General features: G+C 40.8%; 5 protein-coding genes and 2 long non-coding RNA genes across 9 annotated transcripts; 1 reads left to right on the forward strand and 6 right to left on the reverse strand.

The window, feature by feature from the left end:
- Positions 1-9,316: 9,316 nt before the first annotated feature.
- Positions 9,317-14,129, reverse strand: LOC146713118 (uncharacterized). 2 transcript variants are annotated; one of them, XM_085452380.1, is made up of 6 exons: positions 12,949-14,129; positions 12,695-12,862; positions 12,446-12,544; positions 12,062-12,151; positions 10,883-10,981; positions 9,317-9,955 (listed from the first exon to the last, which is right to left on the reverse strand). In XM_085452380.1, exons 1-6 carry the CDS (start codon positions 13,154-13,156, stop codon positions 9,951-9,953), a joined length of 669 nt encoding a protein of 222 aa, XP_085308506.1. In that variant the 5' UTR covers positions 13,157-14,129; the 3' UTR covers positions 9,317-9,950. The 2 variants fall into 2 exon arrangements, with proteins under 2 accessions (XP_085308506.1, XP_085308505.1); XM_085452379.1 differs by having other exon boundaries at positions 12,446-12,547.
- A 10,443-nt stretch (positions 14,130-24,572) lies between these two features.
- LOC146713119 (myelin-oligodendrocyte glycoprotein-like) lies at positions 24,573-28,481 on the reverse strand. Its single transcript, XM_085452425.1, has 3 exons — positions 27,987-28,481; positions 26,743-27,090; positions 24,573-26,616 (listed from the first exon to the last, which is right to left on the reverse strand). The coding sequence occupies exons 1-3, from the start codon at positions 28,057-28,059 to the stop codon at positions 26,513-26,515; spliced, it is 525 nt and encodes a 174-aa protein (XP_085308551.1). The 5' UTR covers positions 28,060-28,481; the 3' UTR covers positions 24,573-26,512.
- Positions 28,482-33,736: 5,255 nt separating this feature from the next.
- LOC146713120 (uncharacterized) lies at positions 33,737-36,762 on the reverse strand. Its single transcript, XR_014919094.1, has 3 exons — positions 36,377-36,762; positions 35,124-35,471; positions 33,737-35,004 (listed from the first exon to the last, which is right to left on the reverse strand). It is a non-coding gene; the product is annotated as an uncharacterized LOC146713120 (long non-coding RNA).
- A 5,877-nt stretch (positions 36,763-42,639) lies between these two features.
- LOC146713121 (uncharacterized) lies at positions 42,640-54,317 on the reverse strand. Of its 2 annotated transcripts, XR_014919118.1 has the most exons (4): positions 54,267-54,317; positions 51,838-51,927; positions 47,932-48,018; positions 42,640-43,194 (listed from the first exon to the last, which is right to left on the reverse strand). It is a non-coding gene; the product is annotated as an uncharacterized LOC146713121 (long non-coding RNA). The 2 variants fall into 2 exon arrangements; XR_014919117.1 differs by lacking the exon at positions 54,267-54,317 and having other exon boundaries at positions 51,838-52,161.
- Positions 54,318-54,328: 11 nt separating this feature from the next.
- On the reverse strand, positions 54,329-56,196 carry LOC146713122 (Fc receptor-like protein 5). The gene is made up of 6 exons (XM_085437533.1): positions 56,113-56,196; positions 55,649-55,684; positions 55,202-55,468; positions 54,877-55,122; positions 54,599-54,790; positions 54,329-54,345 (listed from the first exon to the last, which is right to left on the reverse strand). The coding sequence occupies exons 1-6, from the start codon at positions 56,141-56,143 to the stop codon at positions 54,329-54,331; spliced, it is 789 nt and encodes a 262-aa protein (XP_085293659.1). The 5' UTR covers positions 56,144-56,196.
- Positions 56,197-74,842: 18,646 nt separating this feature from the next.
- LOC146713123 (V-set domain-containing T-cell activation inhibitor 1-like) lies at positions 74,843-83,213 on the reverse strand. The gene is made up of 3 exons (XM_085452422.1): positions 83,091-83,213; positions 76,145-76,486; positions 74,843-75,987 (listed from the first exon to the last, which is right to left on the reverse strand). Exons 1-3 carry the CDS (start codon positions 83,158-83,160, stop codon positions 75,860-75,862), a joined length of 540 nt encoding a protein of 179 aa, XP_085308548.1. The 5' UTR covers positions 83,161-83,213; the 3' UTR covers positions 74,843-75,859.
- Positions 83,214-86,965: 3,752 nt separating this feature from the next.
- On the forward strand, positions 86,966-93,479 carry LOC146713124 (Fc receptor-like protein 4). The gene is made up of 7 exons (XM_085452338.1): positions 86,966-87,491; positions 87,601-87,864; positions 87,944-88,189; positions 88,276-88,458; positions 88,600-88,690; positions 91,834-91,912; positions 92,828-93,479. Exons 1-6 carry the CDS (start codon positions 87,416-87,418, stop codon positions 91,847-91,849), a joined length of 876 nt encoding a protein of 291 aa, XP_085308464.1. The 5' UTR covers positions 86,966-87,415; the 3' UTR covers positions 91,850-91,912; positions 92,828-93,479.
- The last annotated feature ends 20,766 nt before the right edge of the window (positions 93,480-114,245 follow it).

Below are 114,245 nucleotides of genomic sequence, written 5' to 3' on the forward strand. Positions count from 1 at the left end.
ATGTCCACAAGGCTGCAGGTCCTGATGGCATCCCCGGGCGTGTTCTCAGAGCGTGTTCTGGGGAGCTTGCAGGAGTGCTCACAGACATATTCAATCTGTCCTTGGCCCACGCTGTGGTACCGGCCTGCTTCAAATCCACCTCCATCGTCCCGATACCCAAAAACTCCAACCCATCTTGCCTCAATGATTACCGCCCAGTAGCACTCACCTCCATCATCACTAAGTGCTTAGAGCGACTGGTCCTAGCACACTTCAAATCCTGTCTCCCCCCCACGCTGGACCCCCACCAATTCGCATACCGCCAGAACAGGAGCACAGAGGATGCAGTCTCCATCGCACTGCACTCTGTCCTCTCACACCTGGACAACAACAACACCTACGCCAGAATGCTGTTTATAGACTTCAGTTCAGCATTCAATACAATCCACCCCTCACAACTCATCAGGAAACTGACAGACCTGGGCATCAGTTCCCTCATCTGCAAATGGTTACTGGACTTCCTGACCAACCGCCCCCAACATGTCCGGCTGGATAACCACTGCTCATCTACCATCACAATGAACACCGGTGTACCACAAGGCTGTGTGATGAGCCCTTTCCTCTACTCCCTCTTCACCCACGACTGCAGACCTGCTGATGGTTCCAACACCATCATTAAGTTTGCAGATGACACCACGGTGATTGCGGAGGTGCAGATGACACCTCCGCCTACAGGGAGGAGGTGGATCGTCTGGCTGAGTGGTGCGACACAAACAACCTGCTGCTTAACACCGAGAAGACCAAGGAGCTCATCGTGGACTACAGGAGGAATGCTGACCCACGTCCACCCATCCACATTAATGCAGTTTGTTGAATTGTGTACTGAAAGAAACTGAAGCACACTAATTCTGTGTCACTCAAACTTTGCATGAACATCCTCTAGGACTGTTAAACAGTTGAATAGAAATTAGCAGATTGAACTGGTTAGTTTGTAGTAGTGTGGTGAGCTTTACAGTGATGCACTATGCTGGTTGCATTTGCAATGTTAATAGATCACATCAGGTGAAGCAACCATCATATTTAGATTCGGTCAGTGAATTCGACCTTTAAATTTATAGTTCCAAAAGTTAGAAATCAGCCACACAGCTCATGAAACAGCTGCTTATATCTTACTGGTCAAATCCTCCTCAAAAGACCAGTGAAGATCAGCTACATCATCACAGCCTGCACAAACTGAGATCTGCACAAAAAAACATGTTATTATCTGACTGACAGGTTAGGCCTAATTTATATTCACGTCTCTTTTGTTCTTTGTATTTATAAACTCTTTTATTCACAGATACTGAGATGCAACAGAATAAATACAGATTGCGAAGGTTTAAATGCATAAATGACAGCATGCAAGTATCCGCAACTGAAAATAGTTGTGGATGATTACTACACCTTTCTAATGTGACGTTGTTGTCCCTGGCTCTCCTTCTCTCTCTCTCCCTCCCACTCTGTTCCTGTGCTACTGCAAGTGTAACTACCGCCCCTCCCACCTCTTCCCAGTGCAAAGCACAAGGCTGGCATGCGGAGTGAAGCGCGGAAAAAGAGCGAAAGAGAGGGTGAGAGAAAGAAAAAAAACACACAGCTCCGGCTCGCGTCGTTCACTTCAAAGATACGGCTCTAGGGGACCAACACATCACTACTGTTTGAAGTTGCGGTTGAAAATTAAATCTGGTCGCACAGTTATGCCTTAAATTTGAGCACTAAACTCAGGTTGTGTTATTCCCCGAAAATACGGACTCAGCCTTTTATAACTAATATCTTTAGAAGATCAAAGGACTGAAATGTCTGCTGTAACAGATAAACTCTGCCTGACTTTGCTGTTTGTCGGATTCTTCGTGTTTGTCTCTGCAGGTGAGGTTTGACTGTTTGTCTGTGTGTGATATATACGGGTCAGAGTTATAGTATGAAGGAAGCTGAGCACAGCCAGGATGTGTTTGTGTTACTTAGCTCAGCTGGCAGTGACGTGGAGGCAGTTATCCAGTCCCTGCTAAACAGGGCTTTTTGTTCCAAGCTCTGTGCGCCCGCCCGCTGTTTTTTTCTAATTTAACTCATTAGAGCTTTGAAACTGTATATTGGATCCATTCAAAGATTGAAGTTTAATGTCCCACATTAACAACGTTGAAGATGACCATCTCCTGATCAGAGGCAGAGAATCTGCATTTTATTTAAAATATACTGTAAATAAAATATGTCCTTAATAGATTTTGATGATGTCTGTGGAAAAAAAGTCATATGATTCATGAAATGGCACTTTTAGATTAAAAAGATAGTGTCAACATGTAAACACGTACTGGCTTAGTTGTACCAGCTATGTGTAGTTATTGACTTCCACTCTCAGAGTAAGTGAATTCAGACAATGGAAAGATGCTTTGATTATGCTTCTCCAGCTATAGAAACGGTAGCATGCAGAGACCCACAGTTTTAAGTGCAACAATTACGAGACAGTTAACATCAGCATCTGCCAAGCAAAAATATTTCTAATCTGTCCTTTAAAAATGAGTGCTTAACTTTTTAGAAATGTGCTCTGGTGTCTCGCCAATGATGAAATCAAATATTCCTACCTACTTAATGCCATTAAAATCCCAAAAATCTGGAAATTGTTGATGAGACTTTATTTGTATAGCGCTTTACTTGGTCCTAAGGACCCCAAAGTGCTTCACATTATACACAATCATCCACCCATTCACACACACACAGGTGATGGCAAGCTACATTGTAGCCACAGCCGCCCTGGGACGCACTGACAGAGGCGAGGCTGCCGGACACTGGCGCCACCGGGCCCTCTGACCACCAGTGTCTTGCCCAAGGACACAACGACTGAGACTGTCGGAGCCGGGGCTCGAACCGGCAACCTTCCGATTACAAGACGAACTCTTGAGCCACGATCGCCACCTGTAGAAAGCTGTAGAAAGCAGCTGGTCTGAGTGATGTGATCAGAGTGCAGTAGATAATGTCTGACAGCACTTTGAAGAGGAAATGGATTCTGTTCTGTTCTTCACTCATCACCTACCTGACACCTCACACCTGTTTCTCACCTGCAGGTCAGACAGGAGGATTCAGAGACCGTGGACTTATTGTCAATTTGTACTGCACTTGTTGCTGCTGCTCTCATTGGTTGTTTGATCTACTACAATCGTACATAACAGAGTCCCCAACCCAAATAATCAGACTAACCACTCTAATCAGTAATTTTCAGTTAAATGTGCTACCAATACACTTGGTCATAATCAGTACCAGTAACTGAAAACAGCATGGCACTATCAGCCGTTTGGATAATGAGGACTCTGTCTGCACTATGCTTTTACAGGAGCCACCATAGTAACCAGCCATTCTAAGGAAATGGGTGAGCTCACGTCTGATGTGAAGCACAGGTAAATCTAGAATGGCCTGAATTTCAGCAGTGACTGACTCACCTGACTTTGTCACACTTCATTTGCTAAGTCACGGCAGCTCTCAATCACATTGAGCCAGATTTGAGGTGAGGACTGGCTCCTACAACCTGTCAAAAATAATTTGGGGTAAGCTCAGAACAGTTTTAATCACCAGCAAAGACAATGAATGAAGTTAATGATCCAGATCATCCAACAGACTGTTTTGTTTAATGGGGGGAAATATTGTTTGATATCAGGTCATGAATTTACTGTACAATAAGTACAGTATTGGGATCAATGTGTGTTTTTGATATTTTTAGCTGCTAGCTTAGCGATTGATGTCGGTTTAATTTTTTACATTTCTACCATAATGTATGTGGGACATCCAGGATTCATGTTGCAAACAGACATAAAAAACCAAAAAAAATATTCAATTTCTGAATTAAACCCTTTCAAGCAAAACATATCCCACTGATATGAGCAGTAAATATATTTATTGGTTGTTTATTCTGATTACACATGGATGCAGTGTCATGTTTGTTACAGCAGCAAAATGAGTCTTTGTTTTATCTCCAGGTTCAGAAGCTGTTTGTAAGATCAAACGTGTTCTCTAAGGTTTGAACCACAAAAACTGATCTGCAGTTACAGTATAGATAAAATAAACACTGTAAACACAGAGTGTAGATGAAACTCTGCGTTATAGACAGTCATTCATCTGCCTGATGGTGTTCAGGAACTATTGATCAGCTAAAAATGAATGATGTGACAGTATTGACAGTATGAAACAGAGCAGAGGAATAACTAAGAATAAAATTAGAATAGAATTCAACTTTATTGTCATTGCACATGCACAGGTACAGGGCAACGAAATGCAGTTTGCATCCATCCAGAAGTGCTTTAGTGATATAGATATATTGCAATAAATATTAGCAATAATATAGATATGTAAATATATTACAGAAATGGGTCTATTATGGTATGTTATAATGTACACGGTATGAAGTATGTTGTGAATATTCTATAACTATAGGTATGTACAGGCTGTAGTGAGTACAAGCTATGTACAGGCTATGAACAGGATATAAATATGAAAAACTACACAGAATATGAAATAAATAACTTTACAGAAATCTGAGATATACAGCTATACAGAAATGGGAACTGTGCAAGTTGTAAACAGTTGTAGGATAAAAAATTATCGTATGTACAGAATGATTATTTACACAGAGCTATACAGTAGTGCAGTTAAGATAAGTGAGATATGTGGATAATTCCTACAGAGGCTATATAAAGTGCTGGTGGTTGTGAGTGGTGGTTCAGTCCATGTTATTATTGTGTGTTTGAGGGTACAGTTGTCCATTGTGGGTGTGTGTATGTTCAGTTCATGAGTTTAACGTGGGTCAGATGTCAGGAGGCAGAGTTCAGGAGTCTGACAGCTGTGGGGAAGAAGCTGTTCCGGTACCTGGTGGTCTTAGTCCGGAGGCTCCTGTAGCGCCTCCCAGAGGGCACAGGAGGGTGAAGAGTCCATGTGATGGGTGACTGGGGTCTTTGATGATTTTCCCAGCCCTTTTCAGACACTGCTTCCTGTAGATGTCTTTTATGGCAGGAAGTGGTGCTCCGGCGATGCGCTGGGCAGTTTTCACGACCCTCTGCAACGCCTACCGGTCCGAGGCAGAGCAGTTCCCGTACCAGACTGTTATACAGTTGGTCAGGATGCTCTCGATGGTGCAACGATAGAAGTTCACCAGGATGTCTGAGGACAGGTGGTTCTTCCTCAGAGTCCTCAAGAAGAAGAGGCGCTGGTGAGCCTTCTTGACCAGCTTGGATCAGTTGATCGTCCAGGTGAGATCCTCGGAGATGTGGACTCCCAGGAACTTGAAGCTGCTCACACACTCCACAGCCGTCCCCTTAACATCTGCTTTAAACACTAAATTAAAATGCAATGTTTGTGAAATGGGCAGAACCAGTTTTGGTGTTTGCTGTCATTTGTTGTGCTTGTTGAAAAGTTACATTTGAAATCACATCCTACTGAAAAACAAACAAAGAAACAAACAAAACTTTGCATGAATCACACAAAAGTGTTCAGAGTAGTAATGAAAGAGACTGTACATCCTGAGACTAAAAAAGTGTTTGGGTTTTCTCATCAGGCTGCATACAATTTCTGTTCTTAAAAGACAATGACAATAAAGAATCTGATTCTTAAGTTTGATTAATTGACTCCATGAATAGATAAAAGTAAGACATCACTGCCACCATGAGGTGAGACTGAAACATGACACTGGATAAATCTAGTAGGCTGTAATAGTAATGGTGTGGCTTGAGTAATCGCTAAGCTTCTATTTAAAACACAAACAAACCAAAAACTGTTTTTACATAGAAATGATTAATTCTAGAATCAGTGGAAAGCTGGGAAAATGACATAGTGTGTATTAACGCCACACAGTGATGTGTGAATTAAATAATTAAAAATTATGAACTAGGAAGTATTGCTGATATTTGACCATTTGTGACCTTATCATAACCAGTTACTCCAACTCAGACACTCCTTTTGTTAAAATGCTGAGCAGCTTCTGAAACGTGCTGTGGCTTGTCGGATGGATTTACAAGCACCGTGTGCTTCAAACCAGCTGCTCTTTGTCACATGCTGTTTTGTTTTCTGTCACACTCAGCTGACACGGTTGGTTACAGTGAATAAACCGGTTGGTTGTTGTTCAGAATTTCACTCGAACGTTAAAAACTGTTAAACTGTGACCTGGTTAAAAGAATTCTGTGTGGTGTGGGCGACAAAATATTGATAACCCCGATGTTTAGAAAAGCCTTAAAAGGTGGATGGTTTAATAAATAACCACTACAGACAGAAAAGCCAACCATCAATATTGCCTCCATAGGGTAACATAAATAAATAAATAGCACACTCAAAATGCGCATTTTTTCATTAAATGGTTGTGTTTTATTTAAAGATGTATTTATTTATTTAATTTGCCTGTCCTGTCCGTTTGTGTGGCAATAAGAATTATTTTCTGAAGGCCAAGAAAAATGCACAACAGATTTGCTTTCCCAAGTGGAGCATTATGGCTTTTGCTATACTGGTCCACTTGATTGTCATTGTTTATTAGATTTTAATTTGAATTTGTTGTTGTTATTATTTTAAGTTATTACAATCAGAACAGAAAAGACCAGGGGATGGGGGAAAAGAATAAGGAAAGAGAAGTTGGGAAGAAGAACAAATTTTCAAATTCCAAGACAAGTTAATGGTTTCAAAAATCAAATATTTATTTCTGACATTTAAAATGGCAATTCCACTCCTCATTTAAAAAATCCTGCTGCAAGGAAAATTAGCCACACCGTAAGATGTAAGGAGCTCTCTGATTGGTTGGACAGACACAGGCTGGCTGCCTGGATTTTTCTATGCTACCATTTGTGTTCATAGCCTGCTAAGAAGCATGTCTGCTTGTACAAAGGCCATTCAGCCTCAGGATATGTGAAGAATGAAGGGACCCTGCAGTGAAATGGAGAGCTCAACCTCTGAGTGCCTGTTTACTCAGTCTGACCACCTGTTGAAGGTAACGTGCTAACATGGCTAACGCTAGCATCACCGCACGTAGCCCCATTATTTTAAGGTCATCTTAGCTTATGAAAATTGTACGTCACAGCTGTACGAGCTAGCGACGTGTTTTGTAAGCTGCTGTGCTCTTCACAAATAAAGCTGGAAGCAGCTCAGAATATTAGAACCAGGACCGAGTCCTGTTACATTTATAGTGTTAGAGCAACAGCTGCAACCTACACCCTTTAAACTAGCGATTAAAATGCTGACAGTAAACTCGTCAGTCCAGATGTTACCACATTACTTTGTGATACTTAAGAGTTAAAACAACTGAGACAGGCTGATTAAAATAACAGCTGTCGGTTCTCTCATTCCTTATATCAAGCCTCATGAGTTGTTGACTGTCTCAGTGACCTCACACCCAGTGATAGGCGAGATATCCCCCTCGTCCCCAGACTCTGCTTCCTAAATGCCAGTGGGATTAAGTAGATCCTTAAATATGTCTGTGAAGGTTCTCAGTCATCCAGGTCATCGTAGTCAAAGGAGCTTGCAAAGAAAAGCGTCTGGACTTCTTTAAGTTACTTGAAGACGTTTCACCTCTCATCCGAGAAGCTTCTTCAGTTCTAAGGTCAAATGGTGGAGAGTCCCAGATATAAACCTAGTGGGAGTGACCCCCCACAGAGGGACAAAAGGACCCCCTGATGATCCTCTAATCGCCTGAGCCAAGGTGGGAAACTGGGTGTGGGTCCCAATCAGCCAGAGTTTCGGGTGAGTTCATTGTGAAACCTGGCCCCACCTTATCATGCAAATTCCTGAGGTCAGATGGCCCAGGATGTGAGTGGGCGTTAAGGCGTCTGGGGAGGGAACTCAAAACTGGATTATAGATGGCAGAGAGTTGGTGTCGTAAACCCCCGCCTCTGTTCAAAGATGGTCGCTCACAGTGGACATAGATGGCTTCTTTCACTCCTCTTTCAAACCATCTGTCCTCTCTGTCCAAAATGTGAACATTGGCATCCTCGAAAGAGTGACCTTTATCCTTAAGATGCAGATGGACTGCTGAGTCTTGTCCTGTGTTGTGCCATGCGCTTGTGAAGTGGCTGTTTGGTCTCTCCAATGTAGAGGTCTGGGCATTCCTCGCTGCACTGTACAGCATACACCACATTGTTAAGTCTGTGTTTTGGCGTTTTGTCTTTCGGGTGAACCAGTTTTTGTCTGAGTGTGTTGCTGCAGGTCTGGCAGGATTACAAGATCAATCATTGTCCTGTGACATAGGGTGTCCTGGTGCCATGTGCACTTATAGACACCCTTATTTTCAAACATGGTGTTTGTTATGGACAAACTGTAAAGTTGCACAGAAGTCCAGTAAAAAAAAACTCTAGGGATCCCATAGGCTGTGTTGTAAGGGCGGCTTTTGCACCCAGGTAGGGTCACCGATGGCAAATTGGTCATTGGTCTTGGCAATTCAAAAGGCCCCCATGAGTAGATGAGTAAAGTACACATGCAAGATCCAAATATTTAATCCACCGAAGAGCTGTTCTCAGATCTCTTTGCATACTAACTTTATCTTTGAAATATCCAGTTTTGAGATTATGTATATTAAAGCCCCAAAACTAGATATTTGACAGATGTTATCTGTATACTAAATGTTTGAGATCCTAAAATATGCACACACCAGATACTTAACATACAGATCATTACTGCAGTAGTGAAAATTTCTGTCATATTGTACAATATCTAGAAAAATACCCTAATTTAGATTTGCATCTTGTGAACATGATTAGCAAAATCTTTTGTTAGTCATCTGAAACACCCAGATGGAATTATCACTAAGTCCCAGAAGACTTTAAATATGAATTGTGGCCATTTTGTTCTTCACAGAGATGTTTAACATATGGAGCTCTAATCAGCTTCAGGTGGTGTGATCCAGTCTGCCTGAGATGCTCATAAGTTTGTAGTTAATCAGACACTGAAACACTTCAACTCTCTATTTTCATCATAATCAATAAATGAAATAATAAAAAAAATAGCAATAAATGGGTTTCTGCATGTTTGCTGTAAAAAGTCAAGAGTTATTCAATGAAAAATGGAACATTTTTTGCCACACCATCTGCTGCCAACTGGTTTCTCATTGAGTGCGGAAATGAAAAAAGATCAAATTCTTTAGTTTCAAACACACACACATGCACACATCCTGTAGTGATGCTTTTCTGTGCATCCTACAGCCACTGAAAAATGCTCCTGCTGTTTTTAGTCTGCACTTGTGGTTTAATTTTCATCGTTTTCTGCACTATCGGTTAACCACATGCAGACTGTAACAAATCAAATTTTCCATGTGTGACCTTTATGCAACCCACAGAACCACGTGTGAAACGCAAGTAAAATCAAAAGTTTATTGATCCATTCTAAAATACAACAAACATAAATAAAATATAAATAACACAAAAGTTACTAAGGACATAAATCATATGAGCCTATCGGGGCGATCGTGGCTCAAGAGTTGGGAGTTCGTCTTGTAATCGGAAGGTTGCCGGTTCGAGCCCTGGCTTGGACAGTCTCGGTCGTTGTGTCCTTGGGCAAGACACTTCACCCGTTGCCTACTGGTGGTGGTCAGAGGGCCCGGTGGCGCCAGTGTCCGGCAGCCTCGCCTCTGTCAGTGCGCCCCAGGGTGGCTGTGGCTACAATGTAGCTGCCATCACCAATGTATGGGTGGATGACTGGATATGTAAAGCACTTTGGGGTCCTTAGGGACTAGTAAGGCGCTATATAAATACAGGCCATTTACCATATTTAAATAATTGTCACGTATATTACAGAAAAAAACCTCTTTTAAAATCCCTGTTAAAAAGGGTGTGACTTTTGGGTCTTATTCAGTCATAAAAAGACATAAAACATACATCTGTATCAACGAGTGAATGTGGTCTCCTCTGAGGTGGAGAGCTGACAATATAGAGACCAGAAGCTGGATGTCAGTGGTTGGATTGGTGGACTGAAGAGTCGATCACATCTCATTCTGGTTTAAGGTGTGAACACAAAAACACACAGTTCAAAAAACAGGAAACATGAATACAAGCTCTGTGGTTTAATCAAAACTTTCATCTTCAACTCCCCTGCATCACACAGTCCCAGTTCAGACAAGTGAAAACTGACTGCACTGGGAACCAACCTGCATTTGCAAAAAAACCAAAAAAAACTCCAGTAGATGTTTTCTGGCTGTTTCGTTGTACAGTGTATAATTTAGCTTGTCTCTTTCACATCTCGTTCACTAACAGCAGGTTCATGCGGAAGTACAAGGGTGTACACGATTCCCATGATATACTACAAGGACGTGTACTAAGGGAACTGAAACACATTTTTCTTTTTTGTTGATTCTCAAAATTTTGGTCCAGTTTTTCCACATTTTGATTGTAAACTTGGTGAAGTCTAATAATGGTTTCCACTGTGGAGAACAGGCATAGATACTCCTTTTTTATTTTACTTTGTACTTATAGCTAAAAAAAATAAGACACTTGTTATGTTATACTGGGCTTTGTGCAACTGAGTTAATCCTCAGCCTGAAACTAAACGATTTAGCATAACTCTTTCAAGGTTTATGGCTACTCTTCAAAAACAAACGGTCTGAACAGCAGCTGGATGGGCAGTTTTGCCTGAGATTCCACATTAGGCATATCTCAATTTAATGATATCACACAGATCAAAGGGTAGAAAAAAACAGTGTGAAGTCCAAGCTTTTGTCTCATACTGTATTACTTGGCAAATCAACTTAACTAATTATTTCAAACTTTGTTCGTGTTTATATCCATCCACCGCGGGAACAAGAGACGTTTAGGGACTAAATCTAAATGGAAACCTTTGAGATTTTAGTTCTGTTTCTGTTATGAAGGATATTCTTTAAGATATCTTTTTCTTTGTTCAACGTTAAAATAAAGAGCAGCTTTACCTGTGGTCTTCTTTGGTCTGACACCTATTTGTCCATATTTGCCATCTTTAGTTCTCACTGTTGAGTAGACCACAGCTGGGTCACTTTCTCGAGGCACAACTGCAAGAGTATTTAAAAAAAAAAATTATTCCACTCCATGTGGAAGCAGATTTTTAAGTGACACATTTTCGAAACTGGGGCATCCTTTCAGAGGGTTTTTCCCACCACTTCTCAATACCTTTTCTTTAAAACAACAATCAATCAGAAAGAACTGGTAGGTATCTCTGTGTAAAGGAAGATGGATATCTTTGATGCTATCTTCTTTTGATGTAAGCTGGTGCACTGCACCACAGAGCACAAAGCAAAGGTTTTCTCATGAACACTACTGTCAGCCAACCCATGACAGACTGCGGTGAAATGTCTCAGTCAGAATGCAGTTAACTGGAGTCAGCAACAGGAAGCTGCTGCTGTGGTTTTACATGAGTAACTTTAATGAGGTCAAAAATGTAGACATTTTATATAATTCAGTCTGTCACTTTTTACGTGTTAAACTAATAGATAAATAGTTAGATAGGCATCTGACTAATGGGCACCTCCTATGAGAGTTGGAGGAATGTGTCTAAGAACCTGCTTACCCAGAAAAAAGGAGGGAAGTGTATGTTTGCGTACACCTCTGCTTTTCTACAACTACAATAAAATGGATGGAAGGATGGATACAAATACTTTTTGTGCATCAAGCAGGTAAAACATCTAGTGTTTGCAGCTGTTCACTGGAACTCTCAATATAAGGTCAAGAGAGATGTTGATGAAGAAATGAACCATCATCAGGATGAACAGGAAACCAAAGTTTTTAGAGTGGAAAGTCTGGTACATTACTAAAAAGAAGGAAATATCTGGCCTTCTCAGCAATATCTAAAAGCACCGAAAGACCACAGAAGACAACTAAATTATTCATTTGTAATATAATGTGAGAATATCCTCATCTGACCATAAAACCTGGTCACTGTAGAATTACTTTAAAATTTGAGGTAGCTCTATAAATTCTTTACCTTTGTTACACTGACAACAAGCATGCCATATGTTTCCTGCTTCAGCAGCCGGAACAGGAAACATATTCAACAATGCATCACAGCAAACACAGTGATGTTTTCGGCTACAGCCACCATCACCCCGAGTTACTGAAAACAAGCAAAAATTTACCTCCGCTTTGTTTGATTGGTTGTTGCCGACGATGTGATATTTTCATTTCACTGTATGTGATATCGTCTGCGATGTCAGTCGTGCCTTTATCTGTTGACATAGTCAATATTTAACATTAAAATTATTTACTCTAAAAAGTCTATGGTGATCTGCAGTCAGCGACAGGAAACGGCTGCTGTGGTTTAACATGCAGAACTTAAAAAACACAAAAAATCAGATTGTTGAGTGAGTGTAAGATATTAGTTAAGCCTAAAAGTAGCTCAAATAAATCTGCAGACAGACCATGTTTTAAACTATTTAAACACATCAGGGTGTCTTAAATGGCAAACAAGTAAAATGTGCCAAATAACTGAACAACCACCTGAAAAACCCTGAAAATATTACCTCTGTTTTCTTTGGAGGTTTGTGTTGGTCGTTGGGATAATGTGATTTCACTGTATATGACATCGTCTGTGTTGTCATCTTCTTCAGTTTCGCTTTGATCTGCTGAAGTTATTTAAATTCATTTTTTTTATGACTGTTGTTATGGCAACTTTTATTAGATGCAATAAGACAACATCTACATGAAAAAAATGTGAATATAATAACAAGCAAGGATATTGGCAAAACTAAATTCAGGTGTCTGAGTCTCACTTTCAGGTTTTCGATGAAGAAGTCGTTTTACCAACAAAATCAGTAGCACTAACAGGACCAGTAGAACCACCACACAGACCGATACAACAATTGACAAGCTCAATGGAGGGTTAGAGGTGGATGTAGGTGGAGGTGTGGATGTAGGTGGAGGTGTGGTGGTGTGCTCCCCTAAAATAAAGCAAACACAGTCATTAAGTTGTCGTCACATTGTGAATGTTGAAAGCTGCAGAAACACAGACAGGTGAGTGTGTCACCTGTGACAGTGATCCAGCTGGATGGAGACTCTCCATGACCGCTGATGTCACACTTGTAGAGGCCTTCATCAGACCTGGAAACATGCTGGATGGTCATGTGACCTGTAGTCATGTTCCTGATGAGGGAGCCATCTTTATAGAAAGCAGCTGGGAGGTTGGAGGGAGTGGTCTTTGTTTTACAGAGCAGAGTGACGTCATCTCCCTCCATCACAGGGAGGACAGGACTCTGCAGGATCACTGATCCACCTCAACACAGAGACAAACTACAGCATTTCATCCATTTACACACAGCTTCATCAACACTAACTCCACACACTCAGCTTACCAGTGACTGTCAGGTTAACCATGTTACTGATGGGACCCTCTCTGGACTCACACCAGTAAACTCCACTGTCTCGTTCAACGATGTAACTGATGTCACATGAAGAGTTAAATGATGTTCCCCACCCATCTCCACACTGAGTGATGTTTCCTTTGCTTGTGTTTCTCCTCAGAGTCCATCCAGCAGAGCTGTCGTCCTCCTCACAGCTCAGAGACACAAAGTCTCCTTCAAAGAACTGAGAGCTGCTGGGACTCACAGTCAGACGAGCTGTGAGGGTTAAAATGTTAGTTTGTATATATTCTAAAACATGAACCCAATCAGGTCATATCAGTGAGCATTTCTCACGTTTAAACTGTGACAGAAGAAGGTTACTGACCTTGGTTTGTTGTGCAGCTCAGCAGTGAGATCAGAACTAAAGAGAAATGACTCTCAGGTTGATTTGAGGCGAACATAAAGAAAAACTCCACACAAACAGCTGACAAACACACAAACACATCTCTTCAACATGTTTCAATGAAGTTTGGACAACAAAAGTCTGAAAAAGTAAATCCCACAAAGTCATGTGTCCACTGTGCAGCTGTGTTGATATGAGTGAATGATTTGATCTTTTCACTGCCTGCTGTGTTTCCTCGACTCCTGAGCAAAGATAAAGAGTCAGTTCAGACCTGCAGTTGGTCCTCGTGGTGTTTGAACTTGAATTCAGCCTGATTTGTTTTTCATGTCTTCTCCTCCATCATCAGTTATCAGGAGAGCAGACAGTCAAAGTACAAGAATTCAAACAAACACAGAGATTCTACTTACAGAGCAGACACAGCACAGATGTTTCCTTCATCGTCCTTCTCACTCATTTGAGCTTTTTTTCACTTCTGTCACTGACACCAAGTAAAGCCCGCCCTCTTCCTCTGAGTCTGTGGTTTCTTCAATTGCAACAAAACAGTGCTGCATAGCTACCCTTTGTTTGAGTCACCATTTAACCAAGTACAAGCATTAGCTCACTGACCCAGATTTTTTTTCATGTACTTTTAATTACACAGTGCTTCTGAAAGCTGTTACACAACAACACATTGGCATAAACACACTTTCAAACTTAAAAAAAAAAAGTAGAAGTAACTACAGGTTTAACAATATATTAGTTTAATAAGCTGTTTGTATCTTATCTCCATACAATAGGATATAAGATAAGATAAGATGAGATAATGTTATGTTGGTGGTCAGTAGTAATAAACTTCTTCAGGCCATGTTGAAATGACAGCATTACACAGTTATTGTAGATTTATCAGGTGCACTTCCATGATGTTATTCTTAGTTTGTTCACAGCTCCCTAAAATGTGCCAAGAATACACCCCTCACCCCACTACACCACCACCATCCCCAGAATATAGAAAGAACATTTAATATAAAAATATATATATCCTTCTTTTCATTTTTTTTTTTAGTTACTGTTAGTGAAAACATCTGCCTAGCAATTACTTTTAGGTTGAGTAACATTTGGCTTTTTTGTTTTTACTTTTTTTTTGTGGATCATAAAACCAACAAGAGCAGCAACAAGAAGCACAGCAGAAACAGACAGAGCAATTTTCAGTTCAACAGATCCATCCTCCTTCCCTCTATCCTTTGTGTGTCCTCCTGTCTGACCTGCAGGTGAGAAACAGGTGTGAGGTGTCAGCTGTCAGGTAGGTGATGAGTGAAGAACAGAACAGAATCCATTTCCTCTTCAAACTGATGTCAGACATTATCTACTGCACTCTGATCACATCACTCAGACCAGCTGCTTTCTACAAAGTCTCATCAACAACATCTTTAGAAACAAACATCAACAACCAGGAAGCAGCTTCACCTCTGATCACACACACACTCAACTCTACTCACTCACCTGGAGGATCAACTCTCAGCTCGATAGTGGTGATTTGATTGCTGCTACTTCGAGTTACTGCCAACTGGACTCGTATGCAGTGGTATGCTCCCGAGTCATCTGCCGTCACATCCCTCAGAATCAAAGACGCAGTTCCATTTTTCATCTGTCTTTCATCCTGCAGATCCACTCGGTTCTTAAAAATCTGCTCTTCAGATTCAAATCTCGATACAAATAGACATTTTCATCTTGTAGGCCAGGTTTGGTCCACATTACAACTCTGATGGAGTCCTTATTATTTGGAGCTTGACATGGTAGACTGATGCTATGTCCAGACTGAACTGGGATGATTCTCTGGTCTGAAAGACAAAATAACACAGAGCAAAGTGAGTTGTCGAGAATCAGACAAGACACCAAAAATACTTTTTTTAACTACTGATGTTGAGAACAGTCAAAAGAGGAGCACACTCAGGAAGTATTTAGTGGACACTACCAAGTGTGCCACATCAGTGGACTGACAAAAAGAATTACTTACTTCAAATATGCTGCTTACTGTCTTTGACATTTGACTTAATTATTTTTTTTCTTAATGATATGAAGCATATCTGTTTGTTTTTTTTCTTGATTGCCAAGACATCAGGGGGCATGTTTGAATTCTCATCATCTGTGGGAACTTTGACCTCAGTTTAACGTCAAAGTCCTGCTGCTTGAATTGTCTAAAACTCTGATGACAGTTGTAGATTAGAGTGGCTGTGGCTCAGGAGGTAGAGCAGGAGTGTGAGTGTGAATAAATATGACATAAAGCACTGCTGATTGAGACATGTATGAAGTGATTTGACTGCTCAGGTAGAAAAGTACTACATAAGAGCTAGTCTGTTTAGATTGAATAAGGAGCTCGTGGTAAATGGAAGCTGATGGTTTTCTCAGAGACGTTTTAATATCAGCACCAGATCATTTTGGAAAGACTCCACAGACCTTTGTCTTCTTATTGCTTAGGGCTTACATGTTTAATTGACTTCCTGCAGGTTCCACAGAAACATGCCCTAATGATGAGTGGGGGGGTTTAAAGTAAACTTTATTTAATGAACAATTAAAACACATATTCACTTTAAAACAAAAACATTCTGTAACAATGAACTACTACTATATTATATCTATTGATATTGCATTATACCATATTGTACACATGCAAACCACTCTGAAACTCTTTATTCTTCTTTATGTTGCTTATGGTGGCTGTTTGGTTTCCAACAGTTAAATCTCACCTGCAGACACGAACACAAAGACGACAGCAAACAGCAGAGTTGAGCAGAGTCGAGCAAATAAAAAATCCTGCTTGCTGATATTATCCATGAATAACTGGACCGGAGATTCAAATCTGTCTGCGTGAGATCAGATTCAAGGTTTGAAACATGTCACGTGTGTCCTTCAGTCGCTCAGCCAGAATAAACTCTTTCAGTTTCCCTGCGCCTGAATTATCACAAAACAGTCCCTCTTTTTTTTTTTTCTTTTGTAAAAACTTTGTCCTCGATCTCAACAGAGCACGAATGAATTCTTGGGAGAAGGGAGCAGCCGTTAAACCGCCAGTGGGCAGACAACACCCAGAACACGAGCGTTTTCTCTGCCAGTTGTTTTCATGTAAACGAGAACATGAAGTGAAAAAATATTAAAGTGTGCAAAGATCGAAAGACTTTTGTTTGATTTCCCCTCTGATCGAACAAAAGGGGAAGTTTCTTTCATCCCACACAGCTAATGATGTCTCTTATAAATATACAGACACCGATTCTCCTTCAGCTCCTCTTGTTGATCTGAGCTGTCTCCGTGAGAAACCCTTACACTACATCAGAGCTGCTCTTACACTTTCACTTTATTTAGTTACCACATTATCTACTCCTTTATGAATTATTGTGCTGCGTTTGACAGAACAAGTACGTTCATAGACACAGGAAAAACCTACAACCCTCATAAGTCTTTGGTCACAGTGAGCCGACTGCAGCTGGTCCAGAACCCCATATTGATTCTCTACCTAATCGCACTAGTCAAGGTGTGAAAACAGGTGTAGGTCACAATCAAGGTGTGAAAAGGTCACAACTTGATAGGTCACAATCAAGGTTTCGGGTGAATGCACTGTGAAATCTAGCCTCATGCTATCATGTGACTTCCTGAGGTCAGATGGCCCAGGATGTGAGTGGGCATTAAGGCATCTGGCAGGGATCTCAAAACTGAATTATAGATGGCAGACAGTTGGTGTCGTAAACCACCGTCTCTGTTCAAAGATGGTCGCTCACAGTGGACAAAATGTGAACATTGGCATCCTCAAAAGAGTGACCTTTGTCCTTCAGATGCAGATGAACTGCTGAGTCTTGTCCCGTGGAGGTGGCTCTTCTATGTTGTGTCACGCGTTTGTGAAGTGGCTGTTTGGTCTCTCCTATGTAGAGCTCTGGGCATTCCTCGCTGCACTGTACAGCATACACCACATTGTTAAGTTTGTGTTTAGGAGTTTTTTCTTTAGGACGGACAAGCTTTTATCTGAGTGTGTTGCTGGGTCTGAACTACACTGGGATGTCCTGCTTGGAGAAAACTCTCCTGAGTTTTTCGGAGACACCGACTACATAAGAGATGACAATGATGTTGTATTTATCTTTCTGATCCTCCCCAGCTGGTGTCTGATCCACTTTTCTGTGACTCATCTGACCTTTTTTTTATTAAATATACAGCACCTTGGTCAACAGTTGTTTTAAAAGTGTTATATAAATAAACATGAGCTGCTACTTATGTTGTGCTTTTCTACTCAAAGCCTCATTCACCTGGTCACATATATGTAAACATGCAAACTGCTGGAATCCAGGTATCAACCCATCAACCTTTCGGTTGGTTGACAACATTCTCTAACTGTTATTCTATCTCAACCTGCTCTACAACCTCCCAAAAGCCACCAAACAGGAAAGTTGCACTTTTAAATACAACATACATCATAATCACATGCCAGATATAAAATTATCCCCAAAATACAAAAAAATAAAACAAACACACAAAAACAACCTAAACACCTACAGCGTTCACTCTAAGTCAAAGAATCAATATTAGATTTATGTCATACTTTATGACACCTAACACAATAGTGTACAATGATGATGCAGGTCTGATTAGAAACAGTTTATTCCCAGGCAGGGATTGCAAAAAAAAAAAAAAACTCTTAACGCACACAATAAAATGTTATCAATATATCAAATATACTAAAATCTCCCCAGAATAAACAAACCCAGTTCTAAAACTAATAAAAACACAACTTTCTATATGCAAAATCCCTTGATGTAATTGTCCCACTACCCCGGATGAATGTTCATAATGGGTGCACAAGCAGGGCAGAAAGTCCTTCTCCAGAGCGGAGTCTTCGCCAGCCTAGTCCCAGACAGACGAGGAGGAGCGTCCGGTTCCCCTCTCGTCCCTTCACTGCGCCCAGCCCAGCTCGCATTCTGCACTGGAGTCCATCACGCAATGCCACCACGGCTCTCCTCGCATCAGCGCCCTGTAAATAAACAAAAAGGGGCCAGAACAATCGTCCCGGAAGCGGGAACCATGGCGAACCTCTCCCAACATGGCTGCACCGGGTCAACAACAGTGGAGACACTTCTTAAAAATGCAGGTAGAGGTATACCTTTGCCTGCTGCTAATCACACGCATTGTCTCCTACTGTCGCCGTTCTTGCTGTCGGGGTCGCCACGTCTAGCTCAGCAGTCTCCAGATAAAGCGACGCACCCCCACGACCAGGCAGCGGGTCCCTCTTTTTCCACCTGGCCTTCATGTATTCCTCCTCATATCTGGGACCTCTACTCCTCCGATGCTCAGCTAGCTTATGTGGTGGCATATTTCTTTTCTCATGTGTTAATCACATATTTAATTATATCACATTAGTTATAGTAATATCACTTTGTCCCTTTACTATAGTAAGAGCACTCCTGTCACTAGTTTGCATACATGTGGAAAGTTAACACAGTGAGGCCATTGTAATGGGAGACGTTAAACAAATAGTGGGACTCCTTCCCCTTATCAAGGATGTAAATCTTTAGGTGACGGCCAAGCAGAAAACAAGGTCATAATTCTCTCTGTGAGGGAGGAGGTATAGCCCCCCCCCCCCAGTGAGAGGGGCCAACATGTGAGTTTGAGGAATGTTCTTTGTCTGTGTGTCTGTATATAAGATGTAAGGCGGCGGCCACAATTCAGAGATGGTCCTGGTGTTTCACTGGGATGCTCTCTCCACATTGCGCGGACATGCGTCTAAATTAAAAAATATATTCCCTTTTTTTTTAATTTTACAGTTCGTTAAGTTTTTTTTTTTTTTTTTTTTTTTTTAAACGTTTAGGATGTTAAACCCACTTCAAATCATGTGTTGCAGGTTACTGATAAATTTTCCACAACACTTCCTTTTAATAGGTCTTTAGACAGCTGATAGGCCACCTCTGGACACACCATGCCTCAGCAGGTGATCCCTATCAGCTAATTTGTCCCATGCCCAGCTAACCCACAGTGGATCAAAACAATGTAAAATAACACACTATAAACATGCTATACAAACAGAATAAAATCATGCAAATAAAACTACACTTATAAATAAACACAAAAAATCAGAATAAAACCAATATAAAAGAGTTTCCACTGTGACAGATACACACAATACTTAGAGCAGACTATCAGACAATTTACACAACTCTGTATTACATGAACTGGTTAGAAGGCAGAACTGATTAAAAGAAAAGAGGAAATGCTGAAAGACTTACCAAGGATCAGTGCTACTACTACAAGCTGATCTTAGAGGGAAGATTAACTTTATAAAGAAAAGTGAAAACAAGGGACTTTCCAGATGATTTGAGAGTGAGTCACTCCACATAGCAGCCATGTCCATTCTGTGGAGTTCACCTGTTTTTGTGTGGAAAAAAATGGATAAATCAAATGAAGGCGTGTTAAAGTTTTAGGGTTGCACATTTTTGAATCAACGGCATCATCAGTAAGAGCTGCACTTCACTACCAAGTAACTGTACTCTTTCAGTACATCATATAGTTCTTTCATGTGGTCTGTGAAACAGCAATGAGGCAAACATTGCCCTCCTAACATGCACGTGGATGTGGTGTTGTTTGTTACCAGTGATGATGTGAGTGCTGAGTGGACTGACACTAATACTACCTAACGTGAAACTTTCTTTTATCACATTTGGAGAATTTAAATCCTATACAAATCTTTCCCCCCAATTTTTGTACAGTCTTCATAAAGATGAACCTCTTGTCTTCCTTAATCTGATGGTGGTAATTGAGATAAAACAGCACAAATTAAATCAGGCTTGGTCCTTTGTTTCTGTTGCAGTTTAGCAGGCCCAGACACATGTTGGGAGTTCTGCTGTTGTCAAAGAGTGACATGAAATTTAGCTTTTCTTTTCTTTTGTTCTTTTCTTTTTTTCCTATTCTACAAATCAACAGGAAACAGGAGTACAAAACAAAAACAGGACTAAATAATGATTCTTAATTAGCTGTAGGTCTGTGTCTGTCTGAGCTCTGAGGTAGTCTAGTAAGCTGTCCAGGGTGCATCTCTCACCCTATGACAGTTAGATTAAAGGATGGCTGGAAAATGCCACACAAACATCAATATAGATGAATAGATATTATTTGGTTTGGTGCTCGAATATGCCCTGCATTATCCACCAAGCAGTGCTTCAGCACCACCAGCTTCCCTACAAATTATCTTAAAATCAGCCTGTCTTTAAACAACTCAAGCTATCTTTAGCAAAATGGTAACATACAAAGAACCGGAGTTTTGAAAACAATGCAAAAAGCACACTGCACCCACTGTCACACCAAACACAGAGAGTTGCAGCAGTGGACATATATAGTGATGCTTTCTCCATCCCAGCATCCCTCAGACATGTACGGCATTTACTTCCAAAGATGTGCAGTTAGCATTTTGTAGGACTGTGAGCGAGCAGGAGATAACACCTCCATCTTTGGGTACTGTCCAAATTGAAACAAGGGCGCAGATTGATACTTTGGGTGGCTGTAGCTCAAGAGGTAGTGCAGGTCACTTACTGATTAGAAGTTGGTGGTTCAACCCCAGTCTACATCCTAAATAACCTTTGGGATATTTAGGATATTAACCCCAAGTTGCTCTCTGATGCATCCATTGGAGTATGAATGTTTGTGAATATTAGACAGAAAGCACTTAATCGTAGAAAAAGTGTTTGTATAAATGGGTTAATGATGCATATTATATATGTATAAATTAAATAAAATTCCCCACTCGCCCCTGCAGACGGTCAATCCTTCAAGCTTGGGTCCTGGGAGCTTGAAGGTCCTGCGCAGTATTTTAGCTGTTCCCAGGACTGCGCTCTTCTTGACAGAGATCTCCGATGTTGTTCCTGGGGCTGCTGGAGCCACTCGCCTAGCTTGGGAGTCACTGAATTGAACCTAGTGCTCCGATTATCACTGGGACCACTGTTACCTTCACCCTCCACATCTTCTCAAGCTCTTCTCTAAGGTATTTCTCGAGCTTCTCGTATTCCTTCTTCCTGATGTTTCTGTCATTCGGAACCACTACATCGATCACTATTGCCTTCTTCTTTTTGTCTACAATACAGATGTTCCTGTACACTATGCCAAGCACTTGGTTATGGCATTCCATTTATTTATTTATTGGCTGTCCCATTTGGGTCTTTAGCCATCAGAATAATTGTCTGAAGGCCAAGAAACATGCCAAACAGATTCACTTTACCAAGTGGATCATCACAGTGTTGCTGTATTGGTCCATTTAAGTCATTTCAGGTGGGACAGACATGACTAGGGGATAGGGAAGGGAGGGAAAGAAAAACAGAAGGGAGGAGAGATATGAGAGAAAACAAAGAAAAAACTCTTGGCTGGTGCCCAGGCAAGGCCAAACACAAGATGATTGCATTGGTACAATCCATTATGTGTGCAGATAGTTAGGAACTTTTTACTCTTTCACTTCCATTTGGTGATAGGGCTTTATAAACTTCATTTCCTTCCTTTTCTTTGACAAATTCATATTATGAATTCTGAACCTTTCTGTAATAACCAGGGATTTATCTACAAATCATTTGGCAAAATCTCAAAAATTTCACAAAACGACTTGCTGGATAGTTTGTCTGAGCTTCCTAGTACGAAGTATATTGTTTCCTAACATTAGAACGAGGAGGTTGGAGACTTTTTAAAATCTTGCTCTACATCATTAGCTTTGCAGTATAGTGTGGCTCTTTCATTACATTGTCCAGTCTTTACTGGAGTATCTAGTACCTACACGGGTTGGTTCAACCCGGTTTTCAGGGTTTTCCATCAGGTGGTGGTACCTGGTAGCTAGTATTTTTTAGTACGAAAATCAATACCAACATACATACCGCCACTGCATGACAGAAATATAAATAATATTTTACAAAGAAGATGAACTCGACTACAGCAAAATTACAGAATCTAATACAGCAGAAATACAGTAATATACATGTGTAATACAGTTTAACTTGGTGTGAGAAAACCATATCAGAATCAGAATCACATTTATTGGCCAAGTAATATGTGAACACATATGAGGAATTTGGTTCCAGTCAATGGTGTCTCTCAAGCACAAGAATGTAAAAACACACAATATATGAGCAACACAATGAAAACATATAGCTGTTAGACTGAGACATAGAACATCCATGTGAGACAAATCAAGACCCCAAAACAGTTTCAGGTTGTCAAGACAACATTTTCATTCTTCATTGGAAATGTAGACATTCAACATTTATTAAACCAAAAGAAAATATGATGTAAAAACAGAAAACATATATATATATATATATATATATATATATATATATATATATATATATATATATATATATATATATATATATATATATATATTAATGTTTTCTGTTAGATAGATATATATATATATATCGTTTTGTTACTATTAGTGAAAAACATCTGACAAGCAAATATTTTTAGGTTGAGTGGCTGACGGTGGGTTAATTATGTTTTGTTTTTGTAAAGTTAAAAAAATAGTCCCAATTTAATAGCTGTCACTTAGCTGTTCTTCCCCCTTTTTTAAGAAGGGGGATTTTTTGCAACTAGTTAAAAAAAAACTTGGAAAGAGGAACTTACAGAGACATGTGAAATGAGACACTTCATGGCACTCGTGTTTCACAACCACATCCTGCTGAGCTAACATGACTCTTTGAATTATCATTTGACTTTTGAAATGACTCTTTATGTGATTTGGTGCTACAAAAAGACAAATGAACTATAACTGAATATAGAGTATATCAAACTTTATATCATACTTTTTAGATGGCTAACCATAAGCAGGTATCTTGTGCTTCGGTTTCTGTTACGTGTCATCTCAGAGGCTAAAAATGTCTGTGGACCACAGAGGCTGCAGGAGCTACAATATAAGATCGACTGGTGTCTCTGGTGGAAATGTTTTTACTCTTGCTACATATGAGAAGAGTAGCAATGAGAATTGTGGATGCACAAACTAAGAAATCACAATTGCACCTACACAGGGTATGATTGCAGCTTGATAACCAAGCAAGCTATCATTAACTTAGCATTTCACTCACTCAAAAGGGAATTTGGTCAAACCACTCCATCACTGAATGTTGGAGGTTATAGCTCAATGAAGTCCCATCAAAACATCAGTTATTTGATCTTGAGGCCACCAAATCCAACACCTTCACTCCTTGGTTCAGTGTAACAGACACCAGGAATGAGTCTGAATTTCTACACCAAATATAAAAGAACTCCGAGTGAAACCCACCATGTGTTGTTGGTCCCAGCTAGTTTAAGAGGAGCTCTGTCAGCAGCTACAGAGCTCCAAGGGACAAAGTGCCTGCTGTAATAACAGAATTAAATAACAGAATTATTCAATAATTAAAATATTCAGGTCGTAGGATCTGAAACTGATGGAAGCCAAGCGAAGTGCCTAACACCTAGTTTCCACTGTTAGCTAGTCAACTCGGCTCGACTTGGTTTAAGAGAAATTATGACGTTGTGTTATTTGATGGGTACTCAGTTGTAGCTATAAATGGCCAAAACCAAGCACAGTCGAGTTATGTCGAGTCGAGTTGGTACTAGTGGGATACAGGCTTATGTGCCTGAACTAAAGTGCCTATGAGTACAACTCCTGCAACAATTTGCCCCCACCCCCTCCCAAATCTACCCAACAACAACAACCAAAGCAAAGACCAATCAGGTAATCAAAATAAAAATGAAGCAAACAAACAAACAAACAAAAAGATTGCTGATTTTACCCAACACCAAAAAAGGCAAAATACCAAATTACTTCCCTATAACACGCAGCATGATTTAATATTCTACACCGACAATCAGTGTATGCCTACTACTTGACCCAAAAGTATATAAAATGTAAAAACATGAAACAAAAACAAAACAGAACAACAACCGTAATGCAGATTAGGGATTATTTAATATAAAGTGAAACCAAAATCAACCAAATCATCTGGACTAAAAGTGATCTGTGATTCCAATCAGTGTTCCTAAACTACCACAAAAACAAAGTGTTCAGCAGTCTGTAAGAAGTGGACGGATTCAGAAGCCATATTCAAAACCAGTTACAAATCAGGAACATGGACAGTACGAGTTTTCAACAAAAATAGACAACAGTCCCTCTAGTCCATCCAGCTGAACATTATTGTCCAGACAGATAACATTTTTTACATATTCACACAGCCTAAGTCATTGGTGTGAGGAGGGAACTGACTAAACCAACAATCCCATCAAAACCAATGAGGTGTTCCCAAACATGCAACTTTACCCACATTTTACAGATGAAAAGACAAAACCGACGAGGAAAGCAAGGTCAACAGTCCTGTGGCTGTCATAATATCTCCTTCTATAATCCACAGTGATTTTTCATTTTTCCAAACTCTTACTGTCACATGTTGTGTTGTATAAACACTCGTGTGTATATATATTAGGGGTGCAACGATACACAAAATTCACGGTTCGGTTCTGTTCGATACTTTGGTGTCACGGTTCGATATTTTTTTGATACAAAAAAAATGTTCATGCCTTTTTAATTTGTCATTTATTAAAATTATAAATATATATTTTAACTCAGAAGTACAGTTTTTAAATTTAATGTTGCTGAAACAACAAAGTAATAAAAAAACAAATCTAATCGAGGAATCACTCATCTTTTGGAAAAGAGAGTTTATTACAGAGAAATGTCTCTTTCCAAACTAAAAGCTATACTATACGCTTCTTCTGGGCTATATTCTCAGCAGCATATTAAACATATCAGGTCCCCATAAGGAGAATCATGTGCTATTGGCTGTCTAAATGACTCGGGTAAAGTTTGTAGCATGCGTGTTTGTTGTTTTTGTCTGCTTCCACTTGTCTTTGCACTAGGATGATGTTGGCGTAAATGTGCAGTCATATTCGTTGTGTTCCCACTAGTGCTGTCAGCGTTAATCTCGTTAAAATGACATTAACGCCATAACGTGGCAAATCTCCGTTAATGAGTTACAGCCGATCGCCCCATGCGTGGGGCTGGACGGTGTCAACACGTTAACAAGCTAACTGCGCTAACACACTAGCTCCCACCCATGTAATTGAGCATTGCGTGGCACATCCAACATACTGTTTTACTTTTGTCCATGACGCCCTTACCTTCAGGGTCATACGTCACATGAAAACCAAAATAGTTCCAAACGCCAGATCTGAATGAGGGTGGGGGAGGTTCAATTTGTCATGTTGCAAGGAGAGCTTAACTTCTGTCTGCTAGCTTGCCCTGCGCTCAGTGAATCTGCGTTCGACTACTCCGACTAGGCTGCACTGTCGAGCGCAGATCCACTGAGCTCTCAACACAGACAGCATCGTCAGAAGGAAAGTTGATAAAATAAATTAAAAATTTTGTACTGTTCGATATATATTCGTACCGAACCAAAAGCACTGTATCGAACGGTTCAATATTGATACGAGTATCGTTGCACCCCTAATATATATATATATATATATATATATTTTTTTTTTTTTTTCACATATAATATTTTACAAATAATGTAAACTCTACTACAGCAAAATCACTAATTCTGATACAGCATAACATACAGTAATATAATAAAGTTTCACTTGGTTTGAGAAAACCATATTAAAATACTGAAGATGGACTCAAACTGTAGGTCATAAAGCTGCAATCAGATATTACAAAGATGTTTGAGAGAAATGTGAAATGCGTTTAAATTTTAGATGTTTGAAATCTGCAGCTGAATGTTCCCCATCTTTAACGCTCGTCTGACCTCAGATCATTTTTGTTTTCTTGTTTTCATTAACAAAAAAAATGAGGTTGGTTTGAACACTGACTGTTTTCTTTAAATTTTCTGTAGCTACAAAACAAAAGCAACAACAAGAAGCACAACAGGAAGATACAGACCAACGGCCAGTCCAAAAGAACCACTTACACCTCGTCCTACTGGTAGGACTGCCCGACCTGCAGGTGAGAAACAGGTGTGAGGTGTCAGCTGTCAGGTAGGTGATGAGTGAAGAGCTAAAAAGAATCCAACAACCAGGAAGCAGATTCAACTTTGATCACTGACACTGAACTCTCATAACTCACCTTTAGAATTAATAACTCTCAGGTCAAGAGTTATGGTCGTGGTGGAAGGGCTGAGGTCTTTTTTCTGGGTAACACTACATTCATATTTTCCAGCATCATTAATCATCACATCCTTCAGAATCAAAGACACGTCTCCATCCTTCATCTGTCTGTCCTGCAGATCCACCCGGTTCTTAAAAGATGGATTCTGATCTGCGGGATCAAATCGCCCATCTCGATACAGATACACATTTTTATTTTGTAGGTCAGGTTTGGTCCAAGCTACAGCTCTGAGGGAACCTTTATCTCTTAGAGCTTGACATGGTAGAATGACGTTCTGTCCAGACAAAACTGTAACGATTTCCGGGTCTGGAAGAGGAAACAACACAGAGCAAAGTGAGAGAGTAAGGATCAGAAAAGACACTAAAAAAAAAAGCTTTTTCTTATTGATGTTGAGGACACTGTGGGTCAAAAGAGGAGCCTCAGAAACCAGCACACTTGAGAAGTATCTAGTGGACACTACCACTCAGTGGAATCACAAAAGGAATTACTTACTTCAGATATGCTGCTTACTGTCTTTGACACTTGAGTTAATTTTTTCTTAATGATATGAAGTACATCTGTTTTTTTTCTTGATTGCCAAGACATCAGGGGGCATGTTTGAATTCTAATCATCTGTGGGCACTTTGACCTCAGTTTAACGTCAAAGTCCTGCTGCTTGAATTGTCTAAAACTCTGATGACAGTTGTAGATTAGAGTGGCTGTGGCTCAGGAGGTAGAGCAGGAGTGTGAATAAATATGACATAAAGCACTGCTGATTGAGACATGTATGAAGTGATTTGACTGCTCAGGTAGAAAAGTACTACATGAGCTAGTCTGTTTAGATTGAATAAGGAGCTCGTGGTAAATGGAAGCTGATGGTTTTCTCAGAGATGTTTTAATATCAGCACCACATTTTGGAAAGACTCCACAGACCTTTGTCTTCTTATTGTTTAGGGCTTACATGTTTAATTGACTTCCTGCAGGTTCCACAGAAACATGCCCTGATGATGAGTGGGGGGGTTTAAAGTAAACTTTATTTAATGAACAATTAAAACACATATTCACTTTAAAACAAAAACATTCCGTAACAATGAACTACTACTGTATTATGTGTGTTGATATTGCATTATACCATATTGTACACATGCAAACCACTCTGAAACTCTTTATTCTTCTTTATGTTGCTTATGGTGGCTGTTTGGTTTCCAACAGTTAAATCTCACCTGCAGACACGAACACAAAGACGACAGCAAACAGCAGAGTCGAGCAAAGACACGCACATGTTCCTGCAGCCATGTCCGCGCTGTAGTCCGACGATCTTTGTTTAAAATCCCGCCTGCTGATATTATCCGTGGATAACTGGACCGGGGTCTAAAACTTGACTGCGTTAGTTCAAATTCAAAGCGAGTGTGAAACATGTATCTCTTTCAGCCACTCATCTTGAATAAACGCTTTCGATTTTCCTGCGCCTGAATTATCACAAAAAAGTACCTCTTATCTGTTTTTTTTTTCATCTAAAACTTCACCCTCGAGCTCCATATGAAGTCTGGGGAAAACAAACAGGAGCAGCCGTTAAACTGTCTGTGGGCAGACAATACCCAGAACACGCCCATTTCTCTGGCAGTTGTTTTCATATAAACGAGAACATGAAGTGAAAATATGTCAAACTGTGCAAAGACAGGAAAGACTTTTGTTAATTTCCCTCTTATCGAACCAAAGCGAAGTTCCTTTCAGATACAGCTTCAAGGTTTAAAGGTGAAAACATACACATACTGATTCTCCTTCAGCTCCTCTCATATCTCTGAACTGTCTTACTAAGAAATACTCACATTACATCAGAGCTGCTCTTACACTTTATTTTAGTTACCACGTTAATCATCCCTCAGTTATGTGCTGCTTTTGACAGAATTGGTACGTTTACAGCAAAAGTGTACCACCCTTTGGTCAAATGAACTGCTTATTATGTTGCACATTTTTTACTCTAACTGAGAACTACACCCCATCACACAAGCACTTTCTCTAACATTCACACAGACTCGAATTCAGATCGATGCATCAGAAGCAACTCAGTATTCACCATCTTACCTTCCTTAAATATGCAAACTGCAGGAGCCGGAGATCAAACATGGATCCAGTTGGTTAACAACCTGCTCCCAAAAAGCCACCAAACAGGAGAGCTACACTAGAAAACACAACATACTCCATAATCACATGCCAGATATAAATTGATCCAAAACATAAACAAAACAGCCTAAACACCTACAGGGAGTGCAGAATTATTAGGCAAGTTGTATTTTTGAGGAATAATGTTATTATTGAACAACAACCATGTTCTCAATGAACCCAAAAAACTCATTAATATCAAAGCTGAATGTTTTTGGAAGTAGTTTTTGGAACATAACACGGCCTATCTTTGTTTAGAAACTTCAGTCAGCATATAATACAAACACAGACTCAGAGCAGACTCTCAGACAACTTACACAACTCTTACATGAGCTGTGGTTAGAAGGCAGAACTGATGAAAGATAAAAATAAATAAAGAGGAAATGCTCAGAGACTTGGCAAGTATCAGTGCTACTACATTCTGATCTCAGAGGGGACTTTGATGTTTTGTAACGAAAAGTGAAAATAAGGGACTTTCCGAATGACTTGAGCCTGCTCTGTGGTTCACCAGTTTTTTTGTGTGGAATAAATCCAATGAAGGAGAAAGAAAGAGCATTAATGTTTTAGGGTCGCACATTTTTGAGTCAATAACATCAGTGAGAGCTGAAGTAACTGTACTCTTTCAGTGCATCATACAGTGCTTTCATGTGGTCTATCTGTGAGACAAGCGCAGCAGCAAGTGAGTCAAATACTGCCTAACATGCACGTGAATGCGGTGTTGTTGTTAGCAGGGATGATGTGGCGTGTTTACTGAGTGGGCTGACACTAAAACTACCTAACACAAAAACATGAAACTTTTTTTTAACCATGTTTAAAATGTTTATCTCTTTCTTGGAGCGATTTAAATTCTACAAATATGCATCACCACTTTTTGTAAAGTCATAATGAAGATGAAACTGTTCGCTTCCTCAATTCGATGGTGGTGAAGGAGTTAAAAAGTCTTGAAAGCACAAACAAAATCAGTCTGACCGATCCTGTACACAGCATGTGTGAACATGTTGGAGCTCTGTTGTTAGCCAAAGAGTGACAGGAAGGTTTGTTTTTCTTTTTGTTTTCTGTTCTATAAGTCAACAGGACAAAGTCCGGTCAGACAGGGTATTTATTTGATATTTGTACCTGCATGGGTTTTTCTCCTACAAAACAATAACATGCTGGATTAGAGAATGAAATGCCTGTTGGTGTGGTACCCTGAATGTTTGAACTGTCAACAACTCTCAGCCCGCAGCGTTTGTGCCCCCCCCCCCCCCCCCCCTCACTTTTTTTTCTTGCTTTTGCTGTGAATAGTTTGTATCACAGAGCAAAACACATTTGCTCGCACCCGATGTGGTGTTAGGGTGATATTTAGTTTGGTCAGTAGGTGGCAGTGGCGGCTCAGATAAATGAGAGACTGGCAAAGTAATGCCTTACAAAAGTAACGCAGGACAGTTATTGTAATGGAAGCCGTCAGTAACAAAGAACTGCTGTTTTGCTGTGTTTCAGGTGAAAGCAGTATACGAGCACTGCATAGGTTTATGAAAAGTTAACACTTATTTAAAGTAATATTTTTTGAGTGAAATTCCTGTTAATGTGACATTAATGTGTCCAAATAAGAGAGTTAGTTAAGCTTATCTGTGGATGAACCTAGCAACATGGGTGTCCTAGAATCCTACATTAGACTTTGCAAAGTGTTGTACCATCAAAAATATGACAGAGAAAAATATTTGCTGGTTTAAGTTAAAATTATCAGAAATGTTTTGGTAAACCAGCTGGTACATGTTGTGTATTGTTTACTGTCTTTTACTCTGTTCTCTAAAGGCTGATTATAAATAATCCTCTGCAAAAGTAACGCAGGCCAGTTATTGTGATGGAAACCACCAGTAACACAGAACTACTGAGAGCAACAAAGCTCAATGTGCACCTGAATGAACCTTGTCTTCCTTCAGTGTGTAACATGATCTGGTGAGCTACCAGCCAAGAGTATGTTTCCTGCTCTGGACAAAAATCTAGAACATGTTGAATTAACATCTTCCAAAGATGGAACAACTACAAGATGACATCAGAACAGCATTGTGGACCCTTGGGAAACCCGAACTCACAAAGGTGTGCCAGCGTCTTAAGTGCAGCGAACCAACAGTGGTGGGTTTTAAAGGACAGCCCCGACGTGCTCTGATTCGGCTGGCAGAAAGTGCTCTGGACGAGATTGAAGAAGCAGAGGAATCTGAAGTGTTTCTGCTGTTTGTATAGGATCTCCAGTCGTTCATACAGTCATTACAAGAACATCCTGTGACCGAAGCGGAGCTACTTCAAACTTCTTTTTTTTTTTTTTTTTTTTTTTTTTTCTAAAACTTCTAACAGATCTCGAGGACTGCTCTGCTGTAGAGTTTTCAGCTGTCCATGGTGGAGTCTATAATGAGAGCAATCGAGGCGTTAAGGAGAATTTACAGCTCAGCGTAACACGATGGCGGTGGGAGAGGTTTTTTTAGTGTCAATGTAGGCAGTGACAGCAATATGTGGCACAACCACCCTGTGGTGTGGAAAAGAGAAAAGTGCTAACATGTGAAGAGCCAGAGTGTTGAAAACAATGCAAAAAGCCCAGTGCAGCCAGTGTCTGTGCCTTGGCACAACTTTGTATACAGTATTTACTTTCAATGATGTGCAGTTAGCATTTTGTAAGACTGCATGCGAGCCTATCTGCAGTGGATGATAGCACCCCTTCAGTTGCTGTGCGAATGGAACAGCAGTACAGAAATGTGCACTTGGGGTGGCTGTAGCTCAGGAGGTGGAGCAGGTCACTTACTGATTGGAAGATTGATGGTTGAACCCCAGTCTGCATGTCAAATATCTGTGGTCATGATATTAACCTCAAGTTGGATCTGATGCATGCACTGGAGTATGAATTTATGAATATTAGACAGAAAGCACTTAGGCATAGACAAAACTGCTTGTATAAATGGGTGAATGATGCATATTACATAAAGTGCTTTGAGTGCTGCAAGAGAGCAGAAACACACTTTACAAGAATCAGATTATTTACATTTTACACATCTGTGGACCATAAATTAGACGTTATACTTCTTTGAAATCCACCTGAAGGATGCTGCCTGCAGGGATGCATGTGTAGTAGACTGTGGGTCATTCTTCCTTGTGCAGTCTTTGGGCCATCACTCAATTCAGACTAATTTATATTGTGTAGAATCAGAACACTTGGCTCAAGTGCTTCATATTGTAAAGTAAGGACCTTACAATAATGCAGAGAAAACTCCAACAGTCAGAATCACCATTTGGTGATACTGTCCCACTAAACTTTGAAATAGTCTGGGAACCACAATTAGGCCCACAGTCTGAGAGCACAGTAACACACAAAGAGCTGAAGTGAAACTGAGTGTTAAAATAAATTAAAATTCCCCACTGCTGCCACCGTCTGTGTTTTTCATCATGTTTTTTTTTTTTTTAATTAAAATTTTTATTGTGGTTTTTCTTTTCCACTGGTGAATCCACTGTTGCTTTCTTACCTTAATCCGGACCACTAGTCAAACGATCAGCATTTGACAGGTTCATAGGTCATTATCTTCCAGTGACACACGAGCACGACTGTGGGTGAAAGCCCCTCTTCATTCGCTGTCAGGACAGAAACCTGTGCACATGTTACTCTATTTATTAAAACCTTCTCCGTGTAAAGTTGTTTCCTCTGTGAAGCACGTTGCAACATTGGCTTTGGAAAGATAAAAAGACTCAAATGTGTTAAAGTGAAGGTTGTAGTAGTCTAAGCTAGTTTGGATGAAGTGGATAAACAGGATGAGAAATATGACTGCAGTTGTTTACCTTGGTATTAATGTTATAGATATTCATACATGCTTATATTATCTGCATGAAAGAACACTAAAGCAACATGGACGTCCACTTAGAGAGAAAATGACAGAGCAGGGAATATTCTGACTATTTGATTTCAGCCTGGGACTCAAATCTTAAACAATCTTAAAGTGTCTCAGTGCAGATTATTAATTGTACATTCTGATTAATCTCACTATAAGATGATAAGTTCATCTAAAGTATTTTACAATGTTTTAGTTTTTCTTTGTCCTTCAACTCTGATGGAGCAGCTGTGATCAGAGTGAGAGCTGCAGCTGGATTTTTTTTTTAAAAAAAAGCCTTTACATGACTGAAATCCAAGTTTATGGAGGGGTCTGTTTCTCAGAAGCTCCTGAAGGGAAGTTAGATTTCACGAAATACCAGACTGGGACTGATAAGTTTCAGTTTCATTATCCTTTTTATTTTTGTGTTCATTTCAATTCATTTTTTCTCATATAGCAGCAAATCAATACTCATTCCAGCACTGATTCAGAAGCCATTTTCAAAACCAGTTAAAAATCAGGAAAATCAACTTCACAAAGAATGGCAAGTTGGACAGCAGTCCCTCTAATCACTCACTGAAACCCATCCAAGTGAACATTATTGTTCAGGCAGTTAATTTTTTGATTTACTAACACACCACAGCCCAAGTCATTGGTGTGTGAAGGGAACTAACTAAACCAACAATCACACCAAAACCAATGAGGTGTTCCCAAATATGCAACTTTACTTATGTTACACAGATGAAAACACAAAACCGACAAGGAAAGCGCGGCCAGTCCTGTGGCTGTCATATTATCACCTTCTATAATCCACAGTGATTTTTCCACACACTGTGACATGCTTTTGTGTCTGTGAGTTGGTTTAGTCAGCATCTGTATTTATGCTGACTGAACATGATGAGTCAAACCCATCCAGATGTCACAAACAGCTGCTGAACCTGAAGCTGAAACCAACACTCACTGATTCCAACACTGCAACATACACGACACTGGATATTTAATTAGAAAAACACAACATAATATGCATATATGTACAATGGGTTTGGGTCAAACTTGTGAATTTTCCACAAAAGAAATATAAACGATATTTTAAAAAGAATATAAACTCGGCTCACTGATTCTAATACAGCAGAACATAGAGTAATGTTCCTGCGTAATACAGTTTAACTTGGTGTGAGCAAAACATATTAAAATACTGAAGGTGGACGAAAACTGTAGGTCATAAAGCTGCAGGCAGACTTGACATGATGTTTGAGAGAAATGCGAAAAACATTAAAGATTTTAGATATTTGAAATGTGCAGCTGAATGTTCAACATCTTTAAAGTCTGTCTGTCCTCAGATCATCTTTGTTTTCATTAAAACTGAGCTTGGTTTGAACACTGACTGTTTTAGTACTGGAGCATAAATGTTTAAACATATTTATGGATTTTCCCTGCTTTTTATAAACAGGAACAATGAAAATGAGACTTTAGTGGATTGTAGTGCACTTCTTGACAGTCAGATAATCATAATTTAGAAATGTAAAACAAAAAAGTATAGCAGGAACAAAATAAACTGTTTTCAAAGTGGTTGGTTTAGAATGTTGATCTTTTTATGACTAACTTAGCCAACTCATTTTACTCTGCTCAGAGGAGCTCGTGCAGATTCTGACTCATTTCTTTTAACCCCTCAAAAGTAAAAAGAAGACAGACAGACCAACTGTCAGTCCAACAGATGGAACCACAAGAAACTGAACATTTAAGATGTAAAATCAAATCAAGAACTTAACATTTGATATGGCCTGCTGGATGTTAAGCATTAAAATGTCTGTCATCTTATCATCTTCCTTTCTCTGGAAAAATGTCAACCTACTACTTCCCAGCAGAAGGGTGGTATGGACCCTGATTGTGTTGTTGTTTATATCTTCTGTGGATGGAAAAAAACAACTGCCAGAAAAAGCAGACCAGAAACTGTCAGACCAACAATCAGTCCAACAGATGTGAACGAAATTAAAATTTTAGATGTTTGAAATCTGCAGCTGAATGTTCCCCATCTTTAATGCTCGTCTGACCTCAGATCATTTTTCTTTTCTTGTTTTCATTAACAAAAAAAAAAACACTGAGGTTGGTTTGAACACTGACTGATTTCTTTAAATTTTCTGTAGCTAAAAAACAAAAGCAACAACGAGAAGCACAACGGGAAGATACAGACCAATGACCAGTCCAGCAGAGCCACTTACACTTCGTCCTACTTGTAGGTATGTCTGACCTGCAGGTGAGAAACAGGTGTGAGGTGTCAGGTAGGTGATGAGTGAAGAACAGAACAGAATCCAACAACCAGGAAGCAGATTCAGCTTTGATCACTGACACTGAACTCTCATAACTCACCTTTAGAATTAATAACTCTCAGGTCAAGAGTTATAGTAGTGGTGGAAGGGCTGAGGTCTTTTTTCTGGATAACACTACATTCGTATTTTCCAGCATCATTAATCGTCACATTCTTCAGAATCAAAGACACGTCTCTATTTTTCATCTCTCTGTCCCGCAGATCCACCCGGTTCTTAAAAGATGGATTCTGATCCTCGAGATCAAATCGCCGATCCACATACAAATGTACTATTTTCTTTTGTAGGTCAGGTTTGGTCCACTTTACCACTCTGATGGAACCCGTATCATTTGGAGCTTGACATGGTAGAATGACGTTCTGTCCAGACTGAACTGTGATGCTTTTGTCCTCTGAAAGAGGAAACAACACAGAGCAAAGTGAGTGAGGATCAGTCAAGACACTCAAAAAACTTTTTCCTACTGATGTTGAGGACACTGTGGGTCAAAAGAGGAGCCTCAGAAACCACCACTGAGAAGTATTTAGTGGACACTACAAAGTGTGCCACATCAGTGGACTCACAAAAATAACAATTAACTTCTAATATGCTGCTTACTGTCTTTGACATTTGAGCAAATAATTTTTATTTTTATGATATGAAGTACATCTGTGTTTTTTTCTTGATTGCCAAGACATCAGAGGGCATGTTTGAAAAGCCAAAAATCTCAGATTTTGATAGCACAAAGAATTACTTCTCATCATCTGTGGGAACTTTGACCTCAGTTTAACGTCAAAGTCCTGCTGCTTGAATTGTCTAACACTCTGATGACAGTTGTAGATTAGAGTGGCTGTGGCTCAGGAGGTAGAGCAGGAGTGTGAGTGTGAATAAATATGACATAAAGCACTGCTGATTGAGACATGTATGAAGTGATCTGACTGCTCAGGTAGAAAAGTACTACATAAGAGCTAGTCTGTTTAGATTGAATAAGGAGCTCGTGGTAAATGGAAGCTGATGGTTTTCTCAGAGACGTTTTAATATCAGCACCAGATCATTTTGGAAAGACTCCACAGACCTTTGTCTTCTTATTGTTTAGGGCTTACATGTTTAATTGACTTCCTGCAAGATCCACAGAAACATGCCCTGATGATGGGCGGCTTAAAGCAAACTTTATTTATTAAACAATTATATCACATATTCAGTTTCAAACAAATACACTGTCTAACAAGCACCTAATACCTTTGTATTATATCATATTGTACACACGTAAACCACTCTGAAACTCTTTATTCTTCTTTATGTTACATACAGTTATCTCACCTGCACACACGGACACAAAGACGCCAGCAAGCAGCAGAATCGAACAAAGAAATATGCATATTCCTGCAGACATGTCTGATGATCTTTGTTTTTAAAAATCCTGCGTGAATCCGTAAGTAACAGGACCGGAGTTCAAATTTGACTGCGTGAGATCAAATTCGAGGCTTGACCAAAGTCACAGTGAAACATGTCACAAACTCTTTCGATTTCGCTGGGTTTAAATTATTAAAAAGAAAATAATTCTTGATTAATTTCCCAAAAGTTATATCCTCGATCGCCACGGAGAATGCATGAAGCCTTCAAAATCTTAGAAAAAGGAGCTCACAGTGGGCAGAGCCTTAAACCTTGAAGAACAGGCACATCCCTCAGCCAGCTGTTTTCATTTGAATGAGAACATGAAGTGGAAAAATATGCCCCCACCCACACACACACTTACACACACACATGTCCTGATTTGTAAAATGTTATGGGTTCATCATTCCTGTCCTGATGTTGTCTCGAGCTCATGTTTGAACACGAGCTATCTCTGGTAAAATCTTGCACGACTCTTTTACATGAACTGGTTGGAAAGCAGAACTGATGAAAGATAAGAATAAATAAAGAGGAAATGCTCAAGGACTTAAAAAGGATCAGTGCTTGATCCTGATCTCAGAGGGGAAATTTAACTGATTCATAAAGAAAACTGAAAACAAGGGACTTTCGGAATAAACTTGAGTGTGAGTCACTCCACACAGCAGCCAGGTCCGTTCTGTGGAGTTCACCTGTTTTTGTCTGGAAAAGAAATCGAATGAAGGAGAAAGAAGGGGTGTAAAAGTTTTAGATTTCTGAGTCAATAACTGCAGTGTGAGATGCACATCACTACGAAGTAATTGTACTCTCTCGATACACTGTACTGTTCTTTTAATGGTTTCTATCTGCGAGAAAGCAAGCGGCACCACTTTTTGTGGAGTCTTCATGAAGATGAAACTCTTGTCTTCCTGAATCTAACGGTGGTGAAGGAGATAAAAAAGCTTGAAAGCATGAACTAAATCAGGTTCTGTGCTTTGTTTCTGTTGCTGCGTAACAGGCCCAGACAGGAACTGCATACAGCATGTGTGAACATGTGAGATCCTCCTGTCTTCAAAACAGTGAAAGGATGTTTTGCTTTTCTGTTGCTTTTTTTCTTTTTCTCTTCTACAAATCAACAGAAATAAAGAGTCAAACGGGGTTTTTAGCTGATGTTTTCATGATTGATGGGTTTTTCTACTACAAAACAATAAACTGTTGGATTAAATAATGATTATAAATTGACTGTAGGTGTGTCTTGTCTGCAGTCAACTTGTATTATAATGTGCCGACAACGCCTTATCATCAAACTTCAAACAGACCTCAAGGATTGCTCTGCCATAGAGTTTTCAGCCGTCCATGTTGGAGTCTAATGAGTGTAATCGAGGTTTTAAGGAGTTTACAGTTCTGTGTGGGTTGCAGTGAGAGGGTTTTTTTAGTGTTGATGGAGAAAGGGGAAGTGCTAACATACAAAGGGCCAGAGAATTGAAAACAAAGTAAAAAGCTCACTGCAGCTATTGTCTGTGTTTTGTCACAACAGTGAAATCCACTCTTACGCTAAAACACAGACAGTGGCTACAGTGGTCACATATCCTGGTACTGTCCCCATTCCAGCATCCCTCAGACATATACAGCATTTACTTCCACAAAGTTAGGAGACAGTATTTTGTAGGACTGTGAGGAAGCAAATATCCAGCGGGAGAGAACAGCCCCTCCCTTTGCTTGCTGTCCGAATGGAAACAAGCGTGAGGATGTACATTTGGGGTGGCTGTAGCTCAGGAGGTAGAGCAGGTCACTTACTTATTGGAAGGTTGATGGCTGAGCCCCAGTCTGCATGTCAAACATCTTTGGGCAAGATATTAACACCAAGTTGGTCTGAGGCATGCACTGGAGTATGGATTTATGAATATTAGACAGAAAGCACTTGTTATAGAAAACAGTGCTTGTATGAATGCGTAAAGTGCTTTGACTGCTGCAGGAGAGCAGAAACACACTTTACTAGAATCAGATTATTTACTATTTTACACATTTGTGGACCATAAATTATACTTTATACTTCTTTGAAATCAACTTGAAGGATGCTGCCTGCATGGACGCATGTGTAGTTGGTGGTACATCAGACCGTGCCACTGTTTTTGTGCAGTCTTTGGGCCGTCACTCAGTTGAGTTCAATTCAGTTTTATTTATGTAGCATCAAATCAAACAGTTGGCTCAAAGTTCTTTATAAAGCAAAGTAAGGACATTACAATATTGCAGAGAAAATTAAAGGGCAGAGGTGAGTGGTACTAGTGGAGAGTCTTGGGCTTACTTGAAAACATTTTAGGCGGGGAAGGGGTTGCCGTGGGAGCATTCCAGGGATGGTTGAGAGTGTGGGGAGGCTGGTCCAGGTTCCAAGGTGTCCAGGGAGGTTGAAGTACGGGCTGGAGGGCTGAGGAGAAGATGAATGTGTGGTCCTCGGGTTCTGGGCAGACGGGAGAACGGGACGGAAACAGAACCAGCACTGCTGGTGAGTACGACGGGTGATGAATCTGGAGAATACAGGAGACGGGGGACACATTAACCCACGATCCAGGCACACAGAGTCTGAGCACAGAGGAGGCCAAGTTTACCACGGGTGGTAGCAGGACGAACTGGCGAGGAGTAGCAGGCAGTGCTGGCTTAAAAACCCTCTAGATGGAGCCCCGGAAATTGGAAGCAGGTGATGAGCTGGCCAACTCCACCCCAGGGGACGGACAACAGGAGCCTGGACCACACCCGACCAGACACTCCCACAGCATATGACAATTTATTAAAACCTTCTTCACATTAAGTTCTTTCCTCTGTGCCGCACTTTGAAATGTTGGCTTTGGAAAGATAAAAAGACTAACATATTTTAAAGGATCAAGTGGATGAGAAATATCACTGTGTATTTTTAACCCTGGTAATAATGTGTTAGATATTCATACATGTTTACATGACCTGTATGAAGGAACACTGTGGGAATGTTTCCTTCAACTCATCGTGTTTTCCATGGATGTCCACTGAGTGAGGAAAAGACGGAGCAGAAAATGTTCTGACTATTTGATTTCAGCCTTGGACTCAAATCTTAAACAATCTTAAATTGTCTCAGTGCAGATTATTCATTGTACATTAGTCTGATTTATCTCTCACTATAAGATGATAAGTTCATCTAAAGTACCTTACAATGTGTTAGTTTTCCTTTGTAGTTCAACTCTGATGGAGCAGCTGTGAGAGCTGCAGCTGGAAAATAAATTCCAAAGTAAACAAAAACAAGTCTTTACACGACTGAAATCCAGGTTTATGGATGAGTCAGTTTCTCAGAAGTCCCTGAGGGGAAGTTAGTTGTGTTCATTTCAGTTAATGTTCATCAATATCAATCAAATATCAGCAAATCAACATCCCGTCAAGGTGTTTTATACTGAACCGTTAGAGAGAAAGTCCCACCTCTCACACTGTGAGCAAACATTTAGTAATGACAATAAAATCCCCCTTTAACAGCAAGAAGCCTCCAACAGCACAAGGCTGTGTGGTGAGGGATGTTGGCAGATAACAGTCTCTGCACTGTAAACACTGCTGTGACATTGTGTCTCTGTGTGCAGGTATATGGCCAGACTCAAGATGGCTTAGATTATAAATGTGTATGGTGAACAGTTTGCTGCTCTCTGCATTATTAAAATGCTGATGAGCTGATATTTTGTGTGTCTGTGCAGGCTGGGCCTACTGTATACCACAGCCTCAAGGGAGGATTGGCTTGCTGAGGCCGGGGTGGTTGCTGACCTACTAACAGACTGGTGAGTTGAGCACAACTGCTGTTCCCTCCCATTTACAATTTTATTGGTTGTCATATTTTTCCCACATCTGAGACAGATGTTCAGACCTCGAATCTGTGTGTGTTACACTTACTGTAGGAGTGTGTAAACACATGGGAAGTGAAAAAAATGACTGAAAAATAAACTAAAACCATCACGGGAATCCCCGAGAGGCCAAGGCCTGTTCTATTGTTACTAAGGGAGGAGTCATGGTGACCTAATATCAGGTATAAAGAGACAGCCAGCGTCACATCAAGTCTGGTTGTAAAAGTCGGACATCAGAGAAGATTTGACTGAAAATCAATTTGTAGTTTGTTGTCCACCTTATTTGTACAATTTGAAAGAAGTGTTTAATTTTAGTAACGTTTCTCATGAGTTTGTGATCTCAAGAGTTTAATAATGTGAATACAACGCCAGCTTAAGCCTGACAAGGTGACAAAAACAAAACAAACTACATAAAACTAATCTAAAAAAAAAAAAACTTTTTTAATTTTGTTTCTCAGATTCATGCTAACTCCATCTTCCCTAGAGGTAAAATTTAAGGATGTTTGCTGCTGATGATCATGTTTGCACATGTCTAATGTAACTGGAAATCGAATTATGCAGTTCCCGCCAACTGAACTCTGCTGCTGGCAACACCAGGTGAAAAACAAACTGCATCACTGAATGATGAAAAACTGGAGTCTAGGATTTGCTTCTGTGGATCTTTATCATTTTAAACATGTTGAGCCCACATTTCACTATATGAAATGAAAAACAAAGTCCTGCCTGTGGACTATAACGTTATTATACCCATTAAAAGCTGATGTAAAATATTGACTTTGACCCTTTTTTTAAACTACATTAATACAAAAGCACAAATCAGACACACTGAGTCTATATTTTCTTGTGGTTTATGCTTATTTGCAGTGTTTATATTGGTAAGGTTGTTCAAACTTGCTCTGATATTTTCACATTAAAGCCTTACAGCCATTCGCAAAGAGCTTTTAATATGAAAGACACGCAGTAGAAGAAGTATTTTTCTGTACAGTCTAAGGAAAGAACAGTGTTGAGTCTTTAGCTGTCCTGATGAATTAGCGGTGTAAATGTGAATTGTTTATTTATGGCCACTAGAGGGAGATGTTTGACTATCAAATAACCAATGACACTTCCACAGCACACTTAAAACAGTGAGGATTTGCACTTCCTGATAAGATGACATTGTTTTATTTTAATTAACTGTGGATAAAAACTATTTTCACTTAAGTATGTTTTCATGATGGGATTAAATAAACACTGTGAGCATCAGAGCGTTTGGGCTTTGTGACCAGGTTAAATGTAACACTGATCTGAGAAGTTTATTACTACTACTACTATTGTTATTATAATTATTGTTATGATTATGAATCAATAATTTGGGGTCATGGAATCTATTTAATTCTATTTTTCTTTCCTGTAATTCAGTAATTAATCTGTACTAAATAAAAGAGGGATTTTCTGTTTGGTATTGAGGCAAAGTCACTGGTTAAACCTCGTGCCGTCTGTCTTTTTATGTGTTTGTGGTGCTGCTCTCATTTTATTTCCTGTTGCTGTTTCAGGTCTCTGACTGTGTGCTGCTTTAAACTGAGTGCTAACAAATGAAATGAGGTCACTTGTTTTTAGGATTTTACGGACTGTTACTTTGGCTTTTGTCCAAATGTATTTACTGTGAAGTCATCCTGAGATGCTTTCAGGTCAGAAGAGAAATGAAACCTCTCCAGTTAGTGGCATTAATGTCATTTAAAATGTATAAATATAAATTTAAAGGCTGCCCCGCTGTGTGACCTAGTTTTAACAGTAGATGACAATAGACAATCAGCACGGCCACTTCAAGCTTCAGTGACAGGTTTAAGAGGAGGGGCTCTGTGCTGGGTCAGGAAATGTGCTTCATTATAATGTGCTCTCATTATACTTCATAAAAGTATGAAGTCTGAGTCACATGTTCATGAATTATTAGTTTATTATTAGTTTATCAGACAAAAACTAAAGTCTTTTGTTTTCATTTCAAAGTATAGAGACAGATACTATGAATGTTTCCCAGGGGGAGTAGCAATATTACTACTACTACTAATAATAATAATAATAATAGTAATAATAATAATAATAATAATAATAATAATAGTAATAATTGATAACAATAACAATAAACAGTCAATTAATGATTTTCTACTAGCAGCACTGTGTTTGTTCTCGTCTATATCATTTGATGAAAAACTGTTGTAATGTAATACAATGAAAAACTGTCTATGGTTATACACCGATGTTCAAGTTAACTCCTTTTCAAACTGACTGTACTGACTGCAGCACTGAGTGTTTCGGTTAGCCACAACCAAATCGGAACTGTTCACATTTGTCACTTGACAACTCAATGAAACCCACAGAACCACGTGAGAAACACACAAGAGAACAAAAGTTTAATAAGAAATCAGATCGCTGCCATGAGAACACGAGCTGGATCCAACAAACAAGAATGGAAATAACAGTAAAGTTACTGACAACATAAGATATATTAAAATATTTATATTAATATCGCTGATGTTGAAGTTTGCATGTTCTCCTTGCGTTTGTGTGGGTCTCTGCAGGTACTTTGGCTTCCTCCCACAGCCCAACAACATGCAGTTAGTGGGGTTAAGTTAGTTGATGAGTCTAAATTCTCTCTCTGTGTTAGCCCTGCAAGAACGGGGACCTGCTGAAGGTGTACCCTGAGTCTTGTCCTACGGCAGCTGGGATAGGCTCCAGTCCCACTGCAACCCTGAATTTGTAAGTGGAGGAGGATGTAATAAGTGAAATAAAAGACACAAAACATCAAAAAGAAATCTTTTCAACATATGGATGTGTCTGTGGAGGTGCTGGGGGACCAGTTAGAGACCAGCAGCTGGACATCAATGGTTGGACTGGTGGACTACTTCAGTGAAGAGTAGACGACATCTGGCTCTGGTTTACAGTCTGAACACAAACACACACAGTTATTAAAAACAAACAAACAAAACAACAGGAAACATGATTAGCCTACAAGCTTTGTAGTTCAATCAAGCCCTCCAGTCTCCACCTCTCTGCATCACACACAGTCCCAGTTCAGACTTCAAAGGGAACCAGCTCAGACACAGCCAGCTTCTTCTTTCTCACTCCACCCTAAGATTAACAGGCTGAGCAGATCACAAACAGCAGCACTAAAAAAAGAAAATGAAAAAACAAGTCTTCGCCGCCATTTTATGCGCTACCCAGAGTCAAGGATTTTCTTTTTGACCAGCCAATTAAAGTGAATTATACTTATCTATTCTTATCATTGCATTAGCTTAATCTAAGCATTCGGTTAGATGAAGTGACAGGTTGCATAAACCGCAGCAGATGTTTAGAGTTCTCTTCTCAAAGCATCTGTACTGTAAAACAACAAATGACCAGAAAGAGCTGGGGGGTATTTTTGTGAAAAGGAAGGTGGGCGACCACAAAGCTGCCATCTTCTTTCAATGCAGACTGATGCACTTCACCACAAAGCACAAAGCAAGCAGGTTCTCACTGCATGAACACTGCTATTGGCTAAACCAGAGCGCACAGCAGAGACAATTCTCACCAGCTTCAGACTAACTGGGGTAAACAGGAAGTAGCTACTGTGGTTTTACATGCAGAACTTTAAAAATGTTCACAAAAAAAGTTGATTCATTCTATTAAAGGACAGTTTCAGAGGCTCGGTGCACTCAGTTAAGGATCTCTAGACTTTTCCGTTCATGTCTTCATACGTCTCATAGTGACAGCTCCAGGATTATAGTGAAAAAACCTTTGAAACTCGTCATCATTTCCTCATCATCATCCAAATCACCAAATGTTAGCATACTGAGAAGATGGTGAACATGATGAACGTTAAACCTACTGCTAACCTTCTAACGCTAGTAGTTAGCTTCAAGCAAAGTCCCATTTCCTGGGTATTTAAACTGACCTAATACAGGAGGAACTGACTGAAACCAGTGCTGCCAGATTTAATTTCCCAGATTAAATCATCTTTGATAATGGTCCAATGTCAACTAAACACTCCGTGAATGCAGAACATCATACCAGCAGTCAGACTTGGTGATGCTAGTGTGGCGGTCTGGGACTGCTTTGCTGCTTAATTGGTGGAACAATGAATTATCCTCTATCAGAACATTTTGCAGGAGAAAACCATCAGTTGATGTCCTGAAGCTCGAGCACACTTGGATTGTGGAGCATGACAATGATTCAAACTCGCAGCAGCAATTCCATCTCTCAATAGACAAAATAAAGAAAGATATTATGGGGTGGCATAGTCATAATTTATTTTAATTATATTTAGGATGCTTTGGCATAATGTTAGAGACCATACATACTGGTAAACCCTGCAGTGTGGCAGAAATTAAAAATATATATTCAGCATTTTTTCACAGGGCCAGTTAGGCTTGGATGGCTTTTTTCCTGTATAATAAATGAACTCATGATTTTAAAAATGTTTGGTTTTTAGCCTTTTATCAGTATTGGTTTCATTTAAATGAGTATGGTAGAACTGTGTAGTGTTTTGCAAATAAGCAAACAGCTTTAAACTCAGTGCAGCTCATCAGTCTCATGGTCTGTATCAGAAAAATGTTAAACTCAATCTTCCCAATCAAATAACATTTAATGATCATAATCAGCAAGATGAATGTATGTGGTCAACCTGTCAAGATGTCAAAAGCATTAACTTTATCAAAGATAATTTCAGAATTTAAGTGTACAATATGGGTGGTGATTTGCAATGAAGGGGGAAATTATACAGTGAGGAGTTTTTATAAGTAACTTTTAATGAGTAATCCTCCATTTTTCTTTATGACTACACAATCTAATTAAACATAATTGTAAAATGTCAAAAAAAACCAAAACCCAAACAATTCTCTGTTAGTGAGATCAAATGTTCAAATTACTGTGACTGAAAGCAGACATGTTAGCCGCAACCAAACCAGAACAAGTCAAATTTTGCATCTGACATTTTGGTGAATTCCACCACGTGATCACGTAACCACGTGAGAAACACACATAAAACAAACGTATATTTGTTGTGCAAAGAAACAAAATCACTGCTGAGGAAACATGAGTCAACAGGCATAAATACAAAGAAGAGTGATGGTACTGGGAACATAAACACAGAGGTGGGACCAAGTCATTGTTTTGCAAGTCTCAAGTAAGTCTCAAGTCTTTATCCTCAAGTCACAAGTCAAGTCTCAAGTAATGTCAGGCAAGTCAGAGTCGAGTCTCAAGTCACTGGTGTAAAAGTCCGAGTCAAGTCACAAGTCTGAAATTTTGAATTTCAAGTCCTTTCGAGTCTTTAAAAAAAACGAAAAAAGAATGTTGCAGTTATGCTAAATGTAAATATTAGACCATGTAATTTTTAAATCTGTGTTTTTCTCAACACATGACAAAATAGTGAACTTAGAAATTATACACAAATTGTGAAATTGCACCTCTTTAAAATGCAGCTCAATTAAACCTAGCTCCAAGAATAATTTTCACCGACAGTTCTGAGATAAGCTGCATGTTATTCTTGGATGTAGGACCGGCTTTAAAATCGCATGACAAAAATATCATACATATTAAAAAAAACTGCATCACCAACGTAGCCTGGACAACATTTGCTAGTTAGATGAAGTCAGCTATCTCATCGTAGCATATTTATATGCATATTTATAATCATACGGTTCTTGGAGTGAGTGCACACACTCATGAAGTTTAGTAACTTCAGGTCACTGCAACAAGCCCAGGTACAGTTTACCGACGGATGGGTGCAGGACCTTGAAATGCACCGTGTAGAACGAAAGACCATCGTACGTATCATAAGTTTACCAGTCTCACAAATTGTCTTCATAAATACACATTCCTTAACCGTTTATTAATAGGACCTTTGAGCTCAACGGTAATTAATTAGTAGTGGAAATAATTTCTGGTACGCGTTACAGAAATGTAGCAGTGACAATAAGACTGTATGCTGTAATCGTACTGGGCAATTAGTGATACAAAAAACAACTGTTTTATCCTGTGAATAAAAGTATATGTTTTTGTCAATGTACCATGGTAATAACAGAAGCGAAACACAATATTGTGTCAGGACAATTCACTATTTAAAAACACTGACCTTCGTGTAAATGCTTGGAGCAGACTAACCTGTGAGCTGGAGTGTTCTGGGACGTTATATTTGGTCTTTGAATGGCTGCAATCCAGGCCATCCGTCGCCTCTTTGTTACTTCGGAAACATGGCTCGAACAATTTCTCTTAAACGTCGTAATCCGATAACAACCGATTTCTTTACCCGTCGGCTTCCCGTGGCTGTCATGTGACCGGCTATTGCAGTTAATAATACAACAGCTTCTTGCCATTTTTTGTGTTTCTTTTTATCGCTGTGTGACTGATTTCAATTAAAAGCCTGCATGCGCTAGTACCACTTGCCACGAGTTCCCAGAATCCTTTGTGGTTCTACCCCAGAATGACATCACATTTTCAATCTCTATATGCATGTTACATTTTATATTTGGGGTGAAATATCAAGTCTTTTCAAGTAAACCGGTTCAAGTCCAATTCAAGTCCCAGGTCATTGGTGTAAAAGTCTAAGTCAAGTCACAAGTCTTACAACATTTTTTCAAGTCAAGTCTAAAGTCATAAAATTAATGACTCGAGTCTGACTCGAGTCCAAGTCATGTGACTCGAGTCCACACCTCTGCATAAACACATTTCCACAGTATGTCCCTGCTCTTAAAGCCAGATTAATCAGGGATTGGACTGGCAGGACCTCTGGCCCTGATGTGAGTGATAGACCCAGCAGAGGGCAGGTCCACATGTTTCGTTCAGACTATGTGTTACTGGGCCCTATGGGTTAAGCTCCAGTTCCCCCATGAGCACCTTTCTCCTTGGCTGCTTCCAGAGTAGGATTGAACCCAAGGGGTGTTTTGTTGTTGGACCACAGTCTCTCCACTCAGGTAAAAGAGGACCAGAGCTGTCAAGTGATCACTACCTGATGCTAAGTTGGACCAGGTAGTGGGGAGGATGCTGGACAAACCAGGCACACCCAAATCTCTGGTAAGTATTGGTTGTGTCTGACAGATGGCCCAATTCACGAGATCTTTAATTCCTCGTGAATTCCAACTGGAATCTGTCATGGCTGCACTTCACCACTGATTCTGTTCCTAACATTTATGGATACAATTTCTGGGTGAAGCTAAGAGGTGGAGTGTTTCTGCTTTGGTGGCCTTGGTATGACCTTTCTATTATGATGTGGTTCTTCTGGCCTCATCTGTTGGTAACCTCCAGTGTGCATTAGAGGGATTTGCAGCTCAGTATGAAGTAGCTGTGTTGAGAATCAGCAACTCCAAATTTGACACGAGCACCTTAATTGTCTTCTGTGGTCTTTCAGGTCTTTTGGTGCTGTTGGGCTGGTCGATGCAGTCCTTCTTTTTAAAAGTACACTGGACTGTTGATCAGGCCATTTGGTCATAATAGTATTTTTTTGTTTGTATTTTTATGTTATGTCCATGATAGTCTTACATTAGTTTTTTTAGACCATGATGAGCATTGCTGTCTTTAGAGTTCAAATTCAGACTGAATTCACTTTGAAGCGACTTTAGATCTTTTATCATCTTAATTTATTGCCTTAAATTGTATAAATGAATAGCATTGTATAAGTACAAGTTCAAAGATGCAGAGCAGCTTTACCTTTTTTCCTCTTTGGTCTGAAGGCTATTTGTCCGTAATTGATGTCTTCTGTTCTCACTCCTGAGTACACTGCAGCAGGATCGCTCTCTGCAGAGTAAAGTACATATAAATTTCTGTAAGTAGAGCAGCTGCAATAGTACTGTTATATTATTGCAGCATACTGTATGCTTTACCACTTCTGATTACCACAATTTGTTATTTGTGTATTACTCAAAGTGTACTGACACACTGAGGTTGTACATAAATGCCACTGGCACTGTTCAGACTCTGCCAGTTCATCACAGATGGTCCTGCGCTGGGTTATTGAGTATCTATGTGTATCAAATAATGCTAAAACATTTTATAATATATTATATTATACTATAATGTAATTATTTTGTAGTGTGCTATGGTTGATCGACCCTGCCTGATATGAACATGTTCTGCTCTTCTAAACATGATCACTAAAAAAAAACAACAACAAAAAAACAAGCCTCTGTCTAATTTTAGATACAACACAGAGCTGAGGGATTATTTATTTTAGAAGTGTCAGTTAAATTTAATAACTGCAACAATTTTTCACAGTTATCTCATCTGAATACCTCTGCAAGGAAACACAGAATGACCACATTGAACTGGGTGGGTGTTTTGTGAAAAAGGAAGGTCAAATACCACAATGATATTATTTTCTTTTTTTTTTTAGCACAGACTGATGCAAGTCACCTCACCACAAGGCAGAGAAGCAACAGCTTCTCACCTATCACTATTATTAGCCAAACCAGAACACACAGCAATGAGAATTTTATGAGCTTCACACCAGCTAAAGTCAATAACAGGAAGAAGCTGCTGTGGTTTTAAATGTAGGACTAGGTTAGAAAATAATTATTTGCTTTAATGGAGAGTTTGAATGTCTCATAGTTACAGTAACGTAACGTAATGTGGCTCCAGAATCCAAAAAACACAAGTGCCTGAGTTGAAGGAGTCACACTCTACCTGAGTAAAGAGAGTCAACTGAGACCAAACATGACACTAAGAATAATGAGTTACATGTGCTATGCTCATTCATCACATGCACTGTCGTCAGTTTTGACTCACACACTGTCCTGGTGCCACAGCAAAGATCTAATTTTCATTATTTTATGTTTGTTTTGGAAACCATAATTCAGCTGTTTTAGAAAAAAAGATGTAAGATTTTGACGTAAGGTTTGGGTAAGGTAAGGTTACCCATAAAAACTGAAAAATAATTTCAGTATTATGTAAAAGGACTTTGTTTCAGGGAACACAAAACGGATTAACAATTAAAAGCTGTTCTGCAGCAATGGAGGTTGATCAAGCCTTGAAAGCTGGTGCTACTAATTCCTACTAGAGATGGCACGATACCACTTTTTATGTCCGATACCGATATCATAAATTTGGATATCTGCCTGAATCCGATATAGTGTTTTTTAATCAACAAAATTGTTTTTTAAATATCTTGCTGCATTTTGTATAAGTTCATACTCAAGTTTAAAACAACAACTACACTAAAGCTATTCTGTTATACCTGTATGCAAAAAAAAAATATTTCATAGTTCAGCAATACTGATCAATCTAATAAACTTAAACCTACACCATCCTCCCTATTCTGGTATTTTAAAGAGTACTTAGCATAAATATTAAGCAACCTAACTAATAGGGTTCCAACTCCCAGCAATAACAAAAATAAATAAATAAAAAATAGGGAACCACCCCTCACGCTCCACCTCATGATGCCTAATCGACGTAATCAACCTTGATTTGATGCAGTGTGAAAAAAAATGCACAGAAATCAATTATTTTTCAAGAAATATTAAATAGATTCAACATCTTTCTTCAACAAAATTGCAGACTGCACAGATGGTACCTTCCCAAAGGAAAATGTACTATAGCTTACTAGGGTATATATATTAGACTTAATAGTTACTATATACAGTAATGGACTTCAATTCATTTTACATCAGATTAAAACTTTGGGTGTCAGATAATTATTTATTAAAAGCTCGACATTTTAAATGAGAATAAGAAAGAAAAGTATGTCTTTGTGCCCCCTTTTCCCTGTTAATGCCCTATCGGCCCCCCTGGCTAAACTTTGCTAGATCCGCCCCTGCACAGTTACCAGCCGTCAGCTGCGTAGAAAAAGATCCTGGTGTAGAAAGTAATATTAAATACATTCTAACAACAGCTTATCAAGCTTCAACGTGCTGCTGTTGTTCAGCCACTGGTTTCCTCTTTCTGGTGCAAAGTGGGCCAAAAACAAACAAGAGAGACGGACTCGCGACAGAAAAGCCGATCAGCTGATCATTAAGCAGTTTCATGATTGAAGTAGCAGCAAGAAGAGACAGTCGCTTGTTAAGCTTAACGCAGGAATGCTTTACAAACATTCAGAGATGGACTTACACACTTGCTTTACTTCTCTCGGGGATAACTTTGTCGGAGATGAAATGCCAGGTTGCTAGCGAAGCTCCACATGCTATCCAGACCACTGACAGGTCCCACATGCCACAGCCGCTCTATCACGTGATGCATGCTGCTCCGACGTGCTAACGTTCTGAGGCGAGTTACGGCGTGTTGCAAGTTTTGTGAGGTGCTTTCCTGATATTTAATGGATCGGATTACATTTTTTATTTTTCTCCGATATCCGATCCAGTAATTTAGGTCAGTATCGGACCGATACGATACGTAATATCGGATCGGTCCATCTCTAATTCCTACATTGGATTTCTCAGGATGACCCCTCTATTTAGCCTTTCCAGGAGTCATGCGGTACATGGGACACTGGGTAGGATTCTAGACGCACCGAGCACACAGAGATGAGCTGGGAGGAAGACAGCCTAAACACCTAAACAGCATCCTTTGTTGATCTCAGGGGGCCTCTGTCAGCTGGGGGAACCTAACGGTGTCAACAACAAGGTTATTGGGAACCAGGAGTAAGTAATTGTGTTTTTATGTTTGTGCTCCAACATAAAAGAAGTGCTGGAACAGATTATGGTACCATACATGCATCAGCTGAACAGTATTGTGCTGTAGAAAGTAGTGTGTTGCTACGAAAATGGCAAGAAAAAGCAAATAACAACAGAAGTGAGACAGACCATCATACACTCTGGTATGTGTCTAGTTGGTCAGTGGTTCATCCTACAACAAGATAATGACCCAACACATTAGTGCAAGCTATGCCTGAACTACCTCAGGAAAAAAGAAGAAGATGGTAGGCTTGAAAACATGGAGTGGCCAGCACAGTCTCCAGACTGAAACCCATTCAAGCTGTTTTGGGATGAACTGGACAGAAGAGTGAAAGCAACGCAACCTAAAAGTGCCACATTAATGGGAACTTCTGCAACATATATGGGAAGAACTTTCTCAAGAATATTTGATTTCTATTGTAGAGAGAATGACATGCGTGTGCCCAGCTGTTATATCTGCGAAAGGCGGCTACTTTGATGAGTCAGAGGTTTAGAATATAAATTCTATAATTTCTTGTTTAATTCCAGTTGTCTTTTTGTACAATGCTTTCATTTCATTTTAGAGTGCAATGAGACATTAACGTGGAGAATTTTCAATAAATCTGGAAAAACTGGATTGTTCTTTTGACCTGTAGTGTATATACATGGCAAAACTAACTGTGTGTGTGTGTGCGCACGTAATTTCAGTTCCTTGTGCTGACAGGAAATTTGGCTAGTGAAATATAACTTCCAGGATCCTGGTGTAAGAATGGTTGGAGAGATTCTGACTTTCTACAGCAGCCAATACGAAAACAAGTAAAACTTTCCAAATGTTTTCATAGGTGTTAATCAATATGTGAGCAGACTAGGATGGTGGATATTATGAACATTACACAAAGCTTGTAGCATTCTGAGTTTACAATTTAGAGATTGAACTGGCTATGATGGAGAAAATGAAGATCAGCTGTACCTGACTTTTTTTTCTTGTCTTTGATGATGATTTGCCCATAAGTGACGTATTCTGTTCTCACTGCTGGAGAGACTGCAGCTGGATCACTCTCTGCACAATGAAACACACAGAGAATGTCAGTGCAGGCAGTACAAGTGATAGCAGAGCTGATTGAAACTGCTGCTCTAGCAGAACTCTTTATGCACACACACAAAAATACAAACAACAGCAACAACAAAACAGTTACAACACTGCAAAAGTCTCGAATCACCCGTCATTTTTTCATATTTTACTTCCGATGAGTCAGACTTTCATGTAATGTTTTCAAATGCTCTTGAACAATGTTTCTCCAGACTTTTTTTAAGGTCTTTCAACGTTTTTCTTTGGACAATGGCTGCTATTTTTACACATCCTTTTCAATCCACTCAACGTAGCTGACCATTTCCAGAATATATATTTTTTAATTCAAGTATGAAAAGACACCTAACTGCATAACTCAAATGATGAACTAGTGTTGTGTGGTTCTTCAGTTGATGGTTGCCAAGAAACAATTCTTAAGGAAGCGGAGCAAGAGCTAAAGGCTGAGGTATGTCATGTTACACAAGCAAATCATCATCAGTATGTATGTAGGACGTCAGGAGAGAAGTACAAAAGATTGTCTACAGCCATCTGTAGCTCATGGTGGGGACTCTTTCATTGTCCAGGCTGCATTTTAACCTTGTTTGAGATCTTGTTCACACTGATGGAAATATGAACACAGAAAAGTACCATCAGATTTTGATCTACATTCATTTCATTCATTTACCTCATACTGGTGTTCTACAGTGGCTTGCAAAAGTATTCCCCCTTGAACTTTTCCACATTTTGTCACATTACAGCCACAAACATGAATCAATTTTATTGGAATTCCACGTGAAAGACCAACACAAAGTGGTGTACACGTGAGAAGTGGAATGAAAATCATACATGATTCCAAGCATTTTTTACAAATAAATAACTGAAAAGTGGGGTGTGCGTAATTATTCAGCCTCACGTGTGCATCACTTTGTGTTGGTCTTTCACGTGGAATTCCAATAAAATTGATTCATGTTTGTGGCTGTAATGTGACAAAATGTGGAAAAGTTCAAGGGGGAATACTTTTGCAAGCCACTGTATATAGGAAATATGTCAAAAAACTTTATGGTCCTTCCTCTTTTTATAACATCTGTGGTAAAATTGTTGCAGGTTGCATAGTTTGTGTTTTTTTTCTCTCTCTTTTCTAAATGAGAAACAGGAAGCTGGATGACTCGTAGCTGTTAGCTTTTGTAAACCACAGATCACACACAACATAGTCCAACATTCAAAGAACAACATTCATGAAGCACAGTGGGAGAGTGTATAGAAAGATGATTACATCTGAGTGAGTTGGTTAAGCTGTTTGAACAAAATGAACATAATTTTTTTTTTTCATTATGGGAAAGTTTAACTATAATAATACATTCTTGAAAAAAACACAACTGTGATTTCAGGGTTTTTGTTTTAGTGTTACAACTATCTAATTACAAATAAGTGTTTACTAATCATCCTTCACATGCTCCATAATATCCTCAAATAAAGATATTACCAGACTAAACCAAATCTTACACTCCTGAAGAGGTGAAGGTCAAAACAAAGTCCACATGATCCAAACTACACTCATAAAGCATGTTGTCATAGGCTTTCAATTTCATATATACCCTTACTCTTACATTGCTATGTAGGATGTTACCCAATTTTAAAAATGTACACGACAAACAAATATTACCACTCAGCAACCATCTGTATAACTCAGCATCTTACAACATAGATTAATTAATCAATTAATTAATTAAATAAAATTTTAACTCTCCAAGAAAATAAGGTTTAAAAAGCTCCCTGCAGATTTAACTTCTACTAAATATTGCAAACTTACAAAATATTATAATGTCACTAAAAGGCTCAATCCAGAGTACTTTCTTTTTTTTTTAATCAATGCATCGGGGTCCTCCGACAAGAACACAGAACAAGCCATCCTGAGACTGAAACCTCAAATCCCAAAAACTGCAGGTCCACTAATATCCACTTGAATCTCTATAAATAAATCGGTCTAGAGAGAAGCCCATGCTAAAATATCCAGATTTTAACATGCATGGTACAAAAAATGATCTCAGTTCTTATTTTTCCCAAGCACTTCGTAGGAGGATTTTTGTTATTTATCATGGAAATATAGTTGTGTGGCTTTGTAATGCAATATCTTGTTTTCCCTTTGGACTGCTCCCTGCTAATTTCTCCCATAGAAATTCAAACTTCCACTACCCTACAATGCTAAGTGTTGCTTCTATATTGATCTTCACATTATAAAAAAATTTCCAAACTGCACTGAGTGATCTAGTTTTACAAAAAAAAAAAACCCAACAAAAAACAAACATAAGTAGAAGACAAAAAAGTCTTACCTCTGCTTTCTTGGACTATCTCTTCTTGACAATCGGATATTCTGACGTTACTGTATGTGATGTCATCGAAAGGCTTGTCCTGTTCAGCTTAAAAGATCCAAGTTTAAAAGCAAAAAACTCAATAACAATAAATAATTGAAAAAGTGTAACTGGACTATTAATATAAAACAATATGATGCCATTATTTGAAAAAGAACACAAACTTTGAATCGATAACATGCACAAACAGAATATACACATGAAAAAAATGATAATAAATTAAATCACATTAATGTGAAAACTTATACCATTATTCACCAAAACAACACCTGAATGAAAATTCTCAGTCTCACCTTCAGTTTTTCTACAAAAACATTGTCTCACAAGCAGAACCAGTAATACCAGTAGAATCAGAAAAATGACTGATCCAACAGATGACAACACAGAGAGTGAAGGAGAGGAATCAGGCTGATATTGAGATACACAGAGTGAGGTGGATGTAGGTGGAGGTGTGGATGTAGGTGGAGGTGTGGTGGTGTGTCCCCCTAAAATAAAGCAAACACAGTCATTAAGTTGTCGTCACATTGTGAATGTTGAAAGCTGCAGAAACACAGACAGGTGAGTGTGTCACCTGTGACAGTGATCCAGCTGGATGGAGACTCTCCATGACCGCTGATGTCACACTTGTAGAGGCCTTCATCAGACCTGGAAACATGCTGGATGGTCATGTGACCTGTAGGCTGCTCCCTGATGAGGGAGCCTTCTTTATAGAAAGCAGCTGGGAGGTTGGAGGGAGTGGTCTTTGTTTTACAGAGCAGAGTGACGTCATCTCCCTCCATCACAGGGAGGACAGGACTCTGCAGGATCACTGATCCACCTCAACACAGAGACAAACTACAGCATTTCATCCATTTACACACAGCTTCATCAACACTAACTCCACACACTCAGCTTACCAGTGACTGTCAGGTTAACCATGTTACTGATGGGACCCTCTCTGGACTCACACCAGTAAACTCCACTGTCAGATGGGTAAGCATAGCTGATGTTACAGGAAGAACCAGCTGGTTTTCCAAACCCATCTGTTCCACACTGAGTCCTCTGTTGTTTGCTTGTGTTTCTCCTCAGAGTCCATCCAGCAGAGCTGTCGTCCTCCTCACAGCTCAGAGACACAAAGTCTCCTTTAAAGAACTGAGAGCTGCTGGGACTCACAGTCAGACGAGCTGTGAGGGTTAAAATGAAAAACTGATGATCTGTTTGATGTTGTCAAGAATTATAATACTGTAAGAAATCCTTCATCTAACTAGATTTATATGTGAGCTCTATTATTAAGTATGAACCCAATCAGGTCATATCAGTGAGCATTTCTCAGGTTTAAACTGTGACAGAAGAAGGTTACTGACCTTGGTTTGTTGTGCAGCTCAGCAGTGAGATCAGAACTGAAGAGAAATGACACTCAGGTTGATTTGAGGTGAACATAAAGAACAACTCCACACAAACAGCTGAGAAACACACAAACTCATCTCTCTGATATAGCTACTCATTTTCAGAACTGTAAAAGTGTGTTTAAAAAATGAAAGAAGCTGGTGGAAAATCCATTCATTCATTTTGTTAGCCACTTATTCCATCAAGGATTAGCTGAAACATGTCTCAGTTGTCATCGAGTGAGGTGCAGGGTATAAATTCAGATCACTAGTTCAAAACAGAACTAAATCAAAGAAATGAGAATTACTCACACTGAACAGATGGTGTTTTGAACTTGAATTCAGCCTGATTTGTTTTTCATGTCTTCTCCTCCATCATCAGTTATCAGGAGAGCAGACAGTCAAAGTACAAGAATTCAAACAAACACAGAGATTCTACTTACAGAGCAGACACAGCACAGATGTTTCCTTCATCGTCCTTCTCACTCATTTGAGCTTTTTTTCATTTCTGTCACTGACACCAAGTAAAGCCCGCCTTCTTCCTCTGAGCACCAGCTTTCTATTGGTTCAAACACAGAAGTGGTAGAATCACTTTTTTCTTTGTAAAAAGACATGTGATAAATTATAAAAATATATATATGTTGGGGGACTAAACTTACTAAGAGCATGACATGTAAAATAATACATATATATATATATATATATATATATATATATATATATATATATATATATATATATATATATATATATATATATATATGCATGTGTGTGTGTGTGTGTGTGTGTGTGTGTGTGTGTGTGTGTGTGTGTGTGTGTGTAGTCACCGCACCTAGTGCTCCGATTACCACTATTACCTTCACCCTCCATGTCTTTTCAAGCTCTTTTCTGAGCCCTTTGTACTTCTCAAGCTTCTCATGTTGCTTCTTCCTGATGTTGATATCCTTTGGTATTGCTACATCTGTCACAACAGCCGTTTTCTTCTGCTTGTCCACCACTACTATGTCCAGTTGGTTAGCCATCACCATTTTGTCCATCTGGATCTGGATATATATAGACTACTTTGTATATATTATATCTATATGTAAACATTTCAAATCACTCAATCATTATGACATGATTGATCAACAGAATGATTCACATTTTATATTTAGGCCACCTTCTCACATGTGGCCACTAGAGGGAGGTGTTTGGCTTCAAATCTCTCTCACCTGGCGGCCACTAGGAGCACTGTGAGAATCCTTTTTCTTTGGATTTAAAACCATTCTCCACACAGTCCTGAAGGACAAGCTGAAGAATGCAGGAGTGGACCATCACCTCACTACATGGATATTAGACTACCTCACTGACTGACCACAGTATGTGGCTGTGTGTCGGACAGGGTCCTCTGCAGTACGGGGGCTCCACAGGGAACAGTTCTGGCTCTGTTCTTCTTTACCATCTGCACTGCAGACTTCTCCCACTACTCCACCCAGTGCTTCCTGCAAAAATTTTCTGCAGACTCTGCAACAGTCGGCTTCATCACTGATGGGGATAACAATGAGTACAGAAAACTGACCCAAGACTTTGTGGACTGGTGCCAGCAGAACTACCTCCAGATCAACACTAGAATTAGATTTCTGGTAGATTTCTGCAGGCACAAACATCCTCCACTGCAACCACTAAACATTCAAGGTATGGACATTGAACCCTACAGCTACCATGTCCAGACACGACTCTCTAAACTGTTTTTACTGCAGCCCAGCTCTGTCATATGCCACGAAGGGCCCCAAACGCGCAGCTCACTGGAAACAGGAAGTAGTAGGAGAGGCTGCTGGCCCAGTCAGGTCCCAATTTGTAGCTGGCCTCATTCCCTCTTCCACCAATGGTCAGCCTCCACCTGGAAACTTACATAACAGACATCACAGAGTACAAACAATGCCTCCGCATGGTGTGGTGAGTAACAGCACCACACGGCAACAATGACCTGGGTCATAACACTGTGGACAGCTACAGGTACCTTCAACTGCACTGGACTCATAATTCTGAAGCCCTCTACAGAAAAGGGCAGAGCAGGCTGTACCTGCTGCGGAGATTCAGGTCTTTTGGAGGGAAGGACCCACTCCGGAAGACCTTCTATTACTCTGTGGTGGCCTCAGCCATCTTTTAGGGTGTGGTCTGCTGGGTCGGCAGTATTTCTGCCAGGGACAGGAAGAGACTGAACAGGCTGATCGGAGGGCCAGCTAGCTCTAGGATGCCCTCTGGACTCAGTGGAGGTGGTGAGTGACAGGAGAATGGTGGCCAAGCTATCATCCCTGTTGGATAACATCTCCCACCCAATGCAGGAGACTCTGACAGCACTGGGCAGCTCCTTCAGTGGCAGGCTGCGGTACCCAGGACGTGGGACAGAGAGATTTTGCAGGTCTTTCCTTCCAACTGCTGTCAGACTCTACAACATGGTCTCTGCAGATGACCAGACACGTGCAGACAGACACACGTCCCATACACAGTTCTACCTGTCTCCATGATGTGCAGAATACTAAGTGCATAATTTCCCTAAGTAACAAAGTATATTTGTACAGTATTTTATTGTATTTGTATAGTACTTATTCTATTGTATTTAGTATTCTTTCTATTTTTGTATAGTATGTTATTCTGTTTATCTTGTTGTATTCTATTGTTTTTCTCTTTTTTCTCTTATTTCTAGTATCAGCTGATGTTTGCTGGAGCCACAGCTGTAAAAGCTGCTGGTCATGATATTGGTTTGGATATGTGGTGAGAGGGAAACATGAAGATGAAACCAGGAGATGTTCTGACTGAATCATCAGAGCTGAACAGGTGATGGAGAAACAGGTTTACCTTTAAGGTGACATGAATGAGTTGAAGGGAAGTTATGAACTGTTTTTGAGAGACAAATAACACCAGGATCCTTTTTTACACTGACAGCTGGTAACTGTGCAGGGGTTGGTCTAGCAAAGTTTTGCCAGGGGGCAGGGGGGCACAAAGAAATACGTTCTTATTCTCATTTAAAATGTCTAGCTTTTATTAAATAATTATCTGAAGCTTACAACCAAAGTTTTTATCTGACGTAAAATGTATAGAAATCATACATATACCAACAAGACAGTGTACATCACTGTCACAACAGTGTCTGTTTTCATTCAAAGGCTTTATGGCTTTTCCTATAATACCTGGGGGGCCGGTCTCTAGTCAAAATGCCTGGGCCGATTTTTTGTCCCAGTCCAGCCCTGTTGTCAGGTCAGGCTGTGCTTTTTGAGCCTTCTGAGTCCGGGTGGCCAGTTGGGTTGCTGGCCTCTCCATGTTTGGTCCAGGTGGATAAGGGCGTTGCCTCCATCCCAGTCACCAATGTGGGGACAGCTGAAGCTGTCCTCCACCCACGGACCCATTTAGAAGTGATAAGCCAAGCTACTGTTGTTAGCCTCCCTGCTGGTGTTAGCAAGGAACACTCTTTTCCCATCACAGTTTCCTCCCATACAACCAGCAGCCCTGCTCAAGACATGGTGGATGCGATTGACCAGTTTGCTCTCACTGAGTCAGAGCAACATGAGGTATGGTTACTTTTGCAGAAGTACCGCTCTGTTTTCTCCTGTCATGAGGGAGATTTGGGCTGCACAAGCCTCATCTCGCACGACATACCTCTGCTTGATGACGTACCCGTCCGGCAGAGGTACAGGCGAATTCCTCCTTCTGATTATGAGGCTGTCAGGGCCCATATCAATCAGCTATTGGAGGCCCAGGTAATTAGGGAGAGTAGCAGTCCTTATGCCTCTCCCATGGCATTAGTCCGCAAGAAGGATGGAAGCCTCCGTGTTTTCGTTGACTACCGTTTGCTGAATAGCAAAACAAGGAAGCACACCTTCCCCTTACCTCGCATCGAGGAAAGTCTGGATGCCCTTGCTGGTGCACGCTGGTTTTCTACCATCGATCTGGCCAGCGGGTACAACCAGGTGCCAGTTTCTGAGCAGGATAAGCCCAAGACCGCTTTTTGCACGCCGTTTGGCCTGTTCGAGTGGAATCGTATGCCGTTCAGGCTGTGCAATGCTCCTGGTACCTTCCAGCACCTAATGCAGAGGATGTTCGGGGATCAGCGGTGCCAGTCGCTACTGCTGTACCTAGACGACACCATTGTGTTCTCCTCGTCTGTCTCTCAGCACCTGCAATGGCTAGAGATGGTGATGGCAAGGCTGCAGCAAGAGGGGCTCAAGGCTAAGCTAGAAAAGTTTGCCTTTTTCCAGCAGAAGGTTAACTACTTGGGCCATGTAATCTCTTGCAAGGGTGTCTCCACCGATCCTGCCAAGGTCGATGCAGTAGCCAAATGGCAGTGTCCTCGTTCCGTGTCAGAGTTGAGATCTTTTTTGGGTTTCGCCAGCTATTACCGGTGCTTTGTGGAGGGGTTTGCCATGTTGGCGGCTCCCCTGCATCAAGTGGTGGCTAAATTGGCTGGCACCACGACAAAGAAGGGCTCGGGACAGAGTTTGAGTGCTGTTTGGACACCTCAGTGTGAGGAGAACTTTGAGGACGTGAAAGCAAAGCTTGTGTCTGCCCCTGTGTTGGCGTATGCTGACTTTACGCGCCCATTTATCTTGGAGATTGTCGCCAGCCACAGTGGTTTGGGTGCAGTTCTCTCACCAGATGCAGAAGGTGTTGTTAGGCCAGTGGCTTATGCTAGTCGAGGTCTTCGGCCCCATGAGCGCAACATGGACAATTACAGCTCCATGAATCTGGAGTTTCTTGCACTCAAGTGGGCCATGGCCGAGAAGTTCCAGGAGTACCTTCTGGGGCAGAAGTGTGTGGTTTACACTGACAACAATCCACTCAGTTACCTCTCTTCAGCTAAGCTGGGTGCCACTGAGCAGAGGTGGGCATCCCAGCTGGCGGCATTCGATTTTGAGATTAAGTATCGCTCAGGCCGCAGTAATAGGAATGCTGATGGTCTCTCCCGACAGTATGAGACAAGCTCCAGCCTGGCCGAGGGCGTGTTGCCTGGGACTCCTGTCCCGATTTCGCTTCAGCAGGCTCCGTGTCCAGCAGTTCTGCCCGTCGTTACTCAGTTTGAGATTGGGGCCTTTCCGTCTCATTCTCCGGGGGATATCCGTGCTTTGCACGAGGCTGACCCCCTCCTGAAAGGTTACTTGGTATACTGCAGGAGGCAGTCCCCGCCCTCTCTGGGGGAAAGGAGTCAGATCCCCAAACCAGTCATGGATCTGCTGCGTCAGTGGGATCGTCCGGTGGAGAAGGATGGCATCCTCTATCACCGTATTTTGCGTCCGGGTGGAGGTGAGGAAGCCCTTCAACTTGTTCTTCCAGAGGATCTGAAGCCCGAGACCTTGAGGCAGGTGCATCAGGACCATGGGCACCAAGGTATTGAGCGTACCACTGAATTGGTCAGGCAGTGTTGCTATTGGCCCGGGATGTCCTCTGACATCAAGCAATGGGTTCAGCGTTGTGAACGCTGTCAGGTCACAAAGGACTCAGAGTTGGGGTCTCATAGTTATATGGGTCACCTGTTGGCGTCTAGGCCAAATGAAATCCTGGCCATAGACTTCACGGTGTTGGAACCTTCCCGTAGTGGAGTTGAAAACGTCTTGGTTATGACTGACGTTTTTAGCAAATACACGGTTGCAATCCCTACCCGGGACCAGCGGGCCTCTACTGTGGCTCAGGCCACAAGTTTGGTGTTCCTAGCTGCCTCCACTCTGACCAGGGTAGAAACTTTGAGAGTTTGGTGATGCAACAGCTATGCGAGTTGTATCGGGTAGCCAAGTCCCGTACAACTCCTTACCATGGTAATGGGCAGTGCGAACGGTTTAACCGAACCCTCCACAACCTCCTACGGACCCTGCCATCATCTCGGAAACGTGACTGGGCTGCGTGCTTACCACACGTGCTCTTTTGCTATAATAGCACATCCCATCAGGCCACTGGAGAGTCGCCGTTTTTTCCTGATGTTCGGCAGGGATCCTAGGCTGCCTATTGATTTCCTTCTAGGCCGGGTTCAGGACCCAGTGCCTGGAGAGGTTCAGGACTGGGTGGCCGAGCATCAGGCCAGGTTAATGGTGGCTTTTGAGGGAGCTCGGGCGCGGTTGTCGCTGACCGCTGACCGTCGCAAGGAGCGGCATGACCAGAGAGTCCACCCTGTGCCTTTAGAGGTCGGTCAGCTGGTGTATCTTCAAGATCACAGCGCCCAGGGCCGGCACAAGATCCAGGACCTATGGAGCTCTGTGGTCTATCAGGTGTTGAGGGCACCTCAAGGGAATGGGGCTGTTTATACCATTGCCCCCGTGGGAGACTTGGAGAAGGTTCGACATGTCCATCGCGACATGTTGAAGGCACAGGTCAGCCTGGGTGCCTCCTACACCTGGTCCACAGGCTCCACCCCCGCCTGTGCCTGCTGACTCAGAGCGGACCTCTCTGAGTGACGATGAGTTGTGGCTCCTTGTCCCTGAGTTACCCTCACAACCTGCACTCAAATGTTCATCACTTGCCACGTCCTGTTGAATCTGCACCAGTCGCTAATGCTCAGCTTGCCCTATTCAGGCCATGGTGTTAGGTTTCATGAGTTATTGCGCTCACTTTCGGCTGCGCAACTAGGTTAATTGGGAACCCACCTACATATTGATTGCAGGGTGGTGTCAGCCCGTATAAAGCTAAGCCGGTGTTTTTCTGGATCATTCCTCCCGTGCATTCGGCGCAAAGCAGCAGTAAATACTGGCACACTGCGACGGACTGATCAGCAAGCGAGTAGATCATATGACAGCTACAGGTATGCTCTCGCTTAACCTCAGATTCCCTCCCAGTACTAGAATGTGTAGTAATATAGTTTTGCGGCCTATTGTAGCACGGCAGTTTCTGTTTTATTCCGGCGTTGCAGAGAGAGGTACTCGAGTTATCTCCACCAGTGAGAGTATAGCGCCTCCGGAACTGGGGTAAGCCGTTAAAACTACTTTTATTAGCATTCACAATTACTGGAGGCTAAGTGTTGTGGCCATTTTTGTTGAATGTTTATAAAATGCAATTTGTATTCATTTTTGTTTTTTCTTTAAAGGTGTAAGAATATTCTGACCTGGTTTTGTTATGTAAATTTGTAATTAATTTTATTGGAGAAGCTTTTGGAAAGTGATTGGTTTATTAGCTTATGGACCCTCCCATTAATCAAGAGATTAAGAGCACCCTGGATGGGTGTGGTAAAGAGGTTTTCGTTTTTTGTTTGCCAAATGTCAGATGGGAAGACGGGAGGGTTAGAAAATGATTTTTTTGACCACTTTTGAAGTTGTTAAAGCAAATTAAATTAGCTTTCGTTTAATTTTAAGTTTAAAGAAGTTATTTGGTTGATTTTTGTTTATAATTTTGCACGAAATAAACCACATATGATTTTTAAACAATGGAGTCAGAAGTGCGTTCTAAAACAAACCTCCCGTTGCCACCCATGGCCTTTTCTTGGACTTTTTTGGTGTTTGGAACGTAAAAGGCCGCGACACTAAGGTTATAGTTATCTGTTGTTTAAGGCTTTGATTGCTGCCTTCACATCTCCGTGGCAAACTGCCTGACCTTAATCGGAAGAGTGAAACGCCTTCCCGCCGCTGTTGTGAGGGCTCCTCCTCGGTGGAGCCTGTTGTCTTGTCTTGTTTTGTCTTCTCGTGAAACTGTTTTTATTATCTGTAACCGGAAGGTCGCCGGTTCGATCCCCGGGCTCTCTGTCCTGGTCGTTGTGTCCTTGGGCAAGACACTTTACCCTACTTGCCTACTGGTGTTGGCCAGAGGGGCTGATGGCGCGATATGGCAGCCTCGCCTCTGCCAGTCTGCCCCAGGGCAGCTGTGGCTACAACCGTAGCTTGCCTCCACCAGTGTGTGAATGTGAGAGTGAATGAATAGTGGCATTGTAAAGCGCTTTGGATGCCTTGAAAAGCGCTATATAAATCCAATCCATTATTATTATTATTATTATTATTATTATTATTATTATTATTATTATTATTATTATTATTATTATTATTATATTAAGTAGGCTTACCTTTTTTTGGTTCGCTGGGTTTTATTTTATTTTATTCTGGATTGTTGCTTGTACCCACCCCTCTGTGATCGGGCTGAAACGATCCTGTGCCCGAGTGTCGTGCTGGGAACCTTAAACTGCCTCAGTTGCCGATCTCAGCCGGTGGGGAGCCAGACCGGCTTGTGATTGAGGCTTGGACAATTACCACCAGCACGAGTTGTAGTTCTACCTGTGGGGCGTAAGCCTTCCAGTGTTGTGTGTGTGTGTGTGTGTGTGTGTGTGTGTGTGTGTGTGTGTGTGTGTGTGTGTGTGGAATTTCTTTTATTAAAGTTGGTTTTAGTTTTTTATGATCTGTAGCGAGCCTGACGCTCAGTGTCCTTTTATTCTTTTAATGTACTTCTCTGTGTCTTATTGCAGTGAACGGAGGACGTGCCAGTGGCCCTGGGACCTCAGGTGGTGGGTCGTTTTCACACTTTCTTTTGTACAGCACTGGGTGGACTGTAGTGATTTTCTTTTTGTGTGATTTTCTTTTGGGTCCACGGCTGCTGGTAAGTCCAAGTTCCATGATTGTTTTATTTTTACTTTAGGACGCTGTCAACAACAACGCTACATTTGGTTTTCTAATACTTTATTTATTTTTACTATAAATAAAACTGTTTTAATATTGGAGCCAACCTGCCTCAGTGTGCATCCTTGAATCTGTGCGGCCTCTTTATTATTCCTTTTATCTATCTTTTATCTATCTTAAATATATATTTTCTGGGGGTGAAATTCCCCTAGGTGGCGTTGTCATTTAAAAAGAGGCCGCACAGATTCAAGGATGCACACTGAGGCAGGTTGGCTCCAATATTAATACAGTTTTATTTATAGTTGTCAATAGAAAATTGTACTTAGTAGTCAGTATAATCTTTTAATTATATAAGTTTGCATATGGTAGTGATAGGATGTGTGATCCTTAGTAGTCTGCAAAGGTTTTGTGTGCATTCCAGAGTGCTCTGGCATTCACACCCACACTCTGGGAGTATGGGAGAGGTCGTACCTTGTCTTATTGTTTTATGGTAGGATAAACGTAGCTATGTCAAGTTTTAGTCTAAGTGCTTAGATGAACTGTTGTTCTTCCAGACCAGCAGATTTAGGGAAGTCGGTTACCAGCAGCCGTGGACCCAAAAGAAAATCACACAAAAAGAAAATCACTACAGTCCACCCAGTGCTGTACAAAAGAAAGTGTGAAAACGACCCACCACCTGAGGTCCCAGGGCCACTGGCATGTCCTCCGTTCACTAAAATAAAACAGAGAAATAAGTTAAAGAATAAAAGGACACTGAGCGTCAGGCTCGCTACAGATCATAAAAAAACTAAAACCAACTTTAATAACTTTAATAAAATTAATTACACACACACACACACAACACTGGAAGGCTTACGCCCCACGAGTCAACTAAAACTAGTACTGGTAGTAATTGTCCAAGCCTCAATCACAAGCCGGTCTGGCTCTCCACCGGCTGAAATCGGCAACTTAGGCAGTTTAAGGTTCCCAGCACGACACTCGGGCACAGGATCAAGACAAGACAGCAGTGGTCTGTCAGTGAGGTAGTCAGAGATCCAAGCGACCAGGCAGGGGTCCACCTGGATCCTGTATAGTTTTTCCTGAAGCAGAAGGGCCGGATGGTATTCAAGGCACTGGAAAAGTCAAGAAACAGGATCCCGACCGTGCCTTTTCCCCTGTCCAGGTGTGAGTGGGCTCTATGTAGGATGTACAGGATGGCATCATCCACTCCAATATCCGCCTTGTATGCGAACTGTAGTGGGTCCTGGGCATGTTGTACCTGTGGTCGGAGGAGGTTGAGGAAGAGCCGCTCTAGAGTCTTCATAAGATGTGACGTCAGTGCCACCGGTCGGAAGTCATTCAGCTCATTGGGCCGGCTCCTTTTGGGGACCGGGACAATGCAGGATGTCTTCCATAGGGCGGGCACTCTCCCCAGTCGCAGACTGAGATTGAAGACTCGTTGTAGCGGCTCCCCAAATTCAGCAGCACATGCCTTTAGCATCCTCGGACACACCTTGTCTGGGCCTGCTGCCTTTCTGGGGCTTGTTGCTAGCTAGTTAGCGATGCTACACACCTGTTACTCTAATAGTCTGTATTATTGAAGGATTCAGCACTCCTTAGGTTTTGTTATCCAGTTTTAGACAGCGATGAGATCAGCTGCACACTCCACAGAGGCCCAGAGTTACTGTTAATAAAAAAATGTAACGCTGTCCTTTAAGATTTTAACATAAGACTGTGAGTGTAATGGATCTAAACCCATTTAAATCTTCAGAGCACTCTACACCCTGGTAACATGGAGACTTTAAATAAAGACAGCAGCAGGTTTCATAGTAGTGTAATTTTAATTCGTTTTTTTCATTTAATAATAGATTTAGGGGGATCATATTTTAATTTCCAAAAAAGAGGACACTTATCTCAGTCATGAAAAACTTTCTTAAAGAAACATATTTAACATATTAAAATGATGCCTTCTCTGTGCGGTTAATGAATTGTAAAATACAATATGTCTGTCACGGGGTCCTCTCCTAAACTTCTCCCGAACAGGCGTAGTCAGAAAGCATTCAGTGTGGATAATTTATTCTGCCGGCCTCCCAGGTGCACAAAAAATTATTTACAAAGAAAATAGGAAACTAACTTAAGTCAACACAAAACAAACATCTATATACAAAACACAGTCTGCATGTTACCCTCTCTGTAACATCTCACTGAAAAAGAACCCAGGTAGGCCCTGACCGCCTTCTTTTATACCCCATAGCCCCTCCCACTAGGCGTAATAGTCATCTCTTTATTATTTCTTTTACCAAACAATCTTTCCCCCTCAGCTTATTTCCAGCTGTATTCCTACAATACATATATGTATATACAGACATTTATGGCCAATTCCAGGCAGCCTACAGTGTTTCACAATAACAAAAAACAAACCAAAAAATAATGCAGTTCACGTGACCTTTCAAGAGCTTGCGAAACCACTATTTAAACCCCGGAACACCATACGATCGGCTTGCATAACCCCCGTATAATCGGCGATCACAGCGAGTCTCCGCGACCGGCTGGTAAGTGGGAAAATATGTTGGCCACCTTCTGCGCTGCTCAAAATATACCTCTCACCCCTTTTTGTTTATCTGCCCGGTCGACGAAAAGACGCGCAGCCATGGTAATTGTAGAAACTAATGGTGGTGGTGCGTGTATGCGCCCAGATCAGCTGTCTGCGGCCCGGGACGGTGTAACTCCGTCACATCGTCATGTAGGCTTTTACAAGTCAACAAGTGCAAAAAAAAACAAAAAACTTCAAAGCCTCTGAAATTAAATAATGGTACAGAAATATTACCTCATCTGCATAAGAAAAATTATGAGGGAAATGTCTTTTGCAGTTTGTCTGAAATGATGCACTTGCGCCTTGGGATCTTTTAAACATCATTAGGCACTTTGCTGTGTGCTGTCAGTCCCGTCTGTGAGCGCAGAACAAGCGCTCACAAAGTAGCAGTGCGGGGATGACGTCACACACAAGGGTCCACTGTCGGACTTTTGGAAAACCCGGACATTTTTATCGATCTCGAAAATCCCCCCAGACGGTCCGGACAGAATGTGAAAACTGGAAGTGTCTGGGGAAAAGAGGACGGTTGGTCACCGTAAATAGATTCCACATTATTATCAACAGCTACATTCACCCTGGAGAGAAACTAGTGAGGGAGATGTGGCGCAGGGAAATTATTTTACTGCTATTGTTAAATAATCATCATTACCATTGCATTAATAATATAATCTGCAGCATTGATATTGTATTCAGAGGTTTAAACAGTGTGTGTCGTTCAGAAAGACTAAGTTGCAGTTGACAGGAAGTTGCAGAGAGTTTGCAGAACTGAAACCGAAAGTTATTCTGAGGAGCAGGTTAGACGAGGCTATTTGAATTACTAGGTTATTCAAATTGTCTGTTATACTTTTATATTCTTTTATTAAGCTCTTAGTAGAGGTTCTTGATTAAAACATTTATTCAACATAGTACATGTAGTTTCAGTTAGGTTATTACACATAAGGATGAGCCTCTGGTCTGGTAAAAGGTCAGAAGTGCAACGGGTGAATTGAGAGAGCATTTGAGGACGACACACACACACACACACACACAAACCCACACACTCAGTTAGAGAGAATCATTTATAGGTGGAAGTTTAATCATGTTTTGCTTGGGGTTGCAAAAAGAGCAGTTTGTTGCAGAACTGCTGCTGAGGTGTCAAGATGACAAGCGAGCATCCGGCAGTGACAGGAAGTACCTGCCATGAAGACGAAGACAACGTTCTTTTAAACTGTGTTAAAAGTCATTGTGGTTTTGATTTGACGTATGTATATATTCTGTCTGTGACGTATGAAGGGGCGTCATTAATTCAAACCCTGATGCTATAAAAATCTGTGTATGCTTTGATTAAGTCGAAGATCAAGTGCTGTCTGCGTACAGTGGTCTTCCCACGCGTGTATTCATTAAAATCAATTGTTTGACCAAGATCTTCTGGACCTGGTTGTTTGTACTCTCCTTCCTCAATTATGTGAACCTTAACAGAGACCATCAGGACTAAGCTGGGTTTCCTGGGTCCAGAGGTTTGGAGAAACTTCTTCCCTTTCTTTCATCACAGCTGTCCTGTGCCAGATGTTCTGTTGACCCACTGAAAGAGGCATCATTTAAGACACATCAGGAAGACTGAAGCTCATCGCATTGATCAAGTAGGACTCATGAGCTTCACCAGCAGCTCCCTCACAGGAAAATCTTCAGCACTCCTCCGCAGGCCCGCCCCAGGAGATGGATAAACCCAGCGTTTCATGAACACCATGATGGAGACATTTTGTTTGTGTAATGTTATAAATACTCGGATACTCCCCAGAGGCTCTGGACTTTTACATAAAGATATTATATTCAGTCCTGTAGAAAGTTTATGTTTAATATCACGTTCTCTGGTTACTCTGGTATGATTAACTCTGAATGGCAAATAACACACTATTAGCTGAAAACTGTGAAAGAATTCCAGATCAGAAGTGTTTAGTTCAACATACAAGTGATGACCTTTGACCTTCATCAGGTTTTATTTAATTGTGTCAGAGAAACTCTCATATGCTCTTCATGCAGCTGAGTACATCAAGTGTTTAAAACCGAAGCTGTGCAGGTCTGAGATCAGCAGCTTTGTGAAACACCAAACTGAGGTCCTGTTAATGCTGATATATAGTGACACAGTTACAGGGGTGATTAATCCTTTTGTTTTCACTGACAGCACATGTGGTACTTTAACCTGTGTACTGCTTTCACCAGTTCAATTTGCAGTTAACATGTGAACATGTTGGATGATCTGTCTACTGTCACTGGGTGGTGCTGAGGTCTGAATCTGAGGGCAGCTCCTGTAATCACAAAGAGAACAGAATCATCACAAACTGAAATATAAGGTTTATCCTTAGCTAGGTCCGACCTAGCTAAGGACGGTGGTTAAGGATTAGCTTACAAGCACATTTAACTTACCGAAAAAGTGCGGCGGGGCCTCGGGTCCTTCTGTTGGGTTCAGTTCACTGAAGAACACTTCAGGCTGTCAGGTTAAAACAGTCGGTCATGGTTTCGTAATGTAAACACTGGAGCTCCTCTCTGCATCCCTGCTTTATCTGCCATTCCCGAACAGAGATATGCAAGTTTCTGCGGGACTGCAGCTGCCAGTCAAAGCTGTTATAATGACATCACATCCAAATTGCACAGCATTATGGTTGTAATTAGAATCAAACTTATGAGAAAGGAGGCCCCTTGAACATAAAACAGCATAGTGAGAACTATGTTGGCCAGAGGGGCCGATGGCGCGATATGGCAGCCTCACTTCTGTCAGTCTGCCCCAGGGCAGCTGTGGCTACAACTGTAGCTGCCTTCACCAGTGTGTGAATGTGAGAATGAATGAATGGTGGAATTGTAAAGCGCTTTGGGTGCCTTGAAAAGTGCTATTTAAATGCAATCCATTATTATTATTATCATTGTAAATACTGACGCTGACAACAGCGCCACCTGAAGAAGGCTTCTCTCTGTCTCATAACTTGTGTTCTGAGACCTGACTTTTGAGACCTGACACCTGGCGACTTTTTGTCTGAGACCAGGGCCCTATTTCAGGAAGCCGGTTTAGAAAACTCAGAGTTAAAAATGATACACGGGGTTGAGTAACCCCGAACTGTCCAACTCGGAATAGTCGGTTTCAGAAAGGCTGATAACAATTAGTTCAATCAACGCGGAGTTGCTTTAACCCCAAGTTAAGCGCGAGCACGAGGATACATAAAGCCCTGATTAGTGGAGCACAGATTAAGCGAGTCACCATGGAGACGGATAATGTTGGCAGCATCACATATGATCTTCACAGTGCAGAGAACACAAATTAGCATCCATTACTATAATGAAATAATTTGTTAGTTTGAAATGCTACAGGGAACTATGTACCTGTACATTAATGCTGTGGAAAGAGTTCCTGTTCACATAGTCTCCTTCATTTACTGAAGGAGCAATGATTGGAATGTGAGTGCCATCTATACAGCCAATCACGCCTGGGAACCGTGAGAATAAATGTAAAATTTAAGTAGTAGTTCAAGTATCACCACATCATGAATTAAGTTTTGGTCATCCTGATACCTGCAATTTTGTGGAATCCCTCTTTGATAAATCTTGTGGGTCTATGACCGGGGAACACCACAGACGAGTACAGGAGACGTTTCAGTGCAGCTGTAACATTCCTGACTGCCCGACAGACAGTAGCCTTGGAAACGTGCTCAGCGTCATCAATATTATACAGAAAGCTCCCGTTTGCAAAAAACCGAAGTGCAATACAAATAATATGTACAGAACTGAGAGAATGTCCGCGATGTGTCACATAAGCAATATTAGGCCTGAGGATGTTATTCAAATAAATTATAGATTGTGCTGAAAAACGGTAACGTTCACACAGAAAATCATCAGGAAATGATAAAATGTCCAAACGCGCTCTAATCACTCTCTCCCGGCGGAGAGCTCTGCGGAGAATTTGGGCTTCACGATCTACTGGCTCTTCAAGGAAGGGGCACGCCATGTCCGACACTTCCTACAGTCAGGTTTCCGACAAAGAGGCGGAGAAAGTCAGGGTTAGTTGAAGTAAACCTGCTAGGGGGCAGGTTAGCTTCACGGAGTGTGTCGTCATAGTAACTCACTCAGAATTAATCTAAACTCACTTTGTGAAACCGAAAACACAGAGTTTTCGTTAACTCAGGGTATACTTACTCAGAGTTTGCACTAAACCGGCTTCCTGAAACAGGGCCCTGAGGATGTCCTAGTCTGAATAGGCACACATGAAGGTCAGACCTCAGAATGAACCCTATTATGTGCTTTTTGACTTGGTCCCAGTAGTGGAGATTTTTTAGTTTGACCTGATTAAGGTTCAGAAAAATGAATCAACACATTCACCGATTCAACATGTTAGAAAACATCTGAATAAAAGTGTAGACAGACCCGACAACATTTTTATGCTCTCCAGCATCTTTATAAATATTTTTGGTGGTTCCTGCTACAAACACGCTCAGTCGGCTGCAGCTCTGGGCCCTATTTTAGGAAGCCGGTTTAGAAAACTCAGAGTGAAAAACGATACTCAGGGTTGAGTAACCCCGAACTGTCCAACTCGGAATATTCGGTTTCAGAAAGGCTGATAACAATTAGTTCAGTCAACGCGGAGTTGCTTTAACCCCAAGTTAAGCGCGCGCACGAGGATACATAAAGCCCTGATTAGTGGAGCACAGATTAAGCGAGTCACCATGGAGACGGAGGGAAAGAAGGCGCGGTCAATGTATTTTACAGCGCTTGAGGCCGAAATTCTGATGGCAGCATATGCCGATAACATGCAAATTCTGCGGAAAAAAAGTAACACAGCCTCAGCTGCAAAAGAAAGGGAGCATGCATGGCAAAACATAGCCGACAGAGTCAATGCGTGAGTGTTAATATAAACATTGATCTAGGGATTTCCACCCATTTAACACGTTATTTTATTATATTTTATTTTATTTGTTATTTTATACATTTGATTTTGTGACGTGATGTGAGCGCAGGTGCAACCCAACAGGCCCCAAACGTTCCTGGCAGCAAGTAAAAATGAAATATAAAAATATAGTCCAAACAGGTAAGGTGTAATTGTATTATGAGCCATAGTGCTTGGTCTGTTTGTCCGATGTAAATCAATTGCAGTTAGAGGCTACATTAATTTCCCCTCTGTAAGCACTTATTGAAATTATCTGAGCACATTACAAGTACATATTTGCTTACTCTGTATGCTCAAATGTGACCCGTTATAGCCAACAGAAAAAAAGCAGAGGCCTGAAAAACAGGTGGGGGTCCTCCACCACCACCACTCACAGAGGCTGAGCAGTTGGCCCTCAGCCAAAACAGTGGGCGCCCTGTGGCCGAAGGCATCTCTGCGGGGACATCCTCTGAGTCAATAACCCCGCAAGACACAAGTGCCTACATAAGGGGTAAATTCAAAATAATACATGATGTGCATACATCCTTTCTTCACAGTCACCTTTGCAGTGCTGCTCATTCATTTGATAAACTCTTTACCATAATGGATTATTTTGTAGTGAAGTTATTTTCCTACTGATTTTGCCTTCCCTCAGTCTTGGCTGTTTGAGAGAGCATAATGACAATGAAGTGTAAGGTGATTGGTATGTTTGTTAATTGCCATTTGGTCCCTTGTAAGTTATGAGTGACCTGTATAAACCTCATATTCTATCAGTTGATGGTGGTGGTGTACTGCATCTGGTGCAGCCTCCTGTTGAGCCAGACCAACATGCAGTTGTGAGTACTCTTAATACTCCACAGATTATATGAGGTTACAGTAGAACAGCAATGTTGTTAATTTCTTTACTACAGGAAAATAATGAAGAAACATTGACAGCTGTTACAGAGGAGGAAGCAACAGAGACACTTTATGAGGTTTACATCGCACAATGGAAAATATAACAATTGAATAAAATGTGGTACTATAATAAAACCATAGACTTTCTATGTCTCTAACAGAGTGATGATGGAAATGCAGAGGAAGAGGGTCCAGCCACTTCTCCAACAAACCTTTCCTCAGTAAGATGTTCAGCACTGATTTACAACCAACCTAAGTAGGCATGTACTATGAATGGCAATGCTATTTTCTGTGTTTCAATAGCTACCTGTAAAGCAGCTGTACAAGACCTATTTGAAAATAAAAAAATGTGACTTGGAAATGGAATACTTCAAGCAGCAAATCCAAAAGACCAAGATTGAGATTTTACTGCTGGAACATCAGTTAAGGGTGGGTGAAGTGGTCAGAGATGGACGAATTATTTCAGTGTTTGAACAACATAATAATATACTTATTAATACTTTGTGTACAAGAAATACAGGCAACCAATAAAGCCAGTTGAACAAAAAATCCGTTTATTCTTCTTTCAACATGTTGAGGTGATGGGTCAAAGGAAATGATTGTGACATATGGTGTCTCTGACTGCGCTTCCATCTTGTATGTCCGTGGGAGGGTCAGGATGTTCATGGTTTGGATCACTGCTGATGTTTGGTTCAGAAGGACAGTGTTCTCCTCTAATTGTGGCAATGTTGTGAAGAATCACACATGCCACAATAATGTCACATGCCCTTTCTGGGGTGACCCTGAGTCTTTGCAGGCACTGGAACCGGGCCTTAAGCATTCCGATAGTCATTTCAACTCTGGCTCTTGTCCTGCAATGAGCCAGATTATATCGCTGCTGTGGGCCCGGTTCAGGGTCAGAGTAAGGGGTAAGCAAATAGGGTAAACATGGATACCCCCTATCACCAAGCAAGTAGCCAGTGAACTCTCCTAAGACAGAAGGATACACTTCAGTTCAAATGTCCCTGTAGCAATTGGTCTTTATATATTTTAAAGTATTCTCAACTCACCATGTCCAGATTTTGTGCTCAGTGTACATTCACAAAAAATTCGTGAGTCATGGACAGAGCCTGGCCACTTGGCTTCCACATTTGTGATAATGTTGGCAGCATCACATATGATCTTCACAGTGCAGAGAACACAAATTAGCATCCATTACTATAATGAAATAATTTGTTAGTTTGAAATGCTACAGGGAACTATGTACCTGCACATTAATGCTGTGGAAAGACTTCCTGTTCACATAGTCTCCTTCATTTACTGAAGGAGCAATGATTGGAATGTGAGTGCCATCTATACAGCCAATCACGCCTGGGAACCCTGAAAATAAATGTGCAATTTAAGTAGTAGTCCAAGTATCACCACATCATACATTAAGTTCTGTTCATCCTGATACCTGCAATTTTGTGGAATCCCTCTTTGATAAATCTTGTGGGTCTATGACCGGGGAACACCACAAACGAGTGCAGGAGACGTTTCAGTGCAACTGTAACATTCCTGACTGCCCGACAGACGGTAGCCTTGGAAACGTGCTCAGCGTCACCAATATTATACAGAAAGCTCCCGTTTGCAAAAAACCGAAGTGCAATACAAATAATATGTACAGAACTGAGAGAATGTCCGCGATGTGTCACATGAGCAATATTAGGCCTGAGGATGTTATTCAAAAAAATTATAGATTGTGCTGAAAAACGGTAACATTCACACAGGAAATCATCAGGAAATGATAAAATGTCCGAACGCGCTCTAATCGCTCTCTCCCGGCGGAGAGCTCTGCGGAGGATTTGGGCTTCACGATCTACTGGCTCTTCAAGGACGGGGCACGCCATGTCCGACACTTCCTACTGTCAGGTTTCCGACAAAGGGGCGGAGACAGTCAGGGTTAGTTGTAGTAAACCTGCTAGGGGGCAGGTTAGCTTCACGGCGTGTGTCGTCATAGTGACTCACTCAGGCTTCAGCTGAACTCGCTTTGTGAAACCGAAAACCCAGAGTTTTCGTTAACTCAGGGTATACTTACTCAGAGTTTGCACTAAACCGGCTTCCTGAAACAGGGCCCAGGTCCTGGCACACTTTAACCTGGTGTGGCATGATTGCGGATGCCCTGCAGGTAGGTTTGCTTCCCCTGCAGTGGCACCGCCGACCACACCCCCCACAAAAAGAAAGAGCATTGATCAAAAATAAAGGAAACAAAGACTCCATCAAGAAAACACTGGTTATTAGTGCATGTAAGACTTTATTAACCATCAACAAATAAACTCACATTAAAGTGAAATGAAATAAAGCAACAATATTCCAGCAGCTTATGAAATGTGTAAAGTGAAGTAACAGACTGAAGAGTCCCCTTCATTGAAGGAAGTTAAATCTGATCAGAGGGAGAAAACAGCTGATGTGCAGTGAAATAATTTCATCCTTTGGTTTTATTTAACTATCAGAACATTTTTTTTTTTTCCCCATTCTGTTATAGATGAACAATCAATCCTGAACACTAACAGTTGGATTAGTGATTGTCTGTAATTCACAGTAATTCATCCACAATCACACACAGTGTTCGTCTTGTCAGGTGGTTCCTTCAGTGTAATTAGTCTGTAACAGCTGATCTCTAGGTGAGTTAACCTCACATAACAAGTTTGATCTTATAAACAGCTAAAGCTATCACTGATTCTAAAACTGTAACAAGGAGGACGCCAAACCTATGTCACAGAAATTGTCTTTTTGCCATGAAATTAAGAACAAAATACTGAAAGTGAGCATACACTAAAGATCTTTCAGCCACTAAAACAAAGAATGAAGAAATTCCTTACCAAATATAGACACAATAAAAACAGATTAATTATTGTCTGTGCTTTAAATTTTACTGAAACATTTGAACTTTTAAAAATATATTTTGCTAATAAACTGGAGACAGTAGTGGATTAGAGTGCAAAATTGTTTGACAGTCTGATTTTGCACTTATAGGAAAATAAATAAACATAAATATAATCACAATTGAAATGGCTTAAACAAAAAACAAAAAAACCATCTAGACTGTTTAAAAATAGATGTCTTAGACTGTTGACATGTTAATGACATGTTAAAAATCCATTGTTAACCACCTCTGAATGCTGGATAATTCAGTGAAGATACATGGGATTTTTTGTAACTAGTGATTAGGTTGCATGTTTGTTTTTTTTTTAAAACATACTTTTTTATGGCTAATGCATCCAGTCATTTTAGTCTAATCTGGAGTCTCATAAAAATCATAAGACATTGTTTTTACGTTTTCTGTAGATCACAAAAACGGCAACAGCAGCAACAAGAAGCACAGCAGAAACTGTCAGACCAACGATCAGTCCAAAAGATCCATCTTCTTCTCCTCCTGGCTGACCTGCAGGTGAGAAACAGCTGTCAAACTGCTGTCAGACATTATCTACTGCACTCTGATCACATCACTCAGACCAGCTGCTTTCTACAAAGTCTCATCAACAACATCTTTAGAAACAAACATCAACAACCAGGAAGCAGCTTCACCTCTACTCACTCACCTGGAGGAACAACTTTCAGGCTGATGATGCTGATGTGCCCTGTGTTACTGCGGGTTGCTCCTATCTGGATGACACGACACTCGTATGTTCCAGCATCAGAAGTTGTCACATCCTTCAGAATCAAAGACACGTCTCCATCCTTCATCTGTCTGTCCTGCAGATCCACCCGGTTCTTAAAAGATGGATGCTGGTTGGCTGGATCAAACTGCCCATCCCGAAACACAAAGACATATTCATCTCCCAGGTCAGCTCTACTCCACTCTACAACTAAGATGTTGTTGTTTGGAGTTTGACAGGTCAGAATGACATTCTGTCCAGACTTGGCTGTGATGGTTTTGTGGTCTGAAAGAGGAAACGACATACACAGAGATGTGGAAGTACAACTACACTTAATAAATACACATGCACAAAAAGAGACTGTTTTATTTACACACACAGACACACACACACACACAGTTGCCCATGAGTAACTTTGCTAATAATGATGACGCTAATACAAGCAGTAAACAGGAAAATAAAAATAAGAGCGCTGTTTTAACAGCACCCTCTTTCATCTGCGAGCAAATGCACCCTCCTCAGAGTGCGCTCAAATGCTTGTTGATGGAGCTGCAAAAGCTGGTGATAGCCTAGCATACATAGCGAATAGTGGACACATACATGCTCATGCAAGTTTGTCGTGTTTGAGTACTGTGCTCGCACTAAACATCTGCACAAGCACCACACCGCTTTGGTTACATCCTTAGGCGAACATTGATGTCTCGCCATGAAGAAACAAATTATTGTAACTCAAAGAAATCCAGTCTGATCAGTACCAGACTTTACAGGCGTGATGACACCCCTACCCTGAACAGTTTGATATGCTCATTGTCAGGAATACTCAGCGCGTCACCTAGTGGCAACAGGAAATGTCACGTCTTTCACTTTGAAATACTGATTTTCACAGGTTCATCATGTCCACCTCAAAAGCGGTAAATATTAATATCAGTCCCTCGTGATGCTTCAGTGACAAAATTGTGAGTTTAAACTGAACAGTGCACCCTGGTGGCAAGGCGGTTCACCATGAAAGATGAAGTGGCTTTTGAGGGGCTTGAAAAGTATAAAAACCCTTGGAATTTGGGCCACACCTCCAATGTAATGAAGGTTGTTTTCTTATGTAACGATTTTCATGGAATACTGCAAAACGGCTCCACAGCGCCCCCTACAAAATTTCAAAACATCAGCCACTGCTCTGTGTTTCATCTACGAGTCTGAAACCTGGTAAGCTTATGTAAGTTATCACAATGTACAAAAAAGTCTCTTAGAGCAATATTCCAAACCCAACAGGAAGTCAGCAATTTTAAAATTAATGTGTAATTTTGGCAACATTTTCCCCTCTTTTCAGGCCCTGTACTTCAACGAACTCCTCCAAGGGATTTCATCAGATCGAGACAATCTCCAGTGTAGGGAATCTAAAGACCTTTGTGATGTTAAATTGCAAAGCTTTTTACATTCAAGAAAAAGGGATGGTCATGGCAGCACGTGGATCACTCGCCAAAAAGTAGTCATCTGCTGTCACTCATAAACACAATGTCCAATCTCTCCCAAACGACGCAGGCATTAGTCGAGAGCTCGGAAATGTTTGATATGCCATTTGTCAGTAATGGTTAGAGCGCCACCTAGTGGGACGACTTTAATCATCATTGAATGAGATTAAATTTTAGCTGGTGGTTCTACGCATGAATTCCATCAATGTGACATCAGATCTGACATGCTGGGTGTAGGTTAGAGCAGGGCGATATGACCAAAAATATTTATCTCGATATACAGTTGAAAATTTGCGATAACGATATAACTGATGATATAATTAACACTAGACAAAATACTTTACAACTCCACAACTTTATTACTGGAAAAAATACCCATCAATGTATTTTTACTTAAATAAGGAGCTGTTTTTTTATGTACATTAAAGTTATACAAAAATTTGCAGTGCAAATGCAAATTCCTTGCTGACAGTTTAACCAAAAGGCATTTCCAGTGGAAATTGGCCGACATATCCTCAGCATAACCATGTATAATATCCACAAAACTTAGAAAGAGGTTATACACAGCGCTTTGAACGACTAGTCATGTCACACATCAAATCCACCCTACCTCCCACCCTGGACCCACACCAGTTCGCATACAGAGCGAAACGATCCACAGAGGATGCAATCTGCTCTGCCCTCCACCCAGCCCTAACTCATCTGGACAAGAAAGACTCATATGTGAGAATGCTGTTCATAGACTTTAGCTCAGCATTCAACACCATAATACCACAACAACTCATCTGTAAACTGGACAGACTGGGCCTCTGCAACTGGCTGCTGGATTTCCTCAGCCAGAGGCCTCAAGCGGTGCGTGTGGGCAACAAGGTCTCAAACAGCATCACCCTGAGCACGGGGGCTCCACAAGGCTGTGTGCTCAGTCCTCTGCTCTTCACCCTGTTGACACATGACTGCACACCAACCTACAGCTCCAACCACCTTGTGAAGTTTGCGGACGACACAACGCTGGTGGGGCTCATCACCAAGGGCGATGAGACCCACTACAGGAAAGAGGTTGAGCTCCTGACCACGTGGTGCAGAGACAACAACCTCCTGCTAAATGTCAGTAAGACCAAGGAGATTATTGTCAACTTCCAGAGAGGCCACACCTGTCACCCCCCATTGACCATCGACGGCGCTGCGGTGGAGAGGGTGAGCAGCACCAAGTTCCTGGGGGTGCACATCAGTGAGGACCTCTCTTGGACCACCAGCACAGCATCACTGGCCAAGAAAGCACAACAGCGCCTCTACTTCCTGCGCAAACTCAAGCGGGCAAGTGCTCCACCACCCATCCCGACTACATTCTACAGAGGCACTATTGAAAGTATCCTCTCCAGCTGCATCACTGTGTGGGGCGGTAGCTGCACTGACTATAACAGGAAAGCTCTACAACGCATTGTGAGAACAGCTGAGAGGATAGTTGGTGTACCACTCCCCTCCCTGCAAGACATTTACACCACTCGCCTCACCCGCAAAGCCATCACAATTGTCAACGATGCAACCCACCCCGCGCACTGTCTGTTCAGCCTCCTGCCCTCTGGAAAGAGATACAGAAGTCTCCACTCCCGCACTACCAGGCTCACCAACAGCTTCATCCACCAGGCTGTGAGACTGCTGAACTCTCTTCCCTCCCGACTCCCAGCCAGCAGAATCACCAGATTGGCAGAAGTATAGGAAGACAGATTGGACTCTACTCCCCCTCACCCACGCACACTCTCCAGCAAGGAAACACTCTCTGAACCGGGAACTGAAAACATTCCTGACTTGCATTGCAATTGCACACACCTGCAGCTATATATATATTTTTGGTATTTCTTTTGGCACTGTTTATATTACTATTTATTACTTTATTGTTAGGGCTGTTTTTTTTTTTTTTTTTGTTTTTTTTTTTGTTTTTTTTTTTGTTTTTTTTTTTTTGTTGTGCATCTGCACCTTATTGTTGTCAATGTCTACGCATGGGACAGTGTGAAACGTAATTTCAATTCCTTTGTATGGCAAGTACATTTGAAGAAATTGACAAATAAAAGTATTCTATTCTACACACAATACAGTAATATTATGTTGAAGCACAGTACGTATCGCTCCGCGAGGCTCCTACCTACGATAGCTGTAATGCTCCAACAATCCATCAAGCGGTGCGGCTTTGTAGCTTAGCAAAGTCATACTAAAACATTTGACAGATTTTTGAGCGCCGTGTACATGAAATCGTTTCGAGGTCAGTAAACACAACCAGAATTCATACATAAGGCACACGGGATTATAAGGGGCACTGTCGATTTTCAGAAAAATCAAAGGATTGATTTTAAGTGTGCCGTATTTTCCAAAAAAAAACACGGTAATAACGACGGCCCGCTAGCATGCGCTGCGAAAAATAGTACTTTGTTGTGTATCTGACGGACGAAAGCTAAACAAGTTCCACACCACTGAAGTTTTAGCATTTTTACAAACCAATTCTGGTTCATCCGTTTCATTCAACATCCGCTTTCGCCCTTCTCATTCTCCGCCATGCTTTTTCAGCCATGTGCTTATGAAAACAAAGGCACTGCGCATGCGCGTTTTACTCATATTCTATCGCGATATTTCATTGTCTTATCATTGCCCGACATTATACCGGTATTACCGTAAACGGTATGATATGGCCCAGCCCTAGTGTAGGTGTTGGCCGTGGCTTGACGCAATGGGGTGCGAGGGTCCTCATAACGTTGCTTGCAGCTTTAATTGGACTTACAATTGTCGGTTGGAAAACTTTTACATATCGCCCAATCCTACCTTATAGTACTGTATTACCCCATCAGAGCACTTCACTCTCGCACATCAGGCTTACTTGTTGTTCCTAGAGTATTTAATCCAATCCAGTTTTATTTATAAAGCACTTTAAAATACCCAGCAGAGGACGAAAGTGCTGTACAGAAAATAAGTTAAAAACAATAGCGTAAAAGAAAACAGGAAAAATAAATAAATAAAACACATAATACAAACAAAGTTAAAATAGCCCTACCATAGGAAAAAATAAGATAAAATAGCATATAATCATTGCACCTGGATTTAATGATTGTTAATCTCTGGCTTTCTTCCAAAGCATGTCTTTTATCATGTCTTCATTGTTTTAAACGATAAATGTTGCTCTGATGGATTTCTGAAAGCCTCAAACACTCTTCTGATCATCAAGATCGAGAAATTATGCAGTCAAAGAAAAGTTTTAATACATTTACACTTTACTCTTAATTTAAGGTTAGCAGCCTTTTTGAGCACCAGTCAACATGAGCTTGTACTTGTATAGTATTTACTGTGATGTGCCCTCATGGAAAACTATGACACTGTTTTTGTTTCAGTAATGCTGCCTTGTGTTTATGTTCCATAGTGCACACAACAATGAGACAAGCCCAAGGTATTTCTTTGAGCTGTGTGGCAGCTTCCTGTGACAGTTTAGTAATTAAACAGTGAGCTACTTTATCAGCCTCTAACACGGTGCAGTACTTTTCAAAATTTTTCAATCATGAATTTACCTTCATACAATAAGTATTTTCATAGTTACAGCCCGTTTAAGTAAACAGAGGGCTGGGCCTGTCCTTATACACAGTGGTTACAGCTGAGTCTCGTCATGCTTAATGGATATATGTAATGGATATTTAGTAGATTTATTTAGTAACTTAATAGTAACTAATAATAATAATAAAAAGGAAGTGTTTTACGTTTAGTTTCTATTGAAAACTAAAACCCCTGTTTCAACAAAGACCTCTTCTTTCATTTGTTAAATTGTTAAAGTTGATTTCTTCTATTATACGACACAGCCTGTTTGTATATATTTGTTAGATCTTTTAATGCATGAATTTTTAAAGGAAAGCTTGAATTAAAATGGTAAATGTAATTCAAGGGCCTGTATTTATATAGCACTTTAATAGTCCCTAAGGACCCCAAAGCGCTTTACACATCAAATCACCCACCCATTCACACACTGGTGATGGCAGCTACATTGTAGCCACAGCCACCCTGGGGCGCACTGACAGAGGCGAAAGTCAAAGTCACACTCCATGTTGTTGATGAGTACTGTCCCAGCAAAACCTTGACATTATCCCTTGGTCAAAACTGTTTGCAGTACAGCAGCAAAAAACCTTAACTTAATGCTGAAATTTAAATACAGAAAAGAGGTTTAATCACACTGTCTGTAGTGACATTAATCCAGTCAGGGAATTAAAAAAAACAACAATAACCCCAAAAGCAAACGTAATTTGGGTTACTTTGAGTATTACAGAGGATTTTTTTTAATATACAATGCAACCGTTGCATGGTGAATTTAATGTGTAAGAGTATTACAAAAATCTCCCCTCTGTGTCCTGGTGATAACATTTTAACTCCTGTGATAAAAGGTTTGAGTGTGTAAACCAGGGGTGCCCAATCCCGGTCCTCGAGAGCTACTATCCTGCAGCTTTTAGATGCATCCCTACTCCAACACAGCTGAATCAAATGGTTTGATCTCTTCAGCATGCCATCATGTTTGGCAAAGGCCTGATAACAAGCCATTCATTTGATTCAGGTGTGTGGGAACAAGGATGCATCTAAAAGCTGCAGGACGGTAGCTCTCGAGGACCGGGATTGGGCACCCCTGGTGTAAACAGTTAGCTGCTGAGTCAGAGGTCAAGGGTTCAGCCATCAGTTATTCACTATTCACATGTTTTATGGCATTAGTTGTTGACTTTGATATAAAACTTCATGAAGTCAAGGACTGCAAAATGCATATCTGACTTCAGCCCAGTGTGTACTCGCTGTGTTGTTTTGTGTAGGTCAGAACAGACAACATTCAATACAAATCCTAAAGGCTGGCAATATAAGAATGAACATTATAAATGAAAACAAAACTATAGCAAACCTAAACTACATCATCTGCCTGACTGTTATCTTGATCAGTTGGTCTGATGGTCACGTTAACTATGAAGATTTATATTAACTCATCTCCTTTCATAAACGGTGGTTCAGAGAAGAAGATAATAAAGTCATGTAAAGTAAAGTAACGAAGCTTTTGTTTTCAGTATTCAGAGAATGCAGCCAGCTCGACTTTGATCACGGCTGCAGATAGTTCACATTCTGGTCTGTCATTACGACGGTGTAGAAGAGACAAAGACGAGCTCATTAACATAAAAAAACACTTATTATATTTTCACTTTATAAGAGAAAGTTTGGCTTTGTTATGCACAGAAACGGCGTCAGCATTAGTCCGTCTGCAGTTCTGCGTTTCCAGGCGTACCGAGAATAGTTTCGATCAGAGAGATTAGCGCTAGTGTTTCAAACATGATCGGTATGGATAGTATTTAAATAATGTATTGTTAAATAACTCTGGCTCATACCTCCCTATGTGAAAGAGGAATGTTGTTTTTGTTTCTCACCTGCAGACACAAACACGACGACACAGAAAGCACCAAACCAGAAGAAGGGCGTAGATGTTGGAGCAGCCATTTCCGTATATCCGTGTACTCCATGCCCGGAAAACCTGAGCTGTCTTGCGGACGCGCATGTGTGTAACCAAGAACTGAGAAAACTCCCCCCTATCCGGTTGTTCAGTGATGACGCGACGAATCCTACTTCCGGGTCTAAAGTAGTCTGCGTTTAATATGGCTTTTGTGTTGTTAACATGTTTAATGTTATGTATTTTCTTCTATTTGATCTCAAAAAGCTCCTAAAACAGTCAGTGATCACTGTTGACCTCCCTCGGCTTTTATTACCGCTAATCATTTATTTAAGCTCAGTTTTTAAAACCTTACGATGTAACTACAGCCCAGCCCATGCAGCAGTATATGAATGACTAACCTCGTATTGTGGATGGATTATCTCAGTTGTTCTCCTGGCTGAAGTTTGGTCCTTTTACAGCATCCTGCCATGCGATTACATTTGTTCCTGACCACCGAGAACACTCACATTAACTTTTATCGAGTGGAAAAAAAGTTAGCTTGTTTATATTATGCTAACATAGCTGTGTCGCTAGCGGTCACGTAGCACATCATTATATACCAGCTAGCCCAACTTCAGTAACCCTACAAACGTCACTGCTGTTTAGTTTTCTGTCTTCATTTATGCTGGAAGTGATAGCAGAGCTGTACGTTTTAATTTGTTTCCAAAACCCCGCAGTCAGGACATGCTATATTGTATTTAGATAGAAGCTAGCGAGCTAACTCCCTGCTAACTTCTAACTCCGTTAAATGTCATAAATTCCGTTTTCATGGATGCCTGGATGTTAAACTCAATTGTTACACCTGGTAGAGCAGAACGCTGATCATTTTATTAAAGATGAAAGACTTTAGACAGTTTTTCAACTGATATATGGACCTGCAGCGGAGTTTAGACCCAGACACGGCTAGTGACGTCAGACTGAACAACCGGATAGAACATGGCCTTTACTAAAACTTTGATGATGATGATGATGACGACGTTTTTACTACAACATGCTGATTTCATCGAGCTGTCAAATATGACACTGAGGTTTCTAAGGCTCAATTTAACAGAAGGCTCTAAGCTGATATGCCTATCTTCTGGAATCATATGGTCAGGAGCAACAATTAAAGTTTCTCTTTAATCAGAGTTTAGCTGGAGGAAGTTGTTGTTTAAAAAATGCTTGATTTCTTTCAGGCAATTACTTAAACCGGACAGTTTATAAAAATTAGAGACTGAAAAAACAGTATATCTGAATGCCATCAGCATGGAGATGATAGGAGATATTATTGTTGCGCCTAATAATTTGGCCTAGGGGGAATATATAGAGTACAAAGAGAATTGGACCCAGGACAGATCCCCGAGGATCTGCCCCACATGGCAGAACAATTGATGACTTGATTTATACGAACAGATAATGTCCTTTAGGTAAATAGGACATGAACCATTTTCAAACAACACCCGTAATCCCGAAATATCCTTAAGCTTGTTTATTATGATACCGTGATCTCCAGTATCAAAAGCAGTGGTGAGATCCAACAGAACTAGAACTGTGTACTCTCTGGAGTGTGCTGCCATCAAAATGTCACTAGATACTTTAAGTAAAGCCCTTTTAGTAGAGTGCCAATTGTGAAATCCAGACTGGAAAACATCCATGACATCATTTTCTCCAGGAAATAGTTCAGTTGTTCTGCTACTGTTTCTTTCCAAGATCTTTGATATAAAAAGCAATTTGGAAATTGGCCTGTAACTGTTTGAAAAGGATGGATCCAGATTAGGTTTCTTTAATATTGGCTCAAACACAGCTTGTTTAAAGAAACTGGGAACTGAGCCAGTAAGAAGAGAAATATTTATCATTTCCAAAATACAGGGACCAATAGTCAAACACACTAATGAAAAATGGGGCAGGAAGGACATCAAGATGTCCTGTAATGTAATAGGAGTAAAGGCGGACCAAGTATCAGAGGTAAGCAAATTGTAAGCTTGATACTGAGAAGATGATGGAGAGATATTTGACCTGCTGGCAGTGAGCTTATTTGTGAAATAATTCAAAAACTCGTTACAATCAGACATTGAGTGAACTGGTGCATGAGGAACAGAGGGAGAAACACTCTTAATTGTGCTAAACAACAGTTTAGGATTTTTCTTTTATGAAGCTATAAGGTGTGAAAAATACTCTGTTCTGACATTTTTCCACATGTCATTTAGTAAGAAAATAGATTCTTTAAGATGTAACCTGTGAACCTCAAGCTTGGAAGCCTTCCACAAACGTCCTAGCTCCGAAAATTGCGAATAAAAAGGCTGCTAAAAGTTAAAAGACTCCATGATAGTGAAGAATTCAGTAGCTATGTTACAGGATGCATCATCAATATGAATCTCCCAGCATTACATCTTCTCCAATGTATTAATGGATGTCAGAAGGTCGTTAAATTCAGTTAGACAGACCCCAGGAAGTCCAGAAGTTTGGTTAATTAAAATTCAATAAAGGGTTCGCAATTTAATCACCTTAATTTCACCTTAATCATCTGCAGCTCAAGCGAAGAAAAGGAGTCCGAGTTCACCAGCCTGCATTTGAATCAGAATCCTCCGTCACTGCACGAAAGACGTGGAGTTCCGATGTCGGCGCTTCCAGCCGAGTAGATTTCCTTCAAGTGAATCCATGCTTTGCTGCCACGTCTAAGTTTAACACATAAAGTTTAAAGATTCCTTCACGAAGTGATCGTTTAAAATAAACGATTTGAACGAGCGTTAAGCAGTGAAAACCAAATTGATGACGCTCGGTTGGCGCACTCAACAGCTGAGTGCTGTGGCACTTGAATTAAACACCTGTGCACACCTGCGTACCTGCCGCGATGGGCGGTGACTCCAAGGCTAGGCGAAGCTAACATCCATGGTTGTCTATCGCTACTGTCAGCAAAGCGGCGGACAGATGACTGACGAAAGGTGCGCATGCTGCCATCAAGCCATGAATACTGGCTGCAGACTGAGGAGTAGCGTCCCCAGGTGACACTAAATGGACTACTCGCAGGAACCTGGAATCTCCCCACAGCAAGAAGCTAACTTTCGGTACTTCACCTTGACACCAGTCCTGGTTCCCCTCCTTCATTTTTTCGGGTTGAATCCCACCGGTATGTACAGTAGCGTGCACTCAGGTGAGGAACATATAAAAGGAGGAGGAAAAGTTTTCCTGTAACTGTCCCATCTGTAGCTCTCCATTGAATCTTTAATGTGCAACAGCGTGCCCTGATCGTAAATTCTAGCAGCAGAAACAAAGTTTAGACACAAAAGAGTAAAAATAATATTGCAAGCGACGATAGCCAGTGGCGGAGCCAAACACGGCCCCATCTTGTCCGACATCTGTAGCTGCTAGAAGTTATTCATTAGATCTCTGGCAGTGTCTCTGTTCACCCTCACACAGATGCCTGTCCTGAATCCAATCTACAGCCCTGTTCGTGTGTCCTCTTTTTCAAACTCTTGAGATTATTCTGGCAGACGCAGTAAAACTTGTTACAGCATGTAAAGATGTGCCATCCTCTGATGTGCCTGTGTAACCTAAACATGCTGAAACTAACAGGCATGTTATTGATAAACACATCTTAAATGCAAAGTCCCTGTAGAAGTCAAACATCCCCCTCTTATGGCATTTGAATCAATGTTCCACTCTGTCCTCCTGTGTCTCTGCACAGCTGAAAGACTTTTTTTAAAAAAGACATACCGTATACGAGAGACCTCGACAGTTATGTGAATTTATAATGTACCACTTGTGTCTTTCCACAAAGAAAAAAGTGAGTCCCCCAAAACTGTGTTTGAACCAATAAAAAAGCTGGTACTCAGAGGAAGAGGGCGGGCTTTACTTGGTGTCAGTGACAGAAATGAAAAAAAGCTCAAATGAGTGAGAAGGACGATGAAGGAAACATCTGTGCTGTGTCTGCTCTGTAAGTAGAATCTCTGTGTTTGTTTGAATTCTTGTACTTTGACTGTCTGCTCTCCTGATAACTGATGATGGAGGAGAAGACATGAAAAACAAATCAGGCTGAATTCAAGTTCAAAACACCACGAGGACCAACTGCAGGTCTGAACTGACTCTTTATCTTTGCTCAGGAGTCGAGGAAACACAGCAGGCAGTGAAAAGATCAAATCATTCACTCATATCAACACAGCTGCACAGTGGACACATGACTTTGTGGGATTTACTTTTTCAGACTTTTGTTGTCCAAACTTCATTGAAACATGTTGAAGAGATGTGTTTGTGTGTTTGTCAGCTGTTTGTGTGGAGTTTTTCTTTATGTTCGCCTCAAATCAACCTGAGTGTCATTTCTCTTTAGCTCTGATCTCACTGCTGAGCTGCACAACAAACCAAGGTCAGTAACCTTCTTCTGTCACAGTTTAAACCTGAGAAATGCTCACTGATATGACCTGATTGGGTTGATGGATTAACAGATCATCAGTTTTTCATTGTAACCCTCACAGCTCGTCTGACTGTGAGTCCCAGCAGCTCTCAGTTCTTTGAAGGAGACTTTGTGTCTCTGAGCTGTGAGGAGGACGACAGCTCTGCTGGATGGACTCTGAGGAGAAACACAAGCAAACAACAGAGGAGTCAGTGTAGAGATGGGTGGGGAAAACCAGCTGGTTCTACGTGCAACATTAGTGGTGTTCTCCAGTTGGACAGTGGAGTTTACTGGTGTGAGTCCAGAGAGGGCCCCATCAGTAACATGGTTAACCTGACAGTCACTGGTAAGCTGAGTGTGTGGAGTTAGTGTTGATGAAGCTGTGTGTAAATGGATGAAATGCTGTAGTTTGTCTCTGTGTTGAGGTGGATCAGTGATCCTGCAGAGTCCTGTCCTCCCTGTGATGGAGGGAGATGACGTCACTCTGCTCTGTAAAACAAAGACCACTCCCTCCAACCTCCCAGCTGCTTTCTATAAAGATGGCTCCCTCATCAGGAAGCAGCCTACAGGTCACATGACCATCCAGCATGTTTCCAGGTCTGATGAAGGCCTCTACAAGTGTGACATCAGCGGTCATGGAGAGTCTCCATCCAGCTGGATCACTGTCACAGGTGACACACTCACCTGTCTGTGTTTCTGCAGCTTTCAACATTCACAATGTGACGACAACTTCATGACTGTGTTTGCTTTATTTTAGGGGAACACACCACCACACCTCCACCTACATCCTCTGCTCCTAACTCCACCTCCATCACTCTTCCTCCATCACTCTCTCCTCCTGTTCTCTCTGTGTTGTCATGTGTTGGATCAGTGTGTGTTGTGGTTCTACTGGTGTTACTGGTTCTGCTGGTGAGACGATGTGTTCACAGGAAACCTGAAGGTGAGACTCCTGAACTTTCAGGTTTGAGTTTCTTTAGTAGAATAAAGTTCACATTCATTATGATCACAGTAACAACTTTTATTAAATTTAATTTCTGTTTATATATTTAATTTATATTTTGTTCATTTTGCATCATTTCAGCAGATCAAGCAGAAGTTGGAGAAGATGACATCATCACTCATGTCATGTACAACACTGTCAAGATAACAAAAGCCAATCTGATGAAGCAGAGGTAATATTTGAGTTTACATATTTTCCTCAAGCCATTTGTAATGTAGTAAAGTTAGTTAGTGTTCTTTTTTTTTTTTTTTTTTTTAAATCACTAAAGTGAACTAATTCTGTTAGTCTTTGGGGGCTGACTCACTATTGATGCTTCAAGAGGACAATAGAGGAACTGCATCTGCTTATTTTTGAGATTTGTATCTCTTTACTTCAGTTTGATCAGCAGAAATTATATTTAAATTACTGTTGAATTGCCACTAAATAAATAAATCTCAATGGAAGCTGTATAACGCACTACTTCACACAGATTAGGGACGTAATTTCCAAAAACCTAGTGAGCAATAAGAGTTAAGAGTTGCTTCTAGAAGGACTTCAGTGGAGTTTCCCAGTTTTGAAGTGAGGCCATACATGTACATTGTGATGACAGTCTTTATTATGAAGATGTTTTCTCTGACATTTTCTGCTTCTTGTATCTTAAACTGAATTTAATATGAGTGCAGAATCAGATGTAGGTTTTTGAAGCCTGATCTTGACTTTAATTATATGATTAATGATTTTAAGGTCACTATAGAGTATGTGAGGGATGATCAGAAGTATATAGTGATGTATAGTAAATGTGGATTCTAGGAAAAGTAAACGGACATTTTCCTGATTTAGTGTTATCAAAACTGGAATTCACAATGTTCAAGTTTTTATTTTTTGTGATATTTGATCTTTTTCAGATGTAATCATGTGTTTAACTCTGCACTTACTGAGTGTTGTTCACTGTGAGCTGGACTGTGTGTTTGTGGTCTGTGGTTAACTGAAGCTAACAGCTCTGCAGTCGTCCAGCATCCTGATAGAAAGAAAGAAAAAAAAAACACTTCAGAAACTCAGTCTAAGAGATTTGAAAAGATTAAGTTTAAAGAGGATTGTGAACCTGGTCCAGGCACTGACAACTTACTGAGTGAGGGTTTTTTTTATAGTGGAAAGCAACATATAAACCAAGCCAGGAAATGGCTATAACTTAAACTAAGGAAAACCTAAACTGGGAAAGCTAACAAGGAACATGCAACCAGCGACAAAGATCTAAGAAAAACTTGAAACACAGAGGGACCAACAGGGGAAGACAAGCCAGGAACAAGCAGAGGACAACACAGGGCTTAAATACACAGACAGGAGGACCAGAGGATGGGGAACAAGTGGGAACACAGCTGGAATTGATCTGCCATAACGAGACAAAGGAAGCAGAGCAGAATACACTGACATAGGACAAGGACTATCAAAATAAAACAGGAAGCACAAGACATTCAGAAAGACGCAGACTCAGAGTCATGACATATAGAGACATATAATATGCACAGAAACCCAGCAAGAAACCAAAGCCATGAATCACAAATAATCAAGCAATATAAATTAAGCAAACACAAAACACTGGGTCATAGACCCAGCACCGTGGCAGAGACACATAACACTTGTTACATGGTTTTAATTTATTTAAACACCCTTACTCATACTTTCCTTAAATGCTATCCTGTTTTAAAGCTGTTTATTTAAAAATAAAAAAGGGAAAGAAGATGTACACAGAGTATAATTCTTTGCTTGTGTTTAATGGTAGCATGAGGTGGTCCCTGCAGCCCATTCTAGTAGTCAAGCACCTTCAGGAGGGTAGATTCACATGTGCTGTAACAAGGTTTGCTTTGTTCAGTGTTATTTATATAGTGCCAAATCATAACAAAGCCTCAGACTCCAGTAGGTAAAATACCTGGAGATGAGACAGAGCATCAGCCCAGCAGCAGTACTGACTTTGCTCCTTTATGTTCCTACCAGAAACCTACTAAACTCTCACTGGTATCAGGTGCTGACATTATTTCAGTGGGACCTGTGCTCACAACCCAGCACTGTGCAGTTCAGAGTTCAGAGGTTGTCTGAACAGCGACAAGAACAGCAGGAAAAAGCAAAACTGAGAAACATCAGTCAGACATCAGAACAGAGCAATGATCTGTGAGAACCATTGACTAAACCATTCACCTTTTTGAGTTTAACTTCTTGTTGTGTCTCCACTGCTGACACCTTGATTTGCACTGAAGCAGCTGAAATAGACACACAATGGTTTCGTTTTCCTGACATCCCTGAAGTGTAACTGATTTTGTGTTATAACGTTTAAAACTGTTTAGTGGTTCCTTTTTTTCTGTTACAGTGTATCTTAAACCAAGAACACTTCCTGTTTCTCTGCTCTGTGGCTCCCGCTGAACACATAAAACTTTATTTTACAATCACAATTAATTCGTTTTCCTAAACCAGCTGATCTAGATTTAGAGACAGAGGGTCAGACAGAAAATACTTAGTAAAAATAATATGTTAAACGTTTTTTACTTCATTCCTATTTATGTTCACAGAAATGCATCAACATATCTGCCAGTTTACCAGTGGCACTCACTGCTGTGTTTTATGGAGAATAAAACATAAGATGGCATTTATTAGTTCCAGACTTGGTATATTCACATAGTTACAGCAGGAGAATAAACAGGGTAGGAATATAAATAGATGAAAGATGTGTGCAGAGACCACACAGGATATTCAATAATGTTAGAAATAACCGATAATCACTAAAAGCAGCTCAGATGTGTCTGTGATCTCTGTCTAACACTAGCTGTTAGCTTTATTATCAGGAATAATTGACTTTTATTATAAGACATAAACAGAGAGACTGAAAAGACAGATCATTAAAGAAATGGCATTAACTGTTCATTTCCAGCCTCTCAAACTGTCCAATGCATGAATCATTTTTAAAGTTCTGCATGTAAAACCACAGCAGCTACTTCCTGCTGTCAGTCTGATCAGACCTCTCACTGCAGTGTGTGCTGGTTTGTTAATAATATTATTCATGCTGTGAGAAAGTGTTTGCTTTGTGCTCTGTGGTGAAGTATCTCCGGCTGCATTGAAACAAGATGGCAGCTTTGTGGTCGTCCAGCTTCTTTTTCTCAGAAATGCCCCCCAATGCTTTGTGGTCAACAGCAGGTGTTTAGAGGAGGAAACTGAAAAGCTGATGCAGTTTGTAAACATCTTCACTTAATTGTTTCTTAATGCTGCAGAAAATATAGCTGTGTGTGATAATACAGTACTGTTGCAGTTGTTGTACATGCAGTAATTTAAATGTATTTTATTATGCAGAGACAGATTTAGCTGACTCAGCAGTGAGAACTGAAAACGTCCGTTATGGAAAAACAACCATCAGAACAAGAAGGCCCAGGTACAGCTGCTCTTTATCTTTGACTTTACACAAATACAAGCTAGCTGCTCACTTTGTTTCCAGCTGCCATGCTAAGCTAAGCTAACCAAAAAATATCCTGACCAATGTCAGACTTGTGAACTCTGACAGTAAGTTTTACTAATGGCCAATATATTTAGGTTTGTAATATTTGTACTTGACTAATTAGGTTAAAACAAATGTGAAATAATCTGCAGAGTGGAAAAAGAACCTGATTTTTTTTTTCTTTATTTTTGTAATTCAGGTGTGGCAAAGAAAAAGCTGGTTTACAATGGACCTGTTTTGCTTTTCCTAATTTCCTGTCATATGTTTTTTTTGTTGTTTTTTTTTTTTTCTTTTGTGTACTGATTTTAAATTCAGATTTAAAAACAGGGGTTTTTGTCCTGCCCTAAAAATCGTAGAAATATGGTATCTAACCAGATTCTTACTCTGGATGGCACACTACAGGTTGTGTGTGCCATTAATACTTCCTTGGCCTGAAATCAAAACCCTCCTTCTCACATACAGTCTTTAATAATCAGGCCGCATCTTATGTTAATCATCTTATAGAACCTAACGCCCAATAAAATACTGAGGTCAGTGTCCAAGTAATTGCTGTGAGCTAAAAGTTCTGGCTGCAGACTGCCCTAAACACTCAGTTTGTTCAAAGTTTTACACTCTTGCAGTTTTATGATGTCAGAGAGAGAAGATGGCTGATATTATCATATTAGCCGCAGGAGCTCCTCTCAAATGCTGTTCAAACCTTGTGTTGGAGAGGGAGAGCCAATCAGAGGAAAGGTGTCTTAGAGGGGGAGGGGCTAAAACTGTTTGTTTCACAGAGAGGATGAGCTGAGGTGGTGCACAAAGGCCTAGTATGAGAAACAGAATGATTATTTTAAACTGTGTGTTTGTGTTCAGACTTTAAACCAGAGCCTGATGTCATCTGCTCTTCAGTCCACCAGTCCAACTGACGTCCAGCTGCTGGTCTCTAACTGGTCCCCCAAACACTTTAGACCAGAGGACGTCAACACTGATCTTTATGTTTCATTTTTCTTTCTCACTAAATCAGAAAAAAATAACATTTAATTTAATTTACTTTAATTTGACTTTTTAAAAAGTGACAATGACTTTTCTTGCAAATTCAGCTCTGGTAAAATAAATATGTAATTTATTTATGTCCTCAATAACTTTACTGTTATTTGTATGTTCTGTGTTTGTTGAATAAACCCCTGTTGTCATGTGCGTTTCACATGTGGTTCTGTGGGTTTCACTAAAGTATCAGGTAGAAAATCTGAGTTGTTATTGTTTAGTTGTGGCTAACCGTTATACTCCTCTCCTCAGTGCTGAAAGCAAAGAAAATAATGAAACTGCAACTTCAGACTAAAAACAGCAGAAAAATCTTTCAGTGATTAAACTGCACACAAAAGCTTCACTACAAGATGTTTGTATTTGTGACTGAAGAGGGTTTTTTATTTTATTTTATTTTTTTAAGCCAAAAATGTAGAAAATTATGAAAACTTCCATTTTACAATTATGGTTTATGATATTATGTAAGTATAGAAGTGAATAAACCTGGTGCTGTCAGTAATAATCATTGTTTGACTGACTGATTTTTAATGTATTGTTCCTTCCACTGGGAAACATTCAGTGTCAAAATATATAGCTTGAGATGAAAACGTAAAAAAATTATTTACTGTATTTAATGTCTGATGAACTAAAGACTCATGAACATGTGACTTAGACTGGACTTCTTTCCTGATCACGTCTCCTGGACCAGCTCAGATATCCTCCTCTTAACCCTCTGACTGAAGCTTGAAATGAACGATTGGACTTTAATGTCTTCTGCCATCTACTGGTGAAGTTGGGTGTTACAGCACAGCAGCTGCTTTTTATACGACAACAGTTTAATTCTACAAAGCTGCTCAGACTTCTGCTTTACCTTCCTCTTGTGTTAGGGTCAGCACCGACACATTTTTTAATTTTAAATGCATAAAAAAATCACATTTGTTTATTGTATCAAGGCTTTTTGACTTTGTCAGCAACCTCTATTTCTACAAAATAAAACAAACAAAAATGTCATTTTTAGTTATTAATCTTAAAATGAAAAAAATCAAACAAATTTATTTAAGAGATGTGTCCTATACCCCTCAGTATTAGTCAGGTAACACAAAAACCTTTTATTTATTAATATGATTCTCTTGAGGTTAATTTTACCTTTTTTTTTTCTTTTTTTTTTTATTGAAATCGTGACAAAAAAGACCCAGAGGCCCACACTAAAAGTATTAAAACCAAGATTTTCATAGATAAGAAGCCTAACAAGGTAACCAATAGATGAGAAACAAATTGGATGATAGCTTATTGTTTTTAGTGTATTTTATAGCTGATTTAATAGCTGGCACGTTAACATAAGAGATGATAACAGAAAGCTAACACAAGAGGAAGGTTTAGCAGCGATTACAGCACACATTACCCTGCATCATTTTCTCCATCACAGCACCCGGAAACCATCCTCTTCTTTCAAACACGTGACAGTAATTCATGTGTTTTGGTTTCTGTTACTTCCACAGCTACTTTGTTAGGTTATTGTCATTCCAAGAATACTTCAGTTGTGTTTTATGAGATTTGGGTTTATTCTACCTCTATTGTGTTTTATTTATCTTACAGTGTGTTTTGTGTGCTTTTGCAGTGTTTATCCCTGCGGTGGTCCTCATTGGGCTCTCGGTGGGGCCTGGATCTCCTCCATGCCAGCTTTAAGTCCTGGGGGCAGGGCTATGGCTCCCCACACCCACTATTAAATGGTAATAGTGGCTGTAATTTGTATAGCGCTGTACTGGTCCCTAAGGACCCCAAAAGCGCTTTACACATTCAGTCATCCACCCATTCACACACTGGTGATGGCAGCTACATTGTAGCCACAGCCACTCTGGGGCGCACTGACAGAGGCGAGGCTGCCGGACACTGGCGCCACCGGGCCCTCTGACCACCACCAGTAGGCAACGGGTGAAGTGTCTTGCCCAAGGACACAACGACCGAGACTGTCCAAGCCGGGGCTCAAACCAGCAACCTTCCGATTACAAGGCGAACTCCCAACTCTTGAGCCACGATCGCCCGATCGCCTTCATGTAACTAACTTAGATAGTTACGTGAAGAAACCTTGTGAACACAAGCACACTCATCCACAGTAGTGTATAAAGAGGTGCTCACAAATGCACACTATTTTGGTTGGCCACTGCCTCTAAACATATGATGCATTATTGGTACTGTATGCTGCTCAGTAACATTTTATGTTTATTATTTACTGTTACTTTTGCATATCTTGGTTGTTGCTGTGGTTTCTCTATTGTGTTGTTTTTTGCATGTTGTTTTCAGCAGGTGTTGAAGCAGATTTGCAGTGTCTTTTCTCTCTATTCCTCTTCTCCTCTATTTCCCCTCTCCTTGTGTTAACGTCTTCCTTAACTTCTCTTTCCTTTTTTTCTCTTTCTTGTCCCCAGCCCTGTCTGCTCTGATTGTAATAAGTGAAAATAAATGAATCCTAATAAAAATCGAATAAGCTGTGAGAATCAAGTGGACCAGTATAGCAAACGCTGTAATGATCCACTTGGGAAAGTAAATCTGTTGGTCATTTTTCTGGTCCTACAGACAATAATTGTGATTGCTACACTGCTGGATAGGACAGGTGGGAAAGAAGGGGGGAAAAAAAGAAAATTACATGTCATTAAATGTGATACTGAAAATAATTTGAAGGACCTAAAGCTACCATGTAACCAGCAACTTGCTGGTGCTCAGTTGCTGCACATTAACTTTTCTGTTGTTGTTTGACCTGTAAGCTCAAAATAGCTGCTGGCTCTTCATATTAAATATATTCACCTACTCAGTGTATATTACAGCCCTAACCATAGGTCTACTATGAAATGAGAGTAATGGGTTATGGAGCTGTGTTGTGCTTAATGTTAGTTTTATGTGTGTTTCTTCACTTATTCTTTTAGTTTCCTGCCTGGGGAATACGTTTTATATGTGAGTCTCTTTTGAATGTATTTCTAAATAACTCGTGAATAAACCCAGTTGTAACGTTACAGGAGTGCATTCTGACTCGAATTAGAATGTGTTAGTTTTGTGAATGGAGAGAAATATAAATGTTGTTACACTTGATTTTAATCTGTTGCTAAGTCTCTTCTGCTTTGCTGCAAATGCAGCTACTGTAACACAGCACACACACACCACGAATAACTCTTCAGTTAATTATTTTTGCTTTGATCTTTTTACAAACTGAGGTCATTTCCACTTCTCTGTTATTAGGCTGTGGGAAAAGAATCTTCAGTGTTTAAATGGATCCACCTGCTCCTCCATGAACAATCAGTCAGCTATGAAACTTCAAGGGGCAGAAAGTAAAAAGAGCAAAAATGTCTTTGCATATTAAATTAAAAACTTAAATGGACATTTACACAGATGGATCAACAGACATGATAGATGTATGGTCATGTTAGAATATCATTTGCGTTACTGAATAACAGAATCAAAAGAGTTGCAGATCATTTGGCACAAAGAGAAATTGCAGTGATATTAATGACTGTCCCACAAACAGGGAACTCACAGGATAGAAAAAGTTCAGTGCTCACTAGTTTACATAACTTAATTTAACTTACGGTAATAGGTTAAACATTTGACCAGTTGAACAGATTTACTCAATGAACTCTTACGCAGGTATTTAATATTATTTGGGTAGCTCTACATGTTGGTATCAGGAGAAAGGACATGGTGCTAAACAACCATTTAAACAGGACAGGGTGGAGGCGGACATGGCAAGGTGGACCCTGGCTAATAGGCCAACAGACTTTGTGTGACAGAGCAGATAGAGCGTAAGACACCCCTGAAGACTCTAACTCCCAGAAAGCTTAAAAGTTAACCAAACACGTCTAGACTTACCCAACCCAATGAAGCCTACTCAGTCTCAATATCCCAATGAACACACATATATTTTATTTTTACTCAGTAGACTTTATTTGATCAACAGGTGTTTTGCTCATAATTATTCATAGTTTGGTATGATAAACAGCCTTGTTCGAAATTGCGTAATGCCTGGGTGCGTCACTGTTTTACAGAACAGACCTGCCAGATGTGACGATGGCATAGATTTGCCAGTAGATGTCAGCGTGGAGATGTTTATAGTTGATTTGAAACTTGTATTGTTTTGATACAATTCCAGTACAATTGCCTCAAACGTGTTTCAAAAAACCTCTGTATTTTTTTACCATCATAAAAATGTAGCAGTTTTGAAGTCGTGCATGGATTCTTTATGGGACGGCAACTCTTGTTTGTTTGTATTCTGTAACGCGGAAGTGCCAACATCGGACTTCAGGTGAAGACTTCTACATTCTGCTCACAACCAGAAAAACCCAGAAGAAGCCAGAATCTTCTGGAAAACAAAGGTTATATAAACTACGCCTGCACAATGATTTCTTCATTTTTTTTATGCAGCTTTTGCCTGACCATGAAGTTGTAAGGGAAAGGATAGCCGTTCTTTTATTTTCACCAATCGCTTTAAATTGGTTTCGCTAATAATAAATAATTTGATTCAGTCAATTTAATTTATTTGTCGGAGCTTTATTTAATTTTTGTAAGTTTTAACCAAGTGAAAATGACTGGAATATCTCTTCTATCAGTGCTATTTGTCATGCAGATGACATCGTCCTCTGCGGGTAAGAAAGTTCGTTCAAAGTAACGTTCACGCGTGTGTGTGTAAATGACCGTGGGTTTAAGTCCAAAGTCCAAAGTTGTTGTCCGGATTTTTGTTTTTACTTTCGTTATCCTTAAAGGAAAAACTCCGAAAACTACTTAAACTAAAATCAGTCTCTATTAGGAGGTTGGATATTTGAAACAACACACAGCTGGGCTTTCAAGGCATCATGTAGAGCCCGAGTCACACAGATAAATAACTTTTATAATATGTGAAAAACAGTGTACTGTTGTCATTGGTTGCCTCTTAGGTATTTCCTTATAAGGCAGGCTTAGTATCTGCTCTTCTTTGTCTTGTGTTAATGTGGCACCCTGGGTATTTTAAGCGTTAAAAACATTAGCATCCAATATGAAATTGTGTGTTGTTAATCAATTTTCTGTTTAACTTAAATTCTAAAACACTGCAGCTGCTTTTTGTCGAGTTTCCGAAGCACAGATGGTTTTAGAGAGAGCGAAATGATCTTAAGAGGAGAGAGCCGGAACTGCTTTCAGGGAGAAAATAAAACAGGAAGAAGTTTTCAGCTCAGAATTGTACCGTGAAAATAAAATGTATTTTTTTAAGGAAAGAAAACGCATTCAGTAGTTTTTAGTTAAATATTTACTTTTGAATTATCTGAAAAATAAGAAAAAGCTTGTAGTTTTGTTTGTTCCAGTGTGTCGAAATAAACCTGATCACACAAATTCCCAGGAAGATTAAAAGTCAACCAAGCTCATCAAAACTTATTTTTCTTTGCATTTTATTGTACAGACTTGTTCATTGTGCATTGCGCTGAATTACTAAATAACTGAAATAGCCTCACAAATGTTACAAAATAGTGTTAGCTCAGGTCCTAGGGTTAGGGATAGGCCCTAACCCTTTTATTTCATTAAAAAATGGAATATGGAATATTATTTGCTTATTTTGGGATTAATACACCCCCATCCCCTCAGATTTTTGAAGTGAAGTTAGCCCTGAAATGAAGCTGGATGGTTCCTCTATTCTTTAGTCCCGTGGACATGACGTTCACATTTTCCAAAAAGATCTTAAACCTTCTGATCATAGGATGGTTTTTCACTTTCCCTGAGCTCATGCATTGATTCCCATGACAGGGTCATGCCTGTTTTTCATGCACAGCTACCTGAGGCCTCAAATATCAGAGGCTTACAACATTGATTTTTAGCTTTTACCTTGCCTCCAGGTGCTCAGAATCTTCTGATGATAACATGTTCTGTAAATGATGAGACATTCAAAACCCTTACCATTTTATTGTGACAAACTTTTCTTAAAACTTCCCCAATTTGTAGAATCTGTTTTTTGTGGACTGGTGAATCTCTGCCTGTCTGTACTTGTTTGAAACTCTGCTTTTCTCTAAGATCTCTAAATAGAACAAATAAACATATTATATAAAAATATTATATTATATAATTATATAAATATTATATAAATAAGCATCTCAGTTTAACCATTTTGATATGTTTTCTATGTTCTGTGTCTTTTCAACCAGAGTAGTTTTAAAGTTCTGGAGCTACAAATAAATAATTTATTAGTTAATTTTAAAAAAATGCTTTTACTTTCTGCATTCATCTATTTGTTTGTATCTGTATCTTTTTGTATCTTTGTTTTAAAAAATCAGAGCCAAGAGGGGGAGCAACTGATGCTGGGCAAAAGAGCTTCATGAAACCTTAGAGTCACAGTTTGGAGTCTCCTGATCTAAGAGTTGGTTGGGAAGGAGCTAGTGTACAGTTTTGTGCAGCTGTCTGAATATCCTTTTACCTCCCCGGTCTGTCCAAACGAAAAGGTGACACATATATTTCAAAAAGGCACATTCAAGATCAACAAGGTGCTGGATGTTGCCTTACTACAGTCCCTGTCACCCACACATGTTACCTAGATGTAGGTGACATGAGCTTGTGTGCACGCTAAAGCTTGTTGGCACATTTGTGGTCACTCTCCTCTCTCATACTCCTATGTGATGACACCTGCACTTGCATAATGTGATGGGTTATACACACTGTGGGATCATGATCACATGCCCTTAACCTGGAGGTAGCAGTAGAGACTGACATTTTACCCCCTGAGAATTTTGACCTATTGCTCTTAAAACCTTAGGCATACCCATTTACAACTCTATGAGTCTCCCACAGGTCCATGTGAGTCCCAAGACTTCTTTCTACTCCGAATTATATTTCTGACCTGCTAACACTTTGGTGTCCTACTTTGAATCTTACACATGCAAGACAGCTGTCGGTTTGCTCTTCCATTAGGGCAATAAATCCTCTTCATCACCTTCCATCTTCTTCAAGAGTGAGTCTTAAAGAAGTGAGTGAAGGTTTTCTCTTTCTGCAAACTGTGGTGTGAGCTCTGCTTGCTTGTTTGTCATTTTCGTGACACTACATAGCTCACGTTTATTAACCGGCTCAACATTTCTCTGACTGCTGCTGTCTTGTGTGCATCCCACTTTACTTCAGTTTTTGAGATTAACTATGAATTTAACTTATCAACTATTTAACATTTTTGTTTCATGAGTTCTATAAGAATTTTCTGCCAATGATAGTAAAGAGGAAATGTGATCACTTTTATTAATTTTATTGGTCATTTCATTCAAATTCACCTTTTCAAAATAAACTGGGTGATGGCCGGTCTGCCAGATAATGTGCTCCATCTGGTTCGGTTCAGGAGAGCTCAGCAGTCTCTTTGTCATCCTCACTCAGATTAGCTGCTGTATATGTGAACATTTGTACTTTTAACCTCTCTTCTCTGTGTTGTTTCATCTTTCAGATCACAGAAACATCACATCTGGACAAAAGAACGTCACTCTGACATGTCGAGCTCCTAACAACAACACCATTATTATTGTAGAGTGGAGCAGAGCTGACCTGGGAGATAAATATGTGCTTTTGTACCGGAATGAACAGTTTGATCCAGACAACCAGCATCTATCTTTTAAGAACCGGGTGGATCTGAAGGACAGACAGAAGAAGGATGGAGACGTGTCTCTGATTCTGAAGGATGTGTCGATTAATGACACTGGGACATACGAGTGTCGTGTCAAGAACGAGCTAGACAGTATGAAGCTCATCAGCATCATCTACCTTCATGTTGATCCTCCAGGTGAGTGAGTAGAGTTGAGTGTGTGTGTGATCAGAGGTGAAGCTGCTTCCTGGTTGTTGGTGTTTGTTTCTAAAGATGTTGTTGATGAGACTTTGTAGAAAGCAGCTGGTCTGAGTGATGTGATCAGAGTGCAGTAGATAATGTCTGACAGCAGTTTGAAGAGGAAATGGATTCTGTTCTGTTCTTCACTCATCACCTACCTGACAGCTGACACCTCACACCTGTTTCTCACCTGCAGGTCAGACAGGAGGAGACAAAGAGGCTGGAGGGAAGGAGGCTGGAGGAGAGAAGAGTGGATCTGTTGGACTCATCATTGGTCTTCCAATTGTTGTTGTGGTTGTTTTTGCTGTTGTTGTTGTTTTGATCTACATAACATATAAAAAATGTTGTCAGGACTCATATTGCCCCACCACTGAACCACAGATTGAAATGTCTGAGAGATTTCTGAGTTCTGAATCTCCTGCTAATGAACACAATGACAGAAATGACCCGGAAGAAAACAGCTGTCACCAGCACTCCATAGGGATTCCTGATGCCACTCTGACACTTGAGAATGAACTACTCCATCCTCATACTCCTCAGGAAACAGCAGGACTCCTTCCAGAGAGTGACATCAGAGTGCAGTAGATAATGTCTGACAGCAGTTTGAAGAGGAAATGGATTCTGTTCTGTTCTTCACTCATCACCTACCTGACAGCTGACACCTCACACCTGTTTCTCACCTGCAGGTCAGACGGGAGGACACGGAAAATATGGGGGGGAAGAAGGATGGAGTAAATAGACATCTTGGACTGGTAGCTGTTATATCAGTTGTTGTGCAATTTGCCTGCTTGTGATGACTATAAAACTGATGAAGAATTCTCATCTCTGTCCAGTGATGAAGAGCAGGGAAAGAAAGCAATATATTTATATTTCACTCGTCACAGTGGAAAAAAACAGGTGCAACAAGCTAGACATTTTTAAATGAGAATAAGAAAGAAAAGCATATCTTTGTGCCCCCTTTCCCCTGTTAATGCCCCACCTGCCCCCCTGGAAAAACTTTGCTCGATCCGCCCCTGCACAGTTACCAGCTGTCAGCTACTTAGAAAAGGATCCTGGTGTACAAAGTAATATTAAATAAATTCAAACAACAGATTATCAAGCTCAAACCTGCTGCTGTTGTTTAGCCGCTGGTTTCCTCTTTCTGACGTGCATACTGCTCCGACGTGCTAAGGTTATGAGCTGGGTTATGCCATGTCACAAGTTTTGTGAGGTGCTTTTGTGATATTTAATGGATCAGATTACATTTTTTATTTCTCTCCGATATCCGATCCAGTAATTTAGGTCAGTATCGGACCGATACTGATACGTAATATCGGATCGGTCCATCTCTAGTGCAGACATGTCTGAACGCTCGTGGAAATTCCTCTGAAAATGTTAACAAAACAAACAGAATCAAGATTCTCAGGTTATGTCTGCACCTGTCATGTTACCCCCTTCAATTTCCTCCCTGTTGTGGTGGAGGGGTTTGTGGACTCAGAGTCCTGGGAGATTTGCTTTCTGGAGAATTACTTGCAATTGTCACACATAACTGCCAACTCAAATATTACTGCATTGTTTACAGATGCTTCAACAGTGTACAGACTCGTAATGGACAATAATGACACATTACTGTAATATCAGCTGACTGAGCCCAGCAAGTATGTATTTATGTTTAGCCATAAGGGGATGCTTTGAGTACATCTTTTTTTGATATAGCTGGAAATGTAATTCTTAAAAGTGATTTGCATCATGGCTGTAAAGCTTTTTTATTTATTTTTTATGTTATTGTTATTATATATTTGTATTTTTATGAAGGGTTTTGGTTTGGTTTTTGTGTTTTTATGTATATAGAGGAGGTTATAGATTTAATTTAGTCTCAATAATACTATGACCAAGGTGTTATTGTATATTTCAGGAATGCCAAGAACAGCTCACACAGTGTGATACACATCAACATCAACACAGAGGTCATGGAGTTAGTCCCCAGTTTCAGATTCCCCAAATTGCACAACAACCTGCCATGACTGTAACATATCTGTGATTGGCATGGAACTTCACAGACAAGCAACCTGTGTTAGGACGCCTGTCAAAGTGACCGCAAGCTATGAGTTATGAATAAGCTGTAAAGGAAAAAAATCCACCACCCTCTGTTTTCATAATGCTGAAGGAAAAAACTATCCACAGAGACCGAAGCTTTTTTTTTTTAAAGCTATTTTGGAGCCGACCTCAAGAGGACATTAGAAGAGCTGCAGGTGTGGATGCTTCAATTTTTCAGTTCTTCTGGCCGATGCTTAGGGTACGACATTAGAGCCGCCAAATAACAAAGCTGTTTGCTGTATAGTACGAACTTCTCTGCAACATTTGCTGTGTGAGAAGGGATGAAAAAGTAAGTAAAGGGTAAACACTATGCACACTATTTCACTGCATAAACATGAAATGTGTGTCCAACAGCTAATCTGTGCCATTTATTGAAAACTAAAACTAAACAGTGTTCTCTGGCAGACCCAGGCTGTGTTAATGACATTACTCTTTTTGTGCCACTTTTGTATTTCCTCTCCTTAGGCTGTGTGAGGCTGCAGGTAATATCAAAGTCATTTCATATGTTGTAGACAGTAACACTCTAACATTAATGTAAAACTTTTCAGATCTCCATGAGTCGCATTAATTGTTGCTTAATGACCTTTCAGTTTGATATTTAACAGATCTGATAGCAGGGGGAACTTAGAAGATGCATATTTTTATGGCTCATCCACTTGTTTCATTAACATATCAATATTATTGTGGAGCTTGGCTCTGAATAATCAGGCAGAAGAATTGCAGGACAGACCAAAGCCAAGTCTCACTTAATTTAATTCATATAATTATGTATTCATGTTAAATTAGTAAATAGAAGATTGAGTGCTAAAAACATTACCAAGCACGGTTTGTGTAGTTTCTTTATATACAAAAACATTATGGTCCTTTTGTCTTTATGTGCTACATTTTGAGTCAAACAGTCATCTCTGTTTTCATCCTAAACCGAGTTGAATCACGATGAGACAAAGATGATTAAAAAATGAAGAAAATATATTCTATTTAATTTCAATCCTTTTTACCCTCCAATTTACAGGGTATTTGTTCAAGTGTTTTACATAAAACATGTTATTTTCTGATTTTGTGAATATAAGCTTAGAAAAAAAGAACACAGACTTAAGCTAATGTCCTCAGGTCCTATTGCTGGTGAACACCAGAAACTGGGTTCCAGTGGTTGGACTGGTGAGTTTTCATACATGTATCAGACCACAGCAGGTAACATACTATTAAAGGCTCTTTTTGGGACATGTTCATATAAAAGGGTTTTTATTTCTAAACTCGTGTCTCTGAACATCTTGCAGAACATTCATTTCACACATATACTGTCATAGTCACAAAAGTGTAGCAGTCAAACCTTCATAAGTGAGCTTTTAATGTGATAGAAAAAAAGCAGGAAGTCCTTACTAATTTGTGTCAACGGAGGGAAAAGTCTCAGTACGGTGCTGACTGTCACTGATGGATCAGAGCAGCCTCTGTGTGTAACTGTGTTTCTGTTTTAGAGAAGAAATGTGCAGATGTTGATTCCAGCTGTTCTTCTGTAGAAACCATTATACAACTGCTGCATGGGGATGGATTCGTGTGACAAACATTAATTTGCTCAGGTTTTGTTATTTCTAGTTCATCTAGACTTAGATGAACCTTTGCCTTACAAGCAAGAGATCCCTAGTTTTATTCTAAAAGGAGAATCACTTTGTCAGGAAATGCATCTGGTGTAGGAATTAAAAAAAATGTGCAAAAGCAAACATGCAGAGATCTCCTTGTGATGACCCTGATGGGAGCAGCTTTGAGTCATTTTTATTAATACCTTAATGTAAATCTCGTAGCCAATGCAGAGAAACCAGTGTAGAGCTGATATGATGCTGTCTGCTAAAAACAGTAAGGAGACTATCTGCTGAACCTGTTGGATTTTGCTGTCACCTTGCTTAACATTTTTGTATAAAGGACCAATTTTGAGATGTTTACAGGTTGAAGAACAGGATTCCTGATTTCTAGGAACTGACTTGCAGAATTTTTATTACATTTAACATCAGGTAGGAAGTTTAAAAGAACAACTAGTTCTTTACATTCAGTCTCATGGAAAGTTGTCAGTGTGTCATCATTTTAGTAAAAGAGGTGATGTGAGTTTAAAAATATATGTTATCAGATGATATATTAATTTTAATATCGAAAAGTCGAAGCATCACACAGGACTGAGTTAATCTTTATCTACAGTAAATGTAACCATTTCATTAGAACTGCCCTGATTTTGTTCATTCTTTAACAAACTATGAAAGCTCACTGATGATCTGCTTGTATCCATGTTAGTGTTTAAAGTCCAACATCTCCCTCTAGTGGCCACATATAAACATGTGTGAGGATGGTGTTAATGTAAAATGTGAATCATAGTGTTCCAGTCAGTCATCAGTGTGTCTCTGCACAGCTGTAATTAAAATGTGTTCAGAGGGCCTCAGTGTCTGAATGGTTCCAGTTCAGCTCCATAACAGCAGCGTCCCTGGTTTGATTCCTGTGTTTCAGCTCATATCTGCCTCTCTCACTGAGGGGGACGTCCACTACATGGACATGGACATTTTTTTTATATGTTGTTGTGTGTCTGTGCTTGTACTTGTACTAGAGATGGACCGTATCGGTATCAGTCGATACTGACCTAAATTACTGGATCGGATATCGGAGAGAAATAAAAAATAAAATAAAAAATGTAATCCGTTCACAAAATCACCTCACAAAACGCGCAACTTGACGTAACCCAGTCCAAAAGATTCAGTAAGCTACATCAGTGTACTGTTTACTATCATAGCCAAGTGACACTTCACTATCCCTACTAATTGATCTTATCTCGTTATATCTCTGTTGTGGTCAGTGCTATTCTCTATGCTGTTGCATGCTGGGGCAGCAGGTTGAGGGTCACAGATGCCAACAGACTAAATTAACTGATCCACAAGGCCAGTAACGTTGTGGGGACGCACCTGGACTCCGTTAGGGTGGTATCTGAGAGGCAGATGTTTTCCAAGATAAAGACATTGTTGGATAATACCTCCCACCCACTCTATGACATGAGATGCTGGCTAGTCACATGAGCATGTTCAGTGAGTGACTGAGATTACCAAAAAGCACCACTGACCGACAGAAGAAATGATTCCTCCTTGTGGCCATCTCCCTGCACAACTCCTCCATCTAACACACTGTAAATGTCACGAGGGAACAGGGAGGACTCGGCGCAGACTGAAATCACAGAAAACAGAATTTTATTTACACACTCCCGGTGCACTATATACAGGTGAAGGAGAAGGGGGCCAAGGTTCCCAGGGGTACAGGGAAGAATCAGGAAAACTGTCCTCTCTTGCTCCGCTCCACACAAACAGAACAATGCACTTGGAAAGGTCCTTTCCTCACACACGCCACTCTCACTGCAGCACTCACGAACAGGCTTCGGTGTCCAAACTTCCAAACCGAGCACGAAGAATCTGCATACGGAGATCAGGAATTAACACGGAAAACTTTCACGAAGAGAGCTCAAAACTGGCTTAGGCTAAAGTAGCACTGACGAGTGTTACTCAATAGTCCAGCGGCGAGGTGCTCTCAGTCACTGCCTTAAGTAGCGAGAGCAAACAAGGTGAGGAGCCACAGGTGATTGCTTGTAGGCGGTGAAGGCCAGGGGCGGGAGCCCACAATGAGCTCCGCCCAGGCAGCAAGTAGAGAGAGAGAGGAGAGAGAGAGGAGAGTGAGAGCGAGACAAAAGCAACACACATGTAGCCACACAGGGCCAGCCGGGCAGGCACGGGGACCATGACAGTAAACAATGCAATAGTTACACCCGTTTTACACGCGCTCTTTTCTACTCCGGAATATTCTTGTCAATCTTCTTGATATTTATTCATAAACACCTCTGTTAATCCTTGATATTTAGAACTGAGTGATCTGTATATATTAGTGCTATTTCTTAAATGTGTAAAATCTGTAACATAATGTTACATAATGTTTGGAGTTTAGTCTGTTACAGGCTGACCTGGGTAAACACAAGCAAAAACATCCCTCCGGCCAGACATGATAATTATTTCTGAGGCCTCAAAACAGCTGATCATGCTGGAACTCACAGTGCCCTGGGAAGAGCGGATCGAGGAGGCCAATGAAAGGACACGAGGAAAGTACCAGGAACTAGTGCAGGTGTGCAGGGGAAAGGGCTGGAAGACTTTCTATGAGCCCATAGAAGTGGGTTGTAGGGGCTTTGCAGGACAATCACTCTGCAAAGTCTTAGGCCGGCTGGGCGTGGCTGGGGCAGCCATGAAGAGGGCCATCCAGGCTGTGAGTGAAGTGGCAGAGAAAACCACAAGGTGGCTGTGGATCAAGAGGGCTGCTCCGTGGGTAGCTACTGGTACGCAAGTCGGGGCCTGATCACCCCCGACTGGGTCGCCTGGGCGAGGGTGTATGATGTTGTGAGACCCGAAACACCTGATGACCCCAGGATACATCACTGAAGATGCGTACCAGTGCATCCAGGAGATGCGTCTTTTATAGTTATAGTGTTACTGTTACTATTTTTACCATTTCTTCTTGGAGCAACTGTAACCCACATTATTTCCTTAGGGATTAATAAAGTATTCTGATTCTGATTGTTTCAGGATGAGCTGCCATTATCCAATGACACATCTGCCTACCTGTATCTTTTGCTCGTTTCTCCTCCTCTTCTTTTCTCTTTTTTCTAAACTGACCACCTGATGGCTTTGAACTTTTCTTGTCCATCTTGGTTTTATTTGCACTCCAGTATGAACACAAATCCCCCAACCCGAGGATCACCACAACATAACCTAATAGACCTCAGACCCTACACCTTAGTTCACAGATTCACTTTGTCTAGGGTTTATTTCGTGGATGGGCTTGGATTTATGAAAATTATGAATGAAATGTGTTCTATCTGGAAGCAGCCGGGTTGTGTGTGCGTCTTTAAATCATCAAACTGTAAATTTTAAATTGTTATTGATCCCTTTACCCCTAGTCCTAAAGTGTATATTTATTTTCTTACTATATTGTTTGTTTACTTGCACTGCTGTAACTGGAGCCTCGTCGTCTCGTCTCTCTATATACTGGGGCCCGTTCTTCGTACCTCGCTAAGTAGGTTAGCTGGATTTGATTGTTGACGATTTCGCGTGATCTTGGATCGTTCGGTTCCCCGAAGCTCATCCGGGACTTGCTGTCATAGCAACAGAGCCATAAGCGTAAACCTGCTCTGTTGGCATCTGCGACCCTCAGCCTGCTCCCCCAGCATGCAACAGCATAGAGGATCGCACTGGCCACAACAGACTCATAGAAAATCCTCAGCATTTTCTGGCAGATGTTGAAGGACCTCAGTCGCCTCAAAAAATAGAGACGACTCTGGCCCTTCCTGTAAAGTGCTGTGGTGTTTTTAGCCCAGTCCAGTTTATTGTCAATGTGTACTCCAAGGTATTTATAGTCCTCCACAATGTCAACACTGACCCCCTGGATTGAAACAGGGGTCAAGTGTTTCCTGGTCTTCCTGAAGTCCACGATCAGTTCCTTGGTCTTTGCCACGTTGAGCTGCAGATGATTCTGCTCACACCACGTGACAAAGGAGTCGACCACAGCCCGGTACTCTGTCTCATCATCCCTGCTGATGCATCCAACCACCGCAGAGTCATCAGAAAACTTCTGAAGATGGCAGGTCTCTGTGCAGTGGCTGAAGTCTGTGGTGTAGAGGGTGAAGAGGAAGGGGGAGAGGGCACCCTGTGGTGCCCCTGTGTTGCTAATCACCTTGTCAGACACACACTGTGGGAGACGTACATATTGTGGTCTTCCTGTCAGGTAATCAACAATCCAGGACACCAGAGAAGCATCCACCTGCATCGCTGCTAACTTATCACCCAGGAGGGTCGGCCTGATGGTGTTGAAAGCACTGGAAAAGTCAAAAAACATGACCCTCACAGTGCTCGCCGGCTGGTCCAGATGGGTGTAGACACGATTGAGCAGGTAGATGATGGCGTCCTCTGTTCTGAGACGAGGCTGATAAGCGAACTGAAGGGGATCCAGATGTGGTCTTACTATGGGTCGCAGCTGGTCCAGGATGAGCCTTTCCAGGGTCTTCATGATGTGGGAGGTCAGTGCCACGGGCCTGTAATCCTGGGGGCCACTGGGACGAGGCGTCTTTGGTACAGGGACGAGGCATGATGTCTTCCACATCACCGGGACCCTCTGCAGACTCAGACTCAGCATAAACAGTTTATGAAAGACTCCACACAGCTGGGGGGCACAGGTCTTGAGGACAAGGGGACTCACTCCGTCTGGTCCAGCAGACTTGCCTGAGTGAAGTCTCCTCATTTGCATCTCAACCTGGTATTGAGTGAAGGTGATGGGTGGGGGAGGGGTGTCAGGGATCTCACAGGAGGCAACATGTGAAGAGAGAGGCTGGCACAGTGGTGTGGCTCTGGATTCCAGGCTGACTGCAGGTGAGGTTGTGGGGGTGGGAGCAGACACTGTGGTGTCGAATCTATTGAAAAACAGATTCAACTCATTGGCTCTATTCTCACCTCCCTCAGCTCCCCTGCTGTTGGTTGGCCTGAATCCAGTGATGGTCTTCATGCCCCTCCACACCTCTCTCATGCTGTTCTGCTGGAGTTTTCACTCCAGCTTCCTCCTGTAATTGTCCTTAGCCTCTCTGATCTTGTCCTTTAGTAACACCTGGATCTTCCTCACCTCCTCTTTGTTGCCCCCTCTGAAAGCCCTCTTCTTGTTGTTGAGGAGGGCTTTGATGTCCTTAGTCACCCACGGCTTGTTATTTGGGTAACAATGAACAGTCTGAGCTGGAACAATGGAGTCGGTGCAGAAAGTTATGTAGCCTGTGATACACTCAGTAAGCCCATTGATGTCCTCGGCGTGAGGCTCACAGAGTGTTTCCCAGTCGGTCACCTCGAAACAGCCCTGTAGTTCCGCTATTGCCTCCTCTGACCACCTCCTAACAGTCCTGGTGGTCACAGGTTCCCTCCTCACAATTGGCACATAGCGGGGGGTGAGGTGAATCAGGTTATGATCTGACCTACCAAGTGGGGGGAGGGAGGAGGAGCTGTATGCATCCTTGACGTTAGCATACAGTAAGTCTAAAGTTTTCTCTCCCCTGGTGGGACAGTCCACATATGGTTTGAATGTTGGTAGTGTATTGTCCAGTGATACATGGTTGAAGTCACCCGAGATCACAATAAAGGCACTCGGGTGCTGAGTCTGTAGCCGAGCTATGGCAGAGTGGATAGTGTCACATGCAGCTGTGGGGTTAGCAGAGGGGGGAACATAAACAGCCACCAAGATGACGTGAGAGAATTCCCTGGGTAAATAATACGGCCTGAGTCCAACAGCACACAGTTCAGTGTCCGGGCAACAAATCCTTTCTTTGATTGTTATGTTGGCAGGGTTACACCACCGGTTGTTAACTAAAACAGCAAGCCCACCTCCTTTATGCTTACCGCTAGCGATGCTGTCCCTGTCCGCCCGAACAGTGTGGAAGCCTTCCACGGAAGCATTCTCATCGGGAATGTCCTGGTGCAGCCATGATTCGGTGAAACACATCAGGCTACACTCTTGGTATTCCCTCTGACTCCGTACCAGTGCTGAGAGCTCGTCGATTTTAATTGCCAAAGATCGCACATTTCCCATCACGATAGACGGCAGACACGGTTTAAACCTCCTCCTCCGCTGTCTCACCGTCACCTTTTTTCTTCTCTTCTGTCCTTGACCTCTGCATCCCCGATGTGTTTTCCTCCAAATTTCAGCTGGTACTTCTGCGGGCCTGGCCAGCGAGCCGGCCGGCATCAGGGCGATCAGCTGATCTCTGGAGTAAACAGTCCGTGCGTGTAGGAGATGTGCCGCGGTCCCGTTCCATGATAAAAGTAACAGTTCCACGGCCACCAGAAGAACAAAAACTCTCTCAATCCACATGATTGAGTAAGAGATAGAAAACGGAGGAAAATACAAGTCAGAAAAAAAAAGAATACGTAAGAAAAAAGAGCTAAACTAAGAGAAAAGCAGGAGCGACTGTAACAGGCTGCACGCTGGTTGGCGCATGCGCACTAAACAGGATTAGATCGCGGCCACGCAGGTATGTCCGCTTCATTTATACGAAAGCAACAGCGATATTCCACCACTGTTTCACCATAAATAAATAACATCAATGTAACTAAAAATAATGCAGCACTTGATCCTTTTATTGATGTCACACAGATACATACAGGTCATTTCCTAAAAAAGGGAAATGTACTATTAACATCCTATTACATGTATGTGATTATTACAGATGTAATTCATATTTCAGAGTAGTAATTGCAAATCACTTCGTGTAATCAAGATGAGAGACCACGGCTATAAAAGCGAAGGTGGATTTGGGAAGCCTGTCGCAGCCATGTCCTGTCCGTTTACGCGAGCCACCCATTGCGGAAGGTGCAAGATTGATAAGGAGAGTCCTCAGAATTCAGCGTATATTGCAGGATAGACAGGATCCTTTAGCTCAGCGCGACAGTGTGCTCATTGAGAGATATCGATATTTCTGTGAGGGTATTATTTACTTAACCAACTCGTTGACGAGGGGGTGCAGGACCACCACCTGTCTTTTTTTGCTCTGCCCTTTTCTTGGTTGCTGTTATGAACAAACAAACAGATTATTTCAGGGTATCTTTCCAAGAGACGAAAAGCAATATAAGTGATAAATATTACCATTCTGTAGAATATTCTTATATTCCACTTTTACTTGTTCCCATGTTCTTGTGGGTCCTGTTGTGGCTCTAATGTGAAAGAGGATATAATGTAACATATTATAATATAATATAATGTAATATAATATTGGATAATATAGTGTGATATGATAAATCTACCCTACCGCCTACTGGTGTTGGCCGATGGCGCGATATGGCAGCCTGGCTTCTGTCAGTCTGTCCCAGGGCAGCTGTGGCTACAACCGTAGCTGCCTCCACCAGTGTGTGAATGTGAGAGTGACTGAATAGTGGCATTGTCATGCGCTTTGGGTGCCTTGAAAAGCGCTATATAAATCCACTCCATTATTATTGTTATTATTAAATTACTTACGAGTTTAATTTGTCAGCAACTTTCTGCCAGCCCTCTCTCCTTGCTTTTGCAGCCTTTGCAGTGTTCCCTTGCGTTTTACTTAAACTCTGAAACTCCTGAAGTCCCTCACTCAGGAGTTCTTGCTCTGCTGCCGGAAAATACCGAGCGCGCTCCTTCGACATTTTCGCCGACCAATCAGAGGGTTGCCGATCAATGTTTCTACTATCGATGCGTAGCCCCTTTTACGACACCCAGTGATCTCACATTACTGCATCCAGCTGTACTAATCGTCAACAGCAGGTGTGTTCGGAGAACCGGATTAGCGAGCTCACGGTTAGCGCGATGATTTGGTCTTGGATGTGTCATTTGATCTTGGATGTAGTAAGCGACGTACGAAGAACGGGCCCCTGGACTGTAGCGGAGATGACAATAAAGTTTACTTTGACTTTGGCAGCAAGCAGGCGCACCGAGGGCTCTCGCGATCACTTTTCGTGTACAGAATTTCAAAATAACATCGGTGCAAATTATAAGTCTGTATCATAATGTCTGGTGTTTTCGTCTTTCTTATTTTGCGAGTTGGTTATTAGATGCTGCTCCAGCAAGCCAGAGAATCCCCCGCCGCCCCGCCCTCTTCTCCCTGTGCCGCAAGCAGCAGGCGCACCTCGCAAACGGAGGGCGCCCTTACTCCCAGCAAATGGGCGATAGAAAACCGATCGGTGCCTATGATATTCCCAGTATGCGCTGGCATGACGTCGGGGCAGCATGAGTACGAGCATTTTTTTTTTTTTTGCCGATGCCCCTGATGCCGCGCCGTGCAACCGCCCGTGTCGCCCGTATCTAAAACCGCTACTGCCAGAGAAATAAAGCAAGTGTGTCAGTTCATCCCTGGATGTTTGCATAGTATTTCCACGTTAAGCTTAACAACTGATATATTGAGCCACAGCTGGACTGGTCATCGGAGTTCCATATTGAGGTGAAAAGGAAGCGATTTGTCCCGTATTTCAAAATAGACACAAAGCTGGAGTTATTCTGTCTTTGCTGCGCAGTTGCATCTACATCTAGTGATGTTCGATTCGTGAACGAATCGTTCAATACTCGAGAATCACTTTACTGACTCGTGAATCATGATTCACAAGCCCAACTGACTCACTGACTCACCCCTGTTGCTGTTAGCAAACTAATCCCATTAGTAGAAATATATCTAGCTTATAATTCAAATTGTGGGGGAAAAAAACAACAGCCAGTTTCTTAACAAAAGCATTTCTGCTCTGAACTGGAAGAAAAAACCCTGAGTAGAAGCTCACATCAAGAAAATAGCTCCTCGGTTCACAGTAGCATCGCTCTGCTAACATGCTAACAGCACATTTGAGCTACTCACCCTGTTGCCCTATCATATATGTATGTGCTCTTAATCTGAAAGGTATAAATACGGAAGTGTGTGTTCAATAAATAATGGCGCAGAGGTAGGCGTGTGCCTCTGATGTAAAACTCTAACAACGTGTATGTGGTTTATTCCTCCATGAGATGTGCGAGTTACCACGGTATTTCTGCCCTAGAAAATGGAACATCCAACACACCCCCTCCCTCCTGGCTCACAGCTTCTTCTTCTTCTTGGTTGGCAACCAATGTTTAGGCGCATTACCGCCCCCTGGCTCACAGCTCAGTGGACATTTAGATGAGAAAATATATATTTGGCACATTTAAGGAAAATACTAATAAAATACAAATAAACAAAATAAATGTTTATTAAGCAATTTTGATAGGAAATTGCTTAATTTTAGAAATGGTTTTGCTCTTTTTTTGCTCTATAAAATAGTTGTTTTTTTTTTAGAATTCCGATTCACTTTGGTGAGTGACTCATTAACCATACCATACCACCTTTATTCATAAAGCACTTTAACATAAAACCAGAGTTCACAAAGTGCTAATAGCATAAGTAAAGAAAATTAAAATGGGATAAGATAAAATAAATAGCTAAAAAAAAAAAAAAACTAAAATAAATTGAAACATGTTAAAACAAATTGAGTCAACCCCTCTAATCAATGCCAAAGGCTTCAGCGAATAAATATGTTTTAAGAAGACTTTTAAATTCAGAGAGAGAAGAGGCCTGCCTAACATACAAGGGTAGATCATTCCACAACTTTGGAGCAGCTACAGAAAAAGCACGATCACCTTTAAATTTATACTTAGTTTTCAGTACCTTAAGGAGGTAAAACTCGATTCAGTAAAAAGAATCAACTTTACCATCACTATCTACTTCTCTCATTCACCCCCTCCCTCTCCTGTTAATACTTCAAACATGAAACTGATCAATGATCAGCTGTCCCGTCTTTCTTGTTTGTTTATCGCTCACTTTGCACTAGA

Source organism: Copadichromis virginalis, linkage group LG3, assembly GCF_057382275.1.
Source record: "Copadichromis virginalis isolate Kocher_CV1m ecotype Utaka linkage group LG3, C_Virginalis_male_GT1.1, whole genome shotgun sequence".
NCBI classification, from domain to species: Eukaryota; Metazoa; Chordata; class Actinopteri; order Cichliformes; family Cichlidae; genus Copadichromis; species Copadichromis virginalis.

What these genes read in the sequence shown, in the direction of transcription:
- LOC146713118 (XM_085452379.1), bottom strand. Translation starts at nt 13,156, where the DNA reads ATGGAGGGAGATGACGTCACTCTGCTCTGTAAAACAAAGACCACTCCC. An exon ending in TCTTCATCGAAAACCTGAAA is followed by an intron (nt 12,548 to 12,694) that starts GTGAGACTCAGA and finishes AAATAACTTCAG; the next exon opens with CAGATCAAAGCGAAACTGAA. An exon ending in AACCTCCAAAGAAAACAGAG is followed by an intron (nt 12,152 to 12,445) that starts GTAATATTTTCA and finishes CTATGTCAACAG; the next exon opens with ATAAAGGCACGACTGACATC.
- LOC146713119 (XM_085452425.1), bottom strand. Translation starts at nt 28,059, where the DNA reads ATGGCTGCAGGAACATGTGCGTGTCTTTGCTCGACTCTGCTGTTTGCT. An exon ending in CTTTGTGTTCGTGTCTGCAG is followed by an intron (nt 27,091 to 27,986) that starts GTGAGATTTAAC and finishes TTCCTCTTCCAG; the next exon opens with ACCCGGAAATCGTTACAGTT. An exon ending in GAGAGTTATTAATTCTAAAG is followed by an intron (nt 26,617 to 26,742) that starts GTGAGTTATGAG and finishes TCTCACCTGCAG; the next exon opens with GTCGGGCAGTCCTACCAGTA.
- LOC146713122 (XM_085437533.1), bottom strand. Translation starts at nt 56,143, where the DNA reads ATGAAGGAAACATCTGTGCTGTGTCTGCTCT. An exon ending in GGTTAACCTGACAGTCACTG is followed by an intron (nt 55,123 to 55,201) that starts GTAAGCTGAGTG and finishes CTCTGTGTTGAG; the next exon opens with GTGGATCAGTGATCCTGCAG. An exon ending in CAGCTGGATCACTGTCACAG is followed by an intron (nt 54,791 to 54,876) that starts GTGACACACTCA and finishes GCTTTATTTTAG; the next exon opens with GGGGACACACCACCACACCT.
- LOC146713123 (XM_085452422.1), bottom strand. Translation starts at nt 83,160, where the DNA reads ATGGCTGCTCCAACATCTACGCCCTTCTTCTGGTTTGGTGCTTTCTGT. An exon ending in CGTCGTGTTTGTGTCTGCAG is followed by an intron (nt 76,487 to 83,090) that starts GTGAGAAACAAA and finishes TTCCTCTTTCAG; the next exon opens with ACCACAAAACCATCACAGCC. An exon ending in CCTGAAAGTTGTTCCTCCAG is followed by an intron (nt 75,988 to 76,144) that starts GTGAGTGAGTAG and finishes TCTCACCTGCAG; the next exon opens with GTCAGCCAGGAGGAGAAGAA.
- LOC146713124 (XM_085452338.1), top strand. Translation starts at nt 87,416, where the DNA reads ATGTTCGCCTCAAATCAACCTGAGTGTCATTTCTCTTTAGCTCTGATC. An exon ending in CAGCTGGATCACTGTCACAG is followed by an intron (nt 88,190 to 88,275) that starts GTGACACACTCA and finishes GCTTTATTTTAG; the next exon opens with GGGAACACACCACCACACCT. An exon ending in TGTTCACAGGAAACCTGAAG is followed by an intron (nt 88,459 to 88,599) that starts GTGAGACTCCTG and finishes GCATCATTTCAG; the next exon opens with CAGATCAAGCAGAAGTTGGA.